Raw genomic sequence first — 130,179 nt, 5'->3', positions numbered from 1 at the left:
CTCAACTAGCTACCAAGAAAGTTAGTTTAGCTACGAGTAGCTGTTTTAGCTCCTTTCTTCAAAATCTAGCTACAAATCTAGCTATTTTGGTTAAATTTAGCTTAAATCTGGCTACATTTCGGAAAATTACTATTATGGCGTGAAACATTTTCCCGCAGACGCTACACATCATGAAACTGACGTCAGGCACGTACAGCGTCATCAGGTAGTTTTTATACAAGACGCAAACCAGACAAAGATATCATGCAGAGAGGAGGAGGATGCAATACAAGGTGCCACTTAGGGGGTGTTAGTATGCCTCCGCCGCCTCTGCCTCCGTGGAGATTCCTCCATGTCTACCTCAGCGGGAAAAAGAAGAAAAAAATAACTCGCAAAGTAAAGAGAGGCGAGGCGATGCGGCTGATGTGGTGGCTCAGCTTCTGACGGGTGTCGTTTATCGCGCAGCTTGGGGAATCCGATGAGCATCGAAGTCGTGCTCGCTGCACACTATTGTGCATGTGTGTACGCATTGCTATTACTTAAACTCTTAACGCTCCCTGCGAGGCGACCATAAGGCGCCTGGAATCGACTGTCTGATTCGATTCTCTTTGCGGATCATGCACGGTCAGCACCGAGCGGATGAAAGAAGCCTACCGGTCCGAGTTATGCTACAGTTATGCCGAGTCGCGGACTGAAGATATCGCCTGGACAGTCATTAAACCTTTCATTACTCTCCGTTCATAGGACTCTGTGTACGCGCTAAAAGTAGATAAAAGTCCATTCTTTACATGTTTACAGAGCAGTGATGCATTCATAGCTAGTCTTTTCTTAGCGTGCAAGTTTTAACGCTTTACGAAAACTACGTCTGCCTAAATTATCGGAATCGAAACCTGAGCACATTTATCATTCGCATAGAGTTACGGAGTTACTACAAAGACTGTATTTGTATTAACTCTATGATCATTCGTTATTCGTTAGTTAGCACTTGTCATGCGTAGTCACCTGCAGGAAACCGTGTCTTGATAGCTGTGTTTACTTTTTACAATAATAGAGCTGCTGCCCATAAATGCGTTATATATGCAAAATATAAAATAAAAATTCTTGGGAAAACATCTAGCTACTTTTAGCTCCTTGCTAAATTTTTTAGCTACTTTTAGCTACTTTCACGCTGCCATCCAGCTACTTTTGCTCACCGACATTTGGCAACACTGGTCAGAGTGGGTTATCTGTACCAAACAGTCAGTATTTCATTCTGCTGGTTGTGGTAGAGCTTTACAGCAAGGCGAAGACTGTCTGTGCTCGATGAGAAACTGATTGCCGCTGCATGTGCGCATTTCCGGACGATGGGACAATGCTGCGTCACAGCTCGGCGGCTCGCTTCGGCCTCCCAGGCACGACGCAAAAGTGGTGGCTTGTTTTACGGATACACGTCTGCATGAGCGGCGTATCGCTGCATGTTTTAATTGAGCGGTAAAGGTGAGATTTTATTGCCCCCAAGACACGTGTCGCATTGCTCAAAGCCTTCCGTTCCGCTCCCTTTGCTGCATGTTTTGCTTACTGCCTCGTATTACCGCACCAACGTTCGCTGAACGCGCTTTAGCTGTTATCACAGTGATGTTACTATTGTCTATGGGATCTTTCTCATGAACATGTTAAATGCTTAAGTTGTAAATTTGTAACCTCACATTGACTCCTCTCAGTGGCAAATGAAGCGCGAGTAAAACAATGGAATCGTGAACAGGGCGAGATTTATTGGAGCATTTTCACTTCTCAGACGCATTAACTTCTAAATACTAGCAATCCCAATTTGAATTGCTTACCTAAGCTCCTACAGGTTGGCGTTCTAGCGCTAGCGTTAGTTATTCCGTTCGTTTGTTTTTGTTGTTCTTTGTCGCTGATATGTACTTTGTTTGTTAGCAAGATCTTTTACCGTTTTATAATCTCACCGAGTCTCGTTTGGAGACCTACGCTCAGGTCATTTTGTTATCACGAGGATTTCATGAAGACCGTGACGAATGAGCGGTAGTCGCTTTTCTACACTTAAAGCTTTATTTCATTGTCGTGAAGCGTCTAGTAAGCGTGAATTAATAAAGCCTGGCTTTCTATGCAGCACAGCTTCACTCATTTATGCCCTTAGTGAAATGTCTCAAGCCATGTGATTCTATCCATGTGCTTGCCGAATTCACTTGAAGGCCCTTGTTCACAAACGTGCCCGAAGAAATAAGCCCCAGAATGCGTTTACATGACGCGCGACGAAAGACTAGGCTAACGACGACGGAGGCAGAACGATGCTATGATAAGGTGGTTAAAGATTCCGTAACATTTCAGTTAACGTAAAACTTGACAGTAGAAATCCATGTCAAGTAAAGTTGGCTGAACAGTTACGGCGTCCATTTTTCAGTCTTATCCGAGCATCGTTCTGCCTCCGTCGTTGTTGGCCTTGTTTTTCGTTCTTAAGTAAAACGACAATCAAATTCCCCGCCAAAAGTACGTTACTGTGACGTCACAAGCAACGTCACGTGTTTGTTTTGCCTCACTGCTCGCAGGGGGCGCTGGGAAACTAAAGCCTGGTGAGGGTAGGCGCGGTTGTGGGGTGTGTCCAGGTGAAGTGCTGCGTGTGACCTTCTTGTGTTGATGTCTCTTTAGACAATTGTGTGTGTGTGTGTGTGTGTGTGTGTGTGGTTTTTTTTTTTATTATTAGCTGGGACACCAATCTGGTGTCCACCCGTTACAAAGGGACTAGCTAACACTATCATCATCATCATCATCATCGCTAAGTAGGTCAGGCCAGGGTTGCCAGATTTGGCTACTTTACGCCAAATTGGCTACTTTCTGAGCCGCCTGGCGACAAAAAATTTAGGTTGGCTACTTGGCTACTTTCTGGCTACTTTTGAAAAATTTTCGCCTATTCCAACGAGCCCGTTTGCGCGCTGTTCAGGATGCTCGTTTTTATGGACAGACAGATAGCAAATCTATCAACGGCAGCGCTGCAATACAACCAACTGTGCATGATGACGACTGTCTCCACCCTGTTTCAAAGGGGATGCTCTTAACATCCATCCACCAAAATCCCTTGATAATTTGAAAGTAGCGACACTCTCCTCCGCGCCGCGCTTTCCTCCTCAATTCTCCTCGCGCGGCTAAGATGGTGCGGCGGCTGTGAGCTCTGCGCACGACACGCTTTTTCTCCCTGGCGCCCGCCGGCCGGCCACAGCAATCAGTGAAGCGCGCGTTTTTGGGCCAGGTCTGCGCTCCAGGATCTAGTACTGCCTCTGACTTTGTACTTTTTTTTTTGAGCGTGAACTCCATCACCGCTGTAAAACTTCGCAAAACGAGAAAACGACCCAAGCTGGTGCTTTAAACTTTAAGATCAGAGAAAGCCAAAGCGGCCGTTTAGTCTATTTCGCTACTTTCAAGCTAGCTTGGCTAAGCATAGTATATGTCACGTGATAAACCTTGAGTTTGGATCATTGGTTAATTATACACTTATTTTGACCAACTACGGGCCAAATTAAATATTTAGTAAATCGCACTTGAAACCCAAATTTGCGCTGCAGCATCGAGTCGTATCCCGTTGGGAAGCTTAGGTCAAGTGTAAGGGCACTGTGGTAGTAGCGATCCTCATTAATCTGCGTTAATTAGTTAATTTTGTATAAAACTAAACTTCGAGCTAGACGATCAAGTCATATACCGTTGAAAAGCTTAGGATGAATCCAAATGCTCTCAATTAGCGATCCATATTTGCATTAGTGAGCTATATGCAATCAAAACCACAATTGGAATTATAGCATCGAGTCATATACCTTTCGAAAGCTTAGGTTGAATGCAAATGAGTTGTGCTAGTTATCAAACCGAATTAATTAGTGCTAATTATTTAACTGCACTTAAAGCGGAACTTCGCATTATAGATGGCCAACTAAGGGGGTGTAAACGTATTATGCTAGCTAGCCAAACTTAGATAAACATCACAACAACCGAGCTAACACACTAGCTAGGCTTACCACGAACTGCTTCGAAATGTTTTTCTTTGCCCGTGCATATTTGCGCGCAGTAGGTCTTATTTAGCGTGCACCCGCTGACAATAAATTTGTCATGAGTGCATCTTCCGTTCATAGGTTTGTCATATCAGTGTGAAAGTGGCTTTTGCACTCTAGTTTGTTCACTGAATAAAACAGTTGCGCACTTTCAATGCGATCAATGAGCGGGGACAACCATTCATTGACCGCAATTCGCCGAACATTATTAGGCACTGGTGTCAAGGAACTTACGAATATACTCCGTATACCTATGAAAGAATGATTTCTATATCTCTAGGCAAGGTAAACGCCTCTCGATAATGTAATATTATACTTGAAAAACCGAAGGTTCCCGTCCAACGTCTAGTAGTCATGATCAAAAAGAAGTGTGTGTGATCATGTGAACACCCCCTACACATTGGCCGTATCCTTGATAAACCCAAACCATGGTTGAGAAGGTCAACTCAACTATTTACGACAGGCCTGAACATCGTACCTGAGTGGTTGCAGTTTCGTTTCGTCGTATTCTCCTTTTGTAGCCATTGTTTGAGACGTCCAACTCCACTAACATTTTATACTTACCTTTTCGTGGACATAATTTTGTGCATTTTATACTGTTTCTAATCATCACAGAGAAGTTTTTAATAACGCTTGTGTTTATCTGGTCAGTTTAGTTTTATGTCTGTTTATATAATATCGCCGTGTTACGCAGCCAGCTTTTTTTTTTTTTTTTCAGAAAACTTTTCTACGTGATTTAGTTGCTATAAGACGCAACTGGCATTTGTTTCTTCACGAGCGTTGCAATAAAACAACTATTAAACGAATTTTTTTGGTTGTCTTTTTGCAGTGAGCGCTCTATTTACTGCCGCATGCATGGCCCCATGGCTCCTTTTTGGCTACTTTTTATTGCTCTTCCTCTGGTTGGCTACTTTCTGGCTACTTTTCCCATTTTTGTGGCTACTTTTCGTTTTTTGGACCTGGCAACCCTGGGTCAGGCGGATCCATTCGATTCTCGTAAAGATAGGGCGGACGTCACATTCCGCTTGCTACGCGTGAATGGATATCAGCTATCCGCGACTCTCGATGAGGTACGTGTTACGAAGAGTGCATCCGTTCTAACATAGATCACGGTCTTCACTCAGGATTGTGTACGGCAAGCGCTGTCACGCACATAGCTGCAGGCGATGCTACGTACTGCACCGAGCTCCATCATCTGGCATCGAGATACGCACATTCACGAGCAGCTTTCGCTTCGCACTAAACTATCACCTCGATCTGCCCGTAATGCGAGCGAGCTATTCCTAGCATTTACGCTGTCCATCGACCTCCGAAGATCTAGCGCCGGCACAACACACACACACACACCTCGCCGTGCAGAACATTCGGCAGTCCAAAGTATGTATGTGAAATGGCATTATGCTCGTTCCTCTTAGCAGACCGAGGAAAAAGGATGTTTCTAGCTAAATTATTCGTTTAAATTCTACCTCAGAGCCGTGGCAGAAGACATGCCGAATCTACTAGAGGCCTGCGCTGCTACTGCGGCGAGCTGCACATCGACTCGTCGAGGCGAAGACCTACTGCACCGCACCGCAACAGTGCACAGCCGGAAGCGCGAATGATCCGAATTCCCTGTGAACAGCAATGTTCTTTGGTATTTAGGGGAAGACTAGACTAAAGTGCTTAGCCTGCATCTTTTTCTTGTCGTTGAATTTTGCGTACATGTAGTTTAAACCCCCGCATGCTCGAAGTTAGCCTGACCCGACTGGAATCAAGTTCACTCATCTAGATGAAATGGGCTATGGAATTGTCCCCAGATGCTGCTGACAGCACCCCAGAGATGATACATGTCCAGAAATTGTATGTTGTGTGCCTATCCCTATTATTATAACTGATGGACACTGTTTATATTTTGCTTGATGTTTATTTTTGCCTACCTTTCTATTCAATGTAGAGCATTGGGCCGATGCTTCTTTGAGAGGGAAGTCATACCGCAAAGCATTTTTTTTTTTTTTTCCACGCTTTACGCCACCTGGATGCAGCTTTTACTCTTTTTGTTGTACAATGATGATGCACAGAGATTTACCTTGAATAATTGCCACAACACAACACTGCTTCTACATTGTTCTTGATCATTGTACTTGGCAGGTTTACCTCTGTTTCCTTGCTGCCTTTAAACTGAGCACTGGGCATTCTGTTGTTCGATGACCAGTGCCTTTGTCGTGATTGGCACCTTGTTGCAACGAAATAAACTCTGAAAGTGAATCCAGTGTGCAGATAATGCTGTCAAACAAGAGTACTGAGTTCTTTTTGGCTGATAGTAAATGATGGAATAAGAACACATGGTTGCAAAGAGCATATGTAGGCTCTTGAAGAAGTTACCTGTGCTCCTTCTGCCATTAGCTTGTTAATCGGCGTGATGAACCACTAGTTTAAGAAACACTATCACCAACCAAATTATTTATTAGAACCCAACATTTCGCGACCAACTCGGTCCCTTCCTCAGGGGCGACTAAAGTTTGAGGCCCGCAGTAGCAGGCAGCGGCCTATGCTTGGCCGATCTGAAGAAGAATGGATATACACGCGCCTTTATTCCAATGTGCTTCCCGCCGTCGAGCTAGCAGGACAAGAGGGTCGGTCAGCACGGAAACGACGAAGCGCCCTCGCATTGTGCTCCCATACGTGGCGAACACCAGTGATGCGCTTGCACGCATCCTGCGCAAACACGTCTGTGTGTCGCACAAACCTACCTCAACAGTCTGCCGTTTTCTGCCGCTACCAAAAGACCGTATTCCCAAAGAAAAATAACCAGGCGTTATTTATAAAATCTCGTGCTCCGAGTGCTCTGCCTCGTATATCGGCGAAACAAAAAATCTGTCGGCGCATATTGCAGCACAAAAATGACGCCCGGCAATTGAACTCGAAAAGCAACCCCCTTCGCCGAGCACTGCGAATGTGCCGACCACAAAATCACCTTTGACGAGGTGAACATACTTGATGGAGACCAATTTTTTCAAAAGACGTCACGTCTTTTTTCGGTTCATCCGGCTGACAGCTGCAGCAGTGAACAGGAATCCGGGGATGCTACCCTGGCTCTGCTACACAATTGGACTTCGCCACGTGTGCCTGCTACTGCGGGCCTCAAACTTTAGTCGCCCCTGAGGAAGGGACCAAGTTGGACCCGAAACGTCGGGTTCTAATAAAAAATTTGGTTGGTGATGGTGTTTCTTAAACTTTTGTTTCAAGTACCCAACCAGGCGGAGTTACACCGAAGATGTTCAAGTCAATGAACCAATAGGAAAAGCTTTAGGCCTTTCCAGTGACAAGCATCGTAAAGAACCAATGAGTGTGGAGGACAAGTCTATTTGCCATGTTTGAGCCTAGTCAGAGCCTCTATGAAGGCACACAAAGGACAACTTGATAAGAAGTTATCTAGCTCATTTTGGATATGTTGACATTCATCCAGCAGTAGTTATGGCTGACTGCATGGCAGTGTAGCCTAGCCTCAGAAATCTGCTTCCAAAAATTGATGTCAACATATGCAGTTTACTTGTGCAATCAGCTGGTGTTGGCAATACCTGTACTTTTTTTTTTGTATTTTGTATTTTCCAGTCTACAAGAGTTCTGTTTCTAGCTGTCTTTTTTTTGAGACTCACTTTTGACAACTTGGAAAATCTTTCTTTTTGCAGAGTTCAAAACCTGGAAGGACCATATGGAAATCTGTGAAGTGGCTCATTTTGTTAGTGGCAGGAATGGCTCATCTGCATACCATGCAGGTTTTTGCAAATGCACATCTGTTTGTTAGCCGACTCTGAAAAATATGAGGGCTAAGGAACCTGTTCCACGTCATGTTCAAAATAGGCTGTGCTTATACGCCTAAGCTGCTTCTGACATTGCCATGGTGCTTTTGATTTTGTATACAAATGCTATCTGAATAAAGGTGCCTACGTATTTTGTATGTTTAATGAACTCAAGCATGTGATGGTTCACATGCATGACATTGTTAATGATGGTCCCCAAGATACACAGCATTTAATTGATGCTAATTATATGGAGTTAGCTGCACGTTAACCCTGTAACTGCCAAATTAACTCCCGAAAAACATACTAACATCGCCAGGTTTAGTTGTAATGTTTTTCATACCATTCTAATTCTAAAAAGTTTCCTTCATTAGTAAAGCATGCTGTCACTTCGCCATCTTTGTTTTTTTTGTTTTTTTTACCAGTGTATGCACATCGCAAACGGGGTCAGAGTAACTGTCAGGTACAAATTCTAGATTGTCAGCGAAGCTGCTGTCTGAACTACTTTACGAAAGAGCTCTTTTTTTTTAGGCATCACCGCCACCGGCACTCTTTGTGTGTGGCACTATCATAAAATGACTTTTGTCATGCCAAAAATGTGTGCTAAAGACTGAAATGCGCATTTTTTTTCCATGGATAACTATGGCTCTGTAGAGTTGAAAATGCAATCAATGTATTTACCAAATCTATTCCTTTTTCATTGGCAGTGCAAGCAATGTAAGAGCAGGTTGGACAAGTGCCACTTGTCACTGGCAATACTGGCACAATTGCCAATGACAAATGAAGCTCTGAGATAAAGGACTAAGCCAGCATATGGTTTTGTGGATGCGGAAAGTTATGTGTAGTTAGTCAAGTTTGTACACAGTCGTCTGAAAGATTCTCAACATTTTTACAATGATTATTGCCGAGCTGCAATGAGACACTAGAATATATTCACTTTTACATAGAAAAGTGATGCTGCTTCAATAGAGGCAATATGCGAAAATGCCCGTATGATATGCAGCAGTATTAGTAGTGCACAATAAAGGTTCCCAAGAGGCTAAAATTGTGGCCCTCCTACAGCCTGGAAATAAAACCCCATATACTTTGCAGATATGCACAGAAATACTGCCTGTTGATAACTAGACATACGCTGCACCTACCTCCACCATCTGTGCTTGCCTTGGATTGCAATGCCTTATGTAACGTGCACAAAGGGATTGTACTTTATTTTGCAATTAATTTCGCATGTACATTTTGGTGAACTGTCTGCAGCCACAGGGCCTGCTTTTGAGCTGCATAGATTGTTTTCTCCTCATGGAAGTTTACAGTTGACAAGTGTTCTGTTCGGTTTATGGGGTTTAATGTCTATTGGCTATGAGGGATGCTGTAGTGGACAGCTCCAGAAAATTCTGACCACCTGGGTTTTTTATGTGCACTGACATCGAAAAGTACAAAGCCGCCTTGCATTTCGCCTCCATCAGCTGCCACCGCAGCTGAGAGTAAACCTGTATCCTTGGGATCAGCAATCAAGCTCTCTTATCACTGAGCCACCGCAGCAGGGTACAAGTGAACATGGCTGAAAACAGATCCACGGCATGAAAAGTTTTCCCAGCTGGTGTACCTGTAGGCATAAGTTCAGGTGCAGAAACATTTTCTACAAGATTTTGCCTTGCAAACAAGCAACATTTGTGCACAACCTGCGCTGTGTGCAAAGAGGCTGCAGTGACAAAGCTAAGGTAAAGCTTGGCCACAAAGCTGCACATGCAAAAAATGAAATGATGCATTTTGAAAAGCCCAATGCTCAGCTTCATTCAAAGATGTGTGCAAAGCCAAAATTCCTTTCGCCAAACATGAAATCCATGTTTCCTGCACAGCTGTTGTGCATAAGATGCCCATCTGAAAACCGATAATCAAAAGTTTCGCACCTTGCTTAACTGTGAGGAATCCATTTTTATTGCATGCTTCAAGCTTACTCAAGCTGTTGGGCTGTTCCTAATTTGTTAGCATTGTGCAAATTATTGCAGTGCAAGTTTGCCAGCTGGCTAATGTGCATCATTTAAAATGATGCACTCTAGCCCGCAACCAAGCTTGAACAAAACTAGCCAGGGTTCTTCAATAAATTTGCATTTCGGAAACACCCTGGAGCCTGAAAGTTGCAAGGAATGGCGATTGCTAAATGGCTTTTTTCAGCTGCACAGTGCCTTCAATAAGCTCAAGCTTATGACACTATTTGGCAGCAAAGTCTTCAACTAGCCTGATTGGTGCACTATCCACAAAAAAGCATTGGCACTCGTGCTGAGCAGGTCTAGAATAGGAGATGTTAAATGGTTCACAGGGCAGAGCACAAGCTGCTTTATTCTAGGTGTAGGAAATTACCAACATTACAAAATAGAGAGAGGGTACGTACACAGGACAGGAAAGGAAATGGCTGACTAAATATTCTCAGCCTGTGGAGTCATCTGTCTGACTGTTGGGTCAAACGCTATGCAACCACTAGATAATTCCATTCTTAAAAGCGTGGGCTCGCCTCATGACAATGGCATTAATATTTTTCTATTTTGCTGCATTAAATAGCCGTATTGCTGACACAAGCTGCAAGTCTGCGAAGTGCTCACTAGACAAACTGCTTTCAAGCAATGTAAACCGTGAACGCCACTACTTCTACCGTTCCACTAGCACAAGCAGCAAGCATCGGTGCCGGAGAGCTTCTAGCAAAGAACACTCAGAAGCATAAAAGTCGCACAAAAAAGTGCCTCGGTAGTAGTTAAACCGCTTGCGTTTTTCATTCCATAAGGTAAATGAACATGCGGTGCCGTTTCGAATGTCATCAACAGAGCGAGGGGTGCAGACAAGAGTAGTAGCCAAAGGAGAAATCTTCCCTACCGTGGTGGCATTCTATGCCATCAAGAGCAGTTCCCTCGAATACCGCGCGATGGGCCATACGTAGCCGCAGTGCTCATCAATGTGCTGGGCGAGGAAAAAAGGTTAATAAATTATATTAAAAGCGATGGAATTCGGGCAAAAACAGCGGTAAGCAGATCAGAATAGAGTTTGGACAGCCAGAGAAAAGCCTACATTTTTTGTCCTGATTCAACCTCCTTAGTCCCGGCGTCACCCATTCCTTGGCACTTAGGTGCACACTTCTGAACCTAAGCACAAAGATATAACTTTCATAAAGCACAAAACAACCGGCGCAACAAAACGCAACATCTCGTATAGCGGGAACAATCGCGCCGTCGCGATATAGTGCTCTGTCGCGAGGACGTGCGGCGGCCCTTTGACGTCTTATGTCCTTACCTGCAAGAAAAAGCAGCACCTTAGATGCGGGACGTGTTATTTATTAGCGAGGACCGTGAAACTTTGTTATGGGTAAACATACAGGACGAGAAATCTTCAAAAAAGACGGTCACTTATGCGTCTCAGCGCAAAACATGGAGGCAGCCATCTTGAATGTTTTGGTTTTTTTCTCTTTTTGGTGTACATACACAACAGATGGCGCGAGTTTAGACCGCACCCCATCATCAGACGTCGTTTTTCCCATAGGAGACTGGAATGCTAAGGTCGGGAGTGAAGAAATATCCGGAATTATAGGCAAGTTCGTTCTTGGCGAGCCAAATGAAGCTGGGCAGAGGCTAGTAGAGTTTTGTCAAGAAAACAACCTGACCATAGCGAATACTCATTTTCAACAGCACAAGAGGCGCCTGTACACATGGACTTCACCGGACGGTCTGTACAGGAATCAGATCGATTATATTCTTTGCCGGCAGAGATGGAGAAGCTCTATACAAGCAGTAAAAACAAGGCCTGGGGCCGATTGTGGCACCGATCATCACCTTCTTGTTGCCAAAATTAAGCTTCGATTGAGGAAAACACAGAAAACTAGAAGGCCTTTCAGGTATGATCTGGATCAAATTCCATTAGGATATGCTGTGGAAGTGAGGAATCGATTTCAAGAATTAGATCTAGACGACAGAGAGCCCGAAGAGATGTGGACTGATGTTTGTGATATAATACAAGAAGTTGTTACTAAGGTAGTTCCAAAGTAAAAGAAATGCAAGAAAGCAAACTGGTTATCTGAAGAGGCTTTGCAAATAGCTGCGGAAAGGAGGATGGCAAAAGTTATGGGGGAAGGAGAAAGATACAAGGTTCTCAATGCGGATTTTCAGAAAATAGCAAGGAGAGATAAGAATGCCTTCCTGAACATACAGTGCCAAGCAGTTGAGGACAACAGCCAATTAAGGAACACAAGAGCTCTGTATAAGACAATCAAAGATATCAAAGGAAGCTTCTGTGCTAAGCTGGGCGTGATAAAGGACAAACGAGGCAAGGACCTCACTGAAGCCTCAGAGATAAAGAAGAGGTGGCAGGAATACACAGAAGAAATGTACAAGAAGGACCCAAATGTGCAAACCCAACATAAGACGGTTGTGATTACTGACCTCGGTTTGGTTTGGTTTGTGGGGTTTAACGTCCCAAAGCGACTCGGGCTATGAGAGACGCCGTAGTGGAGGACTCCGGAAATTTCGACCACCTGGGGTTCTTTAACGTGCACTGACATCGCACAGCACACGGGCGCCTTGCCTTTCGCCTCCATCGAAAAGCGGCCGCCGAGGCCGGGATTCGATCCCGCGTCCTTGGGAACAGTAGTCGAGCGCCGTAACCACTGCGCCACCCCGGCGGGGTTGATTACTGACCTCGAGCCGGGCATCCCGAAGAGTGAAGTTGAATGGGCCTTAGCCAGCCTTGCTAAGAACAAAGCTAGCAGAATTGATGGCATTCCAGCTGAGTTGCTTCAAAACCTCAACCATGATGCTGTTAACATTCTGCATACATTATGTCAGAAGATTTGGACAACCCTGCAGTGGCCACAGGATTGGAGGAGGTCAGTTTACATCCCCATTCCAAAGAAAGGCAGTGCCAAAGATTGTTCCAACTACCGCCCGATCGCGCTTATTTCGCATGCTAGCAAGGTGATGTTGAAAATCCTCCAAGGAATGCTGCAGCAGTACGTGGATCGGGAGCTTCTGGATGTGCAAGCTGGGTTTCGCAAGGGCAGAGGAACTAGAGACCAAATTGCCAACCTTCGCTGGATCATGGAAAAAGCAAGAGAGTTCCAGAAACCCATCTACTTCTGCTTTATTGATTATGCGAAAGTGCTTGACTGCGTAGATCACAGCAGATTGTGGCAAGCTCTCCAAGAGATGGGAGTTCCAATTCACCTCATCTGTCTCCTCAGGAACCTGTATGAAGTACACGAGGCCACAGTCAGAACTGGGCTTGGTCTTACCGATTGGTTTCCGATTGAGAAAGGAGTGAGGCAAGGCTGCATACTGTCGCCCTGCCTATTTAACCTATATGCAGAGTGCATCATGAGGAAGGCCGGTCTGGACGAGTCTTAAGCTGGAGTGAAGATTGCTGGAAAACGTATCAACAACCTTAGATATGCGGATGATACCAGTTTAATGGCAGAAAGTGAAGTGGTACTCAAAAGACTTCTGATGCGCGTACAAGAAGAGAGTGAGAAGTTCGGGCTTAAACTGAATATTAAAAAGACAAAGATCATGGCGTCTTGCCCTATCAAGTCCTGGAGCATCAATGGACAAGAAGTGGAAGCTGTGACAGATTTTCTCTTCTTGGGCTCCAAGATTACCCCGGAAGGAGACTGCAGCCATGAAATTAGGAGACGCCTGCTTCTGGGAAAGAGAGCAATGGTTAGCCTTGACCGCCTAGTAAAGAGCAGAGACATTAGTCTGCCAAACAAGATCCGTATAACTCGTGCTATGGTCTTTCCAGTTGTGATTTATGGATGCGAGAGTTGGACTGTGAAAAAGGCTGACCGCCGAAGAATTGACGCGTTTGAATTGTGGTGCTGGTGAAGACTCTTGAGATTTCCTTGGACTGCCAGAAAATCAAATCATTCGATATTGTCGACCATAAACCTTGACTGCTCATTGGAGGGTCAAATTCTAAAGTTAAAGCTCAGCTACTTTGGTCATCTGATGAGAAGACAGGAGTCGCTGGAGAAAGATTTGATGTTGGGAAAGGTTGAGGGTCGCCGGAGAAGGGGTAGGCAGCGAACGCGATGGTTAGATGGCATCCTCGAGGCACTGCAGATGAAGTTATGTGATGTTAGGAAGATAGTGAGAGACCAAAAAGCGTGGCGTGACATGGTCCATAGGGTCACGAAGAGTCGGACACGACTGAACGCCTGAACTGATGTGCAAGAATCACAGAGTCAAACACAGGCTCCTCGACGCAAAAACAACACACAACCGGCAAAACTACCTTGTTCACGAAAGCGCGGCAGCAGTGCGGGCATCGGGCGAGCGCGATCTAAGTGCCGACTACAGCGCCACCGCTGCAAGATGCGGCGGCCGATGCTCTCACCTCCCCATCTAGCCACCATACCAGCGAGAAAGGGGAGAGGAGGAGCGACCGCGCGCGCCGCTTCGAGGCTATTTTCCTCCTCGCGGCGAAACACATATACGTCAAGTTCACATCTCTTGGTCTGCTTCATTCCGGACAGAACCCGCATATGCAAAAGCCGGGATTGTCTGCACTGTGAAGGCAAGAGCGGCAAATGAAACTCACCTGGAACCTGCATAACGTCGTACACACCATTCACGTGGTTCGCGCATTTCCCAAAAATATCCGAGGACACTGCCGCAATGGAAACTTATTCGCGCACATAGTAAACGGACGTCTTTGAGCATATAGAATTTGCAACAGCGCACCAATGTGTTGTTTCAACAAGCGTCAACAACTTGAGTGGTCTGATCGAATGGACACAGCAACACAAACTGAAGGGCTTCCCAAGCCATTCTTGCCATTCGCTGTTTCTTTTCTTTTTGTTTTGAGACTGGGCTGAAGGAAGACCCTTTCTTTGGGCAGAGTGGGAAAGGAACGCACGGTGGTGGACGCGTGTGTATCCTTCCGAGAGCAATGCTGCCACGTCCATACACGTCTCCACTCGGTGCCTCAGGGAGATCAGATAAGACCAGCAACAGCCGCCTCTTGAGCCCAGCCATGCACCAGCATGCGTGGTCTGCCCACGGATCGGATGTTTTTTTTTTTTGTTTTTTTTTTTCGAACAGCTTCCCTAACGACAGCTGCCCTCGCTGTGGGGGGAGTAGCGCCTGTCGTCGGCACATTGCCATAGGGTGAAAAGCCAGGCGCACACTGATTGCTTTGTGCGTTATCTGTCGCCCTCCCAAGCGGTCTTCAAACGAAGCGCCGCCAACCAAAGCTATCGGGCGTGCAGGCTGAGGTGCGCCCCAGCTGACAACGTTCAGACTTACAGCCTTCTAAAACGCTGTAGCCCGCCGAATGGAACGTCTTCCCGGCCTAGTACGAGTAGTGGCGTTCGTTGCTTCGTTTTTAGTTTGCTTAGCAACACGCACACGATGTATGCGTGTTTGGCAAAAGACAGAAAAAGTAGGAGGGTTCTCGCTGATCATTCCACTGCTTCTCACGAGAAGCAACCAACCACTTGCACAACAACACGGGAAATCCGACGAGAGAGCAGGCCTCTTTCCTTCCGCAGAAATGGCTAAGCACAATCAGGTGTACAAAAAGCAGTGTTGTCATAATTTCAACCTACCAGCTGGAGATCCCAGGACATACCATGACTACGCGGAATTGGGTTTACATTTATCTCAGCTGTCTGCTTTATTAATATTTAGTCAGTCTTAGAGTGAATGTGGGAGTGTTCCGCGTCCGAGAGCAGGTATCACGCAAACCCTCGAACCTTTCTTCCCCGATGTCTTCTTCTTCAGACCTGCAGACGTTTTAACAGTATGTGAGACAGGTGCTCTCTGATGAGAATCTAGCCTTGGCAGAATGCATGGTACTTCAACTCAGCTGGTCATCTTTATGTTAAGAAAATGTAGGGACTCTTATTAAAACGTTTTCATAAAGTCGTAAGCTACAATTACAGCCCGTTTTAATTCAACCCAACGAATGTACCTGCGTGGCTTTGGGGAAGCGGGTCTATACTCGAGGTCCAAGCGTCCTGGAGGGCTGACTTCGACGTCACCCTCTCATCTCATAGGTCAAAAACACTCAGTGCGGGCCTCTACAACCAAATGTGAATTGATGTTTTGTAGCTTTCATCGAATCTAAACCCTGCTTAGCATCAGTTAAGAATTCCAGTTCAGCGGTTGCCCTATTGTGCAGCATTTAACCTACATCACTTTTTTGCTTTATATCGTGACGTACCAAGCACAGGAAACCATGCTTCGGATAAGAAACTGTTGAAAGCTGACATAAACGTGGTGCCCCCCTACAGTGAAGCTGATCTTGGCAAATAAAGTAATGGCAAAATAAGAACACTGGCACGTTGCCGTAAGTGCGACTCCTTAAGTTATCGGATAAGGCGACGGAGGCTTCAGTTGCTAACACAAGTGGTGAATTCCATCCTAATGTAGTACGCTTTGTATACTTTTCTGCTGAGTTCGGACAAAAACTTCTTCAAGATTGTTGTTTCACAGAATCGAGGCGCACGCCTTTGGAGCAGAACCACGACACTGACGACATAGATGGCCAGTTCCACCCCTCCAGTGCGTCTACTCTTGCGCGGAGCTCCTGAAGTGTGACGTTTCTGCAGCAGCCAATTTGTTCTGTGTAGCTTCTGACACGGGACAGCGGTATACGGTAAACGACGGCACTCTCCCTCGGGACGAGCTTGCCTAAGTGCTTGATGCTGCATCCCTAGCTGCTTGTGCTTTCCTTGCACCATATTGCACAAGCCAGCCAGTTTTTCGGGTACAGTGATGAGTGATGACTACCAGGACGTCACCTTTCTGAGCAACGTTTTTTAAGCGGTGGGAGATTTGATATAATATGAAATGACAACGAATCTTGAATCTAGCATCCTTTGCAAGGTTCTCTAAAACAGAGGTGACTACCTCAGAGGGAAATCCTGCACTGATCAGTTTGCAGCCAGACATCCATGCTATACGTTTCATTTAATTCATGTTGGCAGGATATGTCACGAGCGGCATGCAGGTAGTTTTTAGCAATGCCCTTCTTAGGAACCTTGGAATGAGCTAACTGGTGGCTTAAAATACCTTCTTTTTTATAGCAGGGCTGATACCTCCAGCCCGCTTTGATTTTGCAAACAGTTACACATATATCTAAGAACTGCAAGCACCCTTGCCCACCCAACCTGAAAGCGCATTCGACAAAAAATTCAACCTGGTTCAGCATTGTCATACCCCCCTCATGCGTGAGTCTGTGATAACATATGGCCTTACGATCGTCGGGCATTCTAATGCATTCTGAATACAGAACAGATGCTAAATTAAAGAACCTTACTCCGGTACAAGGCTTCAACAGGTTAACAACAATGCGCTGTAATTACAAGCCGCACATATTGCACGATTTGACGATTTTTAAATTCACAAAAAAGCGAAAAATCGTAAAAGAAATAAGAAAATACTTCTTATTTCTCCAAACACATGACAAAGATTGCACTGGATATTGAAATGCGGTTCATTTTATTGAAGCTCTTATCAGCACAAATTCACTGCTGTTTGTTTAAGAGCACAGATTGTTGGGCGAGTTGATGCATTGCAGACACGTTCTAGCGCATATGAACAAGGACGAGAGAGATGTAGCGCTCGTGTTGTCTACATCTCTCTCGTCCTTGTTCATATGCGCTAGAACGTGTCTGCTGTTTGTTTACTTTCCTTTTGGTTTTGTTACGAATTTACACAACTTATGAAAGTTTTGTGTAAAACCTTGCTAACCAAACAGTCAAGTAACACTGTCAAGAAACACTTCGCATGCGTCGACGCATGCAAGCTATCTGGACGAGAAAAAAAAAAAAATCATGTGGCAGGGTTCCAGCAGATAAGATCACCCCACCTTGGTCTTTTGTGTTCGTTTCTTCTGCGCGCCTCCTCTATTTTGGACGCACTTTTTTTTTTTCTGGGCGTGTTTTTCCTTGAATGGCAAAGAAACGTTAGCATTTAGAAACTGTGGTCGTGTATTTTGCCGGCCCCGTCGCGTTCTGTGTGGCTGGAAACAGTGACATCCCTCTCGGTGACTCCCTGCAGCTTCCTAGGGTCGTTTTTAGACTTTTCTTCACCACGAGCGCCGGAGCAATTTTGTGGCTTTCGTTCCTGCTTCCTCTATAGCTGGAGCGCATGTGCCCCGTTCCATTACATCTGTTTCCTATACAGTACATGCCCAGTGGAGGAGAAAGTGTGTGGTCACTCGTCTTTCGGGTTGCCTCGTGTTTTTTCTTACTGCCAAAACTACGCCTTTCGTGGAACATTTGCCCTCACTCCTCAAACTCTATCTTTCCCTCCCTCACCCTCCCCTCACCGCCCCTGCCCTCCCTCACGCTCGTCCTCACAAATTTTTCAGCGGCGATCCTCCCTTGCCCTCACCTCACCGAGTCAGATCCTCACGAGGTGAGGGTGAGGACGCCCTCATGAGGGTTCACCCTCGTGAGGATGCCCATGTCTGACTGTGACTGAGTAGCTGCACTTTGGTATCTTCTCCAGTAGGTCTGCTTTTAGCGACGGCCCCAATCAAGCTAGGAACTGCTGTGACAAAGGTCCAGCGAGGCTGCAGAAGCGTGGGCTCACAAATATGAAGAGCATTACAACAAACCTGCCATGTGGGCTTGAAATAAGTGCTGCAGTGACCATAAACAATGCTAAAAATTATAAAATGCGATGCAGTGACGGTCAAGAAGCCTAGGGAGAAAAGGTGCAACACGATCGAGTCGACGAGGTCTTATTAGCAGCAGGCAGCACAGCATGGAGCACGGACTAGGCACCCTATACTTCGTCTCGCAAGATATCTGCGGCACTGCGAAAGGCAGAGGAGCCCCGCAATTATGCTTCTAAGTGCCTCTCGCCCCCTGCGCACTATAATAGAGAATTGTGCCTCTACTGTCACCCCCGCCAATTTTGGGGGGCGAGAGGCGCGTAAGAGCACATGCGCGTGATCCCGATTGGACTGGGGTGCTCCTGCCTTTCGCAGTGCTGCAGATATCTTGTGAGACGAAGTATAGCACAGACAGTACAACAATTTTCAGCAATCTGCCACTAAACCAACGACGTCTTTCGAATTGACCTAACTGAACGTCAATTCTTGTTTATGACATCACATTTTGCTATGACGTTACTTCCGTGCATTGAAATAGCCAGTGCCTATATTTTTTTTAACTAGGCTTCCCTTTTCTGCCACAGCACTCCTAGTTTTTTTTCTTCCTCCATGACTATAGTGAACTAGAATACCGATAGTATTCTAGTGCACAATGACGTCACATCTAGTTATGACTTTACTTCCGTGCATTGAACTTCCCTCATACTATGTGCCAAGCATACGTTTTTCCTATTTTACAGATGAATTAATGCCCAAAAGTAATTTTTGACTTTAGTAGAGGAAAACGAACAGTCTTTTTGCGCAAACTGATAGTTCCCTTTCATACTGAGTGACCATGTACGAAGTACCATGCGCAGACAGTAGTGTCAGAAAGCGGTGGCACGTCTACGTGCTTACTTGCTTTTTCGTTTACAATGGCAGGTTGTCAAGCAGAGTTTCTGAAACAAAGTACTGTGTTGGAGCCACAGAAATGGCTGCCTGCTACTTTAGTCTTTGTGGCAATTGAGAAGAACCATAAGAAATGCATTAATAAATAAACAATTTACTACTACAGTCTTTAATTTAACCATGATTACATGTACTGGGGGTAACCAGCGGTGTAGTCGTGGAGAACCAAGATAATTGATAAAGCTTAACCAAGAAAACTGGAATAGCCAGAGGTGTAACAATGGAGACCTAAGAGACAAAGTTTAACCAAGATCAGTACCTCACGCTATGTATATCCTGGCAAAACTGAGCTAAGCCACTGCCAATTTTTAAGGGGGAGGGAAGAAGAGCGCGATAGCCCCGAGTCTCGAGGCTGGCCATCTGCGGCAGTTAGAAAAGGAGGGAAAAAAGTAAAGGAAAACCAAAAGAGCATGCAGAACTACAGCCCACAGCGCCCGTCGCTAGTGACAAAAACAAAATCGCCAAAGAAAAGCGTGCAGAGGGCAATGATGTGCTTACTCCCCTACTCTCCCAACCGGTCAAAAGCAGTGGGGAAAAGGCATAGAGAGAAAAAGTTAAAAAGAGTGTTGAGAAGGCAAGGAGGAACAGATTGGCAATATGTTCCATGACAGATTCTACGGCACCCTTGTCACGTGATCCTCCCCAGTTGATGTGCAAAAATTGAGTCCCAGAGAAAACACGTGTACCCCACAACCGGACATGACGTCATAAAATATCACGTGAACCACAACATTGTGACGTCGTATATTTTGGGCCAATCAGCGCTTCCAGCCGAGCTACCCCGAAACGCTTGTAGATGAATAAATGATCTTGGTAGAAAAGTGACAAAACTAATATGTGTGCGAAGTAAACTAATGAGAAACACCACTTTTATTATGGTAGCGCCAGGCTGTCCATAGTGTTCTTTCCCTAGCAGCGAAGGCTAGGGAGCAGTGCTATATGTGCAGGTCTTAAATTCAGTCGGTCTTGTGCGAGGCAGCCAAAATCCGTTTGCAGTGAACGTTTTGCTGCACGAGCCATGCAAACCCAAATACTCAGTGAGATCAGTATGAACCCAGGGCCCGTATTCAGAGTTTGCGTCGTTATCAAAGTGTCACTATCTCATGTGAGCTCGAGCCATCTGATTGGTCGAAACGCCGGAACTGGGTGTTGCCACTACGCAACCGGAAGAGGCGGCAACATCATGTTCCGGCGTTTCGACCAACCAGATGACTTGAGGTCACGCGAGATAGCGACACTTGGATAACGACGCAAACTCGGAATACGGGCCCAGGTCTCCACAACATCAGAAGGATGACTGAAAAGGTGTTCAACAGCAGTCTGTACGCAAGCATGCCTCGGCTGAAAAACATGCATCAGCGTCACTCAGGCCAGAACAAGCAGTAAGACTACATGTCTGGTGCTTATCCCACAGGATACATGTGAATACGTCATCTTGAAATTCTGAATAAATTATACCTAGTTTGTTCTCATTTTCTCACAATGCAAAATTTGGCTGTTTTAGTTGGACATCTCTGAATCTAGAAGAGATAGAGACATACTTTCTCTTGCTACAGGAAGCTGAAAGTGTGATGAGTGCAATGGTCAAAGCAGAAAAATTCTTCCGTTAACCTTCAAAAATTTGTTTCAAAGTTGAAGCATAATGGTCCCAACTGGAGTGATGATATTCAAAGTAAAATTGCTAATAAGGGTGAAATGGGAAAACTGTTTTGATCATTGCACTTTCACCATTCAACTATGCTGCTGTGCATTAAAAATGAGTCAAATTTTTTCTCACGGAGGTACTACAGTCGAACCCGGATATATCAAATTTTGGTTATATCGAACTCGCGAAATATCCTCTTGAAAATCCCATGTAGAAGTATAGGAAAGCCGCGTCATATATTGAACTCAATTTCACCGGGAACTCCGCATCACGCCCCAGAAAGTGTGCCTTCCCCAAAGATGATCGCATCTCCCTCAGCCGTTTGCCGCGCAACGTTTTCAAGTCAAGCGTGGAAGGAATGAGAGGGGACAGTTCGGTGACGGCTGATCTAAGGCAGCGCCGCGCCCATTCCCCAAAGGCGCTAGCATCTGCGGTTATCATTTCCCGCGCGCCAGCATGTGACGTTTGCAAGCTATGCGCGTGGACAAACCAGAGAGAGCCGGTGGGAACGGAAAAACGCGATAGAACGAAGCGCAAGGGTGTGCCCATTCTTTTGCCGAGCTATCTCTCTCCTTCCTCTCTCCTGGCCTTCGTTCGCAGTAGCATGCGTTACGCATGCGCCAAGCCAGCTCAGCCCGTTTTCAGACAGAACGTCGGACGCTTTCTCCAGCGAATGTTACGAACCCTCTGCGCGTGGTGGCTGGCGTGGCTATGGCGCCTGCGGACGTTAAGCAGCGGCAGATTTCTTTTTTTTTTTTTTTTTTTGCGGGGTCGTTCATTCTAATCGTTGTGCTGTAAGCGCGGCATAGCGTAAAATATGTTTTTTTTTTCTTTTTTTGCGGGAGTCGTTTATCTTTGCATGCATGAATCGCCGAAAGCACGCGGTCAGCTGCGATCATGACACCGGCTTATAGCATTTTTCGTTTCAAACAGCATTTGCAGCTATCACGCTTTCTAATGATTTTGTGGCAGAGGCTACGCCCGCCCCCAGGCTTGTGCAATCAAGCTATCACTACTCCTGCATCCTCACTCTGCCAAGTTCACTTTGGCTAAACATGGATAAGATAAACACGTTAGATAAACTTGCTTTTTTTTTCCTGCTGCGCAGCATCTTGGCACGCTGCCAAGAAATGAGCTGTGGATGAGACGACCGAAACGGAGTGGCGAGCGCTATCGACATGCAAGCGAAAACGCTGGCGATTTCTGCCGCGGCGACACAGAAACCTTGTTTTGAGCTGCCGCGGTGGCTCGAGCGGCGAGAGGGACGCAGTTCCAACAAGTTGGAAATTTTTTGCCCTGTCGCTGCCACTCGTTGCTGAAATCACTCAATCGCTTGCATGTGAGCGAGCTGGCCTTAAAGTTTTTTTTTTTTTTCTTTTTCCATTTTTTTCGAGTTTAAAAAATGGAGGGTGGGTTTATTATGCGAGTGGGTTGATTACGCAACAAATATGGTATAGCTTTTCCGCATCGTAAGTGCCGTCACAAGCAGATTTCTGAATATCGAATTATTGATATATCGAACTATTTCGCGATCCCCTTCGAGTTCGATATATCCGGGTTCGACTGTAATTAGTGACTAATATTGCTTATATATGGACCTAACTGACTTAGAGGGGAAAATGCTGCATATTTGAAATCAGCATAAAAAACTGAACAAATTCGTGCAATTTCATCCGGATTGGCTATAAAATGGCGTCAAAGCTGCAGCGGACGGAGCTTTGGGGAAAGCCAACCACTACAGTTGTGTCGATTCCCCCGCTTTAACAAGGGTGTACGCTGCTCCACAGCAGCGATAATTTTCACCACGGTGATTTTCTTGCCCATGCAGAGGGTTGTATTTCGTTCACTTATTTCTGAAAGGGCCCATCTGGGTATTTTCACCAAAATCCTCGACCTGCTAAGCTGCAACAAATTTGACGATGCCCATGGCCAGGTTCACCAGGGCGATCGCTGCCTCTTGAGCTATTTCTGAGAACTTGGTGCGTACAGACGCATTCGCCACGTCTCTGGTCTTTGGGTTAGCAAGTCTAGTTGGCCTTCATATTTTGTTGCCCTGGTGATGGGTGGGGTGCATATTCTTCGGCAAATATTTTACTGTTAACGTCTGTGTGTCTAATGTCTCTCGGGACAGCCCGTGTGGCCATGTTTAGCAGTGGCACGTTTTCCTTCTCGAACTGATAGATGCCCAACAGAGATCACAGGAGCTTATGTTAGCCTGCATAAGCTCCGGCAACAAATAATTTTTCTGTCCCGTTACCTGTTCCAGAGAAGTTGGCTGCAATGGGTTCATCCTATACATACTGCAAGTGACCTCAAAATATTTATCAACATGACAAGCCCTGTTGCAGTGGCTACTCAGCTGCTGAACTGGAGTTGGACCCCGGTCGCTTTCAATAGCGGCTAAAAGAGTATGTGCATGTTCCAAGCAGTTTTGGGATGTTAAACCCTACCAAAAAAAAAAAAGTCGAAATCCAAGAATGTGTAATGATAACACAACCTTGCAACTGAGCACCAACAAGCCACTGAAGGGGACAAACTTGATTCTATGAAATTTGTCACAGCCTAGCCATACACATTTGCAGCAGTCTCATGATTACAGCAATCGTAGCTTCGACCTAGCAACTGCACAGAACTCGCATTTACTGGCTGCAAGATACCATCAATTCAAGAAAATTCTGTGGCAGCACACTGCTTGAGCGTTGCACATCAGCCCTAATCAGTTGCAAACATTTTATTGTCATCCATCTAGTTATCCATGAGGCCAAGCACTCCTGCAGCAGAATAAATACACCCCTCAAAAGTAGCCAGCAAAAAAAAGGGGGGGACCAGCAGCACTCTCAGTGCTCCTTCAGTTTGTTCCGCTCATCCAGCACGCGCACCACTTTTCGGTGTGACGGCGATAGTTGGCCCGGCTGGCCCCATGGGGAATGCGCTGGTGCACCCTGCTGCGGCCAGGGGGCGCCCCAGTGCAGCCGCTCCGCCAGGGTCGTCAGCAGCAGCTCTTGGGCAAACAGACTCCGGTCGGCACGCTCCAGCTCAAGGGCATGCTGCTCAGACTCAAGGAGGCTTGGTTCCACACACCTGCATTTCATTCACAATACATCCGCTGTATGCTTGTTCCAGGCACTCAGTAAAAGGACGTCATATTTGAATGCCTGAATTACCCCCTGAAAGAAACAGGCGTATATTTTGAGATGCTGAAAGGTGAATACTTTCCAGAAGTTGCCTCCCTACTTTAAAGCCCTGTGTGAAGACATGAATCTACCCAAGTGCTACAAATGAACGGTTTTTCAACAAGAAAACTAGAACCACTTGCATAATGTAGTCGCATTACCTAGGCACTCATAAACTGCGCCAGAGTAATTCAATACCGCTTTATAGTCATGAAACTTCTCAGTCGCTCACAGGGAGAGCTTCGTACACTGCTCCAAGCGGTCAGTCAGTGGCCGTCTGTGAGGAAAGCAATAGAACTGCGGTTGTAACGTTTTTGCTTTTACTAGTGTACTGTCTAATACCTGAGTCAGACGAGCAAGTTTAGTGTCACTTTCAACGAGTGCACTCGCCTTTAGTGTCATTCGCATCGTGTCACACGATGAACTTTAATGACACTCGCTGCCGAACACACTCGGCGTGAAGTGAGTTTGGCGAACTCACTACACTTTGTCCGGCAGGCGAGTGTGTAGTCTCGACAGCAGGGCAGTGACATATCACTCATACATTTTTTTAGAATTACAATGTTTTGAAATGTTTATTGTAAATTTATGAGCGTTTCTATTAATAAGCAAGGGATTTAAGCTGTCACGAACTAAAAACTATGCATACACTTGAATAGCTACCCTCGCTCTCAGTACTTGCGCTAAGGCGAAGGCGTTCGTCTGCTGCTGCACCTCGATTGTATGCAGTATCTCAAGCTGCATCAATGAAGTTGGAGTTATTTGTAACTCAATCTCTAGAAAGTCGTCACTTGACACGGCAGCATTTCGCTCAAGCGCCGGCCGAAGACAGCACCGCTTTTGCTCTCGCAAGCCGCCAGTGCCGCCAGCTCTAAGCTAGCACCTTTACGGCGCATCCGGCCCCGCTGTCACCGGCGTCAGAAAAGTGTGCGAGAATTAGTCTTTCCCGTAAATAATAATCCCTGGAGTAAAGCAATGTCAGAAATTAATCCTTCTTGGGGATCGTTGACCCGTACCGAGTCGCTAGCAGGAGTAATTGCTGCGATACAAGCAAATTTCTGCTCACTACTTCATAGCCATAGTTGCCGGCGGCGTGGCGCAGCTCACCCTTGTAGTACACGTATACGCTAGCCACGCTCCTAAGGAGCCATTGATTTGAATTGCACATTTCTCTCATTATTCTCATTTCTCTCAAGGCAGTGCCACAAGTGAGCCATATATCCCATTAAGCTGGCCATATGAAAACGTTGCCCAATGATACTTCCATGCGAAACAAATTATAGTCCTAGCGACGAGCACGGAGGAGCGCACGGCCAAGCGCTACTTGCCCCGCGCGCTCTGCCGTTCACGGGCGCTCACGGGCGGCGTACAGCGGAAAGCTAGTAGCATCCGGTGCTGTGAACGCTGCGAACTTCTCGCCTACTTTCGTGATGCTGCGGAAACTGGACATTTTTCGACGTTGTGTTACAACTACATGCCAAGCAAACGCTGTGAAGACGTGATGATATGCTGCTGTGCGTGGGTGCTGCGCAGCTGGACATTTTAGGCTGCATAGAAGCGCCGTCAGACATGATTTCGTGTGAAAAATGCACGCTACTCTGAATCATACAACTCGTGCACTTTTCGCGCTCGAACCGGTGACTCTGTTCCATACGTAGGCGCTACCGGCATTTTCTCTATTAACGATGCAAATCAAAGTCGCAAAGCTATGTTCACAATAACCGCAGTTAGTAGCGTAAAACCATGTACAGTGAAAGCTCGTTAATTCGAACCTCGATAATTCGAATTTTCGGATAATTCGAACTACACTACTTGGTCCGGCCAAGCTCCATAGAGATCTGTGTATAAAAAAGCCCGTTAATTCGAACGCGGGTCGGTTCCGCTACGGATAATTCGAACTACGCGCCGCCGCGTCTGGGCGCACATCACGCGAAAAAAAAAAAAAAAAAAAAAGGGTAAAGAAACACCTCTGCGATCCGCAGGCATAATTAGAGGCTGCGCACGTCCAAAACGGGGACAGAATAAGGAACCAAGTAAAACCATGGAAGAGTGGGTAAAACTTAAATGGCGCCATGACCGGCGTTGGAGGGAGGGGGCGCGGCCGCGGCAAGGTCAGTGCATGGCCGCGCGGCGGCGGCTGCCTGCTCTTGCTTCTGCGCAACCTCCGTAGCTCGCAACTAAATACTCGTTAATTCCAACCCTGTTAATTTGGAAATAGGGATAAGTACTGTCGGCGGCGCGGTCCCAGCCAATGCCCATAAAAGGCTATGATCTCGGACGGGCACTATGGGTTAAACTTTTTTTTTTTTTTTGCGATAGCCATCCATCCTTCCACCCATCAGTCGTCAACGGAAGCACGCGAGTCAGCCGCGATCATGACGCCAGATTTTAGCACCGTTCGCTCCGATGATTAGAGTGGCAGTAGAGTCGCTCATAGCATGATAAAGCGAACGGATAAGCGCTGGCCAAGTTCGCTTTCCTCCCCCCTGCCGGAGCTGAAGTCAAAAGATAAACACGCCGTTATCGCCGCGCAGCATCTTGGCGCACTGCCAAGAAATGTGTTGTGGACCGTGAAGGCACGGAACAGAGGGACGCGCTAACGACTGGCGCCTTTATTATTTTTTTTTTCAGATTCGTAGGCACAAATCGGGGCTGGGTGGGTTCATTATGCGAGCGAGTTCGTTACGCGACTAAATACGGTACATTTACCGTAGTACAAATGGTTTTGGTCAGTTTTTTCGAGGCCATTCGATAAATCGAACATCGGATAATTCGAACTTTTTTCCCGGTCCCGTGAAGTTCGAATTAACGAGCTTTTACTGTACTCAAATGCACAAATAATCTGAGTATTAGCTTGGGGTAATTCTGCTTGCAATAAAATTGAATTTTAAGGTATTTTCGTGAAAACTAATTACTTTCCACATAGGGCTGCAGCATCCGCATCGGCACTGCCGTAATTTCAAAATGACACTTGATTTTGCCATGTGACAGCGAGCACCAAAAGTGTCACTCTTCCTATGTAAGTGCACTTCGTGAAAGTGTCACTAAACTTTCCCGTGTGACTGGGGTATAAGTATGCGAGTGCACTTGTTTTCGTAAAGCTATTTAGTTTTGTGAATAATGTTCTCAGCTTGTGGTGCGCTGTCGCTGAAGCTATGGGAGCATGAGACGAAAAGGTGTCACTTTCTTGTCTGATGCCGAACAATGACAAACGTAGAGACAAGCCATCCATCAAAAAGAAGTTGGTGGCTTTCTGATTTGACTTTGTAAAAAACATTTAAGCATCATGGAGATCGTCCACTATGATAAGTTCTCAGTTAACGGGAAAGTTGTACCTTTGAAAGGCTGCCCTACCTGAAGCTTGCAGCTACAGTTAAATCTCGTTACAAGATTTGGAAAAAAGAAGGAAGACTATAGGGACGAACACAGTGCTGTGTTCGTCCCTATAGTCTTCTTTTTTCTTCTTTCCTTTGGCCGCGTGCCTTTGCGCTGAAAACTATGTCCTTAAATCTAGAATACCAACTAGCCCAACAACTAACTCTACTGAAGTCGTTACAAGAGACACTCGGCTATAAGAGCCATTTGAAAATGGTTTGGTTGGTTTTCCTATGTTTGCCATGTTAACAACACTGCATACAAGAAACATGGTTACAAGAGACACTTGGTTACCTAGGGCAACTTTTTCAGGTCCCTGGAATAAATTCTTGACTATTTAGATGAGACACAACTCAGGTGTGCTCATACAATGCAGCTGAAGCGTACCAACTCATAAATGATGCACTTCAGATTCCCTTAGCTAAATTCTGTTCCATATCAGCATCCTTTTTATTTTATACGTAAGGAACTGAGAAGGAGTGCTTCCCCATGATTAGAAAGTCAAAACGGCCCCGTTGTTTCAGCCACTGGCATCGCATTACTGCCACCTACGAAGCAAATCAAAATGCATGAATGACATCCAGAATTTTTAACTATCGCTGTTAAAATTTGATTACAAGATGAAAGCTCAGAATCCTGATGTGTTTCTCTTTGTGGACAATGCTTCTTGCAGCACCAAAGCTCTTGTGCTCAAGCCACCAAAGTTTTTTCCCTCCAATTCTGCACCCTACCTTCAACCAATAGACTAAGGCATTATGCACTCTGTCAATGTGCTGTACAAAACAAGGTTGGTAGAACACCTGTTGCTCGACAGGCAACAAGGCTGTACAATAGTAATTGATGCAAAGTTTGCTGTTCAGGTATTTTCAGGTGTTTGGAATGGCCTGAGAAGTGAAGCTGTGAAAACCCGTTTCATACAAGCAGGCTTTAAATGTGATGACTATGTAAGTGGGCCCATATATGGATACTGTGGAAAGTTTCCTTGAAGATGAAGCTTGGGCGAGCATCCAGGAGACTGGCGAGGTACCAGAATCTTTTGAAAAATTCGTATCTGTAGATGTGGATCTTGTGTGCTCCCCGAAGAGCTTACACACTGTGCAATTCTCGCTAAGTAAATTCCACATGTGCCATAGAGGATGAATACGAGGCCATTTCAGAGGAAAAGTGTCAGCATGTGAGGGTGACAAGCATGTAGAGCAAAGGTATTAGAGCAACAGGAAGGCTTGCAAAGTGAAGTGCTTTACCTTCAGAATTTGGGAAGGAATACAATCTGCATTCACAAAAATACATACTAGTATGAATAACTTTTTAAGCTTTCTTGAACAATTTCCTGTTAAATGCGTGTGAATGCATTTATATGCTGAAGTGCAGTCTACTGATCAACAGTGCTTTTAGAATTTTTGGTTACAAGAGACCTTGCTTACAAGAGACAACTTTTTCGGTCCCTTGAGTGTCTCTTGTAACGAGGTTTTACTGTATTGCGAAAATATTTCACGGTATTTACCGATGACAAAATCACATGTTGGTCCCAAGATGATTTTTTTTTTTTTTTCACTGGAATAAAAATCAAAGCCTTGATAGCAACTCTGCATGCTACATGCCCTGCCAGTGGACATCGACAGCTCCCATTTGTGCCTTTTCTAGTATATTGCAGCGCAGTTGCATTGTTTATCCCCGACCAAAATCTAGGAGAGGCTTCATCACATTGCGACATGATTCCAGAGTTATCTTGACTGATCGAAGCAAAGCCTCACTGCTTCCACATTGCTCCAGATTATTGTAATTGATTTTGGTATCTTGACTCAATGGAGTCAATTTTAAACTGAGCACGGCCAAGTGGCAGGCATTCAGTTATTCGACGACCGCTAAACACTTTGTTGCTGTTGGCGCCGCCGATTGCATGTTTCTTTGTGGGAGCAAGCATATAAAAAAAGAAGTTTTTTTTTGGAAACGGCCATTTACCTCAGTTCTGAACTGCTATCATTACTACGTGACAGCATATGAATACATTTCAATGTATGAGGCTTTTATATTTTGTGCATGTACACCACTGATTACAGCCGTGGCTAAGTTGGAGAGATGGAGCTTGCATTGCTATCGTGTATGCGTTCCTAAGCATGTCGAAATTCAGAAGTATGTCTTTCGATCGGAGCTGGCTGCCAAAATGCTTAACAATAAACAAGAAAGAGCACTGCGGGCGAGATGGGATGCACTCCTTATATAGGCTAGTGCCTGAATGCTGCGCACAGCAGCAATAAGCGCGATATTTTTCGCACGTGTGACTTGTAATTATGCATTAAACCCTCGCAGAAATGCTACAAGGCACTGTTAAACCTGTGTTCGGGTCGGGCAACCACAAGAGCGAACCAGTGAGTCTTAACACAGCCTTCACTTGCATGTTGTAGGCCTCAGTAAAAATGTGACAAACCTCTACGTTTGGGAGCCAGCAGCGAATACAGGACCCCGCGCAAAGCAATAAAAACAAAACAGCGGTGGCCGACCATAAGGAGTGTTCTCTGGGCAACAGTCATGTGCTTTTGAGACAGTGCAACAATGACCCCTTCTTCACCGTGTGGTCACAAGCGAGGGTTTCCTGGTCAAATTATTAGGAAATATGATAAAATCAGGTTCACCTACGATTGGGTTATTGACGCTGAGGAAATGCAATCAACTTTCAAAACATTAAAGGGGGGAAGACTTCTTCTGGATAATTTTTTATTCCTCCATCAAACTCAACGAACTCTGCATTTTTCACAAAATGTGGTGCTCTCTGGCAGTGGTTGAAAATTCGTCTGCTACTGGTTGAAAACTTCATTGGGAGATGCAGCCGCCAGTGAAATAACGGTGTGTATCCTTGACAGCCACCGCCATCTATCGCATACGCTTGTCACGAATATCAATTACACATGGCCTCCGAGATCGGCTCCGGCTGTGCCGATTGCAGAGGCCAAGAACTGCGCATGCACAGCTGGGGTTGGTGGTTTGTTTTCAACCAGGGGAGAGGCGCACATGCACAGAGCGGCCTTTTGAAAAAGACAGATCGCATTTGAACTAATTTCAAAAATGATTACTTTTGTTGATATGCAATTAGTTCTCAAGGTACAATTAATTAGCAGCCTATTGTTCACAATAACAATACAGAGAAAAGTAAAACACAAATTCTCATAAATGACACATGGTTAGACATATGATCAAGGCAGAAGAGCGCAAGCTACACAGGGACAAGAAAGGAAGACGAGACACACACAGCGTCCCTGTGTAGCTTGAGCTGTTCTGCCTTGATGTGTTATTAAAGAATGTCGGAAACCTTTAATTTTACATTATTAATGATTTTACAGCACAATGAAATTTGCACAAGGAGTTGGCTAGCCTGCACTTAACAACTAGATAATAAAAAAAAAACTTCTAAGTCTCAATTAAAAAACCTCCCAACATTGCTTGCTTGTATCACCTAGCTAAATGCTGCTAAAAAAAAAAAAAGAAAAAGATGAGAATTATGGTTCTCTCAGCTGTGGATGCTCAGATATGCTACTTTGAAATTTGCTCAGAGTAAAAAATTTCCATTCTGAGAAAAATGAGAAAAGCAAGCAGAGTGATGTTTATTAAAGAAAACTTGAAAAATTAGCCATCCAGTGACCTTGGAAAGTTGCAAATAGTCTCCTGGAATGTAGTCTGATTGCTTACTAGCATTTACATGGTGGTTTGCGCTGCACATTTTCTGTAGATTTGTGCTTCTTTGCACATGCACCTTTCCTTTGATTGGCTGGGGGCTGGAGGTCAGACTCAGTTCTTTCGGAATGCATGCAGCAGTTCTCCTGCACCACAGCAGCCTGCTGCCCATATCATTGAATGCAAACATTTGTTGGACAGAAGCCTCTCGTTAGAAAGCCTCTCAGACAGGCAACAAAGCGTCGCAAACATGGTTTCATCTCTATGGCATTCTGCTTGCACCAAGTTGGACAGAAGCTGTGGTTGTAGGTGACATCGTGAGATGTGACAGCCCTCTGTGTGGCCTCCACATCACCAGTGTGCGACTTCAAAGCCCATGCATAGTAGGCGCTCAACTTAGAAATTACATCTCCTGTAAGCTTTCCTTCCCCCACCCCCCAGAACCTCTCTGTTTCACGACCACATTGTGCATCCCACGCATTTCTGCACAAAGTTTATGCACTTCTTCTTGATAATTGGTATGTAGCCATAGACTTCTTATAAAGCAGCTGTCAGACAGCATGATCGAAGGTTATGCCATTGTAAGGACCACTTGAATAAAGTTTGTCAGCCTTCTTGATGGTGTTCTGATTGCGGCGATATGTTGGCTCAGAATTGTTAACGAAGGAGCGTGTCGGCGGCAGCGGATTTCGCTTGCTCGCTCCGCCGAATGCTCAAGTGTAAACGAGGCATCAAAATGCCGGCTGCAAAGCGTCGGCGCTCGGCGAGCGGAAAGCATTGCTCAGGTGCTGTATGCATGTTTAAGAGTTGCTACTGGCGTCGAAAGGGCCAAAGGAGGTAGATCGCCGCGCTGTGAGAACAAAGGCATAGAAAACAGGCGGTTCTACAAAGAGCACTGGTCTCTCCTCGGGTTGCAACTGCCGCCGCTGCAGGCAGGTGGAGAATGCTGGGGAGAGAAGTGCGGTCACACGATCGTGGCGCACTGCTCTCGACATGCAGAGAGCGTTTCCGTGGGAGGACAGACACACCCTCGCTCGGCACCTCTGCTCTCGTCCCCCCAACCGAATGCGCCATTAGTAGAGAAACGGATAAGAAACAAATAAAATTTCCCGCCAAAGATTCCAGCCAAAATTTTCTGCGAGTGTCGAAATTTCAAATGGAATTGCCTCAGCTACATGTCTTTTGTTAACATGATTGACCTTACGGAATTTTTCATTATGTTTCTGTAGTGCAATTTGAATAAACTTTACACCACCGAATTCAGAAAGAACTCAACGGTGGAGCAATGCTATTCTTATATGGCGAAGCTGGCCATATAAAATTTTCTGACCAATGATGGAGCTCAGCTTGCGTCGGCTGCGCTGCTGCAGGTGAGTCATCGTCGTCGTCGCTCTCAGACTCCGCAAGCACTTGGCGAATAATTTCTGCATCTGTGAGCATAGCGCACAGTTCCAACTCGTAGTCCACGTCTGTGAACTCCGGAAGCGAGGCGGTCGGTGGAATTTCGACACATGCAGTGCGAAGGTCGTCAATGAGCTGCTCACTGCCTGACAGCTGCTCGACGACACTCTCCTCGTCCAAGGCAGCCGACTCGTCATTCAGCACAAATCCCGCGTGGCGGAAGCAACTGCGCAGCGTTGTGGGTGCCACCGACTTCCAAGCATCGACGAGCATGCTAAGTGCTCCAAGCAAATCGACAGAGTAGGTTTTCCCCATCGTTTATGGATTCTTTTTAGTCCTGAAACTGCACCTCCAAAAGCGGCCGCACTTTGCGCCTAGGCAGTGAGATGGCGCTGCAGTCGAAGTTTGCTTCGCGCCGATTACGCGCCGATACGGTAGCGCGACCGGTGCTGCAGTAGCTGCGTGCACTAATTTAGCTTTTTTTCTTACAAATTTCCTGCTTTTCTGTGTGAGTGTCTGCGAATCCTCAGCTGTACTGCACATGTTACCCTGCAGTTCAATGTGGGCGCCGTCATTGGCCATGAATTATTAATCTATTTACAAGTACCACGCGCTGCCGAACGTTTATCAAGTGCAAAATTTTGAAAATAACCATTCAGAGGGTAGGTGGTGTCTTTCAGTTATCTTTTTAAGAATGTGTCAGGACTGAGGAAACAATGCGTTTTGAGCCATAATATTCCAGCAGGCACGGGCGTAACTGAGAGGACACTTCTCTCCGCTGCCAAATGGCCGTTTGTCTTGCAACTGGGAGACAACGGAACCCCGAAGAGCCAAATTGTTGCGAACAACATGAAGCATGTGCAGCATACACTTCTGGGAACAGGATATATTGCTAAATTCTACAAACATATGTTCACCGAAGAAGTGGTCAAAATCTAGTGGCGGCATGGTCCCTCAGGCACATGTATTTTCTAGCATATGACCTAATCATCTATATTATACATCTGTCTACACCAGGAACGGCAGGTTAAAATATATCCCAATAACAGGAGGTGTGTCCATCCTTTATAAGGAAGTCTTTTAATTGCCTCAAGCCTCGGGTTCAGATGGCATCAACTGTCAGAGGCTAATTCACACGTACGCCTCACAAAATTTTTTTCGGGGTGGCGTGTGTGCTATTGCTCAAAACAATAATGATGAGGAAAACGTTCATCTGTACGGAATGCGATGAAAAAGGAGTGAGCATAGCGAGCACACACTCGGCTCCAAGGCAACCTACCTAGCTCATGTCAGAAAATAAGGGGGACACTAACGCTCCGCTGTTAAGACGCTATAGCATTTCGCACATACAGACAATGCTTGTCACTTTTCATTTTTCTTTATTTTTACAATTTTTACTTATCGATACTAAACACCTGCTAACATTCTCTTTCTATTCTGAGCAGTATACCTCTTAACGCATTTTAAGTTTTTCAACTATTTCAATTATTTGATTAATTGCACACTGAAATTTACTCAATTAGCATCATAGAGCATTGGCTTTCATTCTGAGCATCCTGACACCATTGAACCCTCTTTTTCATATTTTTTTCAATTCCTTTAATTCCCCGTTGAGCTAGCTACAGTGATTTCGTTAACTCACTATCATCTATCACAAACCAATCGGTCATCAATCACTAGAACTAAGGGTTACCACAGTACGATTTTTTTTTTACTCAGGCCCCCTTGCCCCCAATTATTTCCGAAGTGCGGACTACAACTACTACACTGACGAATTTTCGACCGGAGTACTTGAATAACCTATCACTTAACCGTTTCTGGCCGTGACGCACCCCCCCAGTGTCGGCTTAGTTTCAGGAAACGAGCATATCAGGGAGCGATCATAGAGATTTTTTTATTATGATTGCTATAGAAATAACATAGTCAACGGAATATGCACATTTCTGCAGGTGTCAACATCATCATCATTATCATCATGATTATAAATTAGGTAAATGAGGATAATATTAGAAAAAAACAGCTCGATACTTCTTGACAGACTGAATCTCTGCAGCCATCCGTGCATATGGAGGTGATGGAAAGAGGCCTCCTTTGCTGCTGCTAGCCGCAAGAAAGGGCGTGGCAAGAGAGAGTCATGTGTCGACCTATTGAAGAGGCAACCGCGCGACCCCCTGAATGTGACGCGTGCGTCGTAGCAGACACAGCAGCAGAATAAAAATAAAAACCTGCGAACTTGCGGCAGATGGCAGAACAACCCTTGAACCCGCAACCGCACGCACACGCCGCGAAACACGCGCGCCGCAAGATCACTTAGCGCGATATAGTAGCGCACGCGGAGCGACTGTGCCTCCCAGCAAAGAAGGTGGCGGGGGTGGGCGCAGTCTCTCCATACTCTTCAGTATATACGTATCAACACAAAACGGGCGAAAATACAAACTTGTAGAAAGATTTGGCAGATGGCGCAGCCTATCCAAGCGCGGCAGCTTCGCGCAAGGTGACACTGTTGGGGGGGGAGTGCAAAAACGTACCGGTACGCTCGTGACAGCGAAAGGGTTAAAGGGGGATGCGACCTTTGAATTCCGAAAAATTGCGAAACAATTGATTTTTGGAAGATTATATATTCCAGTAGTATGTCTTATAAACTAGCCTTTCTGTAATTATCAATGCCCAACTCACTGTAGAAATACTCGAAATTAATTATATGACAAGCTGCGACAGCCGCGGAGCAGCGAGCAAGCGCCGAAAATTCCCAAACTTCGCGCGCACGCCATTCCTCTCCCGCCGACCTGAGCGCCGCCATCTTGGTCTTGATTTGTTTGTTGGTTGGTTTGTGGGGTTTAACGTCCCAAAGCAACTCAGGCTATGAGAGACGCCGTAGTGGAGGACTCCGGAAATTTCGACCACCTGGGGTTCTTTAACGTGCACTGACATCGCACAGCACACTGGCACCTTGCTTTTCGCGTGATTTGTTTGTGAATTCTTCCGCTTTCTTCTGCCACCCTCGGCAGCGGCGACGGCGGCGTGGTCGAGGCATGGCTTGCTTCCAACTGGGAGCCTCGTGGCAACTTTCAAGTTTTCCGTGCTCGAATTCAAGGCTGCGATTGAGCAAAGCGCCCGCTCCGCGAGAACGCGGGGGATCGGGCGACTGCTATTGCCTGCTGTGCCCGCTGACGCACCTGTCTCCGCCGGCTACTTCCCCACGTCGTCTGCTCCGGCTCTTTGCTGTCCTTGTTGGCTGTCTGTACTTCGTGCGTTCCGTTCGTCTTTTGCCATTTTTGTGATCGCTGGATTTATGATCTCTCGTCGTGCCCCCTGAACAGTTTCGAGCAACGTGTTAAACGTTACGTGGTCGTTCACGATGCCTCGAGATGCGTTCAGTGCACTGCGTGCACGCGTTTAGTGCATGGAACGTCCTCATGGCGAGGCGCGCCGACGACGACTGCATCGACGGCTGCAGCGTCCTAGCATCTATTACAGTGGAGCTTAGAAAACAAGGAAACAAAAAAAAAAAAGCCCTTAGTCTTGCCCCGCGATACCTCTCCAGAAATTACCTTAATCAATTTCGCAATGCCAACACATTCCGCAAATTCTACAGGCCTGGACCCATGTGACCCATATTATATACTTCTGTAACTTGAAAACGAGCCTACACAGCTTTATGAAACTTAATAGTTATTCAAATGTCCATGCTATGAGCCTGCCCTAAGAATTGCATTGAGATATCTTGACAAACAAAAACGTTTGCGTTCTTTCAACCTTCTAGAGCAGTTTTCTCAGAATCACTTTTTTGCCTAATGTGGCTGCTTAGGACAGCCGTATCTCGGGAACTGCTAATCAGATTTTTATGAGGTTTCTTTTATTCCATTCCTCAATAAATTTCTGAGGGCCAGACAATCTCTTTTTTTCAAGACATTGTGTCTGAAATTAATGATAAACAATTAAAATTTGGTTAATGCAGGTCTGATTAATAACATTGATTTTGGGACTAAGCTAAAACTTTTCAGCGAGGAAATTTGGAAAAAGGGAATTGTCCTGCCCTGTGGCAACTATCCAGGAATGACCGTAACGAATTTCATAGTGCCAGCACGTTTTGCAAATTCTCCAGGCCTGCCCCAAGGGACCTATGTAAACCATCTTGATATACTCTAACTTGAGAACCAATGAGCCCAGCTCCATGATACTTGGTAGTTCTTCAGATGTTTGTACTACGAGCCCACTCTGCGATGTTCATTCAAATATCTGAAGAAATAAAAAAGTTTGTGTTCAAGGGTAGCCTCCCCATTTAAAGGGATGCTGAAAGGTTTCCCAGAAAAATTGAGTGAAGAGGTGCACTTTACTATTTCCCCCCCTCGGAATTCGAATTTCTCATCGAAATTAGGTAAAGGAAAGTGCAAACATATTTTATTTTGGCGAAAATTCCAGCAGCAGCCGCGGGCCAGCTCGCGCGCCGCGCTGCCTCCTGTGATTGGTTGAGCATCTCGTGATGTCAACAAAGGTGTTTGCTCGGTCGGCCCGGCGCGGTCACTGCCGCTGCACATGAAGCGCGGTGCACGGTGGTTTGATGCTGCTGGTTTGCTTCTTATATGACGATGGAACACATGGACGATTACCCGGAGGATCTTGGTGTCATGGCCTATATGTTTGACCGATCCCACCGGCCAGTTTCACGATGCCACCGCTGTCGCGTGCATGCTGGTACATGTAGTCAATTGGCTGCTCCAGCCGCCCGGACAGCCTGCGCGCCATGTTTCCATACGATTTTTAGTTCGTGTGTAGGCCTTAGTGAATTGGAAAAATTCATCTGTTTCGTTCCTGGGCGCTGTAACAGCACACAGCACATATATTACTCTAGTTTTATGTATTTATGCAATAGCTTATACAGCTCGTTCGGCCGATAAGCCGTCGGCATTGTTGTAGTAGTAGAAGTAATAGTTGTCGGCACCGTATGTCGGAAATAAGGAGCGCTGCGTAAAATCCTTACGCTGGTAATTTGTCCTTCTACTGATTCATAATTGATTGGTATTTGATAGGCGACGATGAGCTAATGGAATCAATGTGATTAATTGATTAAATAAGGAAAAAAAGAAATTGGAAAATGGATCGTTCTATAGTCTCAAAATGCTCAGATGAAAAGACAATAGATGATGCTTAGAAAATTTAGTGTAATTTGCCACTTAATTAGTTGAAATATTTGAAAAATGAAAACTTGTGTCTCCTATTATCTGAATGAAAGGCCAGTGCTAGATGGTTCTGTTTATGAAAATTTATAATGTGTAATTAAATTGAAAATAAAAAATAAAAAACGGGGCATCAAAGGTGTCAAAATTGTTTGTACTTTAAAGCCATTGCTTGATCATGCCATTAGAAAATTTACTGTGTAACTGATCTATTAAGTAATTAAAATATTTCAAAAATGAAGAATTAGAAGAAGGGGGTTGAAAGGTGTCAAATGCTCGAAATAAAAAGCCAACGAGTGATGATACTAAATAAGAAAATTTAAAGTGTGTAATTGGTTAATTAACTGAAATAATTGAAAGAAGTCAAAATCCAAAAAAGGGCGTTCAAAGGTGTCAAAATGCCCGGGATGAAAAGTCAATGCTAAAGGGTGCTAAATGACAAAATTTAGAGCACGTAATTGATCAAAAGTAATTGAATTGAAAATCTTGTTATCAGAAAAGGTGGTTCAAAGGTGTCTAAATCAGTTTGACATCGCGAAGTGCACTTTTTCATTTCATACAAGCATTGAGATATTTATTTGGCCACTTTTATGCTTTAATTTTTTCATTATCGTCATCAAGCATTTACTTTCATTTTGTGTATTTGACCCATCTTCATAATGTTTTTTCTGTATTTTGAATAAATAATTGGTCAGTTTCCCCCCTCCAAATTTTCTTGATTAGTATATCAAGCATTGACTTTTCGTGTTACGAAATTTAGCACATTTGAACCCCACTTTTTGTTTTTGTTACTTCAATTATTTGAGCAAATACACTTTCAATTTTCTATATTAGATCAAACACTGGCTTTTGATTGCGACCATTTTGTCAACTTTGAAACACCTTTTTCTAATTTCTCATTTTTTCAATTAGTTCACTAAATAATTAATTACATAATCTAAAATCTCTGTTAGCAACATCATGCACCGGCTTTTATTTCTGAGCATTTTGACACCATTGAACCCCTCTTTATCCAATTTATTCATTTTATTTTCTTGAATTCATCAATTAAAACAATTTCTTTATTTTGCCATCGCCTATCATACACCAATCAACCACCAATTACCAGAACCATAAATTACCGTAATACGATTTTTTGTACGCAGCCCTTGATTATTTCCGACAAGCTCCTCACAACTGAATGAGGCTACTGGTTGAACAAAAATTAAGGCCCCTTGACCGCTTGCTTTGCATCAACAGTCGCTGTAATAATGACAACGAACTTTTCTCGAAAGTGAGGTATGGGAAGTATGCGTTGAGTCCCTGTGAAGCGGAGATTGCGGAGAGTGTAGTCGCATGTGCGCGCGCTGACCAGCAGACTACAACAAACATGGCGGTAGTGCAACTTCCTGAAAACTGGCGCATGCGCAAATCGGTCGGTGGGATCGGTCTATGCAAAGAGCAAACCTCCCCAAGAAACGATGCTGGCTCAAGCGGTGATTTTAACTCAACGAAAGCGAAGCGTCAGCACCTCCACGTATTGGAAACGTCCTTTGGCAAGTATACTTTTCTAGTCAAACTGCATTCAGGATACAATGAGTGAATTTTGAGGCGAGCAAATGTAGTATAGCACTGATCCATGTAGCATAGCACTGTTGTCTTTGACGGCTTGAAATCCTTTCGCTTAAGGGGGGAGGCTACCCTTGAACACCAACTTTTTTATTTCTTGAGGTATTTGAATGAAATTTTCACGGTATGCTCATAGTACACATATTTGAAGAACTGCCAAGTTTCATGGAGCTGGGCTCATTGGTTCTCAAGTTAGAGGAGTATATCATGATATTTTACATAGGTCCCTAGGGGCGGGCCTGGAGAATTTGCAAAATGTGCTAGCAGTGTGAAATTTGTTATGGTCATTCCTGGATAGTTTTCCCAGGGCAAGACAATTCCCTTTTTCCAAATTTTCTCTCTGAAAAATTTTAGTACAGCCCCAAATTTAGTGTTCAAATTTACACCTGACTAAACGATATTTTAATTGACTGCCCCTAATTACACATGAAATATTTTGAAAAAAACGAATTGTCTTGCCCTCAGAATTTTACTTAGGTATATAACAAAAAAAACCTCATGAAAATCCAATAAGCGGTTCGTGAGCTATGACTTTCCCTAGCAGCCACACCGTGCAAAAAATTGATTCTGAGAAAACTGCTCTCAAAGGTTGAGAGAACAATAACTTTTTTGTTTCTCAAGTTATCATGATGAAATTTTCAAGACAGGCTCATGACATTAACAAATGAAAAACCACCAAGTTTCATAGAATTGTGCACGCTAGTTCTCAAGTTACAGAAGCATATCAAACTGGTTCGAATAGGTCCTTTACATCAAGCCTGGAGAAATTGTGAAAGGCACTGGCATTGTGCAATTTGTCATGCCGATTCCTAAATAGGTTCCTCAGGGCAAGACAAAGCCCTTTTTCTAAATTTTCTTGCTGAAAAATAGCATAGAATTGGATTTTTTGTCATCAATTAGACCTATGTTGATTAACCAAATTAATTATGGCAAATTCCAGACATAATATTTTGAATACATGGGCTTACCTTGCCCTCAAAAATTTATTCAGGTACAGTCGAGCCCACTTATAACGGCCCCACTTAAGACGAACACTCGCAATTATCACGAACAAGTCCGGTGCGACCGTCAAAATATTCATTAGGGCTATGGCGCTCCGTCGATCTCGGCTGCAGCGAACATCTGTGCGACTAGCCGATCAGCTACAGCGAACGCCTTGGTGCCGCGGACCACTTTCCACATGCTGAGATCCGTCGATCCTGTGCTCTGCAAGCCGCGACAATCGGCATTCCCGATTCCCCCACTGCATTTCGCCCTAGCATGATGGGCGGCGCAGACGCAGCAAGCGGTTTCCCGGTTTATCTATCGCGGCATCTCGCCAGAGGAACGAGGAGCGGCCCAAATGCGACAAGCGACTTCCCGGGCTATCTTCCGCGGCATAAGCGCCGTAACAAAAAAAAAAAAAAAAAAAAAAAAAAAAAAAAAAAAAAAAAAGAGAGAGCTAGCCAAGTCTGCACTGAATGCGTGTCGCACCTCGAGGCATCGTGAGCGACCACGCAACGTTTAACACGTTGCAAGAAACGGTTCAGAGGGCACGACAAGAGATCGTAAATCCGGCGATCGCAAAAATGGCGAAGCCAACAACGATAGCAAGCAAAGAGCCGTAGCAGACGACGCAGGGAGGCGGAGACCGACGCGTCAGCGGCCGCAGCAGCCAATAGTAGTCGCCCGATCCCCCGCGTTCTCGCGGAGCGTGCGCTTTGCCCAATCGCAGCCTTGAATTCGAGCGCGGGAAACTTGAAAGCCGCCACGAGGCTCTCAATCGGTAGAAAGCCAAGCCTCGACCGCGCCACCGTCGCCGAGGGTGGCAGAAGAAAGCGCAAGAATTCACAAACAAAACAAGACCAAGATGGCGGCGCTTAGTTCGGCGGGAAAGGAATGGCGCGCGCGCGCGAAGTTTGGGAATTTTCGGCGCTTGCTCGCTGCTCCCGCCGCTTGTTAAATAATTAATTTCAAGTATTTCTACGGCGAGTTGGACATTGATAATTACAGAAATGATAGTTTATAAGACATACTACCGGAATATATAATCTTCCAAAAATCGACTTTTTCGCGATTTTTCGGTTTTCAAAGGTCGCGTCCCCCCTTAACAGCAGTGAACCCGCCTCACGGAAAGCTTCTTATAATGCGGGAAATAATGAAAGATCACATCGTCGCGGCCGCCGGTGTTCGTGCAGTCAAAGGCTGCGCAGAACGCTGGCATGATGGTTCCACCGCGTCACTTGATACTGCACACGTTTCTGTACCTTACAATAAAAACGCACAAATACAGAAACACGGGGCAGCTCCAAGCAGCTTATGCAGGCACACACGCAGAAAGAAGTACAGTCGCGGAAGCTGCGAAGCGACGATCACCAGTTCTGACGTCACCACTCCGCAGTTTCCGGTTTCGGCTAGCATTGTCAGGGTCATCAGTAGCGGACGGCGGGGCCGGAGCTACCGCGCAAATTTAAACGGCGATTACGTGGCTCCTACGTAATGAATCTGCAAAAAAATTTCACCCGCATGATTTATAAGGATCCCACATCAACACGTGAGCATCTTAATGAATTTGAGAAACTCTTCAGCTTCCCTTTAACACCTAACGCGACTGGCAGATTGAATCACCGTTAAGTGTTTGTTGGAGCACGCGATGGTACCTGTCATTGTTTGCACGTGTATATGTATATGTACGCAGACATGAAAACCAAATGGCGAAATGCACACGCAAAAAGTGACTGTTCTGCACAAAGCGATAATATTATAGCAGATGCCCATTTTTTTCTAAACAGCAATTGTCCTTAATGTCACGGCACTCAAGTCCATAAACCTGTAAAGCGCTAGCAACGCTTCAGTGCAGTTTGGGAAGCAGAGTAGAGCGCGGTGCTTCTGTAGCAGACGACGCTCTTCCCTGGTGCAAAGGTCGACACTAGCGCCGCGGAGGCAGGCGCGCCGAGGAGATAAAGAACTGAAAATGATCTATAAATGGTGGTTTTCCCACTGTCGAGGCACACCACCAACCACCGGATCTCAACACCGACTCCGTTGAGTGCCTTGCACGCCAAAAAAAAAAAGAGCTCCTTATAAAATCTGGAAACAGCTTTTTGAAGCCAATTCAATTAAATGCTAGCCACAGTAAGGCCTACTCGCTATGCTTGGCAAACACACAGGAACAGGCAGTCGCAGTGATCAAGCTAAAAGAAATAAAAAAAAGAGCTCCTTATAAAATCTGGAAACAGCTTTTTGAAGCCAATTCAATTAAATGCTAGCCACAGTAAGGCCTACTCGCTATGCTTGGCAAACACACAGAGGAACAGGCAGTCGCAGCGATCAAGCTAAAAGAAAAAAAAAAGAGCTCCTTATAAAATCTGGAAACAGCTTTTTGAAGCCAATTCAATTAAATGCTAGCCACAGTAAGGCCTACTCGCTATGCTTGGCAAACACACAGAGGAACAGGCAGTCGCAGCGATCAAGCTAAAAGAAAAAAAAAAGAGCTCCTTATAAAATCTGGAAACAGCTTTTTGAAGCCAATTCAATTAAATGCTAGCCACAGTAAGGCCTACTCGCTATGCTTGGCAAACACACAGAGGAACAGGCAGTCGCAGCGATCAAGCTAAAAGAAGAAAAAAAAGAGCTCCTTATAAAATCTGGAAACAGCTTTTTGAAGCCAATTCAATTAAATGCTAGCCACAGTAAGGCCTACTCGCTATGCTTGGCAAACACACTGAGGAACAGGCAGTCGCAGCGATCAAGCTAAAAGAAAAAAAAAAAGAGCTCCTTATAAAATCTGGAAACAGCTTTTTGAAGCCAATTCAATTAAATGCTAGCCACAGTAAGGCCTACTCGCTATGCTTGGCAAACACACAGAGGAACAGGCAGTCGCAGCGATCAAGCTAAAAGAAAAAAAAAAAGAGCTCCTTATAAAATCTGGAAACAGCTTTTTGAAGCCAATTCAATTAAATGCTAGCCACAGTAAGGCCTACTCGCTATGCTTGGCAAACACACAGAGGAACAGGCAGTCGCAGCGATCAAGCTAAAAGAAAAAAAAGAAAGAGCTCCTTATAAAATCTGGAAACAGCTTTTTGAAGCCAATTCAATTAAATGCTAGCCACAGTAAGGCCTACTCGCTATGCTTGGCAAACACACAGAGGAACAGGCAGTCGCAGCGATCAAGCTAAAAGAAAAAAAAAAGAGCTCCTTATAAAATCTGGAAACAGCTTTATGAAGCCAATTCAATTAAATGCTAGCCACAGTAAGGCCTACTCGCTATGCTTGGCAAACACACAGAGGAACAGGCAGTCGCAGCGATCAAGCTAAAAGAAAAAAAAAAGAGCTCCTTATAAAATCTGGAAACAGCTTTTTGAAGCCAATTCAATTAAATGCTAGCCACAGTAAGGCCTACTCGCTATGCTTGGCAAACACACAGAGGAACAGGCAGTCGCAGCGATCAAGCTAAAAGAAAAAAAAAAGAGCTCCTTATAAAATCTGGAAACAGCTTTTTGAAGCCAATTCAATTAAATGCTAGCCACAGTAAGGCCTACTCGCTATGCTTGGTAAACACACAGAGGAACAGGCAGTCGCAGCGATCAAGCTAAAAGAAAAAAAAAAGAGCTCCTTATAAAATCTGGAAACAGCTTTTTGAAGCCAATTCAATTAAATGCTAGCCACAGTAAGGCCTACTCGCTATGCTTGGCAAACACACAGAGGAACAGGCAGTCGCAGCGATCAAGCTAAAAGAAAAAAAAAGAGCTCCTTATAAAATCTGGAAACAGCTTTTTGAAGCCAATTCAATTAAATGCTAGCCACAGTAAGGCCTACTCGCTATGCTTGGCAAACACACAGAGGAACAGGCAGTCGCAGCGATCAAGCTAAAAAAAAAAAAAAAAGAGCTCCTTATAAAATCTGGAAACAGCTTTTTGAAGCCAATTCAATTAAATGCTAGCCACAGTAAGGCCTACTCGCTATGCTTGGCAAACACACAGAGGAACAGGCAGTCGCAGCGATCAAGCTAAAAGAAAAAAAAAAGAGCTCCTTATAAAATCTGGAAACAGCTTTTTGAAGCCAATTCAATTAAATGCTAGCCACAGTAAGGCCTACTCGCTATGCTTGGCAAACACACAGAGGAACAGGCAGTCGCAGCGATCAAGCTAAAAGAAAAAAAAAAAAGAGCCTCTTATAAAATCTGGAAACAGCTTTTTGAAGCCAATTCAATTAAATGCTAGCCACAGTAAGGCCTACTCGCTATGCTTGGCAAACACACAGAGGAACAGGCAGTTGCAGCGATCAAGCTAAAAGAAAAAAAAAAGAGCTCCTTATAAAATCTGGAAACAGCTTTTTGAAGCCAATTCAATTAAATGCTAGCCACAGTAAGGCCTACTCGCTATGCTTGGCAAACACACAGAGGAACAGGCAGTCGCAGCGATCAAGCTAAAAGAAAAAAAAAAGAGCTCCTTACAAAATCTGGAAACAGCTTTTTGAAGCCAATTCAATTAAATGCTAGCCACAGTAAGGCCTACTCGCTATGCTTGGCAAACACACAGAGGAACAGGCAGTCGCAGCGATCAAGCTGAAAGAAAAAAAAAAGAGCTCCTTATAAAATCTGGAAACAGCTTTTTGAAGCCAATTCAATTAAATGCTAGCCACAGTAAGGCCTACTCGCTATGCTTGGCAAACACACAGAGGAACAGGCAGTCGCAGCGATCAAGCTAAAAGAAAAAAAAAGAGCTCCTTATAAAATCTGGAAACAGCTTTTTGAAGCCAATTCAATTAAATGCTAGCCACAGTAAGGCCTACTCGCTATGCATGGCAAGCACACAGAGGAACAGGCAGTCGCAGCGATCAAGCTAAAAGAAAAAAAAAGAGCTCCTTATAAAATCTGGAAACAGCTTTTTGAAGCCAATTCAATTAAATGCTAGCCACAGTAAGGCCTACTCGCTATGCTTGGCAAACACACAGAGGAACAGGCAGTCGCAGCGATCAAGCTAAAAGAAAAAAAAAAAGAGCTCCTTATAAAATCTGGAAACAGCTTTTTGAAGCCAATTCAATTAAATGCTAGCCACAGTAAGGCCTACTCGCTATGCTTGGCAAACACACAGAGGAACAGGCAGTCGCAGCGATCAAGCTAAAAGAAAAAAAAAAATAGCTCCTTATAAAATCTGGAAACAGCTTTTTGAAGCCAATTCAATTAAATGCTAGCCACAGTAAGGCCTACTCGCTATGCTTGGCAAACACACAGAGGAACAGGCAGTCGCAGCGATCAAGCTAAAAGAAAAAAAAAAAAGCACTCCGGCAGCGAGCAGCAACGTTGTTCCGAACGGAAGCAGAAGCTGCTAGGCAAATAATATAGCCTCAATCCAGCGTCAGTTTAGCTGAGGAGCAGCACGCAAGGCCAGCATCGAAGGAAAAAGTAAACAAACAAGATGGCGGCAACACCGCTCAAAATGTGTGGCAGTTGGCCCGCCTAACGCTTGGAATGTCCGGAAAATCGAATAGCCTTCCCAACAGTGTCCGAAATTTTGAGCCGCGTAATACATTGACTTTAAGATGTATGTCCTGGGGCCGGGAAAAAGTCCGAATAATGAAGCATGTCCGAAATATCAGTCATCGACTGTATCCATATTTTGTTGAAGAACTTGAGAAGTGCCTGTATTGCAGGTCCCGAGAGATGGGCTAGCATTTGGTAATGGATTTCGTCAGGGCCGGCACAGTCTGTTTACTCTATGAATTTCCTGAAGGGTGAGGAGACTTGTAAGGTACACTGACGCTTGTGGGAAGTTTTTGTCTTTCAGCGATGTTTTTGTGCTTTAGAAATGATGGTTGGTTTGTTGGGTTTAACGTCCCAAAGCGACTCAGGCTATGAGAGACGCCGTAGTGGAGGACTCCGGAAATTTCGACCACCTGGGATTTTTTAACGTGCACTGCCATCGCACAGCACACGGGCACCTTGCTTTTTGCCTCCATTGAAAAGCGGCCGCCGAGGCCGGGAGTCGCTCCCGCGTCCTTGGGAACAGTAGCCGAGCGTCGTAACCACTGCGCCACCCCGGCGGAGTCTTTAGAAATGGGTCTGTATGAACCTGGGAGAAGTTTCTCGATACTTGCCTGTGTACCGGGAGAAAATTGCCCACTTACTTATTGAGCTGCTGATGATGACGGTTGTTATATGCAGTAGTGGTGAATAATCAAATATTATTTTACTGAAGCTTCTGTATGGATCATTAAAACATCAGTAAAGATAGATGGTGAACACCAGTGCTTGAGGAGCAATACGTTTGCTTGCCTGTATTCAGCAGGCAGATATTATTGCATAAGATCGTCTTTTTTCTAAATTACATCCCCTTGTGCTCGCTCTCCCAAAGAGAGGAGTGTACGTTAAAGGGGTACCGTGATGTTCACCAGACCACTGATTCCAGCCGGTCGCTATAGTTCTTTACACCTTCCCGATGCCCCAAACCCCAATCATAACGGCTAGCGCGTAATATTTTAATCTGCTTCAATAATCCGCGTTTTGGCACCAATGTGAGCGGCACACGACGGCGAAGTTTGTTAGCGTATGTGACGTTACCTTCTCTGGGGCGGTGCTTCGCTAACTGGTCGAGCATGCACTTTAGATTTTACATTCGAATGTTCTTCAAGTTACTATGCAGAAAACAAATGGTGTTTTAATTCCGCGTGTGTTAGTGGAGTGCTTGTAAAGATGGAGACTGTAAACTCAGATAAATGCGGTGTTCTCAACAAGCGCGATGGAGTGTCTGCTTGCTGTGATGATGGTGATGGTGGCTTTGCCCGTCGTAGCGGGTCGCCGCTGTCTTCTGGCGTGGCAGAGGAAAAAAGAAAAAACAATGAAAAAAAAAGTCCGCCAATACGCTGTCCAGGCTCTACGGTCACAAGCACAAAGGTCACTCCCACAGGCTCCTCAAATCCCAAGGCAACTGTAGCGTTTGGATCTCGGAGGTCAGCAAAATCGCTGGACAAGGCAAAATCACGTGGTTGATCTTTTCTGCCGACGCCCCACAGATGGCGCTAGTTGTGTCGAAATCGCTCGTGAAGCACGTTCGCTTCTCAGCTGTGTGGCTTCGCCTTAGCTCGTGTACGCCATTCTCCCGTCTTTATCTTTAGCACGTGTTCTCGAACTTTCGCACAAGTAGCGCTCGAGTGATCCGTGACAGCAGCAGTGATGAACGCCGGCGGAACACCAAAACCGCGACGCAGATTTGCAGACCGTCGGGTCCACCACGTCGACACCCCGCAGTTGGGTTGGAAAACATTATCAGTATTGAACCGTGAACGATGTGTAGTCACTACGCTTAGATGGCAAAGATGGTTTGGAGTAGCATTTGGTGGGCTAGGCTAACTTTGAGCAGGCCAAGGGAGCAGACGAAGAAGCCGGTCCTCATAGCTGTGCTTTGCAGCGTCGCTACCATGGCAACTACGCTGCCAAAAAGTGCGGCTGCAGGTTGGGTTGGACAGGCAACCATGGCGGATAGCTTCCGATACGTCAGCAGAAAGCTGCGTTCCTGATAGGTTCCGCCACAGTCGAGCGCTAGGCGAGCGAAATGGGAGAGGGGCTCCCTCTCGCACAAGCTCAGAAGCGCGTTTTTTTTCTCTCGTATTAAGAATTTTATAAACCGTATAATTCTCATTTCCGTGCGCCGATTTTTGTAATTCTTTTTTTACAGACATCAGCACGGTGCAAAGAACCTAGAGGTTGGCTGGAATTAACGGCCTTACGCACGTCACTGTGCACCTTTAATATTCTCGACTACCAGATAAGGTTCTGGTAGTTGCATAAAAGTGCTTGTAAATCGTTAAATGAGGCTCAAGATATATGGAACATACTGTTAGTTTTAAAATTGAGCACAGTGACAGCAACAGCTTCATATTTTGTTTTTAGTTGGATTTCACAAGTTGCCACACCATTCTGTACTACAATAGCTACACAAACGAATTTGCTTTCTCTTGATCATTACGAAAGACTATTTTTTAAAAATATTTTTGTGTTGTGCCCCTAAGTGTCTCTTGCAGACATAAAATGATTAGGCCACGACAGTTCCAATGTATGAAAAACACCATACTGATAAGAGTTATGAAGGATGTAGTTAAAAGCTTAAGGTTCCGTATTGTGCAGGCCACCCACCAAGGAGCCCAATGTGGGGATGGGACAGGAATTGGCAAGCAAGTCCTGTCCACGCCAGCCATACACCATAACTATAACCCAATATGGTGTAACTCAGGGTAGTCAGCCACATAAGGTTAACCCTCGCCGCCTGGAGAAGACAGGACAGTTGTGAGAAAGGAGATAGGAAATATGGAGGAGAGGATAGGAAAAGGCAAACGCCGATTTCCCCTGGGTGGGTCAGCCCAGAGGTGCCGTCTATAGTGGCGTGTTGCCTCCGCCGAGGGGCCTTAAACTTGGTCCAGACGATCGGCATCGGTTCGACCACCAGGATTCCCTTTTCCCCACGGCTAAGCGTGGGTGTTCAGAGTCCTTGGTGTTGCACAGTTCATGCAAACACCTGCTTTAAAAGATGCCCCCTGTGGGGAGCCTCAGTGTAACGAAATTTGCGATGTAACAAATTTTTTTCATTTCCCAATTTCTGCCTTGCTGGAAACCATGTACTTCTTAGTGATTTAACGAAGTAACTTTATTTTACATTTTCGATTCAACAAAGTCCTCACACATCGCATGCATCAAGAACCACCTTGGCAATCGAATGAGAACTAAAAATTTACCCGAGAAAGACCGCATTTTGTGTTTTCCCTTTTACGCACAACTCTTGCCAGTAATCTAGAATCTGCGAGAAAAATAAAATGATAGGAACATACTGCGGCACCATCTGTCGTGCGTATACAAAATCCGCAGTACAGAAGTTTCGGGTTGCGTCACAGCATGACGTCACTGGCCAGTCGAAATGAGAAAGCGTTAACCGGAAATACCGTACTTACTTGCGTAGTGAACCCACTTTTTTAAAGAAAAATTGACGTCAGTCTGGGGCGAGGGTTCATCCCATGGGAAGTTTTTCTTTTCCGCGAGAGTCATTAATCATGAAAGAAAGCACGTGGTCAGCCGTGACTGTGACGCCGGATTTTAGCATCGTCTACTTCAAAAGGCTTCACACATTCCAATGAATTTGTGGCAGTGGACGGCACCCTAACCACGTGAAAACGAACATACTGAAAACCAGGCTTACATAACCGGACAAGCAAGCCACTGCAGGCACTCCTGTCCGGTGACACTATGCCAAATACCCCCTCCACTTCTCCACCGCGTACAGATCATGATGCATCTTGGCGCGAAATAGAGAGGAATGCTAATGACTAAAGCTAATTCTCAGCGGCAAAAGTGGGAAAAGCGCAGCGAAAAACAATTTTCTTGTCCAAATTGGCAAAAATGTGTATGGCAAAAGAACTCTTCTGTCTGTAGGGACTACAATATGGAATGAAATCTCTATAGAAATAAAGCAAAATACCAACTTCTCTGCACTGCTTAAGTCAAACTATTACAATAGGTTGTGACTCAAATGTCTGTGCTGTCTACTAAATAATTTTTTTTTGAACATTCATTATGTGCATGGATCCCAACTAGCCTGCGAGCTAGGGATCCAGATGCTTGTTGCAATGTTCCTTGTGTTGGTTTTGTTGTGTTTGAAATAAAATTGATTGATTGAAGTGGGTCTGTTAGGTACGCGAGGAAGCTGCTTACTACGTACTGCTTGAGCAAAAGATTGCTTCGCCCAAGGTAGCCAAGGAACAGTTTTGAACCTCGTGAAACACGGTAACTTGAACCACCTTTACAGGCTGAAGTGTTCGAAACTATTTTGCCCCAGAGGGAGCGCAGCGGGGTTTGCGGAGCCTCTTCCAAGCGCACACCCCTGTGAGAGCCGGGCGCCAAGCCGAGGGACGCTTGTACCCATTTTTACCGGTAGGAGTCTGGCGGCGGGTTTGGAACGAACCACCTCCCGCAGCCAAGACGGACGCCCTAACCACTAGGCCACAACTGCGCTGTGTTGGATGTGTTGTGCTTGCGTTCATCACTCATTAAGCTCCCGATATACAAAAGAACATCCGATGCCCTTGTTGGCACTATTATTACTAGAGTTTCTTGCTTATTTCCTGGACTGGCAATTTAAAAACAAGGTGTGCACATGTTATTCGCTTACCATCAGACAATGACCTCCCATTAAAATGAACATATAATTGATTTCTCAGAGGAAGGCCACAACCACTGTGTGGAGATGCTGCTTCAAACTGCCAGCCAAGCATAGGAGCTTAAAGCGTACACACGGGGGCCGCATACCTGTTGGACATTTTACAAAAGCAGGGTTATGCAGGTTTTTTGACAATACCAGCGGTCGAGGGCCAGTGATGTATATTTCGCATATAAAAAGGTGCTCTATTAACTAGAAAGAGCCTATTCATAATACCTAGTTTAAACCAGCATCATACAAGTAACTGAACTTTGTTGCAACATTCCACTACTATGAAGAAATGTGACCACGAGCAGACATTGTTGGCTAGTGCTTATACCTAGTAGTCTTTTCTACCAAGAATAAACATTTGCCAAAACAAACCTTTACTTGTATATTTTCCTAGCGCTGAAATAAACAAGTGTTATATCCTCTGCGACATATTTATGTAGCAACAGCTATGAAAATGACAGCAGCGCATTATACAAACCTGGACAGCAGGAAGTGTGCGGCAGGAGCCTCCGTGCTCGTCGGAGGTGCGGGTGTGGTGGCGGCTGCCTGGGGGGGGCAGTGCAAGGTGGCAGGGCTGGCCAGGTGTGCCTGGCGACGAGGCAGGCGTTCCAGCTGCTGGCGCGCTGCCTGTGCCTGCTGCCGCTCCAGCTGAAGCTGCATCTGCAGCTGCTGGATCTGCGATGTCGTGCTGGGTGCTGCCAGTGTAGCCGTGCGCCGAACACCCGATGACAGCTGTGACAGCAGCTCTGCACGCAACATTGCTTTTTAATCCAACTCAATTCTCATACTGGCACTTGCCACTGACTTTTTCTCCAATTCTGCATAAAAAGGCGTGGCTTATATATATGGCAAAAGTGTGCTATCTTTTGCCGCTCAGAGAGCAAAAACTCGATAGAGTCACAAAATTTATCCAATGGGTATTTATTCCCCAGGTAAAACAAATATACCAAACTGGTTGCAGGTGGTGACCCAACTTGACTTGCAGTAAGGTTACCAGAAATGCCAATGCTTGAGCATCAGCAGCAATGTCAATTTTTGTCCTAGGTTATCACAGTCCTCACCAGCAATGGGGTCCATCGAGTCTCGATTGCTAGGAGAGAGTGCAGAGAGGCCTCCTGTGGAAGAGAACTGCATCTGCGAGCGTCGAGCTCGAGCACTACTCATGCCCCGGCCTGCTGGGTGAGGAATCCTCCGCACATGCCGCGATCCAGAGGGCTCGTCCTGCACGATCATGACTCCATCAGAGTCCTCCAAAGGTAGACTGTTGTCTGGAAGGGCACTCCAAAGTGTAGCAATATTTACAATATCGGTGTCATGTTGGAAGATTCCGTAAAATGCAGGATATGGTGGTGTGGGACTAGCAATGTGCAAGATGGCATTTAACAGCATTTAGAATGCCCAAATTCTGCTCTGTATCTTCCTATACACAAAAAAGCAACCAAAAATGACCAGATAAACAAGGTGAGGGTGCTAGCTTTCTTCAATGTTTTTACTTTTTCGCCAGGAACCCAATGTGAGGCCGGCAGGAAGCTGCTTGGAGGTGTTGAGTACTTTTTCCAGAGTTAATAATTAGACTGCACAAGTTAGGACGCAGAGAAAGACAAAGTGAGTTGTTTGCTTATCTTGTATTTGCCAAGGAACACTCTGGCCTTCTAGCAGTTATGGCACACTGTGTCGGTCAGCTAGAAGTTTATAAAGCGGGATTAGCATTTGCATATTTCACTCAGCTTCAGGAGCCCGTTTCTTATCCTTACCGTTCAATTTGCTTTTATGCAAGCCGTATGCGTTCTTTCATTTGCAAAGTGTCGTAGACAAACATATCCGCAATGGACCTCACATAGCCTCTGTAGTGTACGCGGTAGGCCACGTGAATCAGTGCATTTACCACTCGTGGTTGCCTGTTCGGTCTTGGCATACTTTAATCAAACTTTCCAAACGAAATTGTCCAAGCACTGGTACGTCACCAACAGAACAGCATCGGCCACCATGGTAGGGCCGCCACTCCGCTGAACACCTGGTATCGTGCGGTGCAGAAATGCAAGCAGCAAAGCAAACTACGAGGTCCTTTTTTTTTAAACGCGCCAAAGCTACACCACGCAATAGTGGAGGGCTATGATTGATTTTGACCACATGGGGATCTTTCACTGTCACTGATCTACCCGCACCAAAGCTACGTCAGGGCTATGAGCCACGCAATAGTGGAGGGCTACGAATTGATTTTGACCCCCTCAGGATCTTTCACCGTCACTAATATATGCACGCCAAAACTACACCAGGGCTATGAGCACGGTGCAATAATAGAAAGGTGTTGCAACGAGCACCCCGCACGTTCCACAAAATTCCTCACAGTTCCCGGCGCTCAGACAGATGGCGCCACACGACTGCGGGCCCTTTTGGGAGCTGGAAATGGCGAAGTAAATTCGAAACCAATAGACGTTAGCAAGGAAATGCTATAATATTTGGGAAGTATACGTTGAGAAGCAATGGAAACAATTAAGTTTAAACCTTCGCCAAAATGAGTAAATACCAAGAAAATAAGATGCATTTTTCATTATAATCCCCAGTGTTTACCAGTCGTTCTAGTGACCTTCAGGTTTTTTAGTCTGTGAAAAGCATTGAGAATTGCAATAATTCGCTTGCTCCCAGGCCGTTAAAGAGTGGATGCCTGTGCTGATGGGTCGTCTGTAATTTATCCACTCGTCGGACCGAAAAACATCCAGGCGATTTAGTCTCCGATGTGCAGCTTGTCTGAGCGGTCGGCTAGGGCTGCCAAAGCACTGCCGCTCATCGCTGTCGCTCAGGTTCTGGATTTTTTTACAAAATTTCGCGTATCGCCTGGAAGCAGATCGCGATGCGGCCAATCATACAAGGTTTTGAGGAACTCAACTTCGTTCTGGCCTTTCTTTCTTTTTACGAGCGAAGTTTGCCTTCCTACTCCGATCTAAGCGAAGAACCTGCAGACACTCACTCGTCTGATCCGTGCATATATGAGCGCATCGAGACAGTTCAGTAAAAGCTTAGTTGGGTAGCAAAGGAAAAAAAAAAAGGCTAGTGAGCTAGATATTGTTAATTTACAAAAGGAGCAGGAGAAAGTCACTGCTTGCAATGCAAGTCTGCCTCGCAGTGCACTAGCACACCTGTGCACTGTGACATTTTTATTTTTAAATGCGATGTGTTACAAGAAATTTCATTATTGTTTTATCATACTTCATGCTATTTAGTGTTAGAAATGAGATATAGCGTAACTTTACTCCCTTTGACCAAACGATGATGCCACGGTAACAAAGCAACGCTGAAAATGTGCCTCTGTCGCTTCGTACCAGCAGCAACGAGAGGCAGCGGCGTCACGCAACTCATCACCAGGGATTGTCGCCTCATGCAGTACCAAATTTGGTAATTTCTATTTTATTTCTAGAATAGAGACTATGAAAATATCTCACGCACAACAAAATACCTTGTTGGCATCACATCTTTTGCAAGACACGGTCGCCACGGTGCACTTACCATTACATGGCCCTTGTACAAAGCTTCCCAAGATTTTGACACGAGATGCGGCTCAAATTTTTTTTCGCATGGAAAGTCTGAGGGTTAGAGTAAACGATCCTTACATGGGATGACATTTCTCCACACCTTCAAACGGTCTTCATCCTTTGTTGCCGAAAACAGCGTAAACTTATCTTTGCACGACTTGTTGCCTGTCGTGCATCGTGGGGCAAAGCACTTTCGTCCCATCTTGGAGGCCCTGAAGCACTGGCGACAGCACCATACACACTGACAATCAAAGTGCAGTCATGTTTGAGTACAAAAACAACATTACAGAGAGAATTACAACACCGTCGAACAAAGCTTACATTTAACGGCGTGTTCACTGCAAGCAAACAGCGGCAGCGCCCACTTCGGCCTGCATGTCTGCGTTCAAGCCTGTCGGCAGGCAGCGGAACTGTGAGACTTATGGCGCAACATTTGGAGCACAGGACAAGCAGCGCCGTTGATGCACCTTTCTATTCTTACACCATGGCTATGAGCCACTCAATAGTGGAGGGCTATAGATTGATTTTGACCTAATGTATGCGCCAAAGCTGCATCAGGGCTATGAGCCACGCAATAGTGGAGGGCTATGATTTGATTTTGACCACCTCGGGATCTTTCGCTGTCACTGATGTACCCGCGCCAAAACTACACCAGGGCTAAGTAAAAGCCATGCAATAGTGGAGGGCTATGGAGTGATTTTGACCACATTGGGATCTTTCATTGTTACAAATGTACTCGCGCCAAAGCTACACCAGGGCTATGAGCCACACAATAGTGGAGGGCTATGGATTGATTTTGACCACCTCGGGATCTATCACTATCACTACGCGCCAAGGCTACATCAGGGCTATGAGCCACGCAATAGTGGAGGGCTACAGATTTATTTTCACCACCTCGAGATCTTTCACTGCTCACTGATGTACCCGCGCCAAAACTACACCAGGGCCAAGCGCCACGCAAGGCTATGGATTGATTTTGACCACATTGGGATCTCACTGAGACCACATTGGGAGTCACTCAATAGTGGAGGGCTATGGATTGATTTTGACCACGTCGGGATCTTTTACTGTCACAAATGTACCCACTCCAAAGCTACACCAGGGCTATGAGCCACACAATAGTGGAGGGCTGTGGATTGATTTTGACCACCTCAGGATCTTTCACTAATCTACCCACACCAAAGCTACACCAGGGCTATGAGCCACACAATAGTGGAGGGCCATGATTGATTTTGACCACATGGGGATCTTTCACTGATCTACCCGGGCCAAAGCTACACCAGGGCTATGAGCCACACATTAGTGGAGGGCTATGGATTGATTTTGACCACACTGGGATCTTTCACTGTCACTAATGTACCCGTGCCAAAGCTACACCAGGGCTATTAGCCACACAATAGTGGAGGGTTACGACTGATTTTGACCACACGGGGATCTTTCACAGATCTACCTGAGTCAAAGCTACACCAGGGCTATTAGCCATGCAATAGTGGAAGACTATGATTGATTTTAACCACATGGGGATCTTTCACTGATCTAACCGTGCCAAAGCTACACCAGGGATATGAGCCACACAATAGTGGAGGGCTATGGATTGATTTTGACCACCTTGGGATCTTTCACTGTCACTAATGTACCCCCACCAAAGCTACATCGAGGCTATGAGCCACACAATAGTGGAGGGCTATGAATTGATTTTGACCACCTGGGGATCTTTTGCTGTCACAGATGTACCCGCGCCAAGGCTTCACAGGGGCTATGAGCCATGAAATCATCATCATCCTCAGTCTGACTATACCCACTGCAGGGCGAAGGCCTCTCCCATATTTCTCCAACTGACCCGGTTCTGTGCTAGCTGCATCCACTTGACCCCTGCGAACTTCTCAATCTCATCCGCTCACCTAACTTTCTGCCGCCCCCTGCTACGCTTTCCTTCCCTTGAAATCCAGTTTGTTACCTCAAGCGACCATCGGTTATCCTCTCTTCGCACTACATGTCCTGCCCAAGCCCATTTCTTCTTGATCTCCACTAGAATGTCGGTAACTTGAGTGATTTCTCTGACCCACTCTGCATGCTTCCTATCTTTTAATATTACCCCTACCATTTTTCGTTCCATAGCCCTCTGGATTGTCCTCAACTTAAGTAGAACCTATCTAGTGAAGCAGCGCAACGGCACAAGGCCAGAGGAAGAAAGGGACAAACACAGCGCTGAACTGACAACAAATGTTTATTCCGGATGCTAAGCATGTATATACTTTAGCACAATCGAAAAAACAAAGAAACAGAGAGGAGCGGAAAGAATCAACCCAGTCACTGTGCGCATGCAACCGCTTCGCGTGTACGACGATTATACGATATCAAATAGTTATGCCCTTTCAATGAGATGGCTATGGAAGGAGTGCTGATACAATTATCACCCAGCTTCATGATTTCAGATGCTTCAATAATCTCTCGTGTAAGTTTATCCTTGTGCTTGGTAACTATTTGGCTGTTTTTGAAGACTGGAAAACATGAACAATCACGACAGTGAACACCTATGTGGCGGGCCGCATTGTTAACGTTGTTTCCATGCTCCCTAAGTCTATCATTTATACAACGGCCAGTTTGGCCAATGTATGAACCACCACATGTCAACGGAACTGAATACACCACGTTTTCTTGGCATGACACATACTTCATATTGTGGTTTTTCTTGCATTCATGACCAGATTCTGATCTTTTATCTGGGCCATTTACCCTCGCACACAAGCCATTCAGTCCTACGGGTGCCGAAAAAACATCAACTCCAGCCTTTTTGCCTATTCTCTTCAAATTGTGGGATACAACATGGACACAAGGTATTACTGCCAGATTTCGTTTGGACCCCCCCCCCCCTTTTTAGCTTTTTCAAAATCCCTTCTGCTACTGATGCCAGAATATGAAGGGGGTATTTTGCATCTGCTAGTCTATCAACCTGATTAGAGAAACTATGATTGAAAGAGATTGAATTTGACTGCAGTCTAAGGTTGTCCTGATTCTATTAGCGATAAAATTAGTAAATGCCTAATACGTAACAGACAGTAAGCTGATTGGTCTGCAATTTTTAAGGTCCTTAGAGTCCCTTCTTATGAATGAGGATAATGTTTGCAGTCTTCCATGGTTCGGGTACAGTCGATGACACCAGGCACTACATATACAGGGTCGCCAGTTTTTTTAGCACGATATCCTCCCAGTCTTTCAACAAATCTGTAGTTATCTGATCCTCTCCGACTGATTTCCCCCTTTTCATAGTTTCTAACGCTTTCTTGACCTCGTCCTTCGTCACTGGTGGAACGTCTGACTATTTTTTCCTACCGCCAATCTCATTACGGTCCTGACTACTTTGGATACTGTAGAGATCTGTATAAAACCTCCTCGGCTACTTTGACTATCTTGTCCATATTCGTGATGACGTTGCCCGTCTTGTCTCTTATCGCATACATCAGGTTTTTGCCTATGCCCAATTTCTTCCTTACCGCTTTAAGGTTTCCCCCGTTCTTTACAGCATGCTCAATTTTCTCCATGTTACACTTCCTTATATCGGCCACCTTGCGCTTACTGATTAGCTTTGATATCCCGGCCAATTCTATCTGGTCTGTTGGATTGGAAGCTTTCATACTCTGCCGTTTCTTAATCAAATCTTTAGTCTCCTTAAACAGCTTATCGGTATCCTCTCTAACTATCCTACCGCCTACTTCTACAGCGCATTCAGTAATGATATCTCTGAAATTATTGTTCGTTGCTTCTAGGGTAATGTCGCCATCCTCGGTTAGAGCTGAATATCTATTCTGTAGCGAGATCCTGAACTCTTCTGCCTTTCCCCCTCACTGCTAATTCGCTGATGGGTTTCTTTCTTACTAATCTGTTGCGTTCGTTCTTCAGATTTAGGCTAATTCGGGACCTCACCATCCTGTGATCACTGCATCAAACTTTCCCGATTACCTCTACATCTTGCATAATGGTGGGGGTTGAACACAGTATGAAGTCAATTTCATTTTTAGTCTCCCCGTTAGGACTTTTCCATGTCCATTTCCGTTTCTTCAGTTTGCTGAAGAAGGTATTCATGATTCTCAAGTTATTGCGCTCTGCAAACCCAACTAGTAACTCCCACCTGCTATTCCTAGAACCAATGCCATAGTCACCTACTGCCTGGTCTCCTGCCTGCTTTTTCCCTACCTTGGCATTGAAATCGCCCATTAGTACAGAATACTGCATCTTTACTTTTCGCATTGCTGATTCTACATCTTCGTAGAAGCTTTCAACTGCCTGGTCATCATAACTACATGTAGGTGCATAGGCCAGTACAACCTTCAGTTTATACCGCCTATTAAGCCTAATTACGATGCCTGCCACCCTCTCATTAATACTATAGAGGTCATCTATATATACTTATTGACAAGGAAACCTACTCCTAGTTCTCGCCTCTCCGGTAAACCTCGATAACACAGTACATGCCCATCCTTCAGTACAGTATATGCCTCATTCGGCCTCCTAACCTCACTAAGCCCTATGACATCCCATTTCATACCCTCTAGTTCCTCTAACAGCACTGTGAACTAGCTTCACTAGTTAGGGTTCTAGCGTTAAATGTTGCCAGGGTCAGTTTCCAACGGCGGCCTGTCCAGCGGAGCCAGGAATTCTTAGCACCCCCTGCTGCGTCACAGGTCTGACCGCCGCCGTGGTCAGTTGTTCCGTAGCCGCTGGGGACTGAGGGCCGGGGTTTTATGGAACTAATCATGAGAGGTTGCAGCCAATTACTGCACCAGGGTGGCCAACTCCTGTTCTGGTGAGGAAGTGCGTTGCCGGAGTTGTTTACCGGCATCAGGTCGCACCCCAAACCTGTTTATGCGATTCCATCGACAATTTTTTTTTATCTGATGGAGAATTGCGCGGCTCCGAGATTTGAGCCCCGGTCCTCTTGCATGAGAGGTGGATGTTCTACCGCTACGCCACCGCTGCACCCTTGCGCTTGGGTGGATGCCAATGAATAATTACTCCCTTCACAAGAGTTGTTGTCGGGCTAGTTGGCTTGAATCATGTAATGCCATTAAGGCATTACATGATGCATGAGGCATGCAGTGGCGCGCGAAATATTTGAGTCGTTTTTGATAAACAAAGCGCACAATTGTGTCAGTGATACGTCTATCGCTATACAAAAGCGAGTCTGCCTTGTTGAATTCTGTTTTGTAGGGTATGACGGTGGTTCGCGTTTATCAGGCATGTTGTGGTTTTTTCCGCTGCGCATGCGCTTATATGTTTTATATTTAGAGGTTAAACTTTTGAATAAACTAGTTGTTAGTTTGCACTCGTCCTGTCGTTGCCTCTGTTTTTTGTGTTGTCTTTTTTTGCGCATAGCCTTAATGGCATTACATAATTACTCCCTTATTACAAATCTACTCCACCTTGGGGGTTTCCCCTAAATATTCGATCAACATCATTTCCACTTTGAGTTATAGATCAATTCGATCTTGCTCTACCATCTGCTCTGCTGACTGTCCTGGTTAGCTCAGCTGGTAGAGCGACTGCCCCGGAAAGGCGGTGGTCCCGGGTTCGATCCCCGGAACAGGACAGGAAATTTTCTTCAACTACGAAGCTTCTAAGAAAGCTGTATAGCTTTCCTTTGTAGCCGTATGGCAGCGCTTGGGCGGACGCCAATGAGTAATTACTCCCTTATTACAAATCTACCCCACCTTTGGGGGTTTCCCCTAAATATTCAATCTGCGGTGATCGTTCTCTGCACACCAGCACGTGACGTTTGCAAGCCATGTCCATGAAGGAACAAGAAACAAGAAGGAACCGGTTTAGAAACAGCCGGTACGGAGCAGACACGGCTAATGCAGCCATGGTGTTCGGGAAAGAGGAAACAACGCGATAAAGCGAAGCACAAGGGTGTGCCCATTCTTCTGCCCAGCTTACTCTCTCTCCTTCCTCTCTTTCCCTGTGTTCGTTCGGAGCAGCACGCACTATGCATGCGCCAATAAGCCAGCTCAGCCTAGCATCAGACGCTTTCTTCAGTGTGTGCTGTGAACCCTCTGCGTGCAGTGGGTGACGTGCGATGCGCGTCTTGTGCTGTCTTGCTGAACGTGAGGCGTAGCGTAAGCTATGGTGACTGTGGGCGTTAAGAAGCAGCAGACTTTTTTTCTGCGAGAGCTGACCATCCTTGTCGTCGTGCTGAACGTGCGGCGTAGCGTAAGCTATGGGTGGCTGCAGATGTTAAGCAGCAGATTTTTTTTTTTTTTTTTTTTTTTGTGAGTGTCATCCACCCTAGTCATCATGCTGAGCGTGCGGCGTAGTGTAAGCTATGGCGGCTGCGGACGCTAACTCTTTCGCTACCACGGGAAAAAGGGATTTTTACTAGGTGGAAGGATATATTTTTTACATTGTTTGGATGTTCCGGCTTGACTTGACGCATACTCCTCATCGGTGCTAAGTCTGATGTGTCCACATCTTCTTCTGGCTCGCCACTGCTGACTGCATCCACAAAATCAGCTTCTGAAGCGCTTGATTGACAAGAAACACGATCTTTTCTAGGAACACCCGTGCGCGGTGACGACACCATGCCTAAAGTGCTCGCTCGGCAATCCGAAACAGTGCAGGGAGAAGCGCCGAAAAGCAAAAAACCAACAAAACATGGCTGATCACGTAGTTTGTTTCTCACTTTCTAACCTAGATGGTGCTAGGTGCCCGCAAACCGTGCGAGTGTGCTTGCGCGCGAGAATTTGAACCGTCAATTAGACTATTCGATTAGAATAAGCGCGGTAGCTAAAGAGTTAAGAAGTGGCAGTTTTTTTGTGTTTTTTTTTTTTTTTTTTGCGAGTCGTCCATCCTTGCATCTATGAATCAACGAAAGCATGCAGACAGCTGCAATCATGAGATCGGCCTTTAGCATTGTTCTTTTCAAACTGCATTTGCAACTATCACGCTTTCCAATTATTTTGTGGCAGTGGACTCCGCCTGCCCCAAGCTCGGCATAATAAATCAGGGCACTCTGCCAAGTTCGCTCCCCATCACCGCAGGAGCTAACATCAAAAGTATAATAAAAAAATAAACACGCTGTGAAGTTATCGCTGCGCAGCATCTTGGCGCAATGAATGAATGAGCTGTGGATGCGACAGCCGAAACGGAGGGACGTGCCACTGACTAACGATTTTTTTTTTTTTAATTCTCAGTGGCAAAAGTGGAGGGTGGGTTCATTACGCAACAAATGAGTTATCATTTTTAACGATCGCAAGTGGCGCCTCAAGCTGATTTCTGTATATCGAATTATCCGGGTTCGACAATATCACCAAAGGATTCAATGCCTGTCAATTTAGGTGCTTTGTCCAGAGATCCCTAACTGGCTAGCTTTGCCACTCTGTAGGCTGCACCTAGGGCACCTACGAGACATTTGGATACTATTCAAGCCCATTTTTCTTTTTGCTTAACCCATTCGCTTCCGCCGCTTCATCCGCGTTCCGCGCGCTGCCATCCGCGACATTTTTTGGGGCGTGCGGCGCGACCGAGGTCGCTGCAAAAAAATCGCAATAACTTGCGCTAGAAAAGTGACAGCATAAAAAATATTGTTTTATTTTGCTCTCAAGACACGCGCATATGTTTGGAATCAGAAATTCTTTCGAGTATGGTAAATCTTAAAACACTCTGGCATGTGAAGTGCGACGTTGCATTTTTCACATTCCCAACGGCTTTCACTTCTCTTCCCCTGTGAGATGGATTTTCTTTCACAGCATTGGGAAGTATCTGGCGAGGAAAATGCGCCCACTCAGAAGCTTCTAGCCGCAACGGTGATGGAGCAACAGCTGGTTTTCCTCTGCGCTGATATCCTGGCAAAACAGTTTCTTCGACGATCTGTTCGACGAGGTCCACCTTCCAATGTGCGTAGCACATTCTTTTTCCAGTCGCTTTTTGAAACAAGATATAGCTGTTATAAACAGCTAAATCCATAACCTAAAAAAAAATGTTCCTGTATCCTTTGGCATATCGGCGCATTATGGGGAAAGAAGCCAGCTGTTGGTCATGGCGGTCAACGCCTCCCATGCCTTTATTATAGTCAAGCACAACACGAGGTTTTCGGATTGGTTGACCATCTTTTGTTTTTTTTCCCCGAGTCACTGAAGTCTGCAGCAGCGTGGACAGTGGAAAGCATTGTCACTGGTTTCCTGTCCTGCCATTTTGCAGCCATAATGCTGTGGGAAAAAACAGTGGAGCACTCACCCCCCTGCAAGTTCAATTTCTTGAAATTTTTCGGCATTTGTTTGCGGTGTAATCTCACTGTACCAACAGCATTGGATCCTGAATCTTTTAAACGTAGAAACAGGGTTGGAGAACTGTACCAATTGTCCACAAAAATGGTATGTCCATTTGGTAGGTACTCACTCGCAAGATAAATAACAACTGCCTCGCTGCACAGCATTCCAGCTGTCGCAGGCGACTTGTCACTTTTTCCAGTATATATCACAAATTTTAGGCAGTATCCACTGGTCGATTCGCAGATCTTGTAAAATTTTATGCCAAAGCGAGCTCTCTTTGACGGGTTGAACTCCACAAAGGAGAGTCGGCCTCGAAACTTCATGAGACTCTCATCCACTGCCAACTGCTCTTCTGGATAATAGGAACTGGAGAAAGCTTCCAACATATACTCTAACACTGAGCGGAGCTTCCACAGCTTATCCCCATTGGCTTGGCCACTAATGTCTGAGAAATGCAGGTATTTACAAAGGGCTTGATAACGCTGCCTTGGCATCAGTGATGGGAAAAACGGTGTGCTAATTACTGATCTGTGTGCCCAATATGACTGAATTGTGTTTTTCCTGACTTGGCTCATAAGTACACAGACTGCGAAGAAAACCTTCATCTCACCTGGTGCTGTGGGAAACCAAGAAGGATCGGGAGCTGAAGCCTGTTTCAGAGCAGCAAATGCGTTCGTTTCATCAACGATCATCTGCCAGAAGTCTTCGCCGATCAAGCCGTTGAATGACGTCAAAGCTGTCGGGTTCGCAGAGAGGGCTAAATGAAGAGTTCTTTTCATTCCTGGATTCCCACTGAACAAACGTTTTTCCACTTTTTCGTCGCTGTCAGTGGGACTCCACTTCCAGTCTTCTAACTTCGGTGCTTTTGCAGGCGGCGCGCTGTCGACATCTGACGAGTTTGACTCGGCGTCAGAGCCTAAATCCTCTTCGGACGAGTCACTTTCGCAATCACTGCTTTGCAGGTCATCTCTAACTACAGTGTTGTCACTGTCGTCATCATCACTTGCAAACAGAAGCGATTCAATCTCTGCCTCCGTGAGAGGCTTGCCTCGTCGCGTCGCCATGATCGACTAAAAAGCGCGGGCTTGAAAAACACTTTTCTCCTTGTAAATATTTGAGAATCTTGCAGACAACTATCTCCATCTGGTGTAAAAACTAGTAAGCAAAAACCAGGAAAACTTTCATGAGGCGCCATCTCTTATTTATCGCGATAACTAGCGGTTTTCCGTCGGACGGCGATTCGCAGTCTTTTGCCACTTCGGCCCTTTGACCACCGGACGGCATTTGATGCGAATGGGTCTATGGAATAACTGCACCCTCGGGAGGGCAATGACTGGAAAGCAGGGGGGCAGAGATTAAAAGGTGTTGTCCGGCCACAACGGCAGCTACCGACCATGGAGCCCAACGAGGGAATGGGAACGCAAGTCCTGTCCACATCAGCTGTACAATCCTATATGGCGTAACTAAGGGCCACGCAAGGTCAACCTTTACCACCTGAAAAAAGCAAAAGGCCAACGGAAGAGAAAGTTGTGAAACCGAAGGTGACATCTACAGCAAGCGGGGACCAGAGTGGGGGCTCTGGTCCATGGTGTCGCACAGCCCGCTGAACAGAAACCAAACAGAAGCCACTTGCAGGGTTGGATAACACGCAGAGAATGCTCCTCTCTGCTTTCCCAGTTTCATGCTAATGATCACGGGCAGCTAAAAATGATTTCTCTAGGAGGAATGGTTTAGATTAGTAGAAAAGACAGGAGAAATCAAAAACTAATCCCCAGGAGTAAAATTGTGAATGTGGTTGCAGCTGCATAAGTATTTCATTAGCCGACAGTAGCTGCTTGCACACTTCCAACGGAAGGCATGACCTCACTGGCTACGACATCAATCTAAAAAGAACTCACCAAGTCTCGGTTTGCTCTGTGCTCCAAACTCAGGTGGGTTGCAAAATCTTCGGTTACATGGTTTGGTTCTCCTCCAGGCAAAGCAGCACACACAGGACACACCTGAAACACCAAATAATCATAACTAGACTGATATCTCCACAACTTTTCTGTTATACATGCACTGGAACGAACAAAGCAAGAAATGTTTACAAGTTGAACCTGCATCAAAAGGTAATTTCTCCGTCAAAACTGGACAATCCCACGGCACCAGTGATTAGCACCCTTAATAAAAACCATTTGATTATATACCGTATCTTTCCAAGTTTGAATGTGAGTCCCTTTTTTTACAATGAAGCATCCAAGGCTGCCAAATATGCTCCATGTGTTGCTGTGTTCAGACAGTACAAGACAAATGGCGGCACAAAATGGCCAACCCTGATTACCAGCTTGCTGTCGAATGCCTGGGCTGCACTCGGCAGGTTAATTCCTGTGCATCACTGGTGCATGTTGCTTGGTTCGCCGTTGGTTGTTTGAGAGCCATAACGGAAGCTGTAACAAGGTTGTAGAGGGCTGCCTACAGCTTCAAGTATAAGCCAACTGTAATCACTTTCGCCAAAGATGTTTGCCGATTAAATTGATAAATTGTTATTTCTTGTGCCCTTGAGATACATCCGTTTGCAAATCAATTTTCATTCTCTAGACAAAATGACCCCTCCTCCAGTGATGCAAACAAAGTGCGCAATGTATATCCTCACTCACCACTTCCGATGAGGCATCTGTGTGGTCAGCCGACGCGTGCTCTTGCAAGGTAAGTTCCGTAAAGCCCATCTTGCCACAAATGGGGCATGTAAACGACTGCGGCTGCTCCACCGAAACAGCCTCCCCACCATAGTACAGGTCTGCAAAGGATATCAACAGTTACCCCTTCATTTTGTAGCACTTTCAGTTCCTGCCTCATGACATATTGCCATTATAGCACTCTACAGGCTTTCTTTGGCTGCCTTTCTAGATTAAAGCTCTTTAAGTATGTCAAAGTTTTATTAATTAAAATATAAACCACAGCTTATAAAATGCAACATCAACCATTTTATAAAAAATAGTAAAGCATTTGCAAAAGTTAAAAAACGAAGACATATGTAGATAAGTTCTTGAGAGCTGTGAACTATTAATATTAACCCTTTCATCACGAATACACCAGTATGTTTTCGCGATTTTCTCTCATAGTGTCACCGACGTATAGGTACGTTCTCTATCGTGCGTTCAGAACTTCACGCCTGAGCTGGCGCGCTTGGAGTAGCTACACCATCCGTCAAATCTTTTCTACAAGTTCGTATTTTCACCACACGCTGTGTTGATATGTAGTGACTATGCCCACCCCCGCCACCTTCTTTGCTGGGGGGGGGAGGTTCACTCCGCACACTCTACACTCACGCTAAGCAATTATGCGGTGCGCGCGCAGTTACGGGTTCAAGGGCTGTCATGCCATCTGCCACACGTTTGCAGGTTTTTATTTTAATTCTGTTGGCGTGTCTGCTACGATGCGTTAAGTTCAGGGGCGCACACCTTTGCCTCTCCAAAAGGCCGATACACGACGCGATCGCTACTTTCGCTCTCTCTCGCCGCACGCTTGCTTGCGGCTAGCAGCAGCAAAGGAGGTTCTTTTAGCCTCTTTCCATCTCCCTCTGCCATCTTCATTTCACAACGTGCCATTTCTCTCTATTGTGCGGGCCACCGAAAGTGCGCCCTCCATGCGCGCGGTTACTTTCGGATGGCTGACCACGTGGGAGCTTCTACTGCTGCCTGGAGCGATGGCTCTTCTGATTATGAACACGAGCAGAGCTCTGATTCAGACTCTCAAGAAGTATCGAAGAGCATTTTTGTAGCATGGGCTACACTACGCAGGTTGGAAGGAGTTTCGCGTGTCATCTGCGTCAATAAAGCTGCGCATGCGCGAGAGCCACGCTACGTCACAGGGACACAGCTGCCGCCGCTGCAACCCAGCAGAGGAAAAGGAGAAAGGATGTGTCGAGAGAGAGGGAAAGGGAGAGCAACCATGCCCATGACACTGTTAAGAAGGAGGAATAGGAGAAAGGGGGTGTATAGAGCGAGAGAAAGGGAATGGGAGAGCAACTGTGCCATGACAGTGTCATTCGGCATTCGTAGCTCAGCATTTGTAGACCAGCGTTCATAAACCACCGGTGTTCGCAGACCAGCGTTTGTAGCATGGATGAAAGAAGGGGAAGAACGCTATCGCATTCCACTCTTAAAGGCGTAGCTTAAGCGTTCTACCAACACCACCCAGAAGAGGATGTTGGTTCTACCAGAGTGTGTCAAGCGAGAGAGAGAGAGAAAGGCAGCGCAACTGTGCCCATGACAAGAGTAGTTCGGCGTTCCTAGCTCGTAGTTCGTAGACCGGTGTTCATAAACCACTGGTGTTCACTAAATAAACGTTGTGTGCATCATATACAGTGCTGTCTTGGGAAGCCCAGGGGGTAGCGATAAGCCTTGACAAGCCAAGATATACCATGAAAAGCTGAGATAAGCTAAGATAAACCAAGGAAAAACCGGGACAAGCCAAGATAAACGAAGCTCACGCTACGTATATCCTAGAATAGCAGAGCTCAGCCACTGCCAATTTTTTTCTTATATTGTCCTCATTTATCTCATTTATAGTCAGGCTGATGATGTTAATTAACAACACCTGCAGAACACCGAAATGTGCATATTCCGTTGACTGTGTTAATATATCGCTATGCTTGTTCCCTGAAACCAAGCCAACACTGGGGTGTATCACGGCCAGAAACACCCGACAGCGAAATGAAAATCATCCAGCCCAATGAAAATAGAATGAATACTTTTCAACAGCGCCTGAATGGCCGTCAAGCATTAACTCCTGGCTGCATGCTGAAGAAGGCAGCTATGTTCAATGCAATAAAAAGCTGCACTAACGAGACAAGGATGAAGAAAAGGCTGGACGCACACAAACGCAGACTGACACCTTTATTTCGTGAAGAAAACCAAGGCATATATACATGATCTCTGCTACGATCTAATCATCAAACGAAACCAGCACGCGAACAAGTGGTGTGCACTAATTCATCACGAAAAATCAAATTTCTACTGCAAAGAAAATATACTTAACCAGGGCCCGACCACTAATCAAGACCAGAGATGGGCAAATGCCCTCATTTTGGCCTTTCCTTCCTCGCCCTCATTTTCCAATCGGCGGTCCTCCCTCACCCTCACTTTAAAAAATTTCCTGGCCCTCCCTCGCCCTCACCTAAAAAATATTGCTGGTCCTCACTCACCCTCACCCTCCTTTCGTTTGCCCTCCCTCACCCTCAACCTATGTTCAGCAGTTTTAATATTCTAGCTCTTTCATTATTTTCGATCTATGTCAACGTTATACTGAGTCGAAGTAAGCGCAAACTATTCTTCTCTGCATCTGTTTTCGGCGGTGTCAAGCCGAGGTGATCATTTAGCAATCCGAATTTCTCTGAGCTAATAATGGACTTAAATAAATTGCGTGGCTGTGTTCATCCTGTAGCAAATCACTGGCAAGAGCCATCTGGTACTTGTTCCGACAGCTGCTGAGAATGAGATATGCACTGCACGAGGAAGCCAGGGGCTGTGAAAAGTGCAAAGAACAATTCAGACAGTGCCCTAGGCATGTCAATCAAAGGCTAAACTTCGAGGAGGAAGGAAAACTGGCATAGTTTACCGGGCAAACCTTTCCACCAGTTCACACTCGATATTTGAAGGAGATAGACCAAATACTCTACACCACAGGAGGAGATACGAACTTTTAGCCAGTCGCAGACGGAGAAAGCATGAGGCATATTGGCAACAGAACGATGTAATTCAAGTAACAGGAAAACGCTATCACACTGAAGCATAAATTTTGAGGGGGTCAGTTGGTCCTGACCCTTATACGCTTTGCCGAGGGGGGTGAGATGGGGGGACATAACATGCAAGTCTGGGGCCATGCGCGACAGGTGTCATTTGGGAGACGTCGCGTAAAAATGCTGTTGTTTGGACACGGCGCCGCAGGTACCACCGATGATGTGCCCCGATCGCATCCAGACTTCCTCCAGGTACAAACAGAAAAAGCAAAACACTTAACTCTGTTCCACTTCTGATTTTCGCGAACGCCGCCTCAGTAGTGCCTAAACTTGTTTTTTCTTTAATTTTTTTTAAAGTTATACGAGAACAGAACGAGACAGTACCTAACTAGAGCAGTACGACGTGCAAAGTGAACAGGCCAGCATTTCGTGCGTAAGGTTTGATTATGCTTCCTGGATAGTGTGCTTAAATCTAGATTCGCTTATGAAAAAAAGCAGCACTTAGAACGGGGACAGAAAAGCAACACATACGCACCAACTTGCTGGAATCAGCACTCTGTATCAGTTCGCCTAAGCCCACATCTCCTAGCTGATCTTCTTAATTCCAGACAATACGTACCCGCATATGCAAAAGCCGAGAACCGGATTGCCCACAATGAGAAGGCAAGAGCCGCAAAAGAATGAAACTCGCCTCAAACCTGCATGAACAAACTTTTCACTTGGACCGCGCATTTGCCGAAAATATCTGAAGGCACTGCCACAATGGAAACTTATTCGCGCACATTGTACACAGACGTCCTTGAGCATATATAGTTTGCAACAATGCACCAAAGTGTTGGTTTTAACATAAGCATCAACAACTTGAGTGGTGTGATCGAAAGCACACAGCAACACAAACTAAAGGGCTTCCCCAGCTGTTCCTGCCGTTCGCTGTTTTTTTTTTTCTTTTTGTGGGGGGGGGGGGGGGGGAATCAAACTGAAGGAAGACCCTTTGGACAGCGAGAGCGGGAAAGGAACGAACGGTGGTGGACGCGTGTGTACCCTTCTGAGAGCACTGCTGCCACATGCACCCATGTCTCCACCCGCCGCCTCAGGGAGATCTGATAAGACCAGCCACAGCCGCTGCTTGAGTCCGGCTGTGGACCAGTGTGCGTGGTCTGCCCGCCCCGCACAAGAGTTTTTTTTGTTGTTTTTTTTTTTTTTTTCAAACAGCTTTGCTATTGACAGCTGCCCTCACTGTGAAGGGAGTATAGTCTGTCATAGGTGCATTACCACAGGGGGCAAAGCCCGACGCACACTTGCTTGTTTTATCTGTCGCCTCCCAGCAGCGCCGAGCCAGTCTTCAAACGAAGCGCCGCCACGCAAAGTTCTCGTGTGCGTAGGCTGAGGTGCACCCCGGCTAACAACGTTCCGGCTACAGCCTCTAGAACACTGTAGCCCGCCGAATGAAACATCTTCCCGGCCTAGTACAAGTTTCATTGCTTTCGTTGCTTCGTTTTTAGTTTGTCTAGCAACACACACATGGTGTATGCGTGTTTGGCCCAAGGCAGAAAAAGGGACAGGACACTATCTGAAAGCAGGCATCTCGCTCACAAGAGGAGCGAACAACTGCTTGCACAACAACACGGAGAATCCACGGAAGAGAGGAGGCCTCTTTCCCTCCACAGAAATGGCTAAGCAGAATCAGGTGTACAAAAAGCAGTGCTGTCATAATTTCTACCTGCCAGCTAGAGATCCAAGGACATACCATGACTACACGGAATTGGATTTCATTTAACCTCAGCTGTCTGCTTTATTGAGTCAGTCTTAGAGTGAGTGTGAGGCGCTGAAGGGTAGCGTTCGAAAGCAGGTATCACGCAAACCCTCGAAGCAATGCCTTCCTTTTGTTCAGACCTGGCAGACGTTTTAACAGTATGCAAGACAGGTGCTCTCTGGTGCGACTGTAGCCTTGGCAGCATGCATACAGGTACTTCATCTCAGCTTGCCATCTTGTTGGGGTACCTATTAAAATGATCTCATAAAGTCGTAAGCTAAAATTACAGCCTGTACTCAAGATCCAAGCGTCCTGGAGGGCTGGACTTCGATGTCACCCTCTCATCTCAATAGGTAAAAAAACACTCCACGGCGGGTCGGGCCCAGCCCGTGCGGATCTCTATCACCGAGTATGAAGAGACGCTTTGCAGCTTTCCTCGATATAAACCCCACTATGTGTCAGTTAAAAATTTCATTTCAGCGGTTGCGTAATTTCTGCAGCATTGAACCAGCATCACTTTTTCGCTTTATACCGTGACGTACCAAGCACAGGAAACCATGCTTTGAATAAGAAGCCATTGAAAGCCGACATAAACATGGTCCACCCCTACAGTAAAGCTGATCTTGGCAAAGTAATGGCAAACTAAGAAGACTGGCACGCTGACATGTGTGGGATAATTAAACTCCTCATGTTATCGGATAAGGCGACCGAGGCCTCAGTTGCTAACACAAGTGATGAATTCCATCTTAATGCAGTATGCTTTGTATACTTCTCTGCTGAGTTTAGACTCGAACTTCTTCAAGATTGTCGTTTCACGGAATCGTTCTGATGCAGTGGCGGCAACAGACGTTCAGTTGCCCACCCCTCTTTTCCTCCTGCCAGTGCACCTACTCGTGTGTGCAGCTCCTGAAGTGTGCCGTTTTTGCAACATCCAATTTGTTCTATGTAGCTTTTGGCATATGGCAGCCATGTACGATAAACGAACGCACTCTTCCTCGGGACGAACCTGCCTATGCGTTTGATGCAACATCCCTGCTTGTGCTTCCCCTGCATTATATTGTATACACAAGCCAATATTTTTGGTGCAGTGATGACTACAAGGATGTCACCTTTCTGAGCCACGTTTTTTAAGCGGTGGGAGATTTGATAGTAATATGGAATGGAAACGGGTCTTGTACTTTGCGCTTCTTCAGCTCAGCGGTGCTCCTCTACATCCCTAGCATCATTAGCAAGGCCCTTTAAAACAGGGTAACCACTTCACAGGGAAATCCTGCACTGATCAGTGTTTGCAGCCAAACATCTATGCTATGTGTCATTTCATGTAGGCACGATTTCTCAAGAGCGGCATGCAGGTAGTGTTTTAGCAATACCCTTGGAAACTTAATAATGACAGCGTTTGGGCGAGTTGGTTAGACATGTTAAAACCTGGAAAGCGCATAAAAACACACGGACAACAGCAAGAGACAGACACACGAGCGCTTACTTCCAACTGATTTTAATTTCATGCGAGAAGCAGAATATATGTACACTTGAGATCACATGCGCATGCGAAGGAAAAAACTCAAACAGGAAACAATATTATCTGGCTGCACATGTAAAAGATGAAAGATATGCAATCTCTTTCTCAGACAGCAAAATCGACGCACCACTTACACAATCATCGCCAGTTCGTGCTATCTCAATTGCCTCAACAATTTCGCGCGTTGTTTTACACTTTTTTTTATAAAGAACTTCACATTCATCGTCCTCTCTTTCCTCAATGTGATTTCCTCATTGCCAATTCCAAAACCGAGTGCTGTCCTGCAAAATACGATGTTTCTCAGCGAATGCATCTGAGCCAGACACTACCCTGCGTGCAAGCCGATTATTTCAGCAAAAGTGTCCATAAGATCACTGCCAGTCTGCATCTTTTGTCGAGGTAATGAGACGGCAAAATAAGGAGCTCAGAAATAAAAATCTGTAGTACCTTTACGTTTTGTTCCGAGCCCTGTGTTCATGTGTCCAGCAATAGTTCCTGGCATCCCAGGTAACTTCCTACAGCTATACTATCTCAGCTGGTGGTTGTCACTTTCAAAGAAAAGTTTGTCTAGCTAAAATATGACATTGTCAAACTTTGCACAATTCAAAACCATTGAAATGTGCCTTTTATATATACGCACTGCATCTGTGGTGAGGTGGCTTTGAACTGAAATTATTTAAAAAATACCTGTGGTGCAATACTGGCTTTCTCCGAAGCTTACCTGTCAAGTGGCATATCTGCTGCTCGTAAGAACTGCAGTATAAACTGTGCCGGTGCGATACATATATCAGTAAATTTCACATGTGGTTTAGAACATTGCCAATCTTTGCAAGTAGCAGCTGTGAGAATACTGCTCTGCTGATTAACTTTTCCTGTGCATGCGCTGTCTCGTTTCCTTGCAGGCCCTCGTGGGTTAATGGTCCGGCAGCCAGAATTTTAACTGCTTCGGCAGATACCCTGCTGCGCTGTAGTTTCGGGCAGCCGATTGGGATCGGTTACAATCAGGGCCAGCGCAATGGCCACCTCCTCAGCCGCTGTTGCATCCCTCTGTTGAATGCTGCAGCACGAGACTTGGTCTCCGTTCTCCCTGGTTGCTAGGACTACGAAACCCGTTCCTTTTCCACCACGCCCTGTCTGCTAGTTTTTTTTGGTAGAGCTTTCACTCTGTCCTTTCTTCTACCCTCATGATGTACTGGGTGCATGTTCCTTGGAAGCCTGTGTCTGTTCGGATATCCTCCCAAGCCTTGCTCAAGGTTCTAAACCTAGCTTTTTTAGTATGTTTAGCCCCATCGGCTGTTGCACTACTCTGGTAGCCTCAATGAGCTAGTGTTTGAAATCCCCATGCCTTTCCTGCTTTGGCTAGCCGTAGGTATGGTGCCACGTATGTGATCCTGGTCTCATCTTTTTCATTTGTTTGCTATTCTCTTGATCTGGCTTACAGTCTATTCGAGTGTAGTTTCGATGTTCTTACCGTGTATCTCAAGACCCAGCACTCTAATAGTTTCTACCAAGGGTCCCCATTCACTGTTAACGTTATCCTGTGTTCCTGGAACTTTCTTTGTCTATTTTGTGGGCAGAGGAAGAGCATTTAAGTCTTATTTGGTTTAGGTACGACTCAATTTCCTCTATCACTATTTCGAGGATGTTTTTGATGTGCGCACCACTGTCTCTGGTGAAGTCGTCCACATATATTGTGTGGTTGAGTCCTTCTATACCTGCCAATTTTTTTGGTAGGCCAATCATTGCAATGTCCAAGAACGTTGATGATAGGACCGAGCCTTGGCGAGTACCTTTGTTGCCCAGTCTTATTCCATTTCCTCCCTTCCCTCCTAGGCAGATATCAACTGTTCTATTTGAAAGAAAGCCTTTGACGGAATTGTATATATTTTTATCTAAATATAGAGTTTTTAGGCATTCCAGTATGACGAAATGTCAAACACTTTGGCCACCTCTAGACCAACTATTACTCTCGTATCTAACGTTTAGTTGTCTAGCACTTGCTCTTTAAGTTGGAGCATGTTGTCCCAGGCAAAAAAAGGTGCGCTGAATCCAATCATCGTGTCAGGGTGAAGTTCCTGTCCTTCTAGGAATCTGTTGTCTCATTTGAATTACGTGCTCCATTAGCTTACCTATACATGAGGTAAGCAAAATGAGCCTCAGGTTCTCTAGATATAGTTTTTTACCTGGTTTTGGAATAAGGACTAGGTTGACCTCTTTCCACGTAGGTGGGATTTGGCCCTTGTCCCAAAATTCCTGCATGTGCAATATTAGCTTAGCTATTGATGCATCATTCAAATTCCTTAGCATGCAATTGCTGACTCTGCCTGGACTTGCCGCCGTTTTTGTTCTAAGTATATTTAATTCTGCCTTAACCTCTCCAATGGGGAGGGGTGTGGGGGGTGTCCATCGCCAGTACCTGTCCCTCACTTCAGAGATTAGTTGGTCGCTAGTGCCTTCGTTTTTATATACGAGCTTCTGTAGTCATTGACATGCCACATGTATTATCTTATCTGGGTCTAAAAGATGTCTAAGCATTTGCCCTGTTGGCTTTGCTGATTCCGCAGTCCACCTGCTCGCAAATGTTACCCTCGTTTTGTCTAGTTAAGTACAGCACATGCCCCTCAATATCTCTGTTCTGTTTGGCCAGGAGCTTGCATACATTCTTCTTTGCCCTGTTTTGGGCTAGCTTTCTTGGGTCACAGACCTATGAAGCGCTTGTCCACCTCTTGAGCTTCGTCTGCTTCCACCTCTTCAGTGGCTTCTTTAACTGCCGCGAGAATGTCTGCGTCCCAAGATTCTATGTCCATAATTTCGTCTTCGGTACGAGTGTTCTACCTGATTAGGTCCCAGCTTACTGCTGCAGCCTTTTTGGGTTTCGGCGCGGGCGGTCCCGCTTGTACCACAATCTCCGATATTGTGGTCGCTTCCTAGGTCCTCCCCCGTGTTACACCGACAGAGATTTGGCCTCTGACATGCTATTTCCCTGTCTTGTTGGTTTCATGCGGTTGGTGATTAAGATTAGCTCATTCTGTAAAATGCTGTTCCAGAGTTCCCTCCCCTTGATGTAATTTTGTACCCCCATGCGGGGTGATGCGCGTCCCCTACAATGACTATTGGATTTTTGCCCGTGATCGGTTTCATTTTTGCGAATAGCCTGTAGAAGCCACAGTCATTTCTCTATTTCGGAGAGCTGTAGACATTTAAGACATATAGGCTTTTCTCTTTCCGCTTTCGCAGTGTCATTTACTGAGGGTGTGACCTAAGTGGGCGTGTCCTGTCTCGTGCTGCAGTGTGGTAACGTTCGTTTCACGATGATGGCAACCTGCTTTTTGTCCCCTCGACCTGGCTACAATTTGTAACCGGACATCTTAGTTTTTTTCCACACTCTTGTAATGCTATAATTTCGGGCTTGTCTCCATTTGCAAGCAAAAATTGTAAAACTGCTCATTTACGCAGGAATCCCCAACAGTTTCATTGCCAGATAGTATTACTGCTGCTTGGTCGTCATTTTTTATCGCTTGAAATTCCACGAATATCCATTGGTCCCTTCTCTCAAAATCCGCCTCGAGAGCAGCGTCTCGCTTTTCAAGTTCCACTGTGACTGTTTCTGTCACTTGTTTCATGAATTGCATAGCGTTCCATTAAGTAGTCTTATGTTCAGTTTCTGTTTGTTATTTGGTCTCGAGGTCTGGCTCTGGTTCGTTTCTATTTAAGTGGGGTTCTTCCACCTTCATAGCCTCTGCTTCTTTATCCCTCTTCACTTGCATAGACTCTGTTGCCTGTGCCTGCTCCGGTTTGTCTTCTGCAGGTTTCTTAGCTGCCGTTTCTAGCATTTTGATCCATTGTTCTTTCTTCTCGAGTCTTAATCTGCCTGTTGAGCTCTTTGAAACTTTAGCTAACCCTTTCACCTTTGCAGCTGGCTCCGTGCGTCCCTCGCTCTCTATCCCCAAGGAGACTGCTCCTTTGGCCTTGTTGCTTCGCTTCCCATTAGAGTCTAAATATATTTTTGCACCTCTTGTCCCCCGCATAGTTGGCACTTGGGTATACACGGATGCTCGTCGAGAGATGATGTCATGCCACAGTCGCGGGCAGGGTCACTTCATTGTCGTAGACGTCTCAGCAGTGTCCAAGTCCTCCGCACTTGTAGCAGACTTTGTGCAGTTTTTTTTTTTTTTTTGTAGAGAAAGCACTAGCACTTGAAGGTTATTCCGCTTAAGACTACCGTTTGTGGTACTTTCTCCTCTTGGAAAATGATTAGCAAAGATTTGGTCTTCCCCATTCTTGGTGCATCTGTGACTGGTGGGTTAAATCTATTATAATGTTCAGTCCTTCTAGCACGTACTTGTTTGGATATTCCTCATCGATTCCATCCCTTGCAGCAACTTTCTGGTGCATTCATGTAGGAAGCCACACCGCGTTCCTTTTCTCCGATCTTGATTGTTTCAATTTTTCCACCTTACTCTCATTTTTGTAGCTAGGTGAGTGGTATGTAATCGTTCCTTGCTTGGCGTTTATGGCCAGACTTTGATTCTTCTACCCGATGCAATTCTCGCCTTCTTTCAATCCTGCCGCTTTGTAGGTTCTGGTGTCATCTCCATGCTTGTTCTCTCTGTTGGCACCCTCCACCGTCACCTCAACGACGTCCCTCAAACGAATTTGTTAAAAATGTGATATCCTCGGTTTGCTTGCACAATTTTACGATAAACGTAAAAAAAATTCCACCATTTAATCACTGAGTTCAACAAACTTCCGATCGGTGTCCCTTTCCACATCTTTCACACTTTTGCTTTTGCGACCTTGCCCTTTCTTGGGCTTTGTTTGCCTTGACGCGGACACCTCTCCATTACGTGTACCAATGCCTCTTGATCTCTTGACTGCATTTGCGCACTGCCACACCCCCTAGTTCCCTGTCAAGGGATATTTTGCAAGCGCTTTCGAATGTCAAGTCTCGTGACGTGCTTTCACAGAGCACACTTAGTCCCTCATTCCGTGTGACAGCAACCAGCGTCTTGGAGGGCGTCTTGTAAGAATTCGCCATAGTCACACTTCCTGGCTGGATGTTCAAGTTCTACAATGAAACGTGTGACACTTTCACATTCCTGTTGCATGCATTGGTTAAACTTGCACCGCTCTGCATGACAGAACTTTTGGGGCTATCTATAGTGCTCTTTCAGGAGAGTTTTAGCTTATTTATATGACCTTTCCCCCGGTGATAGCAGTACTGTGGTACTTCTTAGCACTTCATAAGCCTCTGGGCCTATTACTGTCAGGAAGACGAAGAGTTTCACTGGCTATTTCATTTGCAGTTACGAAGCGCTCTAAGTGAAGTTTTCTCACAGCTTCCCCACAGGCAACATCCTTAACCCTTTCCTGTCCGCAGCAAAAGGGGTGATTTTTGGGTGCTGTCATTAATATTTTTTTTCTTTAGCAAAACTTGCTTTATACAAACTTGCTTTATAGTAAAACTAGCTTTATACAGGAGTGTCTAGTATCAAATTGTAGAGGAGGAATTCCTCTTCACAACGGTATTAGTGACACGCAACATATTTATTAAGTGATGAAAAAAAAACTATCACCAAAATTTGTAGTAAAAAACAAACACAAAAGCATCAAAGTTTCTTGACACAAATAAAACAAAAAATTTTCAAAATATATGTATTTTACAACAGGGACCAATGCAAAATTGAAGCAAATTCTAGCTTTCTGTGTACAGTATTCGCTGAGTTGGGAAAGAAAATAGTGCTGAATTCATCTTCCAAGTCATCACTGCTACTGTTTGCATCAAAAACGAGCTCTCAGATGCGTCAACTTCGGATGCCATAATGTAAACAAGGAGCGCTGATCACCCCACCCCGGAGACCATCTGGACGGGCGCGGCACAGTGGAAAAAATAAAAGCAAAAGCAAAACTGAAAGAAGGGTTCTATTTCCCACTGGATGATGTCACTTGTCAAAGAGCGCTTCAAAAGCAGAAAAAATTTAATTGTGAAACCATCGATAGCGAGGATGGGAATAGGCGCGGACAGGAAAGTGTTAAAGAAGTTGGCCACTCATCCCTTCCTTGTGGCTGTAGGTCCCATGGCCACTTGTGCGATCTGCAGGCGGTAGTCGTACCCGACCACTGGACGCCCAAGCACGGCCGGTCTCGAGGGAGAGCGCGCGCTCTTTCTTACGGCCTTCTCAATCGCCGCGTGAACAATGGGAACTTTTCTCCTCGAGTCACGCTCTCCGCCACCGCAAGGGGCGCGACCTGCTCACTGTTCGCTCCGCATCTGCTTCAGCGGCGGCGGGTGGCTTTTGCATGATTTCGCGCTGTTGCTCGCTTGTTTCGTGGTGTGTGCAGCCCCGGAAGAAAAGAACACGGAAGGTAGATACTCCAGCGGCATGTCAGCGTACTTTACACGTGAACCGAGTCTTTATATAAAAACACTGTCGCTCTGCAAACGTTCTACAAGCTTATGACATGCACTGCGGCATGGTAGCTACTTTTGTCCATTTTAATCCCAGTTTTTCCCAAGCCTGCACACGAATAGCAAAAAAAAAAAAAAAAAAAAAAAAAAAAAAAAAAAAAAAAAAAAAAACCCGATCACATCGAAGTTTCTTCAAGGCTAACATGACAGCAACTCGTCTGCAACAGCAAAACAGTCTTTCAGCGCTAGATGCAAAACCATTCATGTAGCACCGAAGATGAAAATAATTTCATAAAAATGTAATGTAAATTGCAGAATGCTTGCATGATATAAAAGATTAGTCTAACAGTCAAAGTAAACGTTGTAGGGTTGAGTTTTAAATGTTACTACCATTCATATATTGGCCAATGTGTACATTGTAAGCATTATTTCAATTTTGCAAATAAACATTGTTTTAATAAAATTTTTACATGATATTAATCTTATTATGAAAACAAAAAATGGTTTGATATTCATGACACCACTTGTGCTCGAAGTGGTAAAAAGAGGCCAATAAATGATGAAAGTGATACTCGATGCAGTGACTTACAAATGAGTTCACCTGCTATATCAAGTGTGCAAGAAACTTCTAAAGCGTTAAAGAAGGACACTCTCACTGAAGACTCATTTCAAGCCTTATATAGCGACCCATTGAGGCTCTCTTCGGGACAGTAAGGCTAATGTGCGGAAGGGAACGACATGCTAGATGCGAGGGCTGTAACAGCTAGCGCCACATGACTACATTGTCAAGACGGACGTTTCATCTGAGAGCAAAATCAAGGCACTGAAGGAAGTGATGGCATCTTCTACCATCCCATTTCCCACTGTCACATACTCCGGTTTTCCTTACGTCGCTGGATATACCGTTTAGTTAATCAACTTCGGGTGTGACGCTTGCGCTATTCTTCTTGAAACTAGCGAAAGAAGCAGCCCCATGTAGTATGCTCTTCTAGGAGGACAATATTCTAGTGGATTGCATTATCCGAAACCAGAGCTTGTTGCCCTATTGGACAGGCTTTTTTTTTTTTTCGATAAAGCTGCCGTGCACCTACTACACAAAAATGTTCTCAAAGTACTTAAGATCCTGATTCAGTCAGCATTTCAGAATTCAACACTGAGTTGCCCGAAAGGAATTGACAACAGCTATGTTATTAGGTCCGCTTCTTTGATATTTGAAAAATTTCTCAGAATTCTTCTTCTCAATTAATTATACCAGGAAAGTGACAGAAAAGACCGAGAGGCCAACTCCTTATGTGCACAAGCCGTGCAGGAAGATTTTGAGACTGAATTTTCTAGACGCAGGTCGCATTTTGCTGAATTGATGAATATATATAGTGCAATGTGTAATTGAAGGACACATTTTTTTATTTTTTGCCGCTCTTTTCGATTCTGCTTAACTGTTTATGCCCATTTCCTTGATTAAAAGTAGTCGCGAGACTACATATACATCTTCGGTCTTTCAACCGACTGATATGTTTTGAACGAAGCTAGAACAGCCCACTCCACTAGACAAGTGAAATTTTTACTATATGAGTAAATTTTTGTTCTTTACTCTGAATCTAGCTGAGACGCGCCATGAATTTTTGCCGGTGCCTCTTCTGATGTAAACGAAAACGGTAGCGGTTGACATAATTTCCACCCAACAGTTCACCATGCACTCATGTCAGGTCGCGCTACACCTGCTTAAAACATTCAAAGTCACATTGCATAGCCTGGTAAATTTATTTCTGTACAAAACTTAGGGGTAAAAAATGTTGAAGTGTACCCGAAGCTTCATTCGACCGTGCACGGCCGCACTGACGAAGGAGCGCGCGCTTGAGCGGATTGTTGACTGTATTTTATTCCTCGTACACGATAAATGTTCTATGTTGATTACGGACTTTGTATAAACCATTAGGGGCGAAATGTCAGGACCTGCCGGTTGCAACTGACGCGGGCGAAGCTAAAAGCGAGCGCGCGTTTCCCTTGCGCGTGAACGGCTGTAGCGGAGGAGCAGCAGTGGGGCGGTGGCGACCCCACCGAGGCGCGGCGGGCGGTGGAAACAGACCCCATTGGAGAGGCCGTAAGAGAAGAGAAGCGCTCTCCCCCTCGAGACCGGCCGTGGCCCAAGTAGGCGCGTAGGTCCTCGTCACCAGTTATCAGAAGCACCAGGTCAGGGAATAAAGCTTCATTTCGTGTGGATATATAGGTGGTCACCAGATAAGCATGTGCTAGATAAACATGCTGGGCTGTAACAATGGCTTTTAACACAGTCACATTAAAATGAGAAAGACAAAGTGTTATGATTAGGCCTAAAGCACCAGCCACCTTCCCATCCCTAGCACTCTCCAGAACCCCCGTCCTTCACACTCATGTAAAGCCTTGGCTTAGAGCAAAACCATTTGTTATTAAAGGCCCACTGAAAAGGGAGTGATCTAGCTCGAACCGAGAACTTGTCAATTTTCCCTCTCAACTAATATGCCAGAGCACGCCGAAACGAAAGCGAAAAAAATGAAGATTACGGGCCGTGACCACTGAGCGGTTGGCTTGTTTACTTCAAGTTAGAGCACTCGCTCTGCTCGCTAGTGTGCTCCGGAGCAGGTTTTTTTGCTCCGAAATGGCGATTTCAAATTCCACTGGTCGACCAAGATAAGCTGCGCATATTCCTCTGGTCATTAGGACCAACTCGGGGCACTCTAGCTTAATAAGCCGACCAGAGTGATTTCGCTGGAAGTGGCAATTTCGTCACTTCCGGAGGTTGCAGGATTTTTCGGCTGTTTTTAGTGGTTTCAAAGATATCTGCAGAGGACACTGGGCATCACCACCTTTTGATATTGTATAGACGTCAGCCCGTGACGTTAGTGAAGATGAGCCGGCGACAGCAGTAACTTTTGTGGTGCAGGCAAAAACCCAGGCCATCTGCATTGCATGTGCGGCGCTGCCGCCATTTTCAAGCACAATTCTCAGCATTCCAGCAAGCTATGATGCGCCGTGAGGTGCTTACAGTCGAATAGAGGGCAGCGGTGTGGAGCGTGACAGGCAGACCCTTCAATAATCGCGGCTGACATGCGTTGCACTTCTGCATTGAAACTGGATCAGTTATTTTGCGGCTCTGAATACACCTGGTTGTTCTTTGGTCGCACGACGAACAGCTTAAGAACAAATGGCTGCAGCTCGTGCACTTTATGTTGTACTCTCAACAAGTTTGGACATCGACACATTCCATGTGATCTTATGTCGAAAACCGCTTTGTCAGATCCCATTTACATGCGCTACTGCCTGAACATCTATCGTACACAAAAGCTGCAGCCAATTGCAGCGGTGACACTGAGCCACTAAGCACTATGTTGGCGAAACAGAATCGGAGTTGCTTTTCTCTGTTTTCACTTTCACAAGTTTCAACAAGAGACTCATATTTTGGTACTAGAATGCAACTGTCGCTAAACCCTCAATAGACGAAGTCATGGAGGGTTGTTTCCCATGCATATTATCAGAATTGTCTTAATGCAGGTTGTTTTATATCAAAACCTGATGAACACCCAATTAAACATCCATGTACCACACACTCTGATCAAGTAGGTTAATGGTATAATAATAAATGAAGCCTATAGTATCAAAGTAAAGGTTAGTAGGGATGCAAAATGAGCAGAATATGATGACACGCATTTGAATAAAAAAGTTTCAAAGTATGTTAATAGTGCTGAGCAGAGTGAGTAATTTTTTGTGGATAATGTTTGGATTTGCGCTCATGCACCTCTTCTATAAAGGCAAGAGAGCAAAATAGAGCAATCTTACAGACCTCCATGTATACATTAACCTTTGAATGACCTTGACTTTAGAGCCTTAAACGTTAATTTAATTGAGCATATTAAATCAAGTTTGGAGTGCAATAGGCGAATGCAATAGGAGTGCAATAGGCACTGTATGATTTGCCAGTAAGATTCTGCATTTTCGAGAGTGAAGGTACTTGGAAAAGCAGAAATCCCATCACAAGGTCAGTCATACTTCCAGTCGCTCGTGGCGCCGCCCTCCTTTTTGAATGTTCTAGTAATAGGCAAGAAAGTTTAAGAATGTAGGTGATTATTTTTCTTATACCTTGCGCTTTCTCATTTCCATTTAATTTAATCCTTCAGTGTATAGACGTCACCCACCATAACCGCACGCTATTTTTGCCAAGGAGAAGGAAGCCGAGTCCTCTGCCTGGTAACTGCAACTAAACAATAAGTTGAAAAATTATGCAATTACTCTCCAGGCATAAACAAACATTTCTGAACACTAGAGCACTTGGAAATGTTCGCACCTACGAGCTGGTTTCGAAGGCAGCGCCGCTCGGCGCAGTGTAGGCACACCGTGTTTTTGCCTACACCCCCCCCTGTACCCTTGTTTACAAGCATGACGCTTGTATATAGAAATCTTAATTTTATGGTGGCACCCTGTATAAGCCAAACGTGTGCACCGGGTCCACTCGATGTCACTGGTGCTGCAGTATCGGAACGGCGACTGCTCTGTCTGGCATTGTTTTATATGAGCGAACAACATCCAGTTGTCATGGCGGAAGCTGCAGTAGCATCTCGGGAGACTGCGCTTTGCAGGCCAAACTTGCATTAGCAATCGGATGCACATTCTGAGCTCATTTACCGTCAAGTTCGGCCCATGTCTTCTCTCGACAGTGCCTATTCGATACTGCCTTCATATCGTATTAAATGATTTGAGGCTTATTATACTGCTGCTATTGCAAACCAAGCTTGGCGAATTTTGGCACGCAGCTCCTGAGTGCGAAAAGCATACAATCGAACTGGCCCGCCCCATCTCAGCAATTTACTTTCTATGCTAAATCACTTTTCAAGAACAGCACCTAAAACAAGCTGTCCATGCATTTTGATTCAGCCTTCGAGTAAGTCTGATGGCACGGCATGTTGACCTGAACATCGAAAAATGTGCGGCCTCAGCTGCACTATTTAAGTGCCCGAGGAAGTGAAATGGGTATCACATTCGATAGTCCGTCTGGTTTACACAAAACTTTCACGAGTGATTTAAATCTTGACCTTCTGGAAAGTGATGAAAAAAACGGGGTGCCCTCGGACTGTTGCTGCATGCTTCCCACACACGCTCTCTGTTTCTTTGATTACTTATGCAGTCCACAATCACGCATTGCTGTCCCGATGATGCTACTGCCAAGAACAGCACAATGAAGGGGTTTAAGCCTTTTAAACAAAAAAAATGCTGAGCAGCAAGAACGCTCTGCCATGCATAAAGCGTTGAATGCACAGCCCGCTCGGTACTGGCAACAGTGGGCCGGCACAATGAACATGGTTAGAGGGTACTTTCCTCCTCTCTGGCTTGCTTTCGGTAAAACAGAATATATATCGAAGTGCGTCTATCAAAAAACGTCCACAGTGTTAAAATCGTGCGAAATAGAGTTGCAGAGAGCCGCACTCCCACTTATTTATCAATCGGGCTGGGATGTAACTTGAAACTTCCAGAATCGACTTAGCACTACTTCCGTCATCCGCAGGTCGACTAGGGCTGATTCACTCTGTTCCGATTCGGGCGCCCAGCTCCAATCGACCAGTGGAATCATCTGTTGGACTTATGACCTACTGAGGCTTCTCTCAGACATGGACTCGAACTGAATTCAACAGCAGGCGCTCAAAACATGGCCACAGGTAGAAAGATATGCAGCAATCAGACTATGAGCTGATTTATCCAGGTGTTGACCACTTATATTGGCTAAAACAGCCCAATACAACTGTTGCCCGGCTGCCTGCATGCCAGTTGCGCTTCGAAAGGACTGTACACCCATCCTGCTATGTAAGCGATTACAGCTCACTGTACTCAATCGCCATTTTCATTCACTAAAACTTGTGAAGGCAGACAACGCTAATTTCGGTCGCTGTAGCCGAGACCACAAAGAGGTTTGCAAAGCACCTTTTGAAAAGCTGTATTAATTGAATTTAAGAATTTTGGACCCACTGTGATTATTTGTTTCAGTGTCAAAGCATTCATAGGCATTCACAGGGTTTTGTATTACGGGGAGCCAAGTTTAACAGCAGTGCGCTCTCCTCATACTACCAACACCAAAATACCATGTAAAAATGATATTTTGATACATATACAAAATATTGTGCGCTTTGCCATGGATGGCGTGTCTCATAACAGTTACCATATAAACGCATGTAAGGGCCGCACTTTTTTTTTCCAGATCCCAAGGCTAATTTTCGGGGTGCCGCCCATACAAACAACATACGAAAAAATTGTTTTTCAAGTAAAAAGACCAATCATTGAATGTGCAGCATTTATTTACCATTCAATCGTCACTCGCGGAGTCTCAACTCCGAGCTGGTGCTGTGCTCTGGTGCATGTTCACCACATGCAGTCTTCAGTCCCGTCTAAATTGATGGCCAAGACAATACTTCTTGAGTATATTTTGATTGGTGCGAACCATCAAATGCTATAGAAGTACGGCTGATTGAGAATCCAGCTTTGTTTAGCCCTTTAAGATGAAACAAGTTTTCTATATGTTGTTCAAAAGATAGAGAGCAAGCTTTACAATGGCGTCTACTCCATTTCAATGCATGAATGTTCGAGCTGATCAGTGCTCAAGAGACTCTACTGAAAACTGTGGCAGGCCTACTTCTACGCATGTAAATAACTGTATGCTGATATTCTCAACCCTCCAATCTCTTTGTTATCGCTTCAACCCCGGGACCACGCAATATGTATAAATCACGATAACGCTCACATGAGACTCATTCGCTACTGCATGCAGGCAGTGCACATGTGCTGGCTTATTGGTCCCGACACCGCCAGCATGCATGGCAAGCAGCCTGCGAGCATACCAGGTTCATAAGCATGCGCAATAGCGCCACGCTGAACAATATCACGGTAGCAGACAATCAATCACGCCATGCTATTATGTGTTGCATAATATATCAAAAACAGATTTAGAGGAGGGGTGACAGTGTGGGAATGGACACAAGGAGGCATTGTATACCTTTATAATTTACAATAACCTAGGTAGAAGGGTTCAGCTAGTGGGAATACACATATCATTTATTCCAACATCAACATTACAGATGCTGAGGCCCGTGACTAAGAAGCCTCTAACTGGGCTTGATGGGGTTCACGGACCCTAAGCATGCCATTGGCAGCAAACTAGGATACAAACAACGACATGGAAGAAATCAAGATAATTACAAGATTGTTTAAGCAAAGTGTTTAATAAAGTATACTGTGTATGGTGCAATGCAGGAAAGGCAAAAAGTGTAAGTATTGTGGCTATGATATATTTACGAAAGCAGTATTATGGCTATGAAACAATTCGTTTGTTTAGAAGCGATGAGAGCCTAGTACGTAGCAACTGCTAACCATAGTGCATGCTCGGCGTATTTCCCACTGTTCAATACTACGGGTATTCTGTATTTTTTTAGGAGTGAGGTTTGCTATGCCGTCTAAAATGTTTTTATTGTTTAATTCCGTTAGCTTCAGGAGCATTGTTTTATAAATGTCAGGAAGCGTGATAATGTTTAGTTCCTTGCAGAGAGGTGCGGTATGGCTATTGTAGGATGCATACGCTGCATACTCACTTGCGGAATCCCGCTAACACATCTCGCAATGCTTAAGCTTGCGCATTTCTCCAGTGATCTCGGAAAATGTTTTTTTGCCGTTTGAATGCAAAAAACTACTTGGTTATAACTGATCGAGCATCAAATTTTAAATTTTTTGTTTCGTTATATAGAAAGAACTCCCATAGAACTAAAGCATAGATCAACCAAATTGATTTTAGTTGCTTTTATCCGCTAATTTGCTATATTTATTATAGCAAGGTTTGACTGTGCAATAAAGAATTCCAAGTTATTGTTTATGAATTAACAAAGAGCAGCAAAAGAAAGTGAGACAAATTGCGAAACGCATCTGCTGGAGACAATAAGACCGCATTTTGCCAAATAAAACCTACTGCTTGCTGCGAAAAAAAGTGAAAATAAGTCGCACTTCCTTCCACTGCCACAATTTGTAGTTTCTTGTAGGATGGCCTCGCAATATGCACTTAGCTCAAAGAAATATAGGCAGTGCAATCCCAAAGACAGCAGTCTGAAGCCATTGGTGATGGAGAGGAAAAAGTACTAAGCCCACAAAGGAGAGTAAAGGCACTCATGCTGGTCATACTGACATATCGTCCATAGATGTCCACCCTGCAAACGTTCAATGTCACTGTGATGCATGTGTGGACATTAGCGTAGTTCCGGTGGCCTTCAACACTAAGTAAAATTATCAGAATATGTGTACACTGATCAACAGGAGAGCTGTGTAGTGCACACCACCAGTGCGCACATGTAAGAAGCTTTGTGAAATTTCCAGCACAACAATTGCCTTTATAGTGAACGTGCAGCCTTCAGGTCATAATGGCCTAGGAGAATTTCAATGTTCAGGTGATACTTTGTGCACTGGTGGCAGTCGTACCAGAGAGAGAGCCCCAAAAAGAGAATGTTTGCAGACAAAAACCCACAAAAATGCAGCCATTACATGTATTCCTGCAACAAAATAAAATTTAAAGGACGCTTAAGCTTCGCCTTCAAGAGTGGAACGCGATAGCGTTATTGCACCTCGTCGAGAAAACTTATTAAACGCAAGGGTATTGGGGCATCCTTGCACCGGTACCCGCGCAGCCCGAAGGGGAGAAGCGGGTGAGCGAAGATAGTGATTTAAAGAAAGGAAAGACGCTTGATTCTACAACCCGTGAGGGTGCACGGCGAAACGTCAGGGGCGAGTGGCGCGCCACGTGTCGGGGCAGCGCCGCACATTGCGAGGAGGGGTTCTTCTGTGTTTGCCGCAAGATGGCTCTGCATGTGCGCAGAGCGCAGAAGAAATGTAGCGGAAACGTACTTCGCTACTCGTGTAACTGCGACTTCTGTAAGTAACATGCTCATAATTACCGATATACACCGCAGTATAACATTCTACGGCACGTTTCTAAGGCAACACCGCATTCACTAGAAGCGCTTTTGTACCGCTTTCAAGCATCGAACTCGTGGCTGAGTGGTAGCGTATCCGTCTCACACCCCGGAGACCCTGGTTCGATTCCCACCCAGCCCATCTTGGAAGTTGCTTTTTATTTATGAAGTGCATGCCGGGATTTATCGCTCACGGCCAATGTCGCCGACGACCCGGCTTTTCTGCGACACGAGCTCCTTAACGCTACTGCGTTAAAAGGTGCCCAGCCATGGTGGCATAGTGGTTAAGATGCCTAACTACTGTGCCAGAGTACCCGGGTTCGATCCCAACCGCAGCCGGCTGCGTTTCAATGGAGATGAAACAAAGAGGCGCTCGGTTGTTACGTTCCGCTTCTCTGTGCATGGAACTCCGGCATTGGAACTCGAGGGTGGTCCCGGCTCAGCATCCCAAGAACCATTGCTCCATGGTACCGCGGATGGGTCGCATGACGATGTGCGGAGCGCGCCCAGCAGCGAGGAAGTTCTTCTCCAGCAGCAGACGAGAATGGCTGCACGGGGAGCCTGCTACCTCTTCAGGGCCTGGGGCCCTCTTCTTTTCTTTTGGGTTGCAACTGTCTAATTAAAAACCCGTTTTAAACACCTTCACGGAGTCTGCAGCCCGTAACTCGCGACACCGTGTGCAGTGCAATGTCAGTGCACGCTGAAGATCTCTAGGTGGTCCAAATTACTCCGCAGCCCTCCACTCTCACATTCCTGCCTTCCCTTACGACGCAGTTCAGGTGTCCACAGAAACAAATGTGACAGATAGTGCGCCTCTCATTTCCTGTAAACCAATTATTACAAAAATGCTTTCACCATGAAGACAACCTGCCTGCCTTTGTAACAGCAGAATTCAATTTACTATTTCCCATGCGAACGTGCTCCTCTCGACACATGGAGCCAGTTTTACATGCCCACAACTTCAAATGCTTGTTTTTCTGGAAAAGCACTGGCATGGCTAGACGAAGCACCGACCATCAATGCATTGCCATTGGTGCACAAGAGGCCATTGTTTTATCGGACTGAAACAGGCATTTCCATATAGCAGCCAAATCCTTCAATTAACAAGGCACCCATCGCCATGCCGCTCTAAGGTCAAATTTAAAGTTACAAGACCAGGAAAAGTTCTTGGAACTATCCAGGATTTCGAATTAACAGAGCTGAAATTGTTGCAGTGTTTATCGATTCCCAAATCTCAGCAGCAGGCCTGTCAAGGTATGGTACTGCACACGAGCTATGCAAGGCTCTTTTAAGGGGGCCACGCCATGGTCATCCAATATATTAGTTTTGTAGTTTCGAGATAATACTTAATATTACAGATGCATTCTTTATTTCGAAATAAGTGACTGAAGCCGAGACCGCAAGGCTCCTCCCACAGACAGCGATCACCATGCTCGAACGCTTGGCGACGTCAGATCGACACTGGCCGCCACGTCATCTACTGCTGTGCCGATGCCGATATGTTGCCGATACACTGTACTGTGTTCACGCTAGCTCGAAGACCAGCATAACTCCCAATGAGTATACTCAGCATGGTTCTGAAAACAGAATGCAGATTTTAGCAAAGCGCGATTTAAGATCTTGCCCACACATCCACCTTCGGCGCGACCACTGCCCTCACAGCCATAAACACCGACCACACCTTTTGCAAGCTGTCCGTGCCAGCAATATGTCTGATGCCTTGTGCCAGTATCAGAAAAGCTGTTAAAATTTGTTTTCATACCTGCCAGGTTCAGAGAAAAGGCATTAGGAAGATCTCATCGGACCAGGGAGAGGGAAGGGGGGATGGAGTTACTAGCATTTATATTGAATGAGTTGTTTTTATTTGGTTCAAAAGAGCGGGAATTGGGTGGCTTTTGTTTGAAAACCACTGATGTGCCACATCCCTGTTCACTGTTGAAGCTTCGATGTGGCAGATGTTGCCCTTTTCAGAAATTCCTTTGAGTACTGCCGAGAGTAACAGTGTTCGCCCCTGCGACATTTAGCCAAAAGAATGTGACCGAGGGTTGTGTCGAACATGGATGATCTGAACTGGGTGAGATTTTATTTTACAACACTGAACTGCCTCTCACATTCAGCATTGCTGTGTGGTATACAGAGGATTCCAAGCATTACTGCTGAGATACGGCTAAATTTCTTTTGCCCATCTGTGCCTTTCAGCTGGGAGATGGCGCTACACTGCCTGTCAGCCCGTTCCTCTTGCAGCAAATATCGGGGAATGTCAAACGCCTGAAGTTTGACAAATTCCATTTCCTGAGAATTCAAATCTTGGTCTTTCGACTCTTGCTGCTTTAGTCGCAGTAAGACCGGAAACTGCTCCACAAAGAAAAGCACATTCTGAAAAGACATAGTGTCGATGGATTTCAGATCTGCGACTCCAGAATTACTGCACTGCCAGCCAAAGGAAATTTGAGGTGAATATAATCGCAGGCAGTGATCATGTACTTCCGAACAGCTTCATAAAATTGTTCTTGCTCACTTGGCTTGAGTTTCTGAACAATGCGTTTGGCTTCCAGTCCCACCACAATGTCTTCATCATCCTTCTGTCCATTTTTGTCATGGTAATCAACTGTAAGTAGGTCCTTGTGTTCCTTTAGGAGGCATGGCTGTGCAAACCTTGAAAGGAGGTCTTCAAGAAGCCCAAAAAGTAAAGATTACAATGCATGTATTTGAGGAGCTTGAGACTGCAGCCAACAGTTCAATGCCTCAAAGACAGGAATGGTGTTATTCAAAAAGAGACAGCACGCTTTGTTGAGGTCCGAGCTCAAAAACTGGAACAGCCTCTCTTCACGTGTTATGCATGGTGGCCTACTCTGGTCCACCATATCAGTGGCCTTAGCCTTTTTCACTGCCACAGGTGCAGCACCTGCTGCCTTCTTTCTCTTCAATTTGCACGGCATGTGTTCCAGTTCTGTACTTTGCGCCGACACCACTGGAGTCTTTAGAATTTGGCAGTATGACTGAAATTGCGGACTTGCGGCTTTCTTTTTTCACCTCATGAAGGAAAAAACAACAGAGGTCCCCATTGATTCATTAACCTTTCCAGACATTTCCCAAGCGACAGCCATCAGGTTGGCGCGTGCTTCAGAAGTTTTCGGTACTCAACGTTATGTATTTCTTGGAAATGCTTAAGGGCAGCTTTTCTTTTTGCACTTATTTCCAAATAAAAAAAATATATCTACGAGGACTTCGTCCACCTTCGCTGGGAGACAACACGCTCTGCTTTTTCTGCTGCAATGTTGATTAAATGGCATGGACAGCCAATTATAATAACGTTTTCATGGGCTTCAGTCAGCGCTGCTGCTACGCCATTTTTCTTTCCCAGCATGACGTTGGCATTGTCAGAGCCAAAAGCTATGCACTTAGACAATGGTATGTCCAAGGAATTCAGAGTATCTATCAGCAATCTGGCGATATTGTGCCCAGTTGACTGGCCCTCTAGGTGCTCAGCGCAAGAAGTTTGCTATCGATCACGCCCAATTCTTCAACAAAATACGTAACCATGATCGGGTACAGCTGCGCTCGGCTGTCGTTACTGCCATCCACGGCAACTGAAAACACACTCTTTTTCAGGGCACTCACCATCCTCTCTTGTGCGTGACGCACCATTTCACCGACAATAGCTGTCGTCTTGGTTCTAGAACATGCGTAGCGCTTCGCAACGTCAGACTTCGGGAACATTTTGCGCAACAGAGGTCCCACGTGCTCAGAGGTGCTCAGCGGGACGTTATGCTCCAACAAGAAATCGGTAAACAAGCACTCCGCACGGATGACATCGCTGTCGTCTCGTGCACCGAAGAAATCTTGGAGACGCTGTTGCTTGTCTTGGCACTGAAGGTTGCTTGAGTGCTTCTTCGACGAAATGTGCGTAGCCAAGTCCGTTCTGCCGCCGTGCGAGATGCTGATGTCACAACTGCAAACTGTGCAAAATGCATGATGATCACCTTTTCGAGACGGCACAATACATCCAAACTCAGCAGTATACTGCCTTAGGAAGACCTGAAGATATTTCTTGCGCTCTTTGCTTAGCGCCATGGCCGAAGACTACGTTAATGCGGCACTAAACAACACACAACGCACGCCTCTTGGAAACTGCACTAGACTGTGCAACTGAGCTGCCGGAGGTAACAAAGAACACAAGTCATGGAGGAAGGAAACAACTTAGGAGAGGCCATTCCCAATGCATTGGAGAAAGTGTGGCGGAAGTGACGTCAAAATTTAAGGTTAGCCAAGTCGGGCCATTAGCAATGGCGACGCTGCTGCTATGAAAACTCTGGCCACAAGCAACAGCGTTGCTAAGGGCCCTAGGTGCGTGAGCGTCGCGGAGAAAGAGAATGCGGAGGGTAAAGGAGGAGAGACATTGCAGCATCCGGTCGCGCGGCGCGGCCGCGCCACCTTAAAAAAAAATGACGACAGGGCCTCTCCTAAGTTCTTTCCTTCCTCCATGACACAAGTAAACACGAAAGTTGCCTAAGCAAAACCCGCTGTTAGTGTAGAAACATTATAGGCAGAAATTAAGCCACTGTAACTTTAGACAAAACCAGACCTTAGCGCCACGCCTGAACCGCCCCAAGCGGTGGCAGCGCTACAGTCTCAAACAGCTAAGTGAAAGTAGTTCTGGCAGTTTTAACTACTGCACTTGGCCGACTATGCTTTTTAGACCTTTCACTGATCATGATGTCAATCGGTAGATAGCCTTGGAGCTATGTGGCCAGACTAGAAAAAGGATTTGGCCAAACGTGGGAGCTTTTCCGGGAGATTTCTGTTTTGGTCGTACAATCGTACAAAAGCATCAAGATTCGGGAGACCTGGCATTTATCTGTTTTTATCTTAATGATAATAGGCCCTGGAAAAAGGAATTTCAAAAATGAATGCTTCTTGAGAAATGCTTACATACGGTGGAAGTTTTTGCTCCCAGTCGCATTGCAGGTTCCACTGATGCGGTGTCAGTGTTCTTGTACGATATATGCCCCGCTGCTAAGGCATTGCCAAAAATAAACATTTCCATTACTAAGAAACAGTGGGGTTGAAATCAAGGAAGTTTCATACCAGAGTGGCCCATTTACTATAACGCCTCGATGGTCAATTACGAAGTGCCGTCCGCTGTGGCTTTGATGCGAAGCCATTTATATTGGCTTAGTGACGATTAAGGGGAAGCACACGGCCAGAGAACTGTCATTTTTGCACTCTGCTGCAGCTGAGTCCAGACTTGGGGGCCTGATAACGAGCAGCGTAAACCTCAGACGGGACGGGTATTGGGTGCCTCGATGTAGCGCACGGGATACTCAAGATTTTACAAATGCTATACATTGTGCACTTTATGTGTTGCTTTTGACACATCTTTCAGTGTACGTGGTTAGAGCGGTCGAACTCGTGCACCTTTCGTGCTTGGGTGCCGACATACACCTGAATCCCGCCCACAGACGCTGCTATTTCCTAGGTTAAAAGCACTAACATAGAAAAGCTCAGTTGGCGGTAACCACAGTTAGCGGCACGACAACTGTTTGGTCCGCCGCATCGGCTTGCCGCTGCTCGTGTACAGAACATGAAGCAGACGACGCAGCATCGGTTTATGTCGTCACTGGCTGCGCCGGTTGCCAGCTAAGCAAGTTGTTCACGAGGAAACAAAAATACTTCAAACTTTCTGCAGCTCTGGTGGAGCTGAGGACTTGGCACATGATGCAATAAACAGTTTATATTCCAACATGTTTGCATACGTCCCCAGAGATTATGTCGAAGCTGCTTGCTTTTACTAGTAAGAGCAGTGCATAACATCAGGCAGCAGTGATGACAAAATGTATTGAAATTTCCAATCTGGACTGAGCAATAGGGCACTCTGGAGTGCAAGGCTTTTAGTTCCCAAATCATTAGCTTGGCAAACAATATATGATACAGGGGTGGAAGCAGGAATTTTGGAGCAGCTTTGGAGCAATCAAACAAGAGTTTTGGAGCACGTTTTTTTATTCCTGACATATAAAAAATCCATCCTTTTATTCCCCTTTATGCAACGTTGAGTGCTTTTGCAGACTATGCATGCACCGCTCACAAGACAAATGGCCAAAACATGTAACGGTGTTTAAAACAACACAGGTTGACCTAAGCAATAATTCGGAACAGACTTACAGCAAACGGAACACTGGCTTATGCATTTCATAAGCGAACACCATGTCTGACCTAAAGCTTTTGCCTATTCTGACATGATAGATTCAAACGTGGAGTCTACCATTTCAATGCGCTCGAACAGCGCTACTAGTTTGGGCGTTCACATCAACAGGCACATTTCCGCTATCTTGTGCATGCTTTTTGATACTATGCCTGCGCTGATAAGTTCCTGAGCACTGGCCAGTAGTGCCTTCAGGGAGCGTAGATGGCACTAAAGGGTAGCCTTTTCCTCCTCTAGCTTCTTTACTTAATTGCCTCCTGCCAACAGCCCATCACTTTTTCACTTAAGCAGTGCTGCAGTTTCAGTTTTAGCAAGTTGGCGATAGGCCCTGTGTGGCCTTCCAACATCCTTCTTGGTAAATTTTCTAGCGATTGGCACCTTTGGCACCCTACAGCGCTTCAAGTATGCTCTTGTCTGACATAGGCCTGACACGCATGTCATTGACAAAGACTTGATGGTGAAGTACCTCCTTGTTTTTTAGCAAGAGCATTAGAAAAACTTGTGTACTTTTTATCCTGTAATTTTTAAGGACTCTAAGGACCTTAAAAATTACAGACCAATCAGCTTACTGTCTGTTACGTATAAGGTATTTACTAAGGTAATCGCTAATAGAATCAGGACAACCTTAGACTGCAATCAAGCAAAGGATCAAGCAGGGTTTCGGAAACGGTACTCTACTATCGATCATATCCATACCATCAATCAGGTGATAGAAAAATGCTCGAAATATAACCAGCCCTTATACATAGCATTCATTGATTACGAAAAAGCATTTGACTCAGTTGAAACCTCGGCGGTGATGCAGGCATTGCGAAATCAGGGGGTAGACGAGCCTTACGTGAAAGTGCTGGAAGGTATATATAGTGGCTGCACAGCAACCATAGTTCTGCATAAAGAAAGTAACAAAATTCCCATAAAGAAAGGTGTTAGGCAAGGAGACACAATCTCCCCAGTACTATTCACAGCTTGTTTAGAGGAAGTACTCAGAGACTTGGAATGGGAGCAGTTAGGGATAAGGGTAGATGGAGAATACCTCAGTAATCTGCGATTTGCTGATGACATTGCCTTGCTAAGCAACTCAGGGGATGAATTGCAAATAATGATTGATGACCTAGACAGGAAAAGTAGAAAGGTAGGCTTAAAAATCAATATGCAGAAGACTAAGGTAATGTTCAACAGCCTCGGGAAGGAACAGCAGTTTACATTAGGTAGCGAAATACTGGAAGTAGTAGGCGAATATGTCTACTTAGGACAGGTAGTAACCGCAGATCCGGACCACGAAAAGGAAATAAGAAGAATACGATTGGGATGGAGCGCATTTGGCAAGCACTCGCAGATTATGACTAGCAGCTTACCGGTATCGCTCAAGAGGAAAGTATACAACAGTTGCATCTTGCCTGTACTCACCTATGGGGCTGAAACGTGGAGGCTAACCAAGAGAGTTCTACTTAAGTTGAGGACAACCCAGAGGGCTATGGAACGAAAAATGGTAGGGGTAACATTAAGAGGTAGAAAGCTTGCAGAGTGGGTCAGAGAAATAACTCAAGTTACCGACATTCTAGTAGAAATTAAGAAGAAGAAATGGACATGGGCAGGACATGTAGTGCGAAGAGAGGACAACCGATGGTCGCTGAGGGTAACAAACTGGATTCCAAGGGAAGGAAAGCGTAGCAGGGGGCGGCAGAAAGTTAGGTGGGCAGATGAGATTAAGAAGTTCGCAGGGGTCAAGTGGACGCAGCTAGCACAGAACCGGGTTAAGTGGAGAAATATGGGAGAGGCCTTCGCCCTGCAGTGGGTATAATCAGGCTGGTGATGATGATGATGATGACTTTTTATCCTAGCGGTTCCTACAACACTAACGTGGCAGTCAGCGCTACCTGCTCTCGCTTCTCCTCGGCGATTCAAAAGCCTGGGAGGATGTGCTATGTCACATGCACAATGCATGTTTTCATAATTGCCTACAATCGCTTGTGGGTCATATTAAATTGCTTGCAAAAAAATTTTGAATTATGCTTCACATTTCCCTAGCTTGTAAAAATTTTATTCGTATTGAGCCCAGTGCAAGAGGTGCACTGTTATCGTTCCTGTGTTGAGATAAATTTGATCGCAGCAACCGGTCTAGGGCACAATATTGTGCCTTGGAGCAGCAGCTTTTCATTACTGCCACAGAGTCGCTTCTGACAGGCCTTTAATTCATGGCTCCACTATCACAAGTGATAAATGTGGTTTGCTTTATGGATATATTGGTGTACAGTCGTGAGCAAAAATGGTATATAACACTAAGCCGGTGGCAGTGATCGAGTTCAACTTTATCTAGCAAGAGCTATCCAAGATCCTGGCAATGGTAAAAGTGCCCCATTTCATGCACATTTCACTTCATTTATTTTACCCTCAAGGCCCGAGTCGCTGTCTCTAGATGGCATTTCGATGCAGTTTTGCCGAGCTCTGTCACTGGCTGAGTGTTGTATACCACTTTTGCTCACGACTGTGCATAAGTCGTATATGGAACATTTTTGCTATTCAAACACTACAAGCAATCAATAGTGGCCCAAAATAGCTGTGCGGAAGCAGTGGAGCAATGCACAGTAAGAATCACACAGATGGGAATGCCTTCTAAAAAGAATTGTGCGCTGCCAATCGGAGCTCGACCATGGCTAAACAACGGCTTCCCAAGTTGGAATTATATTCTCGCTCAAATGCGCTGGTGTCCTCGTGAGTCTAATGTCGCACAACTGAATATGACTGTCAGTTATTAGGCCCACCACACATTTGCTTGTGTGGGATATTCCGGCCATATTTGTACATGTTTAACTGTTCAGTCACAAAATGCCGTCTTCAATTGGTTGACCCACGCTAATTAGACAGCTAGCTGGAATCATGCGCAAGCCTGAGGAGGTGTCGACTGGCCTTGATCACTCTGCGTGCACTGCTTATGCTTTTTAAGTGAGAAAAAGAGACTCAAATCATGCGCTGAAACTTCTCCAGACCAATCGTGGCTAATTTATTTGACTAAAAACGTACAAGCCTGTGTTGCATGAGGCAGTTTGTTTTAAGGGGATTTCAACAAGGCTAACGCTCACTGAATTGTCAAAGTACAGCACCACCCAATTCAAGAGCATTGAGTTTGGAACAGTTTGGCACAATTTTTATTAGGATGACATAGCTTGTTTGGTTTGGCACACGCAAGGGTAAAGTACAGGCACATCCATTTTTTTTTTTTTTTTTCGAATTACAAGTAACAAGCAAAAGCTGAAATTTTCAGGCCCAAATCTAATCAAATAAGGAGTTCCATTACTCTTGTACATGGACAATATATAGAAATCTTAGATAGTTTTAAAATCCTGGGAGTTATTTTCACCCATAATACGCTTCGGGACGTATGTACATATAGAATCGTTTTTGGCCAAGTTGTCGCATGTGGTTGGTACGATGGTGCGGCTGAAAACCCTATTATAAAGGTTCCGATTTATAACACCCTCTTTTTTTCTACGGTATATTACTGTTTGCTTTGTACCACAATACATACCAATTTAGATAAAATATACATACGCAGAAAAAAACTTGTTGGAGCAATACTTACCTTCCCTCATAATACCCACCCATCACTTATTTCCATATTTATCATTACAAGTTGAGTCCAGCTTTGAGGTAAACATCTTATCTAATCTTACAAGGAACTTACATTTACTATCATACACTCTGCCAACACTTTCAAATTCGTTTCATAAATCAGGCCTTGATGAGCCTTAGCTGAATTTTTTTGTTACTCATTCTTAAATAATTGAAAAGCCCTTTTCATTTAATTTGTGTCTTTTTGCTCTTATGTTGTGCACATATTTCATATGAAGTCGTTAGTTATGTGTATTTTCTTTTGTATCACTGCTTGCCTTGTAAAGGAAGCTGCGGGCTCCCAGTCAAGTCGCTCTCTTCTGAAGAGACTCTTGCCTGCAGTCTCCTCCATCATGGATGGAAATAATGAAATAATAAAATAATGAAATAAAATTTCCCTTAGCTGCCCTCTGTTGAATTTTACCCACATTCTAAACACAAGCCGATGATATAATCAGGTCTAGCTGGTTGCATATCATCCATAAGCCAAATCACTACTACAACGTCAGTGCACTTACCAAAGTCGGAGCGCGTCAATATGCACTGCATGGCATGATCTGGAGTATGCCTAGTGTTAGTAGCTCCAGCCTCGTAACACGTGCCACAGAGGTCGTAGTCGTAACAGATGAGACACTTGTAGCGCTTGCCCCGAAAGTTTGCTTTCATACAGGAATCACAGCTCACACCTGCAACCCAGGAATATTTCCCTTTCTTTCAACGATCAAGTTTCATCCTAAGGCAGACATGCAGCCTCCCTGGCAGTGCTATGGACAAAATGTCCAGGTAATTTGTGTACATGTTTTCCAATAACAGTGACAGAAAAGGTGGAGAGATTTATCTGGCATTTTTGCATATTATGCCCAGTTGGAATTTTTCATGCCTTATTGCTTGCCACTAAGCTAAAAGCAGTGCTGCCACTACAAAACCCTGCAATAGACATCACAAGTCCTCTCTCAGTTCTTTAAACCACCTCAATGCTGGCATTTTTATCTTCCACTTGTACACCTGCTTGGTGTTCTGTGCATTTTTACATGGACCATTTCGGCAGAAAAATGAACTTGAGAAATACTTTTCCATCAGACAGCTACCTGATACTTGCAGAAGTGATTTTAAATTGTAAGACGTTTCCTTATTCATATCAAATATGCACTCAAAAAATTCTTTTTGCTATCTTTTTAATTTAGCAACTTATTGGAACAAATGTTTCTCTCTTCTACAAGATCAGTGGTCAAAGCTGCATGAAAGTGATGTCAGTTTCTAAAACCATTCAGAGTCATTTTACTATTTTTAAGGATGTGAGACATTTTACAGGTTACTTTGTATTACGGGTTAAACTACTCTTGGTAGCCCCCACTATTTTTTTTAGTAAGGATAACCTTTTTATGGCATATTAATTCCAATATCCGAAAGGTGAATCACGATATCTAGTGACCCAGTTAGAACTTTTTATTTATTACATATGCTCACCTGGTAGCAATTTGGAACTAGTGATATAGCCTCCAAGAAAACGATTATCCTCTGGTGAATACTACGTGCAATTTTAAAATCATGTGCACAGCAATGTCCATGAGACCGGCCTTGCCTAGAGCAGCGGTGAGGACCACTGGGTATGTTCGATTTCCAGTCCCTGGAAGCTCCGGACTACTTGCTGACAGAAGTGTGGCGTTGAATTTCCCTTGGGCAGCCCGGAGGCTTCACCCACTTCCCAGGAAAGTAGCGGCCATATTGAGTTCCGTGTGCATTCTCAGTACTTTTCATGTTCCTGAAGACAAATTGTGCGTTAAGCCATATAAGCTACGTGGCTGGTCTCTGCTGTGCTTGATGTCTTTCACTACACACCAGATTGTTTTCAATGTGCAAGCAAACCACTGTCAAGAATGGCCCTGCCAAACTCGATAAATATTGATTCGTGCCTCTGTTATCTTTCGTGATGACTGGCATCGCCAGCTAAAAGCAGCTTGCATGTGACCATAACGCAACCTCCTGTCAGAGAACTGTCAGCAAGTAGTCACTGGAAAGGTGACCCACTGTGCCAGAGGTGGTCACCATACACAGCCGGGCATCACTGCGTGCCAGCATTAATTGCACAGAAAACTGTTGTTTTTTTTTTAATTTTCAATGGTGACTAATTAGCCACTGCAATTAACTGCCAACCTGTAATACTCAAACTACTAATTAGGCAACCAGCAGGCTGGTTAACATGACTCTGACATTTGCCAACACTGGCACTTATTTTTAGTGGCAGGCTTTCCTGAAACACCCGGCATAGCATGCATCCCCATCTTTGCTACCACAAATCTAATCAAATCCTGGGGTTCACAGATACTACAACTGAAAAGAATGCTTAAAAATGGCTTCATTTGGGCAGTAAAATGCACTTTATGACGTGCACTACTACAGGAATGAACTGTCATTCTCACCAAAATTACGCAAATTGCTACCAGTTATTAAAATGACTGGCAACCACTGCTGCCAGTTGAGAGTATGCACACAAGTGTGGGCTTAAACTACTTCATGTATATTCCTGTTTATAGGTAATTTCTTGGATTGAAAAATGACAACTTGTTTTATACATGTTTTTAGAGTGCCTTTTGGCCTAATCTGAAAATTGTTCTAATGCTATTTAACTACGCAAACGTTTGCGCTGCCTAGCTAGCGATAGCACAAGGGTGGCAAAGGTGCACTCGGCAGCTCATCGCGTAACTGTACCACAAAGCAAAATATTTTGATATCATCACACAAAATGCTATTTTTTACATATGAAAACCACTCCTACTGTCCTTTCACAGTCGACAGTTTGTGCATACATCTGAAACTGCTGTAGAGAGTGACTCGAAGCGCCCCAGCCAAAAGTATGTTTACATTGTAGCATGCAGTACTGTTTGTAAAGCAAGTAGGGGAAACATCATTTATACACAGAGCACTTAGTGTCACCAGTCTTGCATTTTGTTTCTGTCAAGACAGAACCTTTGCAACCTGCTGTGCCAAAATATGCAACTTATGCCATTGCTGGAGTTTTGGCCCCTTAATGATTTTCAATAGCATCAGCTGCATTGCTACTTTCAGGAAAAGATTTCATATTTTTACAGATTGAAAGACTTGACTGGCATTCCAGAAAACAGTAATGATAGTGCCACACACAGCTGCAAGTCTGAATGCCTATGCATGCTTAGATGGCCTCTATTACTCAGCCTGAGATGATTTATTTTGCACCACAATTACCATCTCGGATGCAACAACTCAATTTTCAAACATTAAATTTAGAAAGTACAAAATGGAGGCCTCCTCGATGCAGTAGTGAATAGATTACCCAACAAATGTTGAATTAACTGGATGTCTCATGGCACTCAAAGGGAACGAGGCACTGAATGTAACTTGCCCTCTCTCAGTGTGATACAGAACAGAATTATGTGTAAAGGGCCTGAATCCACAATGCATTTTTATGTTACTTGGTAAGCAGCAATTTAAACTCGCATCACTACTTCAACCGTGCCAGTTCACCACAATTCAAGCAGGTCAGCAGTATTGCGTGGCATGTTGGGGACTCAATATAAAATGCTTCTGATCAACAGGTAGAGCCAATGTCTTCAATATCATGCGATAACATGCACTAGAATCAAATGTGGCCAATTTGCATGTTGCTACCTGTAACTCGAATCAGTAGCCCTCTGACAACTTGGAACCTTCCAGGTAAAGGAAAATGCAACAAGTCCTGACATAGTGCAGAAAGCAAGCATTAGGTTTGAAATAAAATCAGTTTACTAAACTACATTGTAAATGCTATTTGAACCTGATGACATTAAATAAAGCCTAAGGCAGGTGATAAATTACACTGCAAATTTCACTTCAACAAGCAGCTTGGGTGCACATTACTTAGCAAAAAAAAAGGTGGCTTCAAACGAGAAAGGTTTGGGTTTGTAGAGTTTAACGTTCCAAAGTGCAGAGAAACCATACTGGAGGGCTGCGGAGTAATTTAGACCACATTGCAAAGTACACTGGCACCTTGCTTTTCCCCTCCATCCCGGTCAGGATTCAATCCCACTGAGCCACTAAACAAGACAGAGGGTTCTGTTCTTCCATTCAAAAAGCATGCACACTTGGGCACCAGTGGTGTTCTTTACATCAAGCAAAAATGGGGCATATGCAAGCAGAAAACAGATATAGATCTATTTTCTCCTTGGCCCAAGCTTTCCTCCCAGTTATTATGTGGCAGCCACAGCTGTAGAATACACCACACATGCGCGACAAATTCTGCACAGTTGGCCTTTGCAGGTGGCCCTACTTCCACACTGACACATTCACAAAAATATGGCAAGTTGCCACTGTAAACAAGTTTCTAGCCAAGCATACAGGAAGCAAGACATGTAGATTTTGTCAGAAACCCATACTCGAGTTACCCCAAGAGCTCTCGCAGTAGCAGTTTGTTTTTGCCTGCGCAGTACCCATATTAACATAGCCCTGAGCATATCAACACTTGCTATCAATCCAGTTCTCGATGTTCAAGTGCTTCGACAGCGCGGGCTAAAGGAATGACAGCAGGAACCTCTGTTGCGCGATTTCATGCCACAACCGATAAGGCAGATCAAAATAGTGAGTGCTGTCTTCAGAAACAGTTGAATGTTAGTGAAGACTCCAGTTACAGCAACATAAAGCATTACGAAGTTGAGACACTGGCCGTAACTCATCGTGCGGCACACAGAAGACGTCACTAGGATAAACTCAGTAACTGTAACCTTACCGTAAGGCTAACACTTGCGCTATTCCAATGAGCAGAAATGCAATGCAACACAATGCGAAAGCAAGCACACCACTACCCACAGTTAGTAAAATCACAAGCCAACGAAGAAAAAAGCGTAGGCTTAAGCACGAGAGCATCATACCAAAGCATGAGGCTTGCTTTACCACCGTTACTATGCGGCCTAGGCAAAGAGGTGTGCGGAGGAGTGCGGTTTCACGATTATGTTTAGTACTTTAGGCCTTATGACCCTAGCTAACTCACCTTCATGCCGAGACATCCTAGAAACAAAAAAAATAAATAAACAGGGTCCGTAAGATGTGGCGGCAGGACCGATTCCCAGCGTAAAGCGGAAATATACATTCAATAAGCCAGCACTGATGGCTGTCCTTTAGAAGACATGCCGAAGAAAACTGCACATCCTTGCCGAAGTCGTGCACCAACGATGGACTACGCCAAGCATACGCCGTCCAAGCCTTGAGCGCTAAGCTCGATAAGCCGTCGACACGACGTCGACTACGCAACTACGTTCCTGCCTTTGATGACGTCATACCAGCGGTTAAAACCAAGGTTAAAACGCTAAAACATGGTTGTTTCGTAAAAGTCATAGCACAAATGAATAAAACAAAAGTCAATTTTTTTTTAATTATACAACATTTTAAACTACCGTTTGTACTTGCCTCACCATTCTGTCAAAAGTAAATCAGCCACGATCAGCCAACCAACGTCATGCCAACGTTACTATATAGTGCCATATTCTAGACAAGGCACTATAGTTTTGTATTAACTCTATGCTATAGTTACTATATAGCATAGAGTTCCTTACACTAACTAGAGGGAAAGCTGAGGGCGCTGCACATCAGCCACCACATCAGTGACAGTGCTACGTCAGTCACAAAATCCCATCTCCGCATGTGGTGGACACTCGTCCACCGTTAACTCTTCCTTTTTTTTCTCTCTCTCTCTTTCCTTTATTTCTTTCTTTTTTGGCTGGGACACAGTTTAGTGTCCACCCGTTACAAAGGGTGCAGCCTCAGATCATCATCATCAGAACTGCGACCCGCCCCCACTACAACAGCGACAACACCAACGGAGGCGCTTTTGACAGAAGCGTTTAGGGGTAGCTCGGCTGGAAACGCTGATTGGTGGACACGCCGCGGCCTGGCGTGACGTCTTTTGCGTCGGGCTCGATGCTTAACCGGACGTGATGTAGTCAAAAACTGGGTTTGCGTTTTTTTTTTCGTCCCTAGACGCTCTAGGGAATCGCTAGGTGCCCCCCGCTCTGGCAACGCGCGCGATTCCGGCATTCGGTTCGTGGATCTCGCTGCTGCAGGGCATCGGCGCGTTCGGTCACCGAGGCAACCGAGGTGCTCGACGATGGCGGGCCTGCGCGTTTACGTGAATGCGCTTTCGGCACGCCGATCCGTACTTATTAATTAATTAATCCGTACTTTACGTTGGGCGGAATGACGTTGATAATGGCGACGACCTGCGGGAGATCGCAAGCACCGTCAAGGTAAGTATAAATTGCACAAAATTGTCTCGCATTTTGCTTATTTATAAGTGCTGTGTCGCTTGTCTCTCCCCACGTGCTTCCAGGACCTCGTGCGCAGCAGCTCGTGGCATGCACGCTCCTCGTGTTCAAAAAAAAAATCGGCCACGGCTATGGAGACCTCCACAAAAACATCCGCCGTCGGCAACTAACCGCTGCCTGACTGCTATGCTGAGGCGCACGTCTGCCGTGCGCATTCTCAACCCTGATTGAGGTACAAGAACGCAGATTTCTTTGTCGAAAGTTTTGTAATATGTTACGCATTCATCAAATCGCTATGTTCATAATGCAACTTTTTTCTACTCTTTTACAGCACCGTTTCCTGTATGCTGCGAAGAGGCCGAGGATTTTCTTTGTACGCAGCAGCCCATGTCAGGGATCGCGGCATCGATCAGCTCTCCAAGATCATCGCGGCAACCCTCGTAAATGTCTACAGTGGAAGCATCACTACAGCATCCAGGGCAGCATATAACCAGGCACTGTGTACGACGTAGTGCACCACTGTTGACGGTGCACGGCAAAGGGCCACGGACGAGTGCAGGGCGTTGTGTTCGCCACGCCGTCACGTCGTTGCGCATCCAAACGGCCCTTTTCAGGGCCGCCCCAATGTTTCCTGGCAGACCGCAGACCTGCACATCCCGTACTCCTCTTCCCTCTCTACGTTGCACGTGGCTTCGTATCAATCGCCGCGGCCACCAAAATAACTTGCGCCCTAGGCCTCATTACCAGGCTATACGTAAATACACGCATGCATAATCGTGTCAAATTTGATTTAATAAAAGGCTGTGGCTAAAGGTACGTCGGACGGACCCGATCGATGGTCTTAAAGGTACGTCCGACGGATCCGGTGCGTTTTTCTTCGGGATACGACGGACGGATCCGGGAAATATTTTTCAGAGGTACGGCGGACGGACCCGATCGGTAGGGTTCGTCCGACGGACCCAACGCATTTTTCTCCGATATGGGCCTTGGGATCCGTCGGGAAAGCCCACGGGAAAGCCGGACGGATCTGAGATCCCCAGATTGGCAACAACATGGTAGCCATATGTAGCCAAATCGAAGTTGGTATGAGGTGTACGTGCTAGGTGCAAGAAGTATGTATACTACATACTGCATGCGTGAAATGTAAAATTACAAAGAATAGTACAGTGGCAAAAATAGTGCCAAGAATGGGTGATATACTACGTGATGGCATGATGATAGGTTTACGTGAGTTGGGCCGCGCGCAAGCGCATGTAATCCCGGTGTTGACGGCCAGCCCGCGGCCCGCACGCCCGCTCATTTGGTCCTCGTTATCATGTGGATTAACGTCTATGACGGTCGTTATGTAGTTATATAGTTTCGATTCTTCAAAGTTTCGTCACTTCCATCTGTGATGAGATGCGTCACGTAACGCATCGCTTTCCGCTCGCATTGAGGTTTGGTGCTGCAAGTTCTACGTAGTACATATACAAGCGGCGCTGAAAAAGCTGGGTGCCGCCGACGTGTCTCTAGCCCAAGCATCGCGTCATTCGTGTTTGTTGGAGGTGTGGTTTGTACTTACCGTGAGATGCTGTGATGTACGGATTACGTCCTACTAGAGTGCTGTGTGAGACTACGAAGAGTGCTGTGATGAGTGCGCCGATGTCCGGACGGACATCAGTGTGTCCGTTTATGATCGGCGATGTTGCACGTGCATGTCAGTGTTTATTAGGTGCAGTGGTAATTTATTTACACGCGCTGTGCAACAATCAGACGAAAATAAGTCATCGACAATTTGTTAGCCTGCACTACAGAGCTCAAAACTCTGAAAATGGGAATGCACATGATGCAGTTTTCGCATGTTGGAGTGGACCGAAAAATAAGTGCCCATGCCCACACCGCCGAGATGCGCATTACTACAGGTGAAATGGTTCAGGTTTCTGTAAAGTAGCTGCCTGGCACAGCACCTTCCTAAATGTTCATGCTTTGTACTGTTGTTGAAGGCCACTTTATCATTAATAAAGGAACGAATATGCTTTATGTGTTAATGACTAGTGCTTTTTCAACATATGTTCATATTTTTTTTCGTTTTTCCTTAGTTTCCTTTGTTTTTCATGCTAGACAAAAACGAATAGTACACTTTTAAACTTGTCAGTCCAAAGCTAAACATGAATATCTGCCATGCATGTGACAGCTTTAATGCTAGAAAGGTTGACGTGTATAGCATGTACGTAGACGCTGCGACATCTTAGTGGCACGTTCGGCTACTTGCCCCAAGGTCGTGATGTTTAATGCCGGTGATGGCAGTCGCACTTTGGTGCAGGTGAAATGCAAATGCTTCTGTTTCCTGCAAGATGTCAACGCAAAGTACAGAGCCCGGGCAGCCAAATTAGTCTGGAGCTCTCCACTGCGGTATTTTTCATAGTTACATATGTCACTTTAGGATGTGAAACCCTACATGCCACAAGTAGGCTGCATTGTTTTTTAGATTTTGTAACCTCTAATCTATGTTTTGCAACATTTGGCTAATTTTAGTTCTCAAGCAGTTGTTAAAGATGAAACCGAAGCAGTTCTTGGCATGGTTTCCTGCTTGGATTAACTTGCTAATGGCAGTTCTTTGAAACTTGCATCAGTGCTGGACGGTTCAAATAGCAGGCAGTTGAATTACAGAAATGATGTGGATCTTGCATTTCAGTTCTGACAAATGGAAAGTAACGGTCCCTTCCTTGCATGCATAGGTGCCCTTAGACAAATACATATTCGGGTGTGTGATTGTGATGCATATCAAGGGTCAACAGAAGGCCATGTGGAGCCAGTGTGATATTCTTCATGAAGGCTAAATTAAAATTGTACAACAGCTGCTGTACCATGCAGAAAAAAATTGATCATTTAGTGTATGATTAACTGACCATGAATAGCATCTTACTCAGAGTATGATGTGATATATATCTGGTTTAGCATCCCAAAATAACTACAGCTATGAGGAACACAATAGTTGAGAGCTCCGGTATAATTTCGACCACCTGGGGTTCTTTTACATGCACTGACACCGCACGGTGCATGACGGCCTATTGTTTCGCCTCTATTGAAATGCCCCTGCTGTGGTTGGAACCAAATCTGCATCTTTCGGTTCAGCAGCCAAGCACTCTAACTACTGAGCCAGCACAACGGGGCCAAGTATCAAAATGCATGCCATTACATTTCCTTCTAGCCGGTGGTTTTCTTCACAGAACTAATGTATACAAGGAAAAGTAAATAGCAAGAAAACACTAGTTTTATTGCACATTATATTCACATTTCAGCAAACATTCTCTAGGAAAAAATTTCTCATAATGTTTGCATGGAAACCATGAACATCTTACAAAAACAAAACAATGCACTTACTCCACTCCAATTATTAATGGGCAAGGTTGCATCTATGCTACTACACAGCACTTATCACAAAACCACAAGCCCCATCTGCTTTGGCCAATCACTTGATGAAATTAACGGAGACAGATGTCGCACACCACAGCCTGGTCGTCTCGCAACATATCTCTGCATATTTTGCATTTCAATTTCATGCCTTTCCACTTAGCTTCAACTGTTGCCAGCATTACTAGTCACCCATCTTTCCTGAAGTTCCTTTTTACGCTGTTGGGATCAGCATCCTTGTTAACGATGGTCTCTGGAATTTTCGATGCTATCATTTTCACATCTTCCTCATCTGGAAGAACGAAGAAAATGACAAGCTTTGAGCAGAAAAAAAATTAGGGAGACTCCAAATCTCCACCTGTAGGGGTATGGTGTGCCAGCGTTAATGGTTCTTGTCTGCAGATCTCACTGTGGATTCCCGTTAATTTACATGCCCTTTGCTACAAACATAATTACTAATTCCTTAATTCATGTCTCTGTTATCTCAGATATACTCATTAGCATACGGTCGTAGGCTGCCCTGTTAGGTGATAGACAACCTGGCATAGACCTCTGTAAGCCTCAACCTTTCTTTGGAGCTGAAACGTCCCAGAACATATTTCAAATATAACTTTGTAAGCTTGACTTAACAGCTCCTGCCATGTCGTGTGGCCTCGTGACATTTGGCCCGTGGCACTTTTGGCTTGTGCACAGGGGTCATCTGTTAAATACCGGTTAACATGCATGAAAAATACATTTTCACACAAACTGGAGGCAAATGGTCAAGTGGTGCACTGCAGATTCTGAAATGTATACCTATATGCATGTATGGATCGCATCATATAACATGATCAAGAGTTCTATCAGTACCTGTACTTACATAGCATTTCAATGCCCATTAAAGGACCACCTCAGACAATGGTTGTTGTTACCACAAGACCTGTTCTAACAGCGTACTGACACCATTCCACTGAGCGATGGACATATATATGCATACCCTAGATAGCTCATGATTGTGGATCTCATGTATTTCTATGACTTCCAAGGAGTTCCTGTCGTCAGAAACCCTACACTTTATGAAATCGGGACAGTTGTCTTGAAAGGTGATGAAAAGAAATAACCAGGTTACCTTGATGCAATGCTAAATTACAGAGAGTGAATATGCTGCATGAAGATACCAAGAAGCTTGTACAAAGAAAAGTGAGAGTGAAATGGCAGGATTTTTGAAACATTGAAATAAACTACAAGCTATACTTGTCAAACCTGTCATTAAGGAATGGAAATCATGCAGTAATCAAAAACACAACATGGAGGCCATTTTAGGTCATCTTCACAAAACACATACCCACACCTCACACACAGCTTCATACTTATGAAAGAGGACAAACCAATATGCAAGGAGTGTGGAGATGAACTAACAATAAACCATATCTTACACGTGCGCCAGAGTCGACAAAATAAGAGGAAATATTTTGTACAATTTTGCAACAGATCCCTTTCCATCCCAGCATGATCCTAGGAGAGACGTGCAAATTTCCTGCATTTTTGGTTTCCTAAAATGTTCCTAAACAAGCTACATCCTAAAGAACATTTTAGTCATTACACACAAAATAAATACATTAAACCTTGTTCTTGGTGCATGGCAGCATTAGTCGCTTATGCACCATAAAAATCAACACAATGCTGTAAGGTATACCTTGGTTAGCTATGTTATACGAGACAAGCTTTCGGTCTGGTGTGGTCCTTATTCACGTGACAGCGCTGTCATGAGGGTCTATGTCCCAGCGATCGGAAAGTGACCTATTCCAATAATTTTACAAACTGAAGGCGATTCTACAGATTTCTAAAGACTGGAGTGCTCAAATGTTTTATCAACGTCCGCCTGCTTTGACAGCCTGGAGTGAAACTGTTGAAGAGAATACATTTTTGTACATTTAACGCGTTTCTGAAGGCGTTGCTTTCAGTTACGGGACCCACAAAAAGCAGCTGAATGTCAAACGCCGCCTAGGTAGGCTTTCTAGCAAGACAGCGGTGTAGCGTGGAAAATCGCTCCGCCGATCCATCGCTGGCGCCGCTGACTTGACAGGCGAACTGTTCAAGCTTATAGCTACTGACCACACCTGAAACACTGAATTGCGCATGATCAAGGCAGAATTTCTCTAACACTGAGCACTGGTAGCTATCGATTTCGCGCCCAATATTGTGAAAATCTGTCCTCTCTTCGATCATTGATACGTCCACGGTTGAACATTTATGCGCCTCGGTGTAGGCCAGCCGTTGGAACATGGATGCGTGGTTGTAGCAACGATCACTTGCATGGCACACTCTGCAAAATTCCAATATTCAGCTTCAGCAACGAAATGTGCAGCGCACATTTTCTACCGCGTACCTAAGTCCGGCGATGCATGCATATCGATCCCGATCGTTTCAAAGCTGCGCGGCCGTTCAGTCGGGTCACGCTAACCTCGAGCATGCGGGGGTTTAAACTACATGTACGCAAAATTCAACGACAAGAAAAAGATGCAGGCTAAGCACTTTAGTGTAGTCTTCTTCTAAATACCAAATAACATTGCTGTTCACAGAAAATTCGGATCATTCGCGCTTCCGGCTTTCCGGTTGTGCACTCTTGCGGTGCGGTGCAGTAGGTCTTCGCCTCGACGAGTCGATGTGCACCTCGCCGCAGTAGCAGCGCAGGCCTCTAGTAGATTCGGCATGTCTTGTGCCATGGCTCTGAGGTAGAATTTAAACGAATAATTAAGCTAGAAACAACCTGTTTCCTCGGTCTGCATGTGAGGAACGAGCATATAATGCCATTTCACATACATACTTTGGACTGCCGAATGTTCTGCACGGCGAGGTGTGTGTGTGTTGTGCCGGCGCTAATCTTCGGAGGTCGATGCAGGACCTAAGACAGCGTAAATGCTAGGAATAGCTCGCTCGCATTACGGGCAGATCGAGGTGATAGTTTAGTGCGAAGTGAAAGCTGCTCGTGAATGTGCGTATCTCGATGCCAGCTGGTGGAGCTGGTGCAGTACGTAGCACCGCCTGCAGCTATGTGCGTGACAGCGATGCTTGCCGTACACAACCCTAAGTGAAGACCGTGATCTATGTTAGAACGGATGCACTCTTCGTAGCACCTCATCGAGAGTCGCGGCTAGCTGATATCATAGAATAAGATTCATTCACGCGTAGCAAGCGGAATGTGGCCGCGTTCGACGTGCATATAGCCATGAGCCTGTATATCGACGTCCGCCGTATCTTTACGAGAATCGAATGGATACGTCGGACGTACCTTTAGACACTTCGTTAATAAAATGCTACAGTGCTTATTACCTGCTTCCCTCATGCATTCTTCCGAGTCTTCGTGCAGCAGCTGCAGAACACGTGGCAAGCGTCACTCTGCTGCCGCGACGAACGCTAGCTAGAGTATTCTCAGTGTGGTGCGGCTTTGTTCAGCGATGTTAATGGAAGTATCGACATTTTATATAACAACTGCGTAGTCGTCTTGAATATTGCTTCATAAAGTACTGTACTGCTTAATTCTCACTTACCTCGTGCATTCCACAGCTGCTGCAGCTAGCACGTGGCCATCGTCGTTCTCTCCAGTGCTGCAGTGACGACAAACTATAGGCCTCGCGATAGGCTACAATATACACCGCGGTTTTGTGCCGCTGTGTATTTTTTTTTATAAATGCATCACATTTCGAAGGTTATAGTCGCCATCCAAGGATCACTTAACTCGAGAGCACAGGAAAAGGCAGAAGTGTACGCACCTGAATTCGATGCTGTGTACAACGCCGTGTTATTTATTTATTATTTTTTTTTAACGAAAGCATCCTACGCGCTAGGCGTCCTAGACAAGGTTCAAGTGCAGTGTGCCTTTGTATAGTAACATGCATGTATGGGGTGAGCGGTTGCCATGTTTTCAGTTCACTTTTGTTAGCTGTTTCTTAAATAAAAATCGTCATTGGTCTCTGTGTCTGTCACTGTGTCTAAAGAGCTGCTCTAGCCGAACCACGTACGTAGCGATGGATTGCACCGCGGCAGTATGGCTTTGTTCCAAGTTTAACGAAACAGTTGAGGCCAAATCAAAATCGGAAATGACCATTTCCAACTTGGATATTGGCCCCCAGTCAACAATTTGGAGTCCAATTCAATGGCAACACTTCAGTTCTGTGCCAACATTTCGTACAATTCAGGGAGTCGAAATTATGGAAATGGCATGCATTTGTGAACATCAAACATGCTTCACATCCAATTAACATGTCATGCAATGCTAATATCAAAGCTCAATATTCTATCGGGGAACTCTATGAAATCTGCTAGAGCATGGAGCACACGTTCGTAGAGATATTTTTTTTTTTAATTACCAGCACTCGCAAAGGTATTGGAAATAATTGAATCAAGTCCCATTCAAGGAATCAGATGAACCGTAACAAATCATCCTTTATATGTTTTGTTTAGTACCTCAATGAAGAGTATCAGGCGCACTTTTGCTGAATTTGTACATAAATGACATAATTTTTATTGACAACAGTGTTCAGCTCATCATGTATGCTGATAATAGTGTGTTTATTACTGGCTTTGATCTCAATGAGACTGTTTTACATTGAAATTATTTACTTGAAAAATCGTTTGCCTGGTCCAATTTCATGAAGAAATAAACACAGAAAAACTATTTTGTTTTGAGTCTGAAATAAGAAAATGATGTAAGAGATGGCTACCGATCTATAATAAAAATAATGACCTTGTAGAAACTCGCATTAGTCTTATGTGTGAATTTTTTTCATTTGAGATAGGAAATTCATATAAACAACACTGCAAATAAAAAAAAGGTTTCTTCAATGAGTGAGCTTTACCTTGATGTGGTACTGTCCTTGCCTTTAATTATGCAAGTCCCCACAGATAAGATATTGCAGTTTTATGTGGGCAAGCACCACAAGAGCAAATATCAATAAAATGATAATTCTCAGTAAATTAGATGTGTGTTTCTTACATAACCGATATTGACTGCCAGTTTACGACATGACACCTCCGTGCAGAATACAGTATAATTATATTTAACTATGAATGCCACTTGTTGCATGTTTCCTATTTTTCTTGGCATGACAATAAAAGCTTTCTTTGCTCGATGGCACTGCTGCAATTTAGAGCCACTCCATTTTTAACTCAAAACTCCAACCTCTGGTTTCTCCCGCACTTTCACACTTGGTGCAAACTGCAATCAATAAAACACAGAATAATGGTCTCACTGAATGAACTTAACCGGCATTCCTGAAATTGTGAAAACAGCTATGAATACACTTTTTAGGGTTGTAAAATCAGAAATGTCGCAAAGTTAAAGAGCACTGCAGAATCTGCATTGGAGCAATGCAAAAGAATGGATTCTGCTGCAACATTACATCACCCTCCATCGATTGACACCACTCATTAACCTCCACCACTTCTCAATTACTCACAACTGCTGCGGACATGATTTTGCAGACACATTCTGTGGATGTGGTGTGCGGACGGGGTCTGCGGACAGAAATCTGTGCAATTTGCCAGCGCTGTGTTAATGTATTTTATGTTATCACTTATACTACTTGAGAATTCATTTAGTGTTCTATCAGTGTGTTGTGTTACCTTGCTAACAAGTTTCCTTATATCTTCTTTGCATGTGTTATTGTATGTAGTTGTATCCCCATTACAATTATGCCTCATGGGCGCTGTAGGTACTAACAATAAATAAACATAGCGAAGTAATACTTTTGCATTAATAGATCTTCTAGACATAGGGTCTCTCTTACTATAATGCCTCATGGGCACTGTAGGTACTTACAATAAATAAATAAATAAATAAATAAATAAATAAATAAACATAGCGAAGTAATACTTTCGCATTAATAGATCTTCTAGACATAGGGTCTCTAATTCTTGCACTTTTTTTTAAATAATGTGTAAATATTTTTATCCTACTCTGCAGCTAACGTCTCCTGCTCCTTTGTAAATGGGTCCAGGACCTAAGTGCATGAGTTGCTCTCTGAAACATTTAATTTAGCTCTCGAGACTATCTAATATGCTTGAATTGAAATCATTGACTCCAGATTGGACTTTGAAATTAGTTGCAAAATTTTTAACTGCAAAGCCTATTGAAATCTAATATGTTTGGGTGTATTTTTAATAGGGAGCGAAATGCACCAGCTTCCTTTAACATCTTAGCCAGTGCACACACAATGCATCATTGAAATGTAGTTTAAATTCCAGTTTCACCATGCATAACAATTGTCCATTCAGTTTGGATGTTCATTAGGAATATCAATTCTAATCCGTAAGATGACCATAACTTAGCAGCCCATAATAAAAATAAATTGCTTCTTTACAGAGAGTTAAAACTATGCAGTTGGGACTAAGTACTTATTCCAGCTGGGAGGTCATCTGGAAACTGGAAGACATTTGATTATGGAAATTCAATTAGGACTAAAAATTCTAATTGGAAATAATGAAAAGATGCCTAAATGGAATGAGGGCTTCTAGAGAAAGTGAAAATTCTGGAAACTCAATTGGATAATACAAGACTTTTTAGCAGGATCTAGAACACATCTTTTACAAATGAACACTTGAAACTTAGAGCACTGGCTGATGCTCACCGCCGCAGCTCTCAGAATAACTGACAGCATGGTCAAAGCTACAGTAGGTGTTAGTGCAGTATACACCAGTGTTGTCACTGCGAAGTGAAGAGCCACAAAGCAGAAGACTGCCATCCTTACTACTGCCAATATAAAAGTCCTTCTCAGAGCCACCCCTTTGTTTCCTGGCAGATCATGGGCCTTCAACTTCATCGTCATGTTTTCTCATTTTTAGTCTTTTGTAGGATGTATTGGGCCTTCGGTGGTCTGTCATGCAACACTGCATGACTAATCCACTGAGTGCAAAGCCGTTAACCAACAGAGATATCTTTTCACTTCATGTGCGGCACACAAACATCATGCATAAAAGAGGCCAGATATGTCACTATTCCATCTTTCTTTACACTTTCTTTCTTTAGCACACTCTAAAACCATTCCTGTAAAAAGCTAGAGGTTGTTTTACGCAAAGTGACATGGCATGATCAAATCAGTCGATATTGTCGACCATAAACCCTGACTGCTCATTGGAGGGTCAAATTCTAAAGTTAAAGCTCAGCTACTTTAGTCATCTGATGAGAAGAGAGGAGTCGCTGGAGAAAGATTTGATGTTGGGAAAGGTTGAGGGTCGCCGGAGAAGGGGTAGGCAGCGAACGCGATGGTTAGATGGCATCCTCGAGGCACTGCAGATGAAGTTATGTGATGTTAGGAAGATAGAGACCGGAAAACGTGGCGTGACATGGTCCATAGGGTCACGAAGAGTCGGACACGACTGAACTGAACTGACTGACATGGCAATTATTGTAGCTTGAAACATTTTCAAAATGAAAAAATAAATGCATGAGGCGGCTCGCAACCATTGTTTTTTTGTAAAATTGTGTTGCTTCATAGGCAGTAACTTGAACAACACTGACAACATTTCTACATTACTTTGAAACAACCCAGGCAAAAATCCTAACTGATGTAAATAGTTTAAGGAACAAACTTGCAGTTCATACCAGTTGGATAACAATGGATCCCCAACTGGAATTCAACTGGGATCAACGTTCATGCGTATAAGGTACCCGTTGCATGCGAGCCTTGCTGCCTGTTGATGGTTTACAACTCAGAAAGAACACAAAAACGAGGGCACAAGTGCAGATAAGGCGCATGTTTGCAGTCTCCATGACCGGTTGTATTCGTTCCTCTGTATCCCAAGAGAGCACTCCATTTCTAACCCCCAATGCGTAGGTCTGCGACATCCGGTGCAATAACGTGGGGTAACCCCCCCCCCCCCTTCTTCATGAACACACCTGAGCGCAATACCATCAACTACTTTGTCGTCAAGGCTTTCTTTCGATTGGGGAAGTTCGTTTTTCGTATCGCACAACATGGTGCAAGCCGAGGCATTTTTTTTTCATTCATTTCTTAACGTAACAAGCATACCCCACAACTGATAATAAGCTATATTACGAGGGGCATATGTCATATTTTTTCTTTTCTTAAGAAAGGTGCATTTGTGAAGAACTAAGTAGAGGTTTTTGACAGATGAATTTCTAGATTGGGACCACTCAAATAAAAGGGCATATAAAAACCACAAGAATTGCAAACTTTGAGCATGTAGAAATACTTGGTAACACGCACAGTAACTAAAAAGTGGCAAACTGGCAGATGCGACCAGGATTATAACACGGTGCCATTGTGAACAATTTTGTTTACATCAGGCATAGCGCAGTGCCAGCAAAAGCCTTGAGAACTGGCCAATGTGCTGTATTGTAGTTCATATTTTTTTATGCTTCCACAAACTCTTCATAAGGACTGTTGAAAGCTTTGAACATGCACAAGACAACTGCAATTACATCGGCCACAGTGACAAAGAATAAAGTAAATACGAACCAGCTAGAATGTTAGACAGAGCGTTCACATGCAAATATGGGCGTAGAAATGCCATTTGAGAAGTAAGCATGCTAATAGTCAAAGGACAACTCGAACACACAGAAGAGAACTGAAGTTACAAAAACAAACAAGCAGTCATAATTGAGGCCTTCAACAACTACGCTGTAAAAGACAAATTTTGCAGAGGGACAAGTGCATAATTAATCCTGCCGCACAAACGAAATAAGCATACCCCTCGTTTAATTATAGAAATCGCTTGTGTACAAAAAGTGGGAAACACTGAAGTCATCTTGCTTTGAGCAACTAATTTCAGATATTATAAATCTTGTTTTGAAACCTGGTTTTGATTTAAAGAGCATAAAGCAAAAAAAAAAAAACATTTTCATTTTCCGGTCTTTAAGGCTTCAAAGCTGCTACTCGGTTTGTCAAAATCAATGTTTTTTGCCAGCTCACCTACGAGAGATGATAATGCAAGATCTGAAAGCGTGCACTGACCCATCATAGGTCCTCTTCCTCACAGGACACAACCTCCTCCTCTCACAGGATACAATAGACACTCATATATTAGGAATAGTTGCAGGCTGGGGAGAGGCTCTAGAAAATCTCAATCTGGGGAACTCCAATGCTGACCAACTGTTGGCCTCTTCGAGTCCAATTCTTGCCACTTTAATTTGAGGTGTCTCCTCAGCCAAGGCATTTCGATGAAATGTGTTCTATCAGACAGCTTGTCGTAGAAGGATGTAAGCTTCGGAATACATACTTTAAGGCTTGAGAGGTCCCTCAGTAGAATAAAGAAATCTCTTCACTTCAAGAGGACCAGATATGTTCTGCGGCTCCTAAAATCGCTTTTGATTTAATGCAGAGCTCGGCATAAAATCTACCAGTGCACTCAAGCATCGCCCCTTTTATTTTCTTCCTGCAATGAAAACCCTGAACCTCTGACACATTCCCCTACCATACTCTTTTTGAACTTCTGGCACCTGTCTACTGATATTCTGAGCTCATTTGATTTTATGAATTTCTGCTCAATAGCTTTGCACACTGCGGCCACACATCATCTTTGAGAAAGAGCTTTAAATCATCCATCTTTGCCACCACTTTGTAAAGGTATAGGTGCTTTGTCTGCAAATGAAATTGTGCAGCATTTATTACTTCAGGTACTGCATGCTATAGGTGCAAGCAACATAGAAAAGCAATAGCACAGACTACTGTAGCCTCCTTGCAAATAAAAAAGGTACCAATGAGTAGTGATGCCTTGCTAACAGAATACATTTAGTCTCAAAGTGGTCTTCAGCAGCGGAGTGATAGTGGGGGTCGTCAGGTTCGATTTCATGATGGACTGACTTGTATCTCTCATTTTAACAATAACCTTCTCTTACAGCAACAAAAGAGAAAAAGCATTCTCTTGAGGAAAAGAACTTAAGGCCCACAGTATTGCAGCATGTGAATTGCCTTGCATATATTTCTCTAACTGCACTCTTTGCATTACCACACCCTCTCTCCCCCCCCCCCATTCCCAGCCACACTTTCCTGAGCACTGCACCCAGTGCAGTCCTCACACCCCTATGAATACAGCAAGGTTTCTAACCCCTCCTTTATGCTAGAAAAATGCCTTTTTATATTCTGAAAAGCAATCCCACAATGTCTGGACAGCCCGAAATTCAGCAAATACTCGTTTTACTCATCTTTACACCTTAGTAATGTATAAGAAAGGGTTTTTTTTTTCTTCTTGCTGTTGACATATTAGTTGCATAAAAGGTGGCATATGCCCAGAACATTTTGTTAAAAATTGGCTATAGTGCATGCTACCTTTCTCTTTCATAAGTCTTTTGCAAACTGAAATGGTGGACCACATTAGCTTATTCTTCACTGCATTATGCCATCATTGTGCAATTAAAAAAGTGTCTACTTAGATATATTCACAAGTGCTGTTTGATAAATAATTGTTTTTAAACTCTGAGGTTGTGTGAAAGAGATACTAAATGGAAGGAAAAATAGTGTAGCACATATATAACTTTGTAAGTGTAAGGTATAGCTAAATAAGAATGTAAAGAATTTCTGGACTGCAAGCAATCAATGTAACGAATGACAAACATTTACTCAAGACAATGAAAGTTATTAAAGCATTTCAATGTTTTTATGAACGAAAATAAATGCAGTGTTTGAATATATAACAAACAAATTTGTGATGGCAGTCAGCAGTCTGTTTCTGGCTACAGGTCCAGTTAAAAATCACAATATGACGGATGCAAAACTTGTTGCCGTGAAAGAAATGCAGAAGACGTAAGACGCTGTTTATTACATATTAGACATGCGAAGGCATGACAAGCTGAAATGGTCCATGTGTTGCATTAGAACAAGCACTAAGTCATTAAAAGATGCATGCATCACATGGATCTCAATTTGACAGCAAACATATGCTGACACTTACAAAACATACAATGCCATTACTCTTCATGTTATATACGCTGCAATATTTTCATGTTTTCTAGAGGCTACGCACAGTTCTGTACTACTTAAAAAGTACACGTCTTATAATGCTCCTATAGTTACCCATATATAACATGACCTCCTTAGTAACAATGTACAACATTTCTTCTTGTAAGCCTAAAATCCTGAGGCTGAATGTTCTGAAATCCGGTTGTATTAATTGCGACTTTATGATATGCTCCATCAACTTTATTTGAGGTATGATTAGCGACCATACGTCCCGATTTAGGTGGGACATGTCCCGCTTTTGCGGGTGTGGTCCTGCTGTCCCGCCAGCATACTTGTGGGACGGCGTTTTGTCCCGCTTTGGCTACACTCGCGACACCCGCTTCGCCTTGATGTACCGAACTAGCCGAAATCACCGCAGTCATGAATGAACAAGCCATATTGTCCCCAGAACAACTCTTCTCGGGACCATACGGCACAGCTACAGTGTACTAGAAGATCTAGCCAGAGAGACTTTTTGTTGCATGGAGGAAAGAGTTGTTTCCTTCCTCCCTGTTTTGTTGGCCAGGTCCAGAACATTCGCAGCATGCTTACGTTTGTTTTTTGGTGAAGTGTGGCTTCTTTATTGCGCCAACTGCAATGCCTAAAAGGAAGTGCAAGTTCAGCGGCGAACTAGGTAAAGAGTTTCCGTTCTTAAAAAAAACGAAGTCGGAGCACGATGTCCGCTGCGAAAAATGTGGGGCAGACTTTTCCATAACCCACAGTGGATGTTCTGACATTTTAAAACATATAGGTACCGAGAAGCACAAACAGAGTATATCTTTCAGCACCCTAACGAAGTTATTCAGATAAGAACGTGCTGGTGACAATTGGATCTGAAGCTCTCTGCTTCCGAAGGCGTATTTGCGTATCATACGATCACCCACAACCAAAGCTTTCATTTGATGGATTGCACATCAAAACTTCTTCAGAAGCTTTTCGACAAGAGGTTTGCCTGCGCACGCACGAAAGCCGAAGCGATTGCCTTGAACGTACTTGCTCATTCTGCCGTGGAAAAGTTGAAGGCTGAACTCCACTATGCAAAATTTATCCGTTTTCTGTGATGCCTCGAACCATAAAGATTTGAAAATATTTCCAATAATGATCCGCTACTTCCCCTCTGCTGCTGGTGTGCAAACGAAGCTGCTGAAGATCGACACCTTGCAAGGTGAGACCTCGACCATGGTGAGCCAGTACATCCTAAAAGCATTGGAAGTCAACAACATCGCATCAAAGCTGGTTGCTTTTAGCGACCAACTGCAACTTCGGCGGTGCCGCGCGGAATGGGAAAAACAATGTGTTCTCAAGAATGCGAGATTCTTTCCCTAGCAAAAAAATCCAATAGAAAACTAATAGCCTATCAGATTGATATTGGTTTTATAGGTCTGCCAGAGTATTGGTCTTATGGGTATTCTAGCCTATAGGTTTTACAGGTCTGCTGGAGTATTGGTTTTATAGGTCAATTGTTTACTGGTCGTATAGGTTATGGTTTTATCGGTCCTATGGCATCTGATAAAACAGATAGGTCTGTAATGCTAGTACACCCATAGCTGTCAATAATCTGATAGACCTACAAAACCAGTAGGCTTCCTATTGGTTTTGTAGGCCCTATGGAATATTGGTCTCATCGAGTAGCTGCGGGTGTTTACCTCTCCGGATACCTGAAGGGAGAGGGCAGCTATGTTCCATTTTCTAGGGATGAGTTACGCAGTAGGTACATGTATACACATTTTAATCCACAATGACAGCGGCAACGCATACTGGCACATAATCCAAACATTAATCCAGGTAGCCCTCGATTCCAAGATTGCCGACTTCGGCCCGATGATGTAGTCTCTCCAATACTACGGCACCTGAAAGAAATAAAAAATTGCGTTACAGCTTGAAAAATAAGCGATTTCATGAGCGCGACAACACCACGACTTCAAAAAATCGGCCCGCACATATACCGGCAACCGCGATTGCGCGCGTATTCATGCGGAGGCGGAGGCAGTTAGGAGAGGCGCCGCCATTATTGAACGTCGAGGTAGCTGCTGAACCAACATTCCGCCTTGCGCCTCACCACGGGTTCTGCCACTTGAACACAGTGCGCACGACATTCGGAAACAGATTAACGCTAAAAAGTTCCATCAATACTTTCAAGAAATCGTGCCGACAACTTTCAAACTCGGCGCTGCGTTATATTGTCAAGTCTCGGTAGAACACCAAGGAGAACCTAGCGATAGACGGTTTGAATGGTCGACCAGAACAAGTCTTGCGTTCAAGCTTCTTTCACTTCCAGGCTCGCGCTTGTCGTCTCCGATGTCATCTTTTGCGTCGTCTTCTATACGCGTCATTTGCCCCCCTCCTCAGGAAGCATCGTCTCGATGAGGTCAGTCCGAGTTGTAGGGCTTCATACGCACAACGTGGACGACGTCTGCTTGTTGCTGGCGTCGCTTTGATGTCGACACCTTGTCTGGCACCACCTCATAAGTGACGTCGGTTAAACGTCGCTGAACAACATAGGGCCCGAAGTATCGCCGCAATAGTTTTTCGGAGAGTCCACGGCGGCGAATAGGAGTCCAGACCCATACTTTGTCGCCAGGTTCGTACATGACATGTCGGTGTCTCTGATTGTAGCGTCGTGCATCATGCTCTTGCTGATTTTTGATCCGCACACGCGCTAGTTGTCGAGCTTCCTCTGCACGTTGAGCGAATTCTTCGGCGTCCTGATTGAGATCATCGGTGTCAGCATTCGGGAGCAACATTGCATCCAGCATAGTTGTTACTGGTCGCCCGTGAAGGAGGCTGAATGGTGTCATACGAGTGGTGTCTTGGCGTGCCGTATTGTAGGCGAACGTGACGTAGGGAAGAATTTCGTCCCAATTCTTGTGGTTCACGTCGACGTACATGCAAAGCATGTCAGCGATGGTCTTATTGAGACGTTCCGTCAACCCATTGGTTTGGGGGTGATAGGCTGTAGTTTTACGATGACTGGTGCCACTGAGGCGGAGAACGGTCTCCAAAAGTTCGGCCGTAAATGCAGTTCCTCGGTCTGTTATAATGAGTGCCGGAGCGCCATGTCTCAGGACAATGTTCTCAACGAAGAACCGAGCTGCTTCAGCGGCGGTACCCCTTGGCAGAGCCTTGGTCTCCGCGTAGCGGGTTAAATAATCGGTGGCGACAATTATCCATTTATTCCCGGCTGTGGACGTCGGAAATGGTCCCAGGAGGTCCATACCGATTTGTTTAAAAGGTGTCGTTGGCACTTGAAGAGGGTGGAGTAGGCCAGCTGGTTTTACAGGGGGTGATTTACGGCGCTGGCAGTCTATGCACGTACGTACATAGTGTTTCACTGTCGCCGGCAGTTTTGGCCAGTAGTATCCCAGACGGCCACTGACGTCCGACGGACAACCGAACTCGGCCGCAACTCGGCGGCCGATTTCGGACGTCCGCCGGAATTCCGGCGTACGTACGAAGGCGGATGGTCGAATCCGTTCGCCCAGCGGACAGCCGCCGTACGTCCGCCACTGGATTTGCTTTTACACAGCTATGATATAGTTTGTAGTCGTCGTGCTCGTCTGAACAGCGTATAAATCAGTAATACCGTCAAGTCTGCATTATATGATGTCAGAGCGAATCGATGCGATAGAAAGCGTTTCCATTAAACAGTTTTTTTTTTATTTTCCGCGTGTTTCATCGTTGAATTATTCCATCAAAAATTTTTGATTAAAAGTGAAATGACCATTAAACATTTTTCTATCATGATGCTTCGGTGAAATTTTAATCAGTGGCTGAATAGACGCAGCAAGCATGGCAGCAAGCTCAAAAAGAACGAAACCGAACCTATCCTCAAAAAAATCTTAAATGAGCCAATCCAATCCACCTGACAAGTTGAAGTTTAGTCATGGAAGATGGCTTCACGTTTCCGTGTTCTGCATTTTCTGCGCAGTTACAAATACCTACGGCTGTAATGCACTGCTAGCATTGTTTTTGCTGTGGCTTTGTGCGGCTGGCACACTTTGTTCACCCGCCGATTCCAAAGTAAGTATTTCACCGAACTTTTGTTTCTTTAGTGGAACTTTTCGATGCACCGATAGTGGTGAGCTTTTAGGTAAGGAAACAGCTCTGTACAGCAGCCGAACGGTCGAGTGTTTTAGGCGAGACTGACAGGATGGCTCCGCGCCGACTAACTAAAGTGCAGCCTCAAGTCTGAGGGCCATCTTTCTCGGCATTACTGGATGCTGCGCCAGTAAGCCGCGCAACTTCTCTGTCTCTGATAAAGGAGTGCCTGCCCGAGCTTTAAAGGAGTTATAAACGTGCTGAGTTGTAAAAACTATACTAGAAAACTTTTGCACTCCTCGAGCCTATCGTGCGACATGCCTACACTTGTGAAAACGTCGCGAGTTTTTTTTTTTTTTTTTTTTTAATGGACAGTCGCTGATTTTTCTCTCTCGAGCTCTACGGCAACTACAGTTTCCAGAAGGAACGGCTGTAGCTACTAAATAACTAAAGGTTTAGTACTCTCCTTCAGCTTTGACGAACCAGGACAGCACCTTGCGCATGTTGGTTATGCATGTGGGACCGAACCGCGCAGAACAACCGGACAAGGAGATGAGAGAAAAAAAAAAGTCAGCACTTGTCTTTTTCTTGACCCGTTGTTCTGCGCTGTTCTGGCACGAATTTGACATACCGCCGCCGCGATACAGTTGGGCTATGAGCTCTGGTACCTGCAACGCCTTCTTTTATGCAAAACAGGCATACTCCCTAGTAGCACACTTTGTTGCCTCAATGTGGCCGCAATGTTTGCTTTCAACATTGCCTTAACGTGGCTAGTGTCCTCTTTTTGCCACGTTGATGCAACATACATAAGACAACATTGAAGCAACATTGCACCAATGTTACAACAACCTTTAGTCAATGTTTAAGCCACTTTTGAAGACGATATTAATGCAACATGGCTGCAACATTTTCTTAATATTGGTACAACTTTTTATTTGCACACATGCAACATTCCCATGACAACGTTAGTGCAATATTGCTGCAAAGTTACTGTAATGTTTCAGAAACTTTCAGGCAGCATTCCAAGCTACTGAAATATTCTGCCGCATTGATGGCCACTAGCTATCGATGCTTGGTGTTCAATAAATTTATCTTGTGAAAGGCTAAACCATGTGCAATGGTATCACCGTACCACAATGGTTATGGTAGCTTAAGGTCGCAAGAATGAGCAACTGAACATTACTCGTTGCCACACGGCAGTCCGGTGGCAGAGTACGAATACCTAAAAGGCTGCACTGGACAACACAGCTTTTCCCCACTTTTCAAGCCGCTTGCTCTGAATGAGACCTTAAATGTAATATTCATCAGCTCTGTACCAGTGCTCATTTAGATGCTATAAGCAGCTGTGACCTGAAAATGGCACTGAAAGTGGTTATTCTGGCAATTAGAATGATTTATATATATGCATGTGCATTACAAATAACCATCATTAACCATCATTTGTGTTTTAGCACTATTTTTTTTTGTCAAGAATTTATTCAATTAGCCTAACAGCAAGCTTGATTCCAGTATACTCATTAGCTTGACATACAGCAGCTAGTGTCACAAATGTAAGACATTTACTTCAAGACAATCGTTTTATGCAGAAACTTGCAACAATCATACATAGCACGCAGCCGACTTGGCTACTCAAGAACAGGAAGCACAAAAAATGTCAACAGTTACTAAGCACATCAGCATAGCTTTAAAATGTGCATGTCCCTCAACTTGAGTTTTACAAACATGACACTTTAATAAATTATTAAATGCAGAAACTTGCAACAAAATATAAAACAGCAGTACTGCCTATTCAGAAAAAGGAAGCAGATATATAACATACTGAACGTTTACACAGGCACATTGGCATAGATTGAAAAATGTGCCACACGAGCCTACACTTCAGACAAGATTTATTTTATTTAATTACTTTATAAAGTAACTTGCAACAAAGCTACAAAGCAACACATAGGCTACTCAGGAACAAGAACCAGAGATAATGTTTTGAACAGTTACTGGGCACAATAGCATAGCATGAAAATGAACCCCCCCCCCCCCTCAACTTGCATTTACAAATATAAAACACTTCAGTAAACTATTTACGCAAACACTATAACACAGTGTAGCACTATTTTGTGCAGAAACTTGACACAAATATACAAAGTAGGAGTACAACCTAGTTCGGTATTCAGAAACAAGCAGACGTATTATGAACAGTAGAGTTATTACTAGTTTAATCCTTCCTTCTTTGGACATGCGCCATTGCACTGGAAAACTGCAAACAAGTATTGTCAGCATTTGACTGAACAATTTAGCATGTCTAAAAATGCTTGTGCCCTGGTAGCCTCCAGCTGGTCACGATGAGGGGGTCTTCCAAATCATGATGCTGTCACAAGTGAAGCTGCATCCCTGAAAAAAAAAAATCGAATTGCTAAGCTAAGCATCTTGGTGGGCACATCTCTAATTACAAAAATTTTACGCTGCTCTATGAACACAGACATGGACAACTGTCACGACCATTATCAGGACTGACATCTGCCGAACAGTTTTCTAGTTCGTCGTTAACAGCCTCTGCTATTCTTCGTCGTTGCCGGATCGACACTTCGCTTAGCGAACACTTCACTCTCTTCATGATCTGCTGTCACGACCATTATCAGGACTGACATCTGCCGAACAGTTTTCTAATTCGTCATTAACAGCCTCTGCTATTCTTCGGCGTCGTTGCCGGATCGACACTTCGCTTAGCGAACACTTTACTCTCTTCATGATACAATGAATGTAACACTTTACCAAACTATCACGAAGGGCATGGGTAACACATGCATATATGCACTACTGGCTTTGTGCCAGGCAACACGTGTCACAGCTCAACAATGTAGGTTATAAATCACTCACCACTGATGTTATCCTTTGTGCAGGCCTCCGTCATTTCAGCTGAATTCTCATGAAGCCGCAATGCAACACAGCAGCAAGAACACGGCGACCAGAAGAAAACTATGCTAGAATAAGGGAAACACACGTGAGCCATGGAGGAAGGAAAATGCTCCATGCACGTGAAGAATTTGCCGCGATCACCGCTTACACGCGGTTTGGCAGGAATGGCTCTCGGCGCGACCGCGATTTCGACTTGATTTGGATTCGCGACGATCTTCATGACCATTAGGCTGCGGTGCATTAGTGAAAACAGAACTAAATTTCTTCAGCAGTTATAATTTTAGTCCGCATGTTTAATTGAATAATAATGCAATCTCATCAGTCTAAATATATTGCATATAAATATAGTATATATATTTCTATCTCAGTGTAACAAAGTTGAGTACACTTGTACTGTTCATCGCATGCACATGACATGCAAGGTTGCATTCAAACTCAAAAATAAATAAACATTGTCATACGGGGAAGTGACAAGGTCAGTGGAGTGACCTAATACCGGCTTTTCTGTTTGGGCTGCAGAAATAGTCTGAAAGAAGGACAGTTAGCCAATAAAGTAAATGTTATAGTAATGTCATCGTATGTGGTTCAACATTTATACATCATTTGACAATATTGCTGCAATGTGGAAAGACCACTTTAGAGCAACATTGCCAGCATGTTACTTGTTAACATTGCAGCAACGTTATCGAATGTTGAAAGTTTTCGCATTATGTTGGATAAATGTAGTCCAATGTTATCGCAACATTGTACAACATTGACAATGTTGCTGCAATGTTACAGAAACATATTGTGCTACTAGGGCTGGGAGGCCATGCAAGCCGCGGGCTCAAAAAAAAAAAAAAAAAAAAGAAACGAGTTGAGCAAAAGTGAGATGAAAACAAAATTGTTGTTGCTTTGTCCTTACAGATATTCAAAGGCTCCTCAGAACTTCACTGCATTATTGACAGCGAGATAATGCCAAAGCTACACTAGAGCCATGCAGCACCTTATAGTGCATGATACTGAGCTTATGTCTCGCACTGAAAGCTCTTACCATGTTCTTAGATTATCATATTAAAGTAGCTTTAAACCCATACTTGTTAATACAGTGATAGCCATAAATTGAATCTAGGGCATCATGCTCACATACAAGGCTTCTGATAGCCGCTGGTCACATGATATGGGCTATAGCAGAAACCTGTACCTGGTAATCTTACAAGCATTTGTGCAATTGATGCTTTTAATGTGTTGTAAAAGTTTTTGTGTTCTGTTTCTGTATGGGAATGCTTTCCTTATTGAAGGCTAACATTTGGCTTGCTACAGCAAAACCTCTACCTAGTCATCCTAAAAACAGCACTGCAGTTGGTGCTTTTAGTGTGTTGTAAAAGTATTTGTGTTCTGCTTCTGTATGGCAATGCTTTTCTCGTTGAAGACTAGCATGAGGCTTCCGAAAATTTTTCAGATGCCATTTGCTGTAGCCGATTTCGTAGGCCAACAGGAAGCAGCATTTTGAACATGGAAAACTGTCATCCACGGGGAAAAAACAGCAACATTCCTTTGCATTCTCATTTCTTTGGTATGGCTAAAAGTGAGTATTGTATCATTATCTATATTATTAATATTGAATCATGATTGTCAGTGTTGAAGTTGTTTGAGCGTGATGATTTTAAACACACAGGACATCCCTTCGACATTAAGGTTTTAGCTTGTTTACATGTAGGATGTAGAACTGGTTTGAACAAACTTTATGCAGCAAATTCTTTTTGCATTGTCCACCATGTTACTTTTTGTCATTGTCCATTGAAGTAAATAACCAGTATTTTAAGTTTACACAGTCGTCCACTCTTAGCTTGAATGGGAATGTGTGGCATGCAGTTTGCAAAATAGCAATGCATCCGTCACAGCCATGCATCAAGGCTAAGTGGCTTGTGCGTAGAGGGACCAGCCGCTCCAGCTTCACGTCATCTGCCTCTTTGCTCCGGTGTGCAGACGTGCATTGAGGCAAAGTGGTTTATGTGTAGAGAAACCAGGAGCTTCTTTGTCACATCTGGCTGTTTGTTACGGTGTGCAGATGCGCATCAAGGCAAAATGGCTGATGTGTAGAGGGACCAGGAGCTGCTGCTTAACGTCCTTCGCCTCTTTACTACAGTGCACAGCCGTGCATTGATGCTGAGTGGCTTGTGCATGGAGGGCCCAGGAGCTGCAGCTTCACGTCTGCCTCTTCGCTCAGGTACGCTGGTACGTATTGAGGCAATTATGCATAGAGGGACCAGGAGCTGCTGTGTGGCGTAGTCTGTATATTTGCTATGGTGCGTATCGAAGTACAATGGGGGGGCTCATGTGTAAAGGTACCATGAGCTGCTGCGTCATGTCGTCTGCCTCTTTACTATGGTGCGCAAGCATGCATCAAGGCAAAGTGGCTTATGCATAGAAGGACCAGGAGCTGTTGCTTCACATCTGCTATGATGCGCAGCTGCGTATTGTGGGTGGCGGTGGAAAACATTGCCATCAGATACAAATACAGGAGGTTATTCACTAGCTGACCCTGAGGGGGCCTGACCTGACAAAAACAAGGGGTCCCTAGTTTGGGACCCCAGTGGTGGTAGAGGGACTAGAACTGGTACTTCACGCTGTCTGCCTCTTCGCTACGATGTGCAGCTGCGATGGATGCAGTGGCATCTCAAAAAGTGCATGCCACGCACTCGCATGTTCAGCCAGAGTGGACGACTGTGTACCTGCTATAGCTTTGTTATTCATAGAATAAACCTAGGCCAAGTTGGATAGCTCACCTCATATGTGGTCAGCAAAGAAAAGCCACTCCAGAAAATCTGATGCATTTACTGTCATAGGATTCTTATTCATATACATGCTACTGACAAGTCAGATTCTTCACCCTCAGAAATGCCAGAAAAATAACCAAGGGTGCGTCTGTAATAGTCTAGCTTGCTCTTCTCTGCAGACTTGAGTCAGATGTGTGTTCCATTGCTGTGGGTGGGACAGGTGTGAATCTTTGATTTTAAGCTTGCAACAAGTATGTTATTGTAGTTTAAAGGCAAAACGGTACTAATAATCGTAGCCCCCCGTGGCCTTTATCCCCTTTTAATAGTGTTGCTAGACACTGAATTATTAGTTTACTCTGCACTGTTTCTGTCTAGTTAATGTGCGGAGATGTACAGCCTCGTCCACTTCTAGCTATAACATGCTCACCGCCTTCAAGACGCTGTTGCGTTTGAACCGGCCACACAATAAAGCTAAGTGGCAGGCCATGTGAAGCAGCACATCCGGGTCCCTGTGTGTGTGCACTGATTTGCATCGATATGTGGCTGTTTCGTACGTAATGTTGATTTGAAAGCAGTGTCTGTGTTATAGCTAGAAGTGGACGACCCTGTACATATATTTATATGACTTGGAGTTGTCGACTTTGCACTTAGAAACATTGTAGCGTTATCTGATGTGTTGCTTTCATTTCTTTAATGATTTCTGTAAGGGATCGGTGGGTATGCTAGGCACCATTATCAGTCTGCTCTTTTTGGGTCACCTGTTCAATGCCCAGCTGCGGCCGTCTCCCACTTGCCCTCGGACAGGAGGCAGAGAGACACGCACAGAGAGGCAGCTACAGCAGCTACAGTGCTTAACGGAAACGTAGGCAGAGAGGGAAAGAAGTCCCCTCTTCCGAGGACTTTGCTGTCGCACTCGAAGACGCGGGGACAAGCAGTTTGTTCTCGTTGCTGTGTCATGTAGGGGGCTCATTTTTATTTCAGGAGCTTTACGAACAGTATACAACTAAGGGGTCCTTAGTACTAAGCGTACTAAGGGGTCCTTAGTACTCTGACTGGACCCATCACCCAGAGGTAGCCCAGCTTTGAAACGAGCACCTCTTTTGGAAGAACTGCTTATCGTTCAAAGAAAAAACTGTCAGGTTGAAGGGTGTAAGGCCCTCTTCCTTGTTGAGGAGCCCATAAAAGTGACAATTATTCAGTGCAGGCGCGCTGAGTGGGGTCTCGTTGAGGATTCCAACCCTGGATGACAACAATGGTTGGAGATGGCGGCGTTGAAAAAGGGCAAGTGTGTAACAGTGACTGTATGATGCGGAGCGGGAGGATGTGGGTTGGCTCTTCTGATGTGGTCCGCAATGGTGCTGACTCGGACGCCAATAATTGCAATAATTGCCCTGTAAAAGGAGCCGCCAAGGATGCAAGCGTTGGGCAATGGTTGCGCACGTGGGACACCGTTTTGGTGGTTTCTATTTATTTTTTCTCTTTTTTTTTTCCTAGGGGAGAGAGTTTGGCATGTGACCTAGTGAGCCAATCATTTCGAGGTCCATTCTCTAAATTCCGTTTGTTGTGAAACGAATTTGTTGTCCCTTTTGCATTGCTTGTATTAGGGAGAGGATGAAGAACTTATGAAAGTGGAAAGACATGCCAAAATGTTTGTTAGCCAGTCATGTGTGAGTTCGTTGTTATTGGGGGTGAGAAATGTGGGCGGTGTCCCGAAGTTAATGAAACGGCCCCGCGGCCTGGAGAACTCGTTCTGAGCTAGATTTTGATCTTTCCTCTTCGGCATAGATCATGGTCATTGTTTCACCTGTTGTAAATACGTACATTCATGTATAAAATTTTCAGTTCATCTTCCTCTCCGTGTGCAAGTTGTGGCCAGATGCAGTAAATTCACTATTTTCATTTCGATATAACGTGCCTTTCTGAAGATGGTGAGCTCTTTTGTCCAATCCTGTAAGAAAGCAGCAAAGCGCTCCCAAATCTTCCACAAAACTGTGATATCTTTAATACTAACTGCGGCTTGGTGTCACTCAAAACATGTAGTTGAGGTAGATTTCTTCCCCCCCCCCTCTTTTTGTTCGTTCAAATGAGGACCAGCGGACATTAACTCTTGCTTTTGTAATGCCCTAGGCCCCGCCTTAAGGCAGTACTCCAATGTCAATACCATTTTTATGGCTATGGCTGTCCAACAGCACTAATGTCTTTTATACACTTCTTTTACTAATCTCTTACCCAAATGGTGGCTTATACTGCGGGGGCGAAAGTCTCTGGACAGTATGTCTGGAGATTTTGGACTAGAATCGCGATGTAAACAAATTGTGACCTTATTTCTCTTGCACACATGAAAGAACTAACGTTCAACTTTCACATCGACAAGTATGGTCCGAGTTTCCTGGTCGATGTAAAAGTTATGTGCTTTGATTGCAGTTTGTGTAGTCCACACACTTGTCCCCGATATTACATAGGGGCAAATTAGGTGCCTTTACAGGGGCAGTTTCTTTGGCGCCCACTACCTTCCCCATAAAAAAGCTACAGTGTTGCTTGTGAACAGCTGGCTGCATTTATAAATACTATTATTTTTTTTGTAATTTGTTGTGCGTAGTTGAGAAATCCATGACATACATGCACAGCTGGTTGCCAGAATTATGCAGCCATATTTCAGTAACTAACATCCATGCTGCATGCTGCCGGTAATACATCAGGAGCTTGTGGTTGTCAGCTTTTTGTGTTTTGTGTAACTATAAGCCTTGCTATTGTAATGTCACATATAGCGCTGTGGGTAAACAAATAACTTTACTTTTAACTCTTGTAGAAGCATGAACACTGCGCAATCACTGCGGCGGGCTATGCTTCCACATTGGGCTTTAGCCACATGTCAAATGTCTATCTTTATTCTGGTGCAGCAGCTTGCATGTTATCAGATAAGTTACTTCGTCACAGCTGCTCTAAGGAGACGCTTTCTAGACGCTTGTAGCCTAGATGTTGATGTCGATATACCCCCGACACGCCCAGGGAATGTCTTCGGTAGAGGGTACATGGAAACCAGCGAAATGTGCAGTTTACAGAACAAAAAGGTAACAATTTTAAATGATGTTATTATTGATCACTTCTTTTCAAAGCAGGAACAATGACTTTAGAAATCTGCCTGTTAAACCGCTCAAAATGCAGGTTTCTGCCGCCAATGCGTACCTGTGTAATACTGCAATGCTCTGGCTGTGCTTTATGTTCATATACAGCATCCTTTATGCTTAGTTTCTCTGCATGTGCACTCCATGTCTTGGGCATTGCTGAGGGCGCATAGCAGCAAGCATAACATGCCATGTTTGGTCAGAGTG

At 44.8% G+C, this 130,179-nt stretch overlaps 1 protein-coding gene, 2 long non-coding RNA genes and 1 pseudogene across 16 annotated transcripts in view; 3 read left to right on the top strand and 1 right to left on the bottom strand.

Moving 5' to 3' along the window:
- Positions 1-23,703: 23,703 nt before the first annotated feature.
- On the bottom strand, positions 23,704-101,818 carry LOC146207040 (E3 ubiquitin-protein ligase KCMF1-like). Its single transcript, XM_084593506.1, has 7 exons — positions 101,541-101,818; positions 97,060-97,227; positions 64,998-65,137; positions 64,257-64,358; positions 51,626-51,785; positions 51,043-51,310; positions 23,704-24,068 (listed from the first exon to the last, which is right to left on the bottom strand). The coding sequence occupies exons 1-7, from the start codon at positions 101,554-101,556 to the stop codon at positions 23,825-23,827; spliced, it is 1,098 nt and encodes a 365-aa protein (XP_084449632.1). The 5' UTR covers positions 101,557-101,818; the 3' UTR covers positions 23,704-23,824.
- Positions 101,819-102,596: 778 nt separating this feature from the next.
- LOC146207039 (uncharacterized) lies at positions 102,597-104,800 on the top strand. The gene is made up of 3 exons (XR_014703306.1): positions 102,597-102,792; positions 102,876-103,042; positions 103,142-104,800. It is a non-coding gene; the product is annotated as an uncharacterized LOC146207039 (long non-coding RNA).
- A 12,937-nt stretch (positions 104,801-117,737) lies between these two features.
- Positions 117,738-118,201, top strand: LOC146207038 (uncharacterized; annotated as a pseudogene).
- Positions 118,202-120,985: 2,784 nt separating this feature from the next.
- Positions 120,986-130,179, top strand: part of LOC146207037 (uncharacterized) — a 9,640-nt gene continuing 446 nt past the window's right edge. For 2 of the 14 annotated variants that reach the window (XR_014704917.1, XR_014704907.1), the window contains exons 1-3: positions 120,992-121,160; positions 125,530-125,655; positions 126,217-126,305. This is a non-coding gene — a long non-coding RNA (uncharacterized LOC146207037). Of the gene's footprint in view, positions 121,161-124,072; positions 125,656-126,138; positions 126,306-129,856 lie in introns of all 14 variants that reach the window. The other 12 variants (XR_014704900.1, XR_014704836.1, XR_014704910.1 and 9 more) reach the window with 11 other exon arrangements.

The sequence above is a fragment of the Amblyomma maculatum genome, chromosome 1 (genome assembly GCF_055883805.1).
Source record: "Amblyomma maculatum isolate TAMU_Amacu chromosome 1, ASM5588380v1, whole genome shotgun sequence".
Taxonomy (NCBI): Eukaryota; Metazoa; Arthropoda; class Arachnida; order Ixodida; family Ixodidae; genus Amblyomma; species Amblyomma maculatum.
Note: the sequence above shows the minus strand (reverse complement) of the source record. Positions and strands in the feature narration are given on the sequence as shown.

Coding starts and splice junctions, on each gene's coding strand:
- LOC146207040 (XM_084593506.1), bottom strand. Junction 64,359..64,997: donor CAGATGCCTCATCGGAAGTG/GTGAGTGAGGAT, acceptor TTGGTGTTTCAG/GTGTGTCCTGTGTGTGCTGC. Junction 24,069..51,042: donor GCACACTTCCTGCTGTCCAG/GTTTGTATAATG, acceptor AATGAAATGCAG/GTGTGTGGAACCAAGCCTCC.